The 144,179-nt window shown below is 40.4% G+C and overlaps 6 protein-coding genes across 9 annotated transcripts in view; 4 read left to right on the top strand and 2 right to left on the bottom strand.

Annotated features, from left to right (window-relative positions):
- VPS36 (vacuolar protein sorting 36 homolog) overlaps window positions 1-19,523 on the bottom strand; it is a 24,767-nt gene extending 5,244 nt beyond the window's left edge. Inside the window, exons 1-10 of the mRNA XM_060786765.2 lie at window positions 19,099-19,523; window positions 16,454-16,522; window positions 13,391-13,461; window positions 11,753-11,867; window positions 11,311-11,400; window positions 10,489-10,575; window positions 7,493-7,525; window positions 7,161-7,238; window positions 2,500-2,634; window positions 1,516-1,581 (exon numbers count right to left, since the gene is read on the bottom strand). Of these exons, the coding sequence (XP_060642748.2) occupies window positions 1,516-1,581; window positions 2,500-2,634; window positions 7,161-7,238; window positions 7,493-7,525; window positions 10,489-10,575; window positions 11,311-11,400; window positions 11,753-11,867; window positions 13,391-13,461; window positions 16,454-16,522; window positions 19,099-19,194 (840 nt within the window). The 5' untranslated portion in view covers window positions 19,195-19,523. The remainder of the gene's footprint in view (window positions 1-1,515; window positions 1,582-2,499; window positions 2,635-7,160; window positions 7,239-7,492; window positions 7,526-10,488; window positions 10,576-11,310; window positions 11,401-11,752; window positions 11,868-13,390; window positions 13,462-16,453; window positions 16,523-19,098) is intronic.
- Window positions 19,524-22,618: 3,095 nt separating this feature from the next.
- On the top strand, window positions 22,619-36,544 carry CKAP2 (cytoskeleton associated protein 2). Of its 2 annotated transcripts, none has more exons than XM_060786787.2 (8): window positions 22,619-22,864; window positions 25,967-26,017; window positions 27,467-28,254; window positions 29,394-29,607; window positions 31,052-31,216; window positions 32,062-32,131; window positions 33,319-33,634; window positions 34,874-36,544. In XM_060786787.2, the coding sequence occupies exons 1-8, from the start codon at window positions 22,634-22,636 to the stop codon at window positions 35,127-35,129; spliced, it is 2,091 nt and encodes a 696-aa protein (XP_060642770.2). In that variant the 5' UTR covers window positions 22,619-22,633; the 3' UTR covers window positions 35,130-36,544. The 2 variants fall into 2 exon arrangements, with proteins under 2 accessions (XP_060642770.2, XP_060642762.2); XM_060786779.2 differs by having other exon boundaries at window positions 33,316-33,634.
- A 1,807-nt stretch (window positions 36,545-38,351) lies between these two features.
- Window positions 38,352-57,618, top strand: NEK3 (NIMA related kinase 3). Its single transcript, XM_060786799.2, is given in 15 exon segments — window positions 38,352-38,484; window positions 41,216-41,410; window positions 42,740-42,833; window positions 43,028-43,125; window positions 44,091-44,174; window positions 45,383-45,450; window positions 45,571-45,657; window positions 47,807-47,861; window positions 49,139-49,339; window positions 50,480-50,546; window positions 50,549-50,563; window positions 51,159-51,287; window positions 52,438-52,572; window positions 55,072-55,192; window positions 56,579-57,618. Coding segments are annotated over 14 exon segments (1,338 nt in total). The 5' UTR covers window positions 38,352-38,484; window positions 41,216-41,293; the 3' UTR covers window positions 56,646-57,618.
- Window positions 57,619-63,525: 5,907 nt separating this feature from the next.
- On the top strand, window positions 63,526-86,113 carry NEK5 (NIMA related kinase 5). The gene is made up of 22 exons (XM_060786812.2): window positions 63,526-63,659; window positions 64,881-64,977; window positions 66,190-66,287; window positions 67,715-67,798; window positions 67,884-67,954; window positions 69,319-69,405; window positions 70,669-70,723; window positions 71,392-71,592; window positions 72,711-72,777; window positions 73,674-73,807; window positions 74,344-74,540; window positions 75,610-75,676; window positions 75,889-76,008; window positions 76,896-76,979; window positions 78,777-78,881; window positions 79,424-79,504; window positions 80,669-80,740; window positions 81,281-81,404; window positions 82,346-82,468; window positions 82,813-82,950; window positions 84,136-84,247; window positions 85,331-86,113. Exons 1-22 carry the CDS (start codon window positions 63,543-63,545, stop codon window positions 85,548-85,550), a joined length of 2,454 nt encoding a protein of 817 aa, XP_060642795.2. The 5' UTR covers window positions 63,526-63,542; the 3' UTR covers window positions 85,551-86,113.
- A 335-nt stretch (window positions 86,114-86,448) lies between these two features.
- Window positions 86,449-93,880, bottom strand: ALG11 (ALG11 alpha-1,2-mannosyltransferase). The gene is made up of 4 exons (XM_060786856.2): window positions 93,812-93,880; window positions 90,418-90,651; window positions 88,581-89,506; window positions 86,449-86,835 (listed from the first exon to the last, which is right to left on the bottom strand). The coding sequence occupies exons 1-4, from the start codon at window positions 93,841-93,843 to the stop codon at window positions 86,564-86,566; spliced, it is 1,464 nt and encodes a 487-aa protein (XP_060642839.2). The 5' UTR covers window positions 93,844-93,880; the 3' UTR covers window positions 86,449-86,563.
- Window positions 93,881-94,148: 268 nt separating this feature from the next.
- On the top strand, window positions 94,149-143,807 carry ATP7B (ATPase copper transporting beta). Of its 3 annotated transcripts, none has more exons than XM_060786843.2 (21): window positions 94,149-94,205; window positions 113,531-114,713; window positions 117,233-117,484; window positions 119,499-119,662; window positions 120,150-120,311; window positions 124,307-124,383; window positions 124,631-124,805; window positions 124,926-125,159; window positions 125,923-126,014; window positions 126,140-126,267; window positions 128,627-128,781; window positions 130,885-131,019; window positions 131,297-131,491; window positions 131,980-132,165; window positions 134,253-134,409; window positions 134,671-134,817; window positions 135,376-135,518; window positions 136,823-137,026; window positions 137,134-137,251; window positions 139,308-139,410; window positions 142,915-143,807. In XM_060786843.2, exons 2-21 carry the CDS (start codon window positions 113,549-113,551, stop codon window positions 143,180-143,182), a joined length of 4,260 nt encoding a protein of 1,419 aa, XP_060642826.2. In that variant the 5' UTR covers window positions 94,149-94,205; window positions 113,531-113,548; the 3' UTR covers window positions 143,183-143,807. The 3 variants fall into 3 exon arrangements, with proteins under 3 accessions (XP_060642826.2, XP_060642816.2, XP_060642807.2); XM_060786833.2 differs by lacking the exon at window positions 94,149-94,205 and adding an exon at window positions 101,678-101,810; XM_060786824.2 differs by lacking the exon at window positions 94,149-94,205 and adding an exon at window positions 109,761-110,240.
- The last annotated feature ends 372 nt before the right edge of the window (window positions 143,808-144,179 follow it).

Here is a 144,179-nt window from a genome sequence, read left to right as displayed (position 1 = left end):
GCACATCTACACCGACTGCAGAGGTCAGTTTCAAATCAGCATTGAAGAACATGTTTTGCTATGCATGTTATTATGTAGGAGATTCTGGAACCAGTTTGAGGCCCAGATTATGATTTCCATATATATTTGAGTATAAGCCGATCCAAATATAAGCCGAGACACCTAATTTTACCACAAAAACCTAGGAAAACTTATGGACTCAAGTATAGGCCAAGGGTGGGAAATGCAGCAGTTACTGGTAAATTTCAAAATAAAAAATAGATACCAATGAAATTACACTGATTGAGGCATCAGTAGTTAAATGTTTTTGAATATTTACATAAAACTGTAATTTAAGATAAGACTGTCCAACTCTGATTAAACCATTATTCTAATCTTCCTCAATGCAAATGTGCTTACATATCCTCCCAATAATAGAGTACAATAATAAATGAAATAATAATAATAATAATAATAATAATAATAAAATAATGGAAACTGAATAATAACAGTAATGACAGAGCAAAATAATAAATGTAATAATAAAAGTAATAATAATAGAGTAAAATGATAAATGTACCGGTAATAATAATAACAACAGAGTAAAATGATAAATAACTTTGATTTTAGTATAAGCCGAAGGGGACTTTTTCAGCCATAAAAAAGGGCTGAAAAAATCAGCTTATATCAAGTATATACGGTTCACAAACCACAGAACACTGATGCACATTAAGGGATTCATTTCAGGCACTTTTGTGGGCGTTTGTTGACTAACTACAGCAGTGTAGATGGGGCCCAAAACAGACTAGCAATTCTGTTTGTGGCTCATGGTCGATATCTTACCCAACCTGGCCTAAACAACATCTATTCTGTTTAGGGTATATAATATCAAGGAAAACTAGATGAATAATTTGCTATGAAAAGCAAAGTATCACTGAACAGATTTAAAAAAAACCAGTACATGTTTTCTGTGTCAAGTATGCGGTGGTTTTAAAGGCTTCAGTTTAAACTGCACAATAATTGGAAGCAACTGCTCTCTCTGGAGCATCTGACTGTTCCATAGCAAGATTCTGGCAAGGTAATGTCCACATCTGTGCAATTCAAAATATATCCCTTATGACACTTGTTGGCTTAGTTGCTGCGGAGTGACTAACAATTGTTTTTGCTCTATTCATGAGAGAGGCAACAGGCCTATTCATGAGGGGAGCACAACTTTTAAATCTGCTCCCAACATTTTGTAGTACTTGTAATATGTGTACTCCTCTGTTCTCAGGGCAGAATTCTGTCCTAAACTTCAAGCGCGTATATTTGTTAAGCTAATCATCTGCAAACACTTTTACCCAACTCATCCTGAGATCTTTCAATGCAGTCCTACTTTTATACCACTGATTTTAAAGGGAGAAAAAAAAACTTATGCAAAAACAGGGGAAGAGATTTTTCATCTGTTTGCATTTCATCAAACAGAACACAATTTAATGAAATGCAAATGTTTAACGTGAGTCTTGTCAGAGGTCCACCAAGACAATTAGTCCTCACCTCCAGGCCTCGGGCTCGATTCACCAAGCAATACACTTCCGTCAGTGACATTATTCCCCCACGTTCCTGTTGACAGTATCAGTTAGACACAGAACCAGATTAGAATATATAGCACACCACTTTGGCAACATTTCAAGACAGAAATCCTAAGTAAAAATAACATTGAACTTGAAACAATCAAGTTCTATACATTTATTAGTGTCTTCTGAACTACCATATTTGTCTATTCAGTGTGACACATCACTTAAAGCATTATCAAACCAATAATGCAGTCTGGATCTTTGCAGTAAAGACAGAAGCAAGGAGTAAATCTAACTTTTCATTATTTTCCTGGTTTTTTTCTTCCTGTGCCTTTTATACAAATACTTTGTCATCTATCAATGTTATTTGGAGTCTTCTGACCATGAAGAAATTTAAAATTGTTTAAATAATTCTATACATTTTCCTCTCAAATTCTCATTCAACTTGTCTCATTGTCAATTTGCAATATTTTGGGAAGGGTTGTATTTTTTATTGCCTTGTTTGGGGTGTCACTTTGATCTATTCAAAGGAACTTTCATTGGCCTTTCACCTTCATGATATTTGTGAAACTTAAAGTGATGTCAAACTGCATTAATATTTCAGTGTAGATAAAATCTCTACCTCTCAACCCTCCCCACCACCCTGCACTTTTTTCTGTCTCCTTCTCCCTCTGTTGTCCTTTTTTTCTTTCTTGCTTTTCTCCTTTGGAGCTGTGGTGAGGGTCAGCTCATAGTGCCAGAGCAGGGCAATGTCACACTTCCTGCATAGCCAGTGGTTTGATTTCTCTTGGCTCACAGGCTTCTTTTTTTCAGCGGACATACCAGGTATCCAAGACAGTAGTTAGTGTAAGGAAAGAGCAATCCCTTCTTGCACTGGCAGCTTCCTACATTTCTTATTTGTGAACTGAAATAATGTATACGCTTACATTGCACATTTTCTAAAAAGGGATTGTTAATACTTTACCTCAAGAGGTGCTTGTAAAATTCCAGCTAATTGCTTTGCCAGTTGCATATGATAATGTGTACCAGATCCATGGGTTTCCCTGGTAACTGGGTTAGCTATACCCATGCTCAACAGATAGGATTTAAATCTGATTGTCTGGAAAAAATAAAGAGCATAAAAAGACACAGGTAGTATATGGTCTTTAACTAATGGTGCAGAATAGATTATAATGTGTACTAGGAAGAAATTAAAGTATGATATTATTCAGTTCTTGTGGGTTTTTTCGGGCTATATGGCCATGTTCTAGAGGCATTTCTCCTGACGTTTCGCCTGCATCTATGGCAAGCATCCTCAGAGGTCTGTTGGAATTAGAACAACTGGGTTTATATATCTGTGGAATGGCTGGGGTGGGGCAAGGAGCTCTTCCCTGCTGCAATTAGGTGTGAGTGTTTGGCTAATCACCTTCATTAGCATTTGAAGGCCTGCTGGAACCTGGGAAAGCCTGTTGCTGGGAGGTGTTAATCTGTGCCTGGTTTCTTCCTCTCTGTTGTTTAGCTGTTATAATTTTAGAGTTTTTTAATACTGGGAGCCAGATTTTGTTCATTTTCATGGTCTCTTCCTTTCTGTTGAAATTGTCCACATGCTTGTGGATTTCAATGGCTTCTCTGTGTAGTCTGACATGGTGGTTGTTGGTGTGGTCCAGCATTTCTGTGTTTTCAAATAATATGCTGTGTCCAGGCTGGTTCATCAGGTGCTCTGCTATGGCTGACTTCTCTGGTTGAAGTAGTCTGCAGTGCCTTTCATGTTCCTTGATGCGTGTCTGGGCGCTGCGTTTGGTGGTCCCTATGTAGACTTGTCCACAGCTGCATGGTATACGGTAGACTCCTGCAGAGGTGAGAGGATCCCTCTTGCCCTTTGCTGAACGTAGCATTTGTTGGATTTTCTTGGTGGGTTTGTAGATAGTTTGTATGTTGTGTTTCCTCATCAGCTTCCCTATGCGGTCAGTGGTTCCCTTGATGTATGGCAGGAACACTTTTCCTCTGGGTGGATCATCATCTTTACTCTCGTGGCTTGTTCTTGGTCTTGCAGCTCTTCTGATGTCTGAGATGGAATATCCATTGGCCTGGAGAGCCCAGTTGAGGTGGTTCAGTTCATCTTGGAGGAGGTGGGGTTCGCAGATTCTTTTTGCACGGTCTGCCAAGGCTTTGATGGTGCTTCTTTTTTGACTTGGGTGATGGTTGGAGTTTTTATGTAGATATCTATCTGTGTGTGTGGGTTTTCTGTAGACGGTGTGACCCAATTGTTGATCTGGTTTGCGGATGACTAGGACATCTAGAAAAGGCAGTCTTCCTTCATTTTCTTTTTCCATGGTGAACTGGATGTTTGGGTGGATGCTGTTAAGATGGTCCAGGAACCTGTTGAGTTCTTCATCTCCATGGCTCCAAATGGTGAAGGTGTCATCCACATATCTGAACCATATCGTGGGCTTTTTGGTTGCTGTCTCCAGGGCTTGTTCTTCAAAGTGTTCCATGTAGAAGTTAGCTATGACTGGGCTGAGAGGGCTCCCCATAGCTACTCCATCTTTCTGTTCGTAGAATTCATTGTCCCACTGAAAGTAACTGGTGGTGAGGCAATGGTGAAACAGAGCCGTGATGTCTTCTGGGAACCTCTGGTTGATGAGTGCCATGGTGTCTGCTACCGGGACCATGGTAAATAGAGATACCACATCGAAGCTGATCAGTTTGATCTCTGGGACAATGAATTCTACGAACAGAAAGATGGAGTAGCTATGGGGAGCCCTCTCAGCCCAGTCATAGCTAACTTCTACATGGAACACTTTGAAGAACAAGCCCTGGAGACAGCAACCAAAAAGCCCACGATATGGTTCAGATATGTGGATGACACCTTCACCATTTGGAGCCATGGAGATGAAGAACTCAACAGGTTCCTGGACCATCTTAACAGCATCCACCCAAACATCCAGTTCACCATGGAAAAAGAAAATGAAGGAAGACTGCCTTTTCTAGATGTCCTAGTCATCCGCAAACCAGATCAACAATTGGGTCACACCGTCTACAGAAAACCCACACACACAGATAGATATCTACATAAAAACTCCAACCATCACCCAAGTCAAAAAAGAAGCACCATCAAAGCCTTGGCAGACCGTGCAAAAAGAATCTGCGAACCCCACCTCCTCCAAGATGAACTGAACCACCTCAACTGGGCTCTCCAGGCCAATGGATATTCCATCTCAGACATCAGAAGAGCTGCAAGACCAAGAACAAGCCACGAGAGTAAAGATGATGATCCACCCAGAGGAAAAGTGTTCCTGCCATACATCAAGGGAACCACTGACCGCATAGGGAAGCTGATGAGGAAACACAACATACAAACTATCTACAAACCCACCAAGAAAATCCAACAAATGCTACGTTCAGCAAAGGGCAAGAGGGATCCTCTCACCTCTGCAGGAGTCTACCGTATACCATGCAGCTGTGGACAAGTCTACATAGGGACCACCAAACGCAGCGCCCAGACACGCATCAAGGAACATGAAAGGCACTGCAGACTACTTCAACCAGAGAAGTCAGCCATAGCAGAGCACCTGATGAACCAGCCTGGACACAGCATATTATTTGAAAACACAGAAATGCTGGACCACACCAACAACCACCATGTCAGACTACACAGAGAAGCCATTGAAATCCACAAGCATGTGGACAATTTCAACAGAAAGGAAGAGACCATGAAAATGAACAAAATCTGGCTCCCAGTATTAAAAAACTCTAAAATTATAACAGCTAAACAACAGAGAGGAAGAAACCAGGCACAGATTAACACCTCCCAGCAACAGGCTTTCCCAGGTTCCAGCAGGCCTTCAAATGCTAATGAAGGTGATTAGCCAAACACTCACACCTAATTGCAGCAGGGAAGAGCTCCTTGCCCCACCCCAGCCATTCCACAGATATATAAACCCAGTTGTTCTAATTCCAACAGACCTCTGAGGATGCTTGCCATAGATGCAGGCGAAACGTCAGGAGAAATGCCTCTAGAACATGGCCATATAGCCCGAAAAAACCCACAAGAACTGAGTGATTCCGGCCATGAAAGCCTTCGACAATACATATGATATTATTATTTACTTTTATCCCTCCTTTCTCCCACAAATGGGACTCAAAGCGGCAAACAAAACAGAAAAAAACAAAACTACATAATACAGATAATCATCATCCCCATAACCTGACAAATAAAACAAAAATCAACACACAGCATAAAACACAAACTACATAAATATAAATAAGCATAAAAATACCCACATACATCATCCCTATGCCTCAGGCCACTGAGGTTGTCCTAAAACATTAAAACATTAAACTAAACATCTTAGAGCTCCAAGTCTTTGAACATGTGAGACTTGTCTGACCGAGATAAGCTGATATTGTGTGTTGTTGGGGAAGTCCTGCTTCCATAAAAAGGTTTTCACTTGGGAGCAAAAGGTCAATAATGAGGGGGCGGAATGCACCTCTTTGGGGAGGGAATTCCAGAGCCGTGGGGCAACCAGTGAAAAGGTCCTTTCTCGTTCCCACCAACCATACTTGTGACGGTGGTGGGCCTGAGAGGGGGACCTCTCCTGATGATCTCAGGGCTCGTGTGGGCTGATAGGAGGAAATGTGGTCCCTCGAGTAGGCTGGGCCTGAACTGCTTACACAGTAAATTCAATCCGGAGCCCCCAGTGGCGCAATGGGTTAAACCCTTGTGCCAGGAGGACTGCTGACCAAAAAGTCAGCGGTTCAAATCCAAGGAGAGCAGGTTGAGTTCTCTCTGTCAACTCCAGCTCCCCATGTGGGGACATGAGAGAAGCCTCCCACAAGGATGGTAAAATATCAAACATCTGGGTGTCCCCTGGGCAACATCCTTGCAGATGGCCAATTCTCTCACAGCAGAAGTGACTTGCAGTTTCTCAAGTCACTCCTGACACACACACATACACACACAAATGAATAAATCCTAGATCCTCATCTTGGTTTTTAAGTTTGCAGATGAATAAAAATAAAAATATTATAAAAACAAAGATTAAAAGAGAGATTAATGAAATTTCAATAAAAAAGGCCCCCACAGTTTTGCCAGACTGATGACCAGTGCAAAAGTACACACTACCTTCATCAAGCTTGCCGTTAAAACTCTCTCCCAAAGGATAAAACCTGAACCAATAAAGAGCCAGTTCTATTTTCAGGATATGGAGTGAAGAAAGAATGCATGTGAAAAAAGGCCAGATTCAACACATAAAAGACACCAGGATCCCCCATCAACTCAAGAAAGTGTAGCAGGCTTTCCGATCAATTCTCCTTCTCTGCCAAGAGCTGGATTGCTATCCTGTAAGAATCCACTCCATTCATTCATCCACACTGGACAGATTTTAAAGAAGAAAGTCCCTTTTTGGGGAAGCTGCCTATTACAGTAGAGTGCACAGCAATGTATGCACAAGAAAAAGCTGGCAAAGGCTTCCTAGAGCATGCTGCACATACAGATATGGACAAAACGTTGAAATGTAATACTTTTTATGCCATATCACTAACCCAACATTTGGCAGTATTATGGGGATTTATCCACCCTATTAAGTTCAAGCAACACGTTTTTTACAGGGTATCTAAATCAAGCATGTTGAAACATTAACCCACCTCATCTTCAGTGATGTCGCCTTGTTTATCTTTGATCTTGTTGGCAATCGATCTGGACAGTTCCACCATTTCCTTAGCCTGTTGAGATGTAATACAGCTCTTAAAGACATCATACAAACCCATCATAAGACAAGTCTTTAAGGGGGGTGATGGCAGTTATGGATAAAACAGATCAAAGTCCAGGGCCACTATACTGCCACTTTCTACCCACTTGAAAGTGGACCCTCAGGCCCCACAAACATGCAGTTTTAAGTCATCTCCATGATTCTCTGGGATGGAGAGGGAAGCTGATGTTAACTCAGAAAACAGGCATCATGGAGGAATTACATTACCTTGTCCATGAGTTTGCTGAGATCTTCAAAAGCCTGGAATAATAAAATAAAAGTTGGTAACATGGTAACACACATCTATTTATAGATGGCTAGAATAACTGCATCAGTGCACTAATTCTTTTACCAATTACTTTCCTCCTAATACCAAAGATCTGAAATTTAAATTTCCAGTGTTCTAAAAGCAGTGTTTCAACTCTGTAGTATGTGGTTCCTCTGTTTGATAAGTTGAACATACTCTTTAGCTTCATGGGGTACATTTTTGCATGCTAAGAGGATATATTTTCATCTCCTAGGAAGGGGACAAATCATACTCATTCATGGGTTGGCAGGCAACTGAGTTGCTTCCCTAACTTACCTGAATAGTTTGATTTTGAAACTTTATACTTAAGGATTCCTTGTTTCCCAAATTATAACCCTCCCCAACCCCCGACACAATAAGATGTTAATTTGTTTCTTGCCTAAGCACGAAGTCTTGGCTGATGTCTTTCAAAACTCTACATCAGAGATGCAAAAGATGAGGGACTGGAGCCTGGGAAGTGGGGTCCCACAAAGCCTCCCAGAAATCCCAGTCAGTTTACCAGCTGTTAGAATTTCTGGGAATTGAAGGCTAAAACCTCTGGGAACCCACAGGCTGAGAACCACTGTTCTACATGGTTTGGGTTGTGGTTATCTCTGGGATCCTCCCCCTGCCCCCGTATAATTTGCTCCATACTCTCAGGTCCTTTGGAAAACACATACTTTTGCCAGCCAGAACTAGGCTCACAACTGTTACTCTGAGGACATTTTCTTCACCTGCCACCAAATTGTGGAATGACCTACCAGAGGAGCTTTGTCAACTGGCCACACTGACTGCATTTAAACCAGCAATAAATACCAGTTTCTTCCAGCAGGCCTACCCAGATTTTTTAAAAGTTGTGAATTTTAAGCATTTACTTACTGGTTATATTTATTTAGTTTTTATGCTCTTTTATCAGATATTATTTGTTTAATTTGTTGTTGTTTAACGCATCTATCCATAAGGGAAAGGCAGATCTATCTATGTGTCACTCAATAATTATATTCTGCATTATCTCCCCTGGGGGACTCAGGGCGGATTCCAACGAACGAAAAGGAAAACATTCAATGCCTCAGTAACAGTAAATACAAATATAAAAACCCAAGATAACCCCACTGGAAGAGCAATTTAAGCATAATAACTATAGTTTAAATAAAACATACTAAATTGAAAATTATAACTAACATAGAACTTAAACATAAAACATCCAAATTAATATATCAAAACAACATGAAGGTTCACAAATGTGTGCATAGGTTGTATGGCCAAAGTTGTTAAATGGGCTAATGTGATCTAACAAGGCCCGAGTGCATTTATGCTATCCAATTAGCAGTCTGGTAGTAGTTTATCTGATCTATTCCTCCTCAAAATCTGGGAATATTTAACATAGCTTTATGGCATTCATTTCTGTTTATTTTTTGGATTCATTATGCTAGCAATGATTAGACATTTAGCATCTTACACAGTGTTATCAATAACATGCACGTAAGCTCTCCATCCAAATGACAAAAACAAATGGAGACCCTGTGGTAAACAATACTTCCTCTCTAATTGATTCAGCTTGAGTACAAAGGAGAATGCAACACACCTAACAGGAACTTCCTCAGAAAAATAAAGACCAAAAGGAATCAGTTTTTATCAGCAGCAACCAGCAGGTGCAGGAAGCCCATTCTGGAATTCAGGGCAACAGCTCAGAATTCAATTGATTTATAATGAGTAGGGCTTCAATATTTCCCCTGTCCAACATTCACAATGCGGTGTCTTTTATCCTCTGATAAAGAGAGTGGGAACAACACAGGGCGGAATTACACAAACTGATGGAAAGAGCAGCCCACATATTTCCTTCTCTCCTCCTCCTTCACGATGCTGTGACCTTGCGCTCTGAGCTTCCACTATATACATTATTTGGGGGATGATGACAAGAAAATCAAGAAACATTGACCTTTTGTCATGGAGACCTAACTGTTCAGGGAAAAGGTTTTTTTGCAATCTTATGCAACATTTTGCAATATTTGACTAATTAAGTAATATGATAACTTGCACAAAATTCTAGGCCACAATTTAGCAGAGGAGAAGAAATCAAGGAATCCACAGCCTGCTTGTGTCCCAAAAGTGGCTTCTGCAATTCCTAGGGGCCTCTCTCAGCCCTTCAAAAATCAAAAGAAGAGAACTGTTGCTTCTGGAAACTCCCTGTCTCTCTCCATAAACTACTGTGGAGAGAGAAGACGGGAAAGCCTGGTTAAAGCCCAGAATCACAGCTCAGGGAATGCTGTGAAGGAAACAATAACAATTGTTAGTCAATATAATCTAGAAGGGCACATGTTCTGCAAATCTGCTATCAAGAAGAAAACCTGTTTAAATGTCACAAAATAAAGGGAAAGGAGAATATACTTATTACTTATTTCTTGTTGTAGGAAGGATCTTATTCTCCAAACAACCTCTTCCATTTCAGGATTTTAAAAAAGGAGTTAAAGGGGTGTCTTCACTGCTTGGAACCCCCAAAAATGACACTATTTTGAATATAAACAGGTGGAAGCAGGGGGATACAACCTTCCTCCCAAGCAAAATCAGAAGTGAATGTCTTGTGCTGAAATTGAAAAATTAGAGAGGACTTTGTGGGTCACTATTCAGTCTAGGATTCACTAGAGGTAACTCTTCTGACACCTGAAACTTGGTTTTATTAAGGAAATTTTCAAGAAGCCATCTCAGCACTCAACATAGAGAAATAGGGCATGGACAGTCAAATTAGAGCAGGCACATATCATACAATACTTCTGCTGCTAGAAGACACCACTTTTTCTGAAAATGTGAGTATAAGATATATTATTATATTATGTTCAGAGTTCAGTAGAATAATTAAGGAACTGGATCTATAGCTAGAGGAAAACATGAATGACTGCAAAAAATGAAGAGGGGCCTCTGAAATGTCAATATAACTTACTTCGGAAATGTTTTTATCCATCTCTTTTCTTCTTTCTTCTAATTTTCGCTCAATACCTACAATCCCTGCAGCTCGTATTCTTCCTGTCTAAAAGAAAGAAAGGGAGTGCTTATGCATTCTTCTATCATTACTGCTATACAAACAAGTTGAGGCTGACTCACATAACTTCTGTGAGATCTTTTACACCACGTTTATTAAAATGCAAGGTTGAACTATGGTTTTGCTGCATCGTGCAGTATATTAACACTGACTTTTCTTTAGGAATCCCGGAACTGCTTTTAAGGATGAGGGAGACTCAACAGGTGAAGGCGGATTGCAATTATTTATTTATTTTATTTATTTACTTTATTTGTGTACCGCTCTTCTCAGCCAATTAGGCGACTCAGAGCGGTTAACAACAAGTAGCGGCAAAAAAATCAATACAAACATCGTACAGCCATTTAAAAGACAATTAACACAATAATACAATAAGCAATTAACATCAATAACCATCAGTAAACATCAATAAACAACTCACTGGCGTCTCATAACTAATTAATGTTACTTACTGGCAGAAAGAAGGCAAATACACACCATATTTGAAATAACCTTTAAAATTCTAAAAAGCACAATGTGTAGTTTAAAATATCCTCTGTTTGTTTAGTGTGGCGAACTTCTAAGTAAATGCACACAGGACAGATTGTAAGCAGCCTTTATTATTATGCCTTAATTTTTCTTAGTGCTAGATCGTGTAGTGCACTTTTAAACAGTCATTGATGAGGAGGTTCAACTCCTTGGGAGGTTCGAAAACAGAGATCTAATAATGAAAAATGTGACAAGTACCTGTGAACTTCTATTAACTTCTATGGTTTGAGAAACAGGCATGCTCTCCCATCTTCGTTGTGTCATTTCTTCTGATAGTCTCCTGTAGAACTTTATGATTTCAAAAAGAGGGCAATAATAATAAACCTCAAATGTAGTCATTTTGTAAATATAAACAACTATTTCTATCCATATAAATATGTGTGTATCTATATCTATAGGATTTGAATTTAGCACATTTATCACTAAAATACATTACATGTCAATATGTAATACAGAAATAATTGTTAACATATAAGGTGAAATAAATAAAAATAAAACAAAACTGGTGATAAGTTCAGCTTTCACCTATTCAAACTGCTCATGCCAATTATGGCAAAATCTCCCCAAACTGTACTTTCCATGAAATTTAGAGAACCTAGTTCAGCACCATTTCGCTGATCAGAATAACATACATACATACCTCAATCTGGCCATGTTCTTTGAAGGAAAGTTTGATATAGGAGTATTTACTACTCTGGAAGGGGCCAGGTTCCTTGCTGGAAGGTGCTGGGTGAAGATGAACCACTATTTTGGCACTGAAGATATTGGGAAAGGAAAAGATAGACAATTAAACAATCTGTATCTAAAATCAAAAACTCATGTATTTCATTTTCTGTATATGCCAAAAATTAACCAAGGAAATGATAGAATATGTCCAATAAATTTCAAATACATTTTGTTAAGTATTTTTAAACAATAATAACTATTTCTCATAATATTTTGTGTCAAAATAACTAGTGGGAAATACATAAAAGACATCACGAAATACTCCAATAGTTCATAAACTTTTTAATCTGCTGTTATAAGATCTGATGATGGCTCCCATCTTTAAAAGAGGATGAGACAAATTCAAAAAGTTGTTAACGGCTACAAGGATCAGAGGAAAAATTGGAGGCAGTGTGCCTCTCTAATACCACTTGCTGAGAAACAGCAATAGGGTGTACATGTTGAGCATAAAGGCTTGCTTCAGGAGGTTCCTAACAAAATGTAAGAAAACTCAACAAAATAACAAGAAAAGGGATTGTGGCGCAGCTGGCTGAGTGTCAGCTGCATTAAGATCACTCTGACCAAAAGGTCATGAGTTCGAAGCCAGCCCGGGCTGGAGTGGGTGTCCAGCCATTGTGTAGCCCGTTGTCGACCTTTGCAACCCGAAAGACAGTTGCATCTGTCAAGTAGGAAAATAAGGGACCACCTTGTGTGGGAGGCTAAATTTAACTAATTTATGAGGCCATAAAGAAAAAAGACTCCGGGGAATGTGGAATGCGGAAGAACTTCATCGGTGTCGTTGATGGACGATGAAAAGCAGCAGCTCCCCTGGTGGCCAGAAAAAAGTTAAATAGCCTTGGTGTATTTGTGTGTTAAACGTTGTTTGTCAAAACTGGCATTGAATGTTTGCCATATATGTGTTGACTGTAATCCGCCCTGAGTCCCCTGCGGGGTGAGAAGGGCGGAATATAAGAACTGTAAATAAATAAATAAATAAATAAATAAATAAATAAGAAAAGCGGTCCTTCTAATACCTCTCCATGGGTTATGCTGGCTAGTGCTGATGGAAATTTCAATCCACTGATATCCAGAAAATCTTATGCATCCCACTTTTGTTCTGTACACACTGATTAACTTTGAAAATTGTATGCACAAGTACTGAGTGCACCCTGAACAGTTGTCTCTGAGTCCTCTTCGAGGTGAAGTACAGTGGGAAGGAAATAAATTGTCTGGAGCTGGTGGGTAACTGTTGATGGGTAGTAGTAAATAGTTAAACCTCTTTCTAAACCTCAAGAAAACTTCTAAATGCACTCGTTCATTTGTGCCAGCTAGCTAGAGAGAAACAAAGCCAAAGATGGGTAGCAGTTTGGGGTGTGGTCCCTGGGCTGAGCAGCTAGGCATGCAAGATGATACAGAAGGGAACTACAAGAATTGATACAGAAATATAAGGGTAACTTTCATCATTTCGTAACCTAAGAGGTCCAAACACAGTTAAATAGGATTGTAATGTAATTAAATGCTTATGAAGTATTTGATATCCCCAACATAAAGGATTTTGTCATAGAATGGCTACCTTTTTCCTATTCCAGCTGCCTGTTCTTCAATGAAAATGATTTGAGAAAGAGGAATAGCCATACAACATTCCTAGAGGGGGATAAAAGAGAAAGCAAAATCAAGATGTCTTTTAATAATTCTTTATTTTAATAGACTGTAAAATACTTATATTGCCTTGGCAACAAAATCTTCCATGAAGCACTTCATATATAAGATGCTTGCATTTTATGTAAAGTTATGCTTACAGAAAAAAAGCATCAAATGAGGCAGAAATTCCTTGCATCTACAGTTTGTACAAAGGCAATTCTCCTAGCATAAAAACGTTTTAATTAGTTCAGACCGTGATAGTGAAATATTTTAGCTTGACAGATAAAATATACTCATTGGCATTTTTAGTGTTAACAGTAAATAAAGAGCAACACTCAAAATTAAATGCCATTAATTGCTAATCAAGGTGGCCACCCTGGACATTCCACAGATATATAAACCTCACTTGCCTAGTTTCCAACAGACCTCACAACCTCTGAGGATGCCTGCTATAGATGTGGGTGAAACGTCAGGAGAGAATGCTTCTGGAACATGGCCAGACAGCCTGGAAAACTCACAGCAACTCAGTGATTCCAGGCATGAAAGCCTTCGGCAATCCATGTCTATTGTTCTACTCACAATTTCACAAACTCATCTAGTCAGAAATATTGTATGTTCACATTAAACAATGAAGACAATAAAGGGGCAATAAATAATCCAAGATCAAACAGCATTTCAGCATGTATTTCCTACTGTCAATTATGAGTGATTGCTTTTGTAATCAGTGTATGCCCAATTAGGAAATGTATGAGACTACTAAGACTTTGGAAGACAAGGAAAAGTATTATATTGTAACAATATGTAAAGTAACCTGTTTAACTGCTGTTGATCAGTCAGTTTTTTAAATATAAAAGATAAAGAACAGAAAGTTTATTTTTTTCCTGTATGTTGACACACTGAGACACAAACTTTGCAAAGTAGACATACTGAAAAAGCTTGAAGTAAATGTAAGGGGTCCATTACAATTTGGGACCTGTATTCTTCTCCAGTCCATGGCTCAGTTCAAAGTTGTGTAATCACAGATCAATTTAGGACCCATTCTGAATAGGCCCTTCTACACTACAATAAAAAATTCATATTATCTGCTTTGATAATTTGGATTATATGGCAGTGTAGAAGGGGCCTCCATGTTCAATAGTCAACAATCAATGCTTTTTCTCACAGCCCTGGGAAAGACAGCCACAGAACTGAGCTGAGAAGTGGAATATAGAACATCAGATCACCAAAAGTACTTAAGAAATCTATCTTTTGGAGGCTATAACATGACTGTTCATGCTGGCTGGGGTGTTCTGACAAAATACCTTTCCTAAACTTAGGTTGGGGAGCACTGAGTAATCTAGACCTCAGCAAACAGACAAGATCAGCACCTTGGCAACATCCAAAACTACAAGGAACAGCCAGCATAGGAGAAAGTTAAAACATTAATTCTGCTCCTTGTCAAATTGTGCATTTGACAAAGCAACTAGAGCTGCACTTCAGTGCCCCCTTCAGCACACATTTAGTATCCAACCAAATATTTATATCTATTAGCTTTGGATAGCATAGGGAAGAGTGAGCCCCCATGTGGTGTTTGTTTTGCTGCCTGTGCCCTTGTTCAGAAGATTTCACCTCACTTTCTGTCCTTATGATAATTGCATTTTGAAAAAAAAAATGGCTTGTTATGAAAACAAGGATTGGTGCAAAAGCTTCAGTGAAGACACCCTTTCCCCATAAAAGCAACTCTTCCAGGAGTTAATTTCCCTTCTGAGGGGTAGGTTTCTCTCACTTCCTGTTGTCTCACCCCTGTTCTTAATTATGAGTTGTTTGTAAGTCAGATGTTTGTAACTTGGGGATTGCATGTACAGTTGTCTCTCCACTTTTAATGGTTTCACACTCATAGCTTTGATTATTTGTAAGCTTGTACCAGCACCCTTGCCTCCCAAAGTTGGGGGCTGTGATACAGTCACACCACAATTCCAGAGGTAGGGGACATTAGGGATTTAAAAAAATATCCAAACATTTAATGGGATTTGATTGGCTAATTTTAAAATATTGGCCTTCTACAAATTTGTCATCCTATAAACTTGTTTATGTGTTTAGCTATTACTTATTTTCAGTGTTAAACATCAGTCTCTCAGAATAATTGTGCCTAAAAAAACATTACATTTCAAAAAATGTGACTGCTTATCTTGTTGAGAAGAAGAAGCTGCAATTGGCAGGAGCTCTTGGTTTGCTACACAGAGCTGAGTAAATTGACTTCCAATGCTTATGTAATCAAGGTTGGTTTTGTTTTGATAAAGTAAGATGTAGACTTTACTGACATATAATGCAGTTTCATACTGCAGTGTAAGTGCATTATATTTATCTACACTACTATATTTTGCTGTTCAATGTGTTGAAACTGCATTATGAAATTGCATTATATGGCAGTGTAGATGAGGCCAAGCCTCCTACATTTGGTGGACCTTAGAATGGTGGCTGATTTCCCCTATATTGAAAAAGAAATGAGTTGCAATTTCTTTGGAGCCCTTAGATACTGGAAGCTAGAAACTGAAGCTAGAATTAGTTCCCAGGGTAGCTGTTGGCAACTAACAACTACCCTGGGAACTATAGAGGGCATGCAAAGAACACCTAAAATAAATAAATAATAATAAATTAATTATCCCTAATTATCTTGCAAATGGACTTGGGAATTTAGTAAACTGAAAAGTGCTATAAAAGTGTGTATAGTGGCTGATTTTGCTCACACTGCAACTAAGAGCCGCCGCAAACTAGCCTCCTGCGGGAGCAAACTGTGCCAGCACATCCCTGACGTCATGAGACTGTGCTTCTCTCTCCGCCCCTTTTTCCGCCTCTTTCTTCGTGCCAGAGTGGTTTTTCCTTTGCTAGGGCAGCATTGCCAGCGTACTCTCGTTGTTGAATTCTGCCAACATTCTGCCAAGGTAAACTAACTTTATTATTCTATCACATAATTCTATGAAGATTGATATATGGACAAAACAGAAATCGCACTTACATGATTCTTCTGATCTCTCCAGATTAATCTGTGTGTACTCAGAAGCAATATCCCTGTATCAAACTTCAGCTAGAGAGATAAAGAAATATTTTTAAGAGAATAAGTTCCCATGTATATAATGTAGCATATATCTGAATTTCCATACATCATGCTTGCTGTATTTATAAATTATGCATTATACAACTTATTTGGACACTTTTTTATCCAGGTAGCAGAATTCACAGAAAAGCCAAAAGTTATAAAAGGAAGACGACTGATTCCTCAACCCATCCACAAAAGTTCTGTGAATGCGGCATGATGAAAGTTCATTTGGAAAAATCCTCATCCAATGATTGGGAATGCATCTCCATTGCAGAATTAAACCAGTTTGACACTACTTTAACTGCTTTGGCCCAATGCTATGAAATAATGGGATGTGTAATTTTATAAGGTCTTCATTCTTCTCATCCAAATAGTGCTGGTGGCTCACCAAACTACAAACCCCATTATTTCATAGGATGGAGCCATGGTAGTGAAAGTGGCATCAAACTGCATTAATTTGACAGCGTAAGTGAACTCTTAAGATTGGAGGGGAATGTGGTCTCCACACTGGAAAAAAACAATTCAAATTAATGGACAAGCACTAAAGAAGGCCACCCAATTTAAATATCTAGGGTCACTGGTCTCCATAGATGGCGACACAATGCCAGACAAATGGTCATAAATAAATGCAGCCTGGTTGAAACAGCAACAAATTACTGGAATTCTTTGTGACTTAAAAATACATGAACAACTCAAGGCTAAAATCTACAATACAGTTGTTCGCCCAGTAGCCCTCTATGGGGCAGAGTGATGGCCAGCAACAAAGAAATACGAACAAGCCCTTAACACAATGGAAATGCTGAGATGGACACTTGGTTTGACACTTCTTAACCATGTGCCAAATTATGACATCCATCAAAGACGAGGAATAAAAGCGATCAACAAGAAAATGCAGGAAGCAAGACTATGATGGTACGGCCATGTCATGAGAACCAATGCTGCCAACCTGAGACTTGAGGATGCCCAAAACAAAGCCCTGTGGAAACGACAGTCACAATGTTAACCCCTTCATTGGGAAAATAGCTTAGAAAGAAGAATTGTGAAAAGGAGCAGGAGAGCAAGCCATGGGGCCGTCTGCTACTAACAGGAGCCGCGGTGACACAATGGGTTAAACCAGGGGTCCTCAAACTTTTTAAACAGAAGCCAAGTCACAGTCCCTCAAACTGTTGGAGGGCCGGATTATAATTTGAAAAAAAAAAAAACACGAATGAATTCCTATGCACACTGCACATATTTTATTTGTAGTGCAAAAGACATTTAAAAACAATACAATAATTAAAATGAAGAACAATTTATAACAAATATAAACTTATTAGAATTTCAATGGGAAGTGTGGGCCTGCTTTGGCTGATGAGATAGGATTGTTGTTGTTGTTGTTGTGTGCTTTCAAGTCATTTCAGACTTAGGTTGACCCTGAGCGAGGGCCGGGTAAATGACCTTGGTGGGCCATATCTGGCCCCCGGGCCTTAGTTTGGGGACTCCTGATCTAGAGCAATGCTTTACTGTTCTGTGCGAATATGGCTACTGTTTTTGAGGGTTCTGAAATCATAGAGATACGAGCTTCTCTTGATGGATAAAAGAACATGAAAAATGAGAAATAACTGCCAGAGAGAGAGACTGAGGATCCGTGAAATCTGTGAGGACCCCAGTTGAACTGCTGACTTGAAGGTTGGTGGTTCAAATCCAGGGAGTGGGGTGAGCTATTGTCTGTCAGCTCAAGCTTCCCATGCTCGATCTGGGAACATGAGAGACGCCTGCCACTGGATGGTAAAACATCTGGGCATCCCCTGCGCAATGTCCTTGCAGACGGTCAATTCTCTCACACCAGAAGCAACTCCAATTTGCCTCTGACACGATAAAAAAGTCTGCTCCTAACAGCTCTATTTCATTGTTGTTGTGATAGTGGTTGTTCTTTAACACACAGTATTTTAATAGTTTTATTCATGTAGCAAAGTGTGTGTTCACTGACTCATTAGAGAGCAAAGGCATGGTGATCCCTGCCACCAAAGTACCGGTAGACAATATTTTGAACTACGTACTTCAGCTTCTGGAATTTGGCATAAGTGATGTTTAATCCATCACAAAGACAGAACATTAAAACAACTATGATGAAAAGCACCCAAAAGCAAAACTTCCAAAGCAGAAGCAAAAAACAGGAAGAGTTCGGCATCACTTTAAAGCAGGCATGGGCCAACTTCGACCCTCCAGGTGTTTGGACTTCAATTCCCACAATTCCTAGCAGCCGGTGGGATGTTAGGAATGGTGGGGATTGAAGTCCAAAACACCTGGAGGGCCGAAGTTGGCCCATGCCTGCTTTAAAGGCTACATCTACACTGGATAGTAGAATGAAAGCACTTTGACACTGCTTCAACTGCTATGGAAACACGGGAGTGGAAGTTTGGTGAGGCCCCAGCCCTCTTGGGCAGAGACGGCTCAAGGCCTTGCCGAACTACAACTCCCAGGACTCCCTAGCATTGAGCCATGGCAGTCAAAGCGGTGTCAAACCGCAGTCATTCCACACAGAGCGCATCCACTGAGAACTCCCTCCGTCCGCCTCCGCTGACCTTCTCCTCGCCGTCGTAGAGGCGGACCCCGCGCTGCTGCGTGACCAGGTTCTCGTGGATCTCCAGGAGGCCCGAGGCCCACGCGAAGCGGTCCATGGCCACAGCAGCAGCCCCAGGACCGTGCTCTCCCTCCCTTCCTTCCCCTTCCTGGTCAGGGAAGCCGAGAGAGAGAGGCCCGCCTCCGACGCCAGCGCCGCCCTCCTTTCAGCCGAACTCATCAGGGCGCCGCCATTTTGGAATCCTTGGTCTCGCGACTGGCTTGAAGCCATGCGTATCCATCGCCCTCAGTGCAACGACACCCGCCAATTGCGGCCCTCCAGTTCTTTCGGCCTCCAACTCCCAGAATTCCTGCCCGTTGAACAAGCTGGCAAAGGCTTCTGGGAGTTGGAGGCTCAAAGAACTGGAGAGCGCCTGACGTCACCTTGGGTCAGTACTAGGCACTCTCAAACTGCGGCCTCCACTTTTAGGCCTCCAACTCCCAGAATTCCTTCCCTTTGAACAAGCTGGCAAAGGCTTCTGGGAGTTGGAGGCGTAAACTGTGGAAAGCCGCAGTTAGAGGCTACCTAACTGCTGACCCAGGGTGACGTCAGGCGCTGCACTTTGAGAGGAATGAGATAAGAATAAAATCCATTGAGTAAATCAAAATAAGGAGCAAAACAAGTTACAATTATAAAATGGAATAAAGAATACATAAACAGAAAATTGCTTTAAAATAAATAATGTAATAATACTAATAAATTATATATTATATTAATAATGTAATATAATATATGTTATATATACTCCAACGTATGATATAATACTAATAGTATAATATACTGGTAATGTATTATATATATTATGGTATAATAATATAGTACAATATAATAATATTATAATTGTATATTAGATGTTATATGTAATATTACTAATATTATTGTAGTAATATATGATACTGTATAGGTAAAGGTAGTCCCCTGACATTAAGTCCAGTCATGTCTGACTCTGGGGTGTGGTGCTCATCTCCATTTCTAAGCCGAAGAGCCAGCGTTGTCCGTAGACACCTCCAAGGTCATGTGGCCGGCATGACTGCATGGAGCGCCGTTACCTTCCCACTGGAGCGGTACCTATTGATCTACTCACATTTGCATGTTTTCGAACTGCTAGGTTGGCAGAAGCTAGGGCTGACAGCGGAAGCTCACGCCACTCCCCGGAATCGAACCTGCGACCTTTCGATCAACAAGCTCAGCAGCTCAGTGCTTTAACCCACTGTGCCACCGGGGGTTCCCATGATACTGTATATGATTATTTATTTATTTATTTATTTATTTGCTTGCTTTATTTCTATACCGCATTTTTCAGCCCTTAACAGGCGACTCTGCGGTTTACAAGGTACAATTATCAAACAGTGTCAGTGCAATTAAAACATAACAATGCAACAAACAGGATCAACAGCATCAATCCACAACAGTTAACAATCAACAAGACAGATCAACAAAACAGACATAACATAACGCCTCAGTTGAAATCAGATCCGTTCTCATAATCCTTGTACCATTCCTATGTTCCATTTACCGTCTTCCTATGATTGGTTGCACTGCTTAACCAAACGCTTGTTCATAAAGCCAGGTCTTAACCATTCTCCGAAACGTCAGCAGCGAAGGTACCTGTCTGATGTCTGCCGGTAGGGCATTCCATAGCCGAGGGGCCACCACTGAGAAGGCCCTGTCTCTCGTCCCCGCCAAGCGCGCCTGTGACGCAGGCGGGATCGAGAGCAGGGCCTCCCCAGACGATCTTAATGTTCTGGTCGGTTCATAGGTGGAGATGCGTTCGGAGAGGTAAGCTGGTAATGTAATTAGGTAATGTAATTAGTATTGATAATATATAATATATAATGATATACTGATCTTGTAATGTTTTTGATTGTGAGCCTCTTTGAGTCTCCATATGGAGAGATAAAGTGGAATGTAAATATAAATGCATATAAATGCATATAAATATATGCATATAAAGAGATATGGAGAGATAAAGTGGGATATAAATATATGCATATAAATGTTGTTGTTGTTCATTCGTTCAGTTGTCTCCGACTCTTCGTGACCTCATGGACCAGCCCACGCCAGAGCTTCCTGTCGGCCGTCACCACCCCCAGCTCCTTCAAGGTCAGTCCAGTCACTTCAAGGATGCCATCCATCCATCTTGCCCTTGGTCGGCCCCTCTTCCTTTTACCTTCCACTTTCCCCAGCATAATTGTCTTCTCCAGGCTTTGCTGTCTCCTCATGATGTGGCCAAACTACTTCAGCTTTGTCTCTAGTATCCTTCTCTCCAATGAGCAGTCGGGCTTTATTTCCTGGAGGATGGACTGGTTGGATCTTCTCGCAGTCCAAGGCACTCTCAGAACTTTCCTCCAGCACCACAGTTCAAAAGCATCTATCTTCCTTCGCTCGGCCTTCCCTAAGGTCCAGCTCTCACATCCGTAGGTGACTACAGGGAATACCATGGCTTTGACTAGGCAGATCTTTGTTGCCAGTGTGATGTCTCTATTCTTTACTATTTTATCGAGATTGGACATTGCTCTCCTCCCAAGAAGTAAGCGTCTTCTGATTTCCTGGCCACAGTCTGCGTCTGCAGTAATCTTTGCACCTAGAAATACAAAGTCTGTCACAGCCTCCACATTTTCTCCCTCTATTTTCCAGTTGTCAATCATTCTTGTTGCCATAATCTTGGTTTTTTTTATGTTTAGCTGCAACCCATCTTTTGCGCTTTCTTCTTTCACCTTGATTAGAAGACGCCTCAGCTCCTCCTCGCTTTCAGCCATCAGAGTGGTGTCATCTGCATATCTGAGGTTGTTAATGTTTCTTCCAGCAATTTTCACCCCAGCTTTGCATTCATCCAGCCCTGCACATCGCATGATGTGTTCTGCATACAAGTTAAAAAGGTTGGGTGAGAGTACGCCTTTCCCAATCTTGAACCAGTCTGTTGTTCCGTGGTCAGTTCTGACTGTTGCTACTTGGTCCTTGTACAGATTCCTCAGGAGAGAGACAAGGTGGCTTGGGATGCCCATCCCACCAAGAACTTGTGCATATAAATATATGCATATAAATGCATATAAATATATGTCGTAAATAAATAAATAATGCTGTTCTTCCATACAGGCCCTATATCCCAGGATCTGACCCCAGGTTTTCTGTTTATCCCGGATTACCTGGCAGTGTGGACTCATATGATCCAGTTTAAAGTAGAAAACCTGGGATCACATCCTGGGATATAGGGCCTGTCTAGGGGCCCTTCTACACAGCCATATAACCCAGAATATCAAGGCAGAAAATCCCACAGTATCTGCTTTGATCTGGGTTATCTGAGTCCACACTGCCATATATTCCTGTTCAAAGCAGAAAATGTGGGATTTTATTCAGCTGTGTGGAAGGGGCCTGGAAGGACCTTCAGTTTTCAAATAATTACTGGGGGAGGGGGCAACCTGTTGCTTTACGGCTTGAGAGTAACAGATGGAAAAAAATCCCACAACCCCGCATGAGAACCGGAAATCAATAGAAGAATGACTGTGATTGTCCTCTATGGTACTTTTTCTCCGCCTTTGCCTTTGGTTAGTAATGCCTCTATGGACTTCGCTCTGATTTGTCGATTTCAAGCCTCGAGGCCTCGCCCCTTCCAGCCAATGGGAGGCGTGCGGGCGGCGAAATTAAATTCAAACGGAGCGAGTGGCGAAAGGAGTTGGTGGCGGTTGAGCAGTGTCCTGAGGGAAAGAGCTGAGACGTCGAGAAAGCAGGTGAGAGTGGAGAAAGAAGGAAATTATTATTTTGTAAATATATATTTACATGTGTGTATGTATTAATATAAGGAGAGCAGCGAGGGAGGCTACAGAAGGGCCCTGCCACATAGCCAAGTAACCAGATTACACAAGATCTGCTTTGAACTGGGTTATCTGAATCCTCATAGCCAGATCATCCAGTTCAAACTGGATTTTAGACAGCGGTGTGGAAGGGCCCACAGATAATCCAACCCCCTTCCACACATGAGTTAAATCCCATATTATCTGCTTTGAACTGGGTTATATGACAGTGTGGGCTCAGATAACTCGGTTCAAAGCAATTCTGGATTATAAAGCTGTGTGGGAGGGCCCTCAGTATCTAAAATTAATTCCAAGGCTCAATGCAAATAGGATCATGAGAATCGCAGCTCAAGAAGGCATTTAATAATAATATATTATAATTATATATTTATATTACATGTAATATTACTAATAATATCACAGTATAATTGATATAGTGCAATATAGCAATATTTAAAACTGATATTGTACTATGTTAATAATATATTGTATGTATATATACCTTGTAAGCCGCTTTGAGTCCCCTTCGGGGTGAGAAGGGCGGCATATAAATGTCGTAAATAATAAATACATAAATAATTTATAAATATAAAGCTCTATACCAGTGGTTCTTAACCTGTGGGTCCCCAGATGTTGTGACCTTCAACACCCAGAAATCCTAACAACTGGTAAACTGGCAGGGATTTCAGGGAGTTGTGGGCCAAAACACCTGGGGACCCACAGGTTGAGAACCACTGCTCTTTACGGTTCTGGCCAAGCTTACTTGTCTGAACGCATCTCCCACTATGTCCTGCCTCGCAGTTTAAGATCATCTGGGGAGACCCTGCTCTCGCTCCTGCCAGCATTGCAAATATGTCTGGTGGGGACGAGAGACGGGGCCTTCTCGGCTGTGGCCCCCTGCCTGTGGAACTTGTTTCCCAACGAAAAAAGTTCGCTGTTCTAATTATTATTTTTAATTGTTGTTATATTGCTTTGTTATATTTAATGGAATCAAATTGTGCCAAATGTATGCTGTCCTGAGTCCCCCTTCAGGGGTTGAGAAGGATGGGGTAGAAATGCTGTAAATAAGTAAATAAATTTAGCCTTCATTGCCAAAGGGTGCTGGTGCCTCACCAAACTACTAAAGGAAAACTCCCAGGATTCCATAGCCTTGAGCAATGGCAGCTAAATGGTGCCAAATTGCATTAATTCCACAATGTCTCGTGTTTCTCAACCGGTGGGTCCCCAGGTGTTTTGGCCTACAACTCCCAGAAATCCCAGCCAGTTTACGAGCTGTTAGGATTTCTGGGAGTTGAAGGCCAAAACATCTGGGGACCCACAGGTTGAGAACCACTTCTCTATAGTCCTGCAACAGATGTATGGTCCCTTTGGATTTATTTTAATAATAATAATTTTATTTCTTACCCGCCTCTCCCCATGGCTGGAGGCGGGTCACAGCACAGTTAAAAACACACACATACTATATAAAAATTCTACAAACACGTTAAAATTCAATTCCATAAATGATAAAGATCAATGCATTTCTGTAAAATACACATTCACATAGAACAGAGACCAAAACACATGACATGGGTTTAGAATTCATGCTTAAAGACTGGGTAGGCCTGCCGCAAGGTCGTCACTTTTGTCTTAAATTCCAACAGCTGAATTAGCTACCAGCAGATCCTTCCACGCCCTTGGGGTAGCCGATAGAAAGGTCCTCTGGGACCCCTTCTACACAGCTGAATAAAATCCCACATTATCTGCTTTGAACTTGAATATATGGCAGTGTGGACTCAGATAACTCAATTCAAAGCAGATATTGTGGGATTTTCTGCCTGGATACTCTGGCATATAGGGCTGTGTGGAAGGGCCCTATGATTTAAGACCACACTCAGATAATGTGGGATTTTCTGCCTTGATAGTCTGGGATATAGGACTGTGGAAGGGCCCCAGGTTATCTGAATCCATATATTCCAATTCAAAGCAGATATTGTGGGATTTTCTGCCTGGATATTCTGGATTATATAGCTGTATGGAAGGGCCCTCAGATAACCTGGTTCAAAGCAGATATTGTGGGATTTTCTGCCTTGATTTTCTGGATTATATGACTGTGAGGAAGGGCCCTGGGTGGTGATTGCCAGTCAAGCTCTGACTGGTTGGAGCAGATGCCCTCCCACCTCAGAAGACAGAAGTGTCCAAAGGGACGGATTGTGCAGGAGTAGGCGACCTGGACACAAACCATGTGAGGTCCAGGTCCAACACTTTGTACTTTGCCCAGACACTAATTGGCAGCCAATGGAGTGTCTTTAGGATAGGTGTAATATGTTCACTCCTGGATGTTCCCATAACCAATCTGGTTGCTGTATTTTGAGCTAGCTGGAGTTGTTTGTTTGTTTGTATTAAGGGTTCCAAGTTATGATTATTTTAAATATTTACTTCCAGACCTTTGTCCCTAACCAGAGGTCTCCTGAGTGGCTTAATGTTACCTAAAAGCGGCACCCAGGGTCACAAAAGCTGTTAATATCGATTAAAGTAGATCCATAGAGACCATGGCATTTGCTTATATGTTAGTGCCCGCTATAGAAGTGCTTGAATGAGCAAATTTCAGTTAAATTAAATTGTAATTCTGTTGCTTCCCGCCTAGATTTTTTAAATAATAAAATTATACAAATCACACACAACTAACATTAACACAAAAACATACAATAAATCCGTTAAACAAATAAACACATATTTTAATACATGTAATCTATGTGCACCCACCACCCCACAGGACATATATTCATTAATATTAATTAATCTTATATTGACCTTTTCTCCAAAATTCTACTGTAGGTTGATTTAGTTTTATTCCCTTTTCTTTGACAAATATATATTCTCAGAATTCTCCCCATATCACCTCACTGTCTTCTGTATTGCTCATTCTGTTCTCTTTCATTTTTTCATTCAGAATTGTTTCAAAAGTATTTTGCCAGAAATGAGATGCATTATTACATGTACATGATGTGCAAATATACCCAACACTTAGCTTTTCTGTGTTTTTCATTTTCTCAACAGCTGCCCAGATTAAACTCTGCATCAAATAAATTTATTTTTAAAGTGAAAATGGTAAGTACTAACATGTGTATTGTTTGCTATTCATCCACTTGCATTTTGAGATCAAAATGGATTACATATATTACATCCTGATTATTCCCTAAAGGCAAAGAACCTTGTTGCTTCCAGATAAAAAGCCAAGAAAAAAGAGGTTTTAAAATATTTTGAAGAAAACCACTATGACTTCTGTTGCCCATATCCAATCGTTCCAAGGTCTTCGTTTTCTCATTCTGTACATTGAGACTATTATGAAATTTTTGAAATGAGGAAATGTTTATGGCCAGAAAAATACTAAATGTTTTATGGAAAACTAGCCATGTATTTATTTATTATACTGAGGTGTTTCCAACTATGGATTGATTTTTTTCACATTGACATATCTAATGACATTTTTGTTCTGTGGCATTTGAAAGTTTCTCTGAAAGATCAGGTGCTAGTGCACGAAAGAGATCATTTAGGTTGTGATGAATCTAGTGTTAGTGTTTTGATTCTTTATTTGGAAATGAAAATAAAATGTTGCATAAGACATTTATCAAAGAAAACAAAACCAGACCTTGGAAAAACTGGATTTCCCAGGCCCTTACATATCCTAAACATGAAAGAAGTATGGAAGGAAATGCAGGAGAATAGATACAAAGTGAAACAATTATCACATCTTATTTTGCCTACTTATCTAGTTTTTCTAGTTTCCTTCCATTTATATCCTGCATTTATAATATAGTAATCTTCAAAAATGTTTTACAATATAGGAAAATGATGAAATAATGCATTCTATAATAATGCCCTGCCCTCAGTTCCCACCCTTTGTGGGAACAAGAGAAAGGGCCTTCTCAGTGATTGCCCCCACCTCTGGAACTTCCTCCCTAAAAATATAAGGCTGGCCCCCTCCCTCCGCTCCTTGAAAAGGATGAAGATTAGATAATGAGAGATTACTACTGGGCTCTGGTTGAGAACTATTTCATATTTGGACTCTCCAAGTTTATGCCAGCCCCAATGACCAATGTTTCAATGCACAACCAACCCACATGGTTTTGTGAACTCTAGTTGGCTGTTGTAAATTAATGTGGATGTTTGTTTAGATTTTATGTTATATAATTTTATTTGATTACGTGTATTTTAATTTACTGATGTTAAGTTTAATTTGATGTTAGGTTTTAATGTTATTTTCACATGCGGGTTTTCTCTAGGATTTTATGTCAGTATTTGTTTTACGAAGGCATTGAATGTTTGCTGTTGATATGTTAGAATTCGCCCTGAGTCCTCTTGGGGAGATAGGGCGGAATATAAATAAATTTGTATATTATTATTATTATTATTATTATTATTATTATTCTCTTTGTATATATGATAATTGAGAAATGATTATAGCAATATTATATTTAGTACAGTAAGCTATATATGACATTGTGTTGGAAAACCTGTAGGTAAAATGTTTCATCTTGTGTTTTACTTAATTTTCAGGAAGATAAAGAAAATGCTCCTGGAGCAACAATCATTCTGGGAGAAAATATGGCTTCTCCAAAGGGATTAAAATCTCCCAATGTACTGAAGCAAATTAATATGGCTTCAAATTCTAAATCTGCATTCGACACTACAGCAGCTTCTGACTTTGCTGAAAATAAAATCAAGAGTGCCTCACTCAGTCAGGCATTCTTGCTCAAAAGAAATGCAAAGGAAACACAGCTAAAAACAACTACACCCAACCCTGGTGCATGCCTCTCTGAGAAGCGTGTGCTTGGCTCGTATCGGGGTAAGGTAGTATCATCTAAGATCAACTCCTTCAGAAATGTCCCAAGGAATGTGGAGAGCAGGAATTCCTTGGCTGCTCCCCCTAAGTCAGTTATGAAAACAGGAGCCACAGACAATAGTAAATGTGCTAAGGACACTCAAATCACCAACACAGTTAGCACTTCTAAGGCTGGGGCTATAACCTCAGTTCAAACCAGGCCTCCTGTGAGAGTATCTCTTAGCCAGCCCAAGCCCATCCTGAATCCTGAGAATAAGCCTGCCAGAAGTTCATCAGCACATAAAGGAGGAGCCCAAATAAACTTTGCCAAGAACTGGAAGCCAGTGTTAAAGTCTGTTCCAGCCAGTGCTAATAATTATGTGCATGCAACGAAAAAACCTGTACCTAAAACTGTAACAGGAAATTTAGCAGGACCTGCTTCTCAGGCTCGTAGGTCTGTGGCAATCTCAGAATCGTTTGACAAAAGAAAAACACTTCCGGCAACATCTTCACACGTGAGAAGGTAATGAAAATATTAAAAATGTGGATAACATCTTTTGTCGTTTGTCTGGTATGCATGTGAACTCATAAACGTTAAATAATGAAATTGACTATTTGATTGTAGGCAGAGTACATTTCAGCTCTTTAGAGGTGAAAAGGCTAAATAGCAAGAAGGTTGAAAGCTGGTAAATAAAAGTGCTCTATAGCTAGTTGGGTTAAGAGCAGTTTGGTGGGCTTTTAATACTATGACTGTATGACAAAGCAAAATAACTTTGCTTCAAAAAGATGCCCATTGGTCCAGTGGTGATCAGACATATGATATTAGGGCCCAATTGCCACATGTAGCACCCCCCCCCCCCCCCCGCTTGCCTGTACTGCCTTGAGCTAAATAAGCAATGTATGAATTGCTTAACCTAAAATATCATCATTTGCTCCAGGGTGTTTGTGTCCTGAGACTAATGAGAGTTGAGTATTTCTTATTTATTTATTTACTGTATTTCTATCCCGCCTTTTCAACCTGGAGGGACTCAAGGCAGCCTTACAACAGACAGCAATTCAATGCCAGACATGTATCAATACAGTTACAATTAAAATGTAACTTATTAAAAACATCAATTAAAATCATACAACCCAAAACGTAATCCAGGTCTGTTCCATTTATCTATTCACATAAAACCAATATTTATCTATATGCCTTTATTGAGACAGCTTTCCAAGCTGTTTCTTTTGCGCCTGCTCTCCAATTCCAGAGTCATTTTTAATGAATCCACTATTTTCCCCATGATAACTTTTTCAGGAGTGAATTTCCCTTCCTAGGAGTTAATTTCCTCTCGCTTCCTATTCCCTCACCCCCATTTGTAACTAGCAGTCTCATGGAAGTTGAATGTCTGTAACTCAGAGACTGCCTGTATTGTGAAATGAATTCCCTAGCTTTATTTCTATTTCCAATTCTTAATGGAGGAGGCAAACACCATAATTAATTTTTGCAGTTGAAACGAGCTGAAAAGGGAGACAAAGTGTGTTGGTTTTTGAGAGTATCTGCTTACTCTTAACCCATGATTGTGCTTTTATGCACTGTTGATGTGGTCTCTGTCACATGCTATCTTGCTGTTGAGGAGCAATGGAAAGTGTTGCTAACTATATTAATATAATCCTTTTCAGATCTCAGCTGGCTGAGTGGCGGGTGCAGAAAGGTATCAAAAAGCCATCTGCTCCAATATCTGCAGATACTCAGCCTAAAACAGAAACAGCTGAGCAAATTGTACAAGAGCCAACTAAGTCCTTTTGGGCCACCATAGCTGAGGAAGATGAGCAAGGACTTATCACTGACAAAGCCAATAAGACACTTGCAGAATGTTTGCTCTTAATTGAGATGGTGAGTTGTGGGTTATGATTAATGTTATATCTGTCTAAGGTGGTTGGCAGCCCACATGTTTCAGAGGGTAAAGAGGACTTAAGGAAAAGGTTCCTATTATCTAGAGAGAGGGATTTAAAAAATTTAAATGGGCACAAATAATAAAGAATGCATGTTTCTCTTTGGTGGATTAACGAGAGGATTTCAACGTAAGTTGGACAACTGTGACCGCGCGTGTGGCGCCTCATATATTTAGAACTGTTAGTTGCAGGATTTTGAACTGCCATTTTGTTTCTGTCTACCTTGTACATGTGTGGTTGAATTTCATTGGTTGCTATAGCTGTCAATTTGTTGTTGTTATGCACCAATTGGTTTGTTTCCTCAGTTCAGTTGTTTAGGCTCCGCCCCTTCCAAGGGAGAAAGGGAAGGTTTCTCCCTCACCTTTTTTTACCTCAGTTAAAGACTCATTGGATGGACGTGTCCAAAAGCTTGGCCCAAAAGCCCCTGGTCAAGGCATTTTTTACTATCAGTTCTTAGGTTTTACCCCTGAGTCTTATTCTTTATGTTCAAACCCCCTGAACGAACATGTGAAGACCTCAGGCACCCTCACACCAGTTCTTTGGCACCATAGGAAGGTCTTGTCCTTCAGTTTAGGCCACTGAACTGGGGTTGTGGTTTGCTCTGGCATCCATAGCCATTGAGAGAGAGGGAACCGGAAAAGCTTCTCAGCTTATTACTCTTGGGAACCTGGACTTAGAGTTTATAAAGTATCTTTTCCCAGTTGAAACATAAAGTTTGTGTCAAAGAAAGAGAACTGTTAACAATAAACATCATTTTGAGTTAACTGTTGTGTTCTGGTCCTTGGGAGTTCCAGTTTCCCTAAAGGAGGGCAAGAAAGCAATCCCCTGGGGAAAGCAGTCACGTCCATGCCTCTTTCTCTATAGCCCCAGGCGCGACGGCACAACAACTATAGATCAAAACATTAGCTTGGAAGGATTGTGCAATCTATAGTATCAAAGTGATACTTCCCACCCAGAAGGGGGGTTTGGGTAAGTCCCAATCGTGGATTGCTTCTTAATGCCATCCTGAGAGTGAGAAATTGGGCTTAATCATGATAGCAGGAGGAGCAATTCATGTCTAAGTAAAAATTGCTCTGAGAATGTATCTGAGTTTATTTTAGTTTAATTGGTTAATGCTTGATAATAAAGCTATTGTAGGAAAGGAGCTTAACACCTCAGCTGAAAAACAATGTTAATTCTTGCTAGTCTGGATGACACATAGAGGCTAAAATCAATTGTGGATTGCTTCTCCTGCCATCCCAGGAGTAAGTCCAATTTCTCATCCAACACAAACTTTGTGTTCACTGTGGTAGACTAGCATGTATGTCAATAATTCGTGTCAAATATCAACTTTTGCACAGTTGGGCGTCTTACTCATGTTGTATTTCTTTTATATCTCTTCTCAGGGTTCTCCTGAAACAGTGCATCAGACTTTGGAAACGCTCATACTGACTATTCCAAATGCGAAAAAGCTTGCAAAGTATTGGGTGTGTCAGATGCGTCTCGAACAGTTTCGCTCTATTGAAAAGGTCCTTTGCATTTATGAAAATGCAATTCTGGCAGGAGCACAGGTAGGGACTCCTAGGTGTGGCATGGCTTCTAATGTATTTTGCTTTTACAAGATAATACAAAGAGTATTCTTATCACCTTTTACCCAAGCAGCTCAAGGTGATGTATACATAGTTTATTTTCCCAACCCTAATCCTTGTAATAACCTTGTGGGATGGTGACTGTTTCAGAGTCACCCAGTGAGTTTCATAATTAAATGGAGATAAGAATTTGAGTTTTCCAGGTCCTAGTCCAGTGCTTTGATCAATACACTGGCTAATTATGGTTAACCTTCCATATTCACTGGAGTTCGGAGTTTGCAAAAACAAAAACCTATGGAGAAAAAATATTTTCTCTAGGAATCTCTAAGTCCTGTACTGCACTGTTTCTTAAACTATGGATCCTGACCACAAATGAGATTGTCTAAGCTCAATGTGAGGTCACAAAAACTTTGGCAACAGTAAAAGGTTTGGGAATACCACCCATTTACATAAATTTGTTAACAACATGCAATGGATTCTGCAGAAAATACTTTAGCTGTACTTTGCAAAGAATAAAATCAGCCTTTTTAGGAAGCTTTGCAAACATTGATTTATTATCAGTAACATATACCTGTTTTATATACTTCTCTGTCGGGTCATATACAGATTTCTCAGGCAGAAAGTGTTCACGAGTGGAAATGTTTATGAAGCTCTCTAGTGCAACTCTATGGTGGAAACTGACGATGGAATAATGTTGTAGAATCTAGAGATTACTATAGAGAATATATTAACATATTAATAAAATCCGCAAAAATGAAACTCACATATGCCAAGGGCAAGTTTACAGCTAATCTAATTGGATACTAACCAAAACATATTTCTTCCAGCCAACTGAAGAGCTACGCCGTGTGTTAGCTGAAGTTATGAAGGTTAAAACTGATCTAAAGAAATGTGATGGTAAGAATTTTAAAAATCCACCTTAAGTTAGACACCTCAAATAAATTGGCAAGTGCTTCTTGCAGAGCTTTTACTGTTGCCTTTTGTCATCAAGGCATAGAATATTTTAGTTATTATTTATCCCAGTTTTGGTGTATGTCTAAATGTGTGTGTTTGTGCAAGCAGACACAGTGGTATTATAAAAGCATGTGTATATCTGTGGCTAAAGATATCATGGGCCCGATCTACACTGACTGTTTAACGTGTTATTGAAAAAAGTGGTTTCAATGTGCAAATAATTGCGGACGAAATCCTGGAACCAGTTTGAGGCCTGGGTGGTGATGACACAAACTGATGCACCGATACACATTAAGGACCTTCTTTCATGCATTTTTCTGGAGGTTTGTTGTCTGACTGCCACAGTTTGAAATTAGCTTTGATCTGCATTGAACGTTCAGTGTAGATGGGGCCGTAGTGACACTTTAGCAACAGAGAAGAAAAAAATCCAAATCTTGGTGTATTATAAGCATTGCATTATAAGTTCTATTTCTCTTCAACCTGGGTTTCTTTAAGTATCATCATCTCATAACTTTCCACTCTATTTGATATCCTTCTGAGGCATAAACAAGTAAGGGGGACTTGCAAAGGAGGAACAACTCGAAAATCATTGGCTTCAATATAGATCTTTGAAATATTTAGACATGACTATTATGTCCCCTCTCAGGCTTCCTTTCCTCCAAGCTAAACATACCCAACTCCCTCAGCTATTCCTCATAGGGCTTCCTTTCCAAGCATTTCATCATTTCGGTTGGATTGGAAGGTGCTGGTGTCACTAAACCATAATTGGGCAGGTATTCATTTCACTGTGACATTTTGCATACCTTGAGGGCAAAACGCTTCTCTTGGCAGTGAAAGGAGGGCCAACATGCATGACTGCCATGTCATTTTTAATTTGTTCAGAAAGGCACCCTCACAGTTGCCCCTCCCAGTTTATTCTGTATGGTTTTTTTTAAAGTAAATAACATTTGTCACTGAGAATTTTTTTTACAATCAACACCAAATATTTTGTTCTTTGATTGTAATATAGCTATCAGGAAATATGCTGTATTATGCTATATTATATGCTATAATGTTACCTTTGAATTTCATTTTTATTGAGAAAATGTCTTCACCTCTTATAATTTTGATATTTTCTTTTCCCCCAGAAGAACAGGTGAGGGAACAAATCACTCAAAATGATGAGGCCAAAGAAGAAAATTTAGATAAACACAAATCAGAAAATATTTCCAAAGGTGAACCCGCAAGTGAAAATTTGGAGTCTCATATTGAAGACAGTTCCCAAAAAACAACAGATGCTTGTTTGAAGGCTGAACAAGAGACAAATGAAGAGGGCAGTAAGCCTCTATTAAGGAACAATGATCAGGATGAAAGCCACACAGATGAAATTGAGGAGTCAAAATCTGATGACAAAATAGGCTCCTACTTAATTAAATATAATTTGACAACTACTCCTCTTTTGGAAAGGTGAGCATTGATTTCTTTAAATATACACTTTCACAGAGCAGGGGTGACTATATAGAACACCCATATACCGAGTATAAGCTGAGGCACCTAATTTTACCACAAAAAACTGGGAAAACATTGACTCGAGTATAAGCCGAGGGTAGGAAATGCAGCAGCTACTGGTAAATTTCAAAATAAAAATAGATACCAATACAAACACATTAATTGAGGCATCAGTAGGTTAAATATTTTTGAATATTTCCATAAAACTGTAATTTAAGATAAGACTGTCCAACTGATTCAACCATTCTAACCTTCTTCAATGTAAATGTGCTTACGTATTCTTCAATTAATAAGAGTAAAAATACATGCAGTAACAATAATAGAGCAAAATAATAAACATAATAGTAATAGAGTAAAATAATGTAATAAAAATAGTAATGTTAATAAAATAGAGTAAAATAATAAATGTAACAATAATTTACATTTCATAAATAAATTTGAAACCATAAATATAAATAATATAAATAATTTTGACTCGAGCATAGGCTTTCTCAGCCTAAAAGAAAAGCTGAAAAACTCTGCTTACACTCGAGTATATATGGCAAGCCCTATACCAGGAGTCCTCAAACTTTTTAAACAGAGGGCCAGGTCACAGTCCCTCAAACTGTCAGAGGGCTGGATTATAGTTTGAACAAAACATGAATGAATTCCTATGAACACTGCACATATCTTATTTGTAGTGCAAAAAACACTTTAAAACAATACAATAATTAAAATGAAGAACAATTTCAACAAATATAACATTATTAGTATTTCAATGGGAAGTGTGGACCTACTTTTGGCTGATGAGATAGGATTGTTGTTATTGTTGTGTGCTTTCAAATCGTTTCAGACTTAGGTTGACCCTGAGTGAGGGCCGGGTAAATGACCTTGGAGGGCTGCATCCGGCCCCCAGGCCTTAATTTGAGGACCCCTGCCCTATATTCAACTCAGCAGGAATTAACTTGGGTAGTCAGATCTAGGATCACATTATTAGGATACGTGTTTGCTATTTACCCCTACAAAAATCTACCATATTAGCTGTGCTAATATTTTCTTGATAAATTGGATTTTATGTTTCCTGAGGTTATCTCACATATTTCATATAGTTATCTGTTGTGAGGATGTTTTTTCAGCAGTTATTTGAAGTTGTTATTAATGCAAAATTAATTCTGTATCTACTTTATATAAATGGTCTCTTCATTTTCTGTCCCCAAGTACAAAGAAAAAACTACAGTTTGAAGCCAAGGATTCTGCTGTCAAGGACCTGAAATTTCTAACTCCTGTAAGACGCTCTCGCCGCATAAATGAAAAGTCATCCAAGTTTCCAGATGTGTTGAAAGAACATGGCGCTTGTGTGTCTTCACTTGAACAGCTTGGAGAATGCGGAGATGCTGGCACTGGTTTCATCTATAGGCCAAACCGTGCCCTGAAAAGTGTTTCCATCAACCTAGAAGAGCATGACAAAGAATGAGAGTTTTCAATGTTCAAAGATTTTATTTGTATACAGCTCCTGTAAATGAAAAGCTTCTCTCTTTAACCTGTCGCAATGAAGATGAATGTAGATACTCACAGATGTGGAAGCCTTTTGCCTTTGTTAGCCAGGTGGTTTGGCTCTCACTCCCTGCTGCCTTGATCCTTGCATCACTTACTACTTGTTGCTTATGAACTCTTAACACAACCTTGGTACTAAAATATCCACACTCCCAGCTCTTGTGGCCTTGGCAATGGCACACTGAGATGGGCCTTCACCATGGATAAATACTAACCTATTTTTTATTTTTAATATATTTTTTTGTAAAATAAAGCAATTTATATTACAGTAAACATACAATATCCAAGACACTTAATCCTCCCTCCGCTCATTAATCTCATATCTAGTGTAAATTTCGCTCTTATGTATGTATTTCTATCCTTCACCTCTGTGCTCCCTTCTCCCTGAGCCACTTTAAAAATATTTTCTGTCCAAAATAATTTTTCCTCCATATTCCTAACTTTTAACTTGCATGTCAACTTATCGTTTATTGCCAGTTTCAATAATTCCTTACACCATTCTTCAATTTGTATATTGATTCCCCTTTTCTAATTCCTCGCTATAAGTAGCCTTGCTACTGTTAAGTAAATTAGATATTACATCTTTTTCATTTTTTACATAATGATAAAGCAATACTAGGTTCTTTTTTCTAATTTTATATTTATAATATCCTCTCTCTCTCGAAAAACTTCAAAATTCACTTTCATATTTACATTGCCACTACATATGTATATATGTTCCCAATTCCTGGCATCCCCTCCAACAGTTCTTTGGGTAATTTTTATTTATATTTGCTATTTTACCAGTGTTAGATACCATTTCCATATCAATTTATAATAGTTTACTTTAACCTATTTTTATTTTAACCATAAAACAGCTTTAACAGGTGTTAGCTTTTAACTGTCTGTCTGTTTGTCACCTAACTTCAGGCATGTAAAATATATGGCTAGGATCCAACTGAGTCCTTGAACTGATAAAGAGGGCCTTGAACTGATAAAGGGGGCCCTCTGCCTTACAGTGATTCTCAACCTGTGGGTCCCCAGGTGTTTGAGCATACAACTTCTAGAAATTCCAGCCAGTTTACCAGCTATTAGGATTTCTGGGAGTTGAAGACCAAAACATCTGGGGACCCACAGGTTGAGAACCACTCCTTTAAAGCTTCCCATTCAATTAAAGCAGATATAGGTTGAACGGGAAAGAGAATCCTCTTCCTAACCAGATTTCTTGATAAGAATTTTTCCTTAGCTGGGGCCCACTTGGGCTTTGCCTAAAATTTCTTGTCTGTCTTGACTATATTTTTGGAATGTTTGTGTTTTAAGAAGAATAATTGAAATAAATCTATCATTAACAAATTAGCATATTTCTTCTTTATTTGAGCAGATTAATAGCTTGAAAAGATGAGAAGTAAACTTGTCAGTATTACCATAGTGGTGCTACAATGGGCTGGAGTGTCAGGAACTGCTCAACTTTGCAGCCTAATGCACTACTGCCACCAGGTAGTAGTGCATTAGGCTGAGCTGCGGGTAGAATCATAGAGTTGGAAGAGACCTCGTGGGCCATGCAGTCCAACCCCCTGTCAAGAAGCAGGAATACTGTATTCAAATCACCCCTGACAGATGGCCATCCAGCCTCTGTTTCAAAGCTTCCAAAGAAGGAGCCTCCATCACACTCTGGGGCAGAGAGTTCCACTGCTGAATGGCTCTCAGCGTCACGAAGTTCTTCCTCATGTTCAGATGGAATCTCCTTTCTTGTAGTTTGGAGCCATTGTTTTGTGTCCTAGTCTCCAGAGAAGCAAAAAACAAGCTTGCTCCCTCCTCCCTGTGACTTCCCCTCACATATTTATACATGGTTATCATATCCTCTCAGCCTTCTCTTCTTCGGGCTAAACATGCCCGGATCCTTAAGCCGCTCCTCATAGGGCTTGTTCTCCAGACCCTTGATCATTTTAGTCACCCTCCTCTGGACACATTCCAGCTTGTCAATATCTCTCTTCAATTGTGGTGCCCAGAGTTGGACACAATATTCCAGGCGGAATAGAGGGGTAGCATTACTTCCCTAGATCTAGACACTATGCTATTGATGCAGGCCAAAATCCCATTGGCTTTTTTTGCCGCTACTGCTATGCAGTGGCATCAATGTTGCCATGTGTTGTGGAGCTGTAAGGTTTTCATGGCCAAAATAACTGGGTTGCTGTAAGTTTTCTGGGTTGTATGGCCATGTTCCAGAAGCATTCTCTCCTGATGTTTCGCCCACTTCTATGACAAGCATCCTCAAACTCCATGTTGACTATAATTCTACATGGAATTGAAGATTAGGAAGTACCTATGTCATTCCACCCATAGTGTAACCATGTCTATAGTACTGTAGATTTCTGCTCACTGCACCTGTAGAGCTAAGGAAAGTTGGGGAATGTGAGATGGAAGGTGTAGTTATTGCTGGGTGTCCTGTGGAAAACTGGCCACTGAACAGAATATTACACTTTTATCTGAACAGAATATTACACTTTTATCTGAACAGAATATTACACTTTTATTTCAACAGAAAGGAGGAAACCATGAAAATGAACAAAATCTGGCTACCAGTATTTAAAAAACTCTAAAATTACAACAGCAAAACAGTGAGGAAACAATCAGGGCCAGCTAATCACCTCTCAACAAAAGATTCCCCCAGGCACCAAACAACTGCCAGGCCATCAAATGCTAATCAAGGTGATCAGTTGAAACATTCACACCTAACTCCAACAGTGTCCTTTGTCCCACTCTGGTCATTCCACAGATATGTAAACCCAATTTTCCTAGTTCCAACAGACCTCACTATCTGTGAGGATGCTTGCCATAGATGCAGTCGAAACGTCAGGAGAGAATGCCTCTAGAACATGGCCATATAAGCCGAAGAAACCTACAACAACCCGGTGATTCCGGCCATGAAAGCCTTCGACAATATATCTCCATTTCTAGCTTCTGCTGTGGACTTGACTAGCTTTGAACTGGGTGATCTGAGTCCACACTGCTATATATCCCAGTTCGAAGCCCTTAATGTAGGGTTGTATTCAGCTGTGTGGAAGGGGCCTGCCATGGTTCAATGCTATGGAGTCCTGGGAGTTTGCAGCTGGGAGGCGAGGCCCTTTATCTCTTTGGCAAAGGCGGCGGAAGCCTTTGCAAGACAACAACTCCCAGGATCCCATCGCATTGATCCAGCCATGCGGGCGGGCCCTCCTCCGACCTCTTTCCTGCCCTCCTCCGCCGGCAGTGCTGCCAAGGAAGGCGGGGAAAGGTTTGTGGAAGAGCCCCGGGGGGTGAGTATCCTTCCTTAGTGCTGTTTACACGCGAGCGAGAAGCAGAATAGGACTAGAAGAGCGCCCGCTTGGTGTGCTGCTTCTGCCAGCGCCTTTGTTCTCTTTGCTCCCACCACACTGGGTGGGAGATCCAGTCCAGAGCGTTTCCTGGTTCAAATGCATTGAGTGATATTTCTTGGTTTAAGAGCCTTCAGGCACCAAATCCCACCAGATCTTGGGAGCTAAGCTCTGGTTAGGGCTTGGATGGGAGACCGCCCACACATGCCAGGTGCTGTAGGCTCTTGTTTCAGAGGAAGGGGTTGGTGAAACCACCTCTGGAGCCTTCCTTGTCTCAGACTTCTTCTACACTGCTATATAATCCAGATTATCAAAACAGATTTTTTTTGTCTTGAGAAACTGCAAGTCGCTTCTCGTGTGAGAGAATTGGCTGTCTGCAAGGATGTTTTACCATCCTTGTTCAGAGCCCCCAGTGGCGCAGTGGGTTAAACCCTTGTGCCAGCAGGACTGAAGACTGACAGGTCGTAAGTTCGAATCCAGGGAGAGCACGGATGAGTTCCCTCTGTCAGCTCCAGCACCTCATGCGGGGACATGAGGGAAACCTCCCACAAGGATGGTAAAACACCACAACATCCGGGCGTCCCCTGGGCAATGGCCTATACTCTCACACGCAACAAAAAGAAAACAACATCCTTGTGGGAGGCTTCTCTCATGTCCCCGCAATTAAAACTTGTGCGCCAACTGCGCCCGTACCTTGGGAAGTCTGACTTGGCCACGGTAGTCCACGCTCTGGTCACATCCCGTTTAGACTACTGCAACGCTCTCTACGTGGGGTTGCCTCTGAAGACTGCCCGAAAGCTTCAATCAGTCCAACGTGCGGCAGCCAGATTGCTAATAGGGGCGGGGTACAGAGACCATACGACCCCTCTGTTACGCCAGCTCCACTGGTGCCGATCAGCTCCTGGGCACAATTCAAAGTGCTGGTTTTGACCTATAAAACCCTAAACGGCTCTGGCCCAGTTTACCTGTCCGAACGGATTCGCCCCTATGAACCATCAAGGCTATTAAGATCTTCCGGGGGGCCTCTGCTCTCGGTCCCACCACCCTCACAATCACGGTTGGTGGGGACGAGAGACAGGGCCTTCTCGGTGGTGGCTCCCCGGCTTTGGAACTCCCTCCCACTAGAGGTTAGATCTGCCCCCTCCCTCCTGACGTTCAGGAAATCACTAAAAACTTGGCTCTGGAAGGTGGTATTCGGGGACTGAACCTAGAACCTTCCTTGGTGATGAATTATGATGAACTGTGACTATGAGCATGACTATGACTTTGACTGGATTGACGATTTGGCGTAGGAAACTGTAATGAAGTTATGATGATGTTTTTATTGTATTGTGTTGTGTTATTTTGATACGTAATGATATGTACTGTTGCTCTTTTATATGATTGTATTTTATATATGCTGTAAACCGACCTGAGTCCCTCGTCGAGGTTGAAAAGGCCGGTATAGAAAACCTCTAAATAAATAAAATAAATAAATAAACGGGGAGCTGGAGCTGACAGAGAGAGCTCATCCACACTCTCCCTGGATTCAAAACCTGCGACCTATCAAAGTAGATAATCTCACTACCTGAGGCCAATTCTCTCACACGCGACAAAAAAAAAATCCTTGTGGGAGGCTTCTCTCATGTCCCCGCATGGGGAGCTGGAGCTGACAGAGGGAGCTCATCCACACTCTCCCTGGATTCAAAACCTGCAACCTATCAAAGCAGATAATCTCACTACCTCACTACCTCTGAGGATGCTTGCCATAGATGCAGGCGAAACGTCAGGAGAAAATGCTTCTAGAACATGGCCATGTAGCCCGGAAAAACCGACCCAGATAATCTGAGTTATAACATTAACATTAGGCGATCCCTCGTAGTCCGAGTAGGATTGTCTTCCAAGATCAGTGTACTGGGGGTGGGTCCGTAGGTGACTGTGGAGCCCTAGAGAAGATCTGCATCTTCTCCCACAATGAGGACATTGGTTTCCAGGTGGAAGGCCGTCCCGGTCGAGGTTGGCTTGACGCACCTTCCTCTTGGCACATAAGAGAAATGGCACCTGCAAACAAGTCTATTGACAAATAAGAGCACTTGAACAAATCTGTTGATCAATAAAATCCACGCCGCCATATAAAATCCAGACTATCTGCTTTGAACCACATCATATGGAAGTGTAGACTCATATAACCCAGTTCAAAGCAGATAACGTGGGTTATCAAGGCAGATAAACCCACAATATCTGCTTTGAACTGGGTTATCTGAATCCACACGGCCATATAATTCAGTTCAAAGCAGATAAAGTGGGATTTTTTTCAGCTGTGTGGAAGGGGCCTACGTTGACGGACTTCAAAAATGAGGGACGAGTAACTTGGTGATTGCGGCATGTGCAACAGGAAGCATTGAGCAGGGATGTTACTACCCAGCTGCTAAGTTTTGAAACATTCATTTGTGCGAGAGCGCAGATGGCCACTTGAAGAATCATAGTTACCGATAAACAACTTATATTTCCTTATTGCTCAGAGTACAAAGGGAACCAAACAAATCTCAAGTCATATACATATTTAAATCATCCACAAAAGTATAACGTGTAATTTGGAGTAAGAAAGGTGAAAAAAGGGAGTTTGGGGGTTGCTTCAGGAGGAGCTGGCCAGAATCAAGGCGAATGTTGTTGCTCTTTTGCTACTTTGCATTAGGAAATTCTGAGAAGGGAGAAAGCCCAGCTTATCAAGTTTTGGAGAGCCCACTGCAAGCATTAAAGCAGTTTCATAACCATGGAGCAATACAGTGTGCTGAAGATACTTGGGGAAGGATCCTACGGGAGAGTTCTTCTGGTCCAACATAGAAACAAAAACCAGAAATATGCAATGAAAGAAATAAGACTTCCAAAGGTAAGTGTGAGTCATGCACGTATTTTGACAACATGGAGCTCCAATGCCATGTGCACAATCGCAGCTGCTTCCTCAGAAATCCGGAGGACGGGAGGTGTATGTGGCAGCATTCAGATTGGCTGCCACTGTGGTACCATTTGCATATGGTCTCTGGTTGGCCACCAGAACATTCTGAGCTAGCAGAGGGAAAAGGAAAGGGGCCTGAGGCTGTCGGGAATTCCAAAACACCTTGTGGCCCCCAACAATGCCAGAACAAGACCAAACTTGGCACACAGACCCCCCCCCCCCACAAGACCCATTCAATATCCTGGTGCAGTTTGAACGAGGATGGAGCATGGATGACGGGACTTGCAGTACTTTAACTCACTTCCTTAGAGCATTGTGGCCCACACCAAGGACGGATCAGGACCAAACTTGGCACACAGAGGCCCAATGGCCCACTTTACAACCTGGTGTGGTTTAGGGCAGGATGGGCCACGAATGATGGGATTTGCAGTACCTTCACCCAATTCACTTCCCTCAGAACATTGTTGCTTCTACAAATCATAGACCAGATCCAAACTCGGCACACAGAGTACTCATGACCCACTCTACATCCTAATGCAGTTCTAAGGGGGATGGACCATGATGGGACTTGCAGTACCATTACTCACTTACTGAAACCACTGTGACCCTCATCTATTGACTGATCAAGACCAAATTGGCACAAAGAGCCCCCGTGATCCACTCTACATCCTGCTGCAGTTTGGAGGAGGGTGTACCATGGATGATGGGACTTGCAGTACCTTCACTCAATTACTGAAGTCACTGGATTATATGGCAGTGTGGACTCAGGGCCGGAATATCAAGGCAGAAAATCCCACAATATCTGCTTTGGACTGGGATATCTGAATCCAAAATGCCATAGGTCAAAACAAATAATGTGGGATTATATTCAACTGTTTGGATGGACCCCTCATATAATCCAGTTCAAAGCAGATGTGGATTGTCTGCTTAGATAATCTGGATTATATAGCAGTGTAGAAGGGGCCTGAGTTGTCTTTGTTTACAGTATGTAATATTGCTAAAGTAGACTTTATTGGCCGTAGTGATTTATTTCACAACGTTCGTTCAGGTGTTCATTTAACAGTCTAATATCTAGGCTCATTTATTTGGAAGCAAATCCTACTAATTTCAGCGGCTGTTATTTATCAGTTTGAATGCCTTAGATTTGCCAGATTTATGCTTTCTTTTAGAGCTTGAGATGTGTAATTTTGTCTAATAAACCCGTATTATACTTCTGTTGCAGTAACTATATATTTTTAAAAATTATTAATAATGTATTTCCAGTCTGCCCTTGATAAAGAGAAGTCCTGGAATGAATCTATTCTTTTGGCTAAGATGAAACACCCAAACATTGTCACATTTGCAGAATCGTTTGAAGGTAAATACAAACTTTTTTTAAAAAGCCCCCTCAGTTTGCATTAATGTTTGTAGAATTCATTCTTTATATCTTAAAAAAACTCTATGTAATTGTGCTGATGCCTAAATAATAATATAGTAGTAATACTGTACAGTTTGTGTAATACAGTAGTAATAATACTTCTAAGGAAATGTTCTTAAATTCTCTGAATATAGCGGATGGACATCTGTATATTGTGATGGAATACTGTGATGATGGAGATCTGATGCAAAAGATTAAACTTCAGAAGGAGAAGTTGTTTCCAGAAAATACAGTAAGGACGTAATGCCTAATAATTGTGTAAGCTTGTTTTTGGAGGAGGGGTGTGTGTGTGTTATTTATTTGTAAGCTATTCCTCAGCACATGGTCTGTGTGGTATTGCCTGGATTCATCAGGGCTGATGCCTTCTGTGAATCCCCTTCCAACCCACCTACATCTTGAGTTTCCCTGGTGTTGCTGCTACAGCTGTTGCCCCAGTTGTTTACAGTCATATTTCATGCTTTGTAGATCAGGGTTCAAATCTCCACTTTGTCATGAAACCAATACTAATAATAAACTTTATTTATACCTCACCACCATCTCCCCTACGGGGACTTGGGGCGGCTTACATGAGGCCAAGCCCAACATATTACAACATATTACAATAAAATAAAAACCAAAACACAAACAACACAATAAAATGCATAAAACATATGAATATAGTAAGCAATATAAAATACAATACAAAATCATTTAAAATCATAATGACAATGTACAAGATACAATACTAAAAACTCAGGATGAGATAGGAGTGGAGAAGATTATTTGTTTGGGAGAAGCTCATTAAGAAATGGGGTCATACAAAACAGGTTTTCATAAAGGCAGGGGAAAGTGTACTTTAGAAGCAAAAAACATTTCGTGGGAGCAACAGTATAAGGTTGTATGGCTACTCTCCAAAAGCGCAACGGAAAAGCCAGGTTTTGAGATTCTTTTTGAAGGTTTCTCTAACTGAGTGCCCTTGGGCAAGTCGCACTCTCTCAGCCTCACAGGAAAACAAAGACAAACCCCCTATGAACTGATCTTCCCAAGAAAACACCATCTTTATCAGACAGTAGCATCAGGAGTGGCCCTCTCCTCTATTTTTACAAGCTTTAGCAGGCAGCTGGGCTTATTCCAAAGCAACATCCTTTAGTTTTAAACTGCCTTTACTTTCAAAATATAATTCCACATGCCACATCTTTTTTTTCTTCTTCTCCCCAGATCCTAGAATGGTTTACACAGATTTGCCTTGGTGTGAAATACATTCACGACAAACGTGTGCTGCATAGAGATATAAAATCCAAGGTTAGTGAAATAGATATCTGCAGATAGTCAGACCTCCAAGTTTGCTGGGGTTAGGGGTATATGACCCCCCATGAAAATGAAAAAAAATATTGATTTTTTTAACCTGAGAGAACATCTTTCTAGGAATTTCTAGATCAGTGGTTCTCAACCTGTGGGTACCCAGATGTTTTGGCTTTCAGCTCCCAGAAATCCTAACAGCTGGTAAACTGGCTGGGATTTCTGGAAGTTGTAGCCTGAAACACCTGGGGACCCACAGGTTGAGAACCACTGCTCTAGATTGTTCAGCAAAAATCTGTGGTCAGTTTCCACCTGAGGTTGGACACAGAGACACATTGGAGGACCCAGAGATTCCTAGGCAAAAAAAGTTAATTAAATAATACGGGGTAACCATCTCAGCTTTTAATCTCATCTCAGCTTTTAATGCCTTTTTAGTCTAATTTTAAAAGTTAATAATGTGATGTGTTATGTTTATTTAAATTAAATTTTGGTTAGTTTCCTAGTTCTATATTGAGATTGTTTTATCCATTGTTTTGGTTTGTTATTTGTTTGTTTTTGGCATTGAATGTTTGCCACTTTGTTACTGCAGGAAACCACCCTGAGTCCCCTCGGGGAGATAGGATGGGTTATAAATAAAGTCTTGTTGTTGTTGTTGTTGTTGTTATTAACAAAATCTGAAAACAAAATCTGATCCTGCTTTGAAAGTGTTACTTCCTGTTTCATTGTGCAGTACTTATTTTGTAAGTAGTTGTTATATTCTAGAACCTGGTATTGAATATGATAACAATCTTTCAAATTTCTATAAAGAAAGATGGGGCAAATAACTTCCTCCTCCCAACAGTCTGGGATTGGGATATGGGTGGGGAACAAAGAATGTGTTTGTATGCCTATGTTGCCCTTGCTATCCAACCAAATATAATCTCTAATTTATACTCAACTGGAAAATTTCCACTGATGAGCATTGGGACATAATCTTGTTTGTGTGATTTTTTTTAAAAAAGTAATAACTTTATTAGAATGCCTGCTAGTTAGCAGCTATCGAATTCTGAGAACTAAAGTAGACATAACATTAAAGACAATATAGTAGCCATCACCTTTAGTGAGATATACAATGGGAATGCTACCTATACTGATTAAATGCAAAGGCTAACAAGGATTTAACTTCCCCTTCCCTTGTTTTTATAAACTGTTTTTCTTGCGGCGTAATCCAGAACATATTTCTCACACAACATGGCAAAGTAAAGCTGGGAGACTTTGGATCAGCGCTTCTTCTCACTAGGCAAGTAATTACCATTAGAGGTACTACATGCTCTTTATTGTTATTTTAATTAACCTCATATCTATTTAGATGTTTTAAGTCTGTTGTTTCTAATGATACCTTTATTTGTTTTTGGGCAAGTCCAATGGCGTATGCTTGTTCCTATGTGGGAACTCCATATTATGTGCCTCCAGAAATATGGGAGAACATGCCCTACAATAATAAAAGGTAAGGATTGTTTTGGACTTGAAAGAAGATTTGCTTTAGCCTTATGTAGTATTTGATTCTTCTTCTTTCTAAGCTATTTTCCCAGTGGAGGGGTTAGCATTGTGACTGTCGTTTCTACAGGGCTTTGTTTATGTACATCCTCAGGTCTCAGGTTGGAAGCAAACATGTCTCTGTTGATAATGTCCATTCATCTTTGGCCTTTGCCCACCTGGTTTATTTATTTATTTACAACATGTATATGCTGTCCTTCTCACCCCGAAGGGGACTCAGAGCGGCTTACAAGTCATATGTACATACAACATACTATATTATTAGCATAGTACTAATACATCATTCATAATATTAGTATTATATAATATTATATTGTTGCTGGGGAAGGGTTTCTGATGTCACAGGATACAAGATGGAACTGTCTTCTCAGCTCCCTTCGTTACTGTCCTGCAATCTCTAAATGTAGTGCTGTTTGTTCTATTGATGTCGGTTCTCTTCTCACGTCATGACCGTACCACCATAGTCTTGCTTCCTGCATTTTCTTGCTGATCACTTTTATTCCTAGTTTTTGATGGATATTATCATTTGGCACATGATCGAGAATGGGCAAGCCAAGTGTCCATCTCAGCATTTCCATTCCCATTGTGTTAAGGGCTTGTTCATGTTTCTTTGTTGCTGGCCAGCACTCTGCTCCATGGGCGAACAACTGTAATGTGGATCTTCGCCTTGAGTTGTTCAGGCATTTTTGAGTCACACAGAATGCCAGTAATTTTCTGCCATTTCAACCAGACTGCAGTTATTAATGATCCTACATTTGGTGCTTTGTCATAATCTATGGAAATCAGTGATCCTAGGTATTTAAATTGGGTGGCATTCTTTAGTGTTTGTCCATTAATTTGAATTGTTTTTCCAGTTTGAAGGCCACATTCCAGATATTCTGTTTTGGGTATGTGCAGTTGAAGTCCACTTGCACTGAGTCTATTACTCCATGTCTGCAGCTCTTGTTGGAGGACTGCATGTTTTTGGTGGCTGAGTGCTATGTCATCTGCATATAGGAATGTCCAGGGATGCTAGTTTGCAAATCCGCCATAGTAGTGTCCATAGTCCATGAATAGTAGTGGTGAAAATGCTGACCCCTGATGCATGCCGACAGTGATGCTGAAGGGTGGTGAAATCCCTGGAGGACAATGGACTATACTTGTTATATTCTTGTATAGTTTTTTATCCATGTTACATAGTCTTCTGGTATTCCATGTGTCTAATGCTTACCAGATCAGGTCATGGGGAACCGGATCAAATGCTTTTTTTGAGATCACGGAATGCAAAGTGCAGTGGTTTCTTCTTTTACTGTGCTCTTCCATGAGTAACCAGATAGCATATATTGCATCTATTGTGCCACACCCCCTAACAAAGCCACATTGATTTGGTGTAATGGCTGTGTGCCTTTCATCCAGTATGTTTGTCATATATGTATTCTGTAATCCTCTCCCTTGGGGAGATAGAGCGGAATATAAATAAAGTATATTATCATATCATCATCATCATCATCATCATCATCATTCTTTCAAATATTTTCATTGCATGACACAATGTATCATTATATATCACTAGATTAAAGAATGCAAAAATCGGATGATGCCCATCTGGATCAAATAATTCAGGCTCCTTCCACACTGCCATATAAAACCCAGATTATCTGCTTTGAACTCGATTATATGGTAGTGTAGACTCATATAATCCAGTTCAAAGCGGATAACGTGGATTATCTGCTTTGATAATCTAGATTATATGGCAGTGTAGAAGGGGCCATACAGCCTGGAAAACTCACAGCAACCCAGTGATTCCGGCTATGAAAGCCTTTGACAACACTATCTGTACAACTTCATAGTTCCCACCTGGTGTAGTGGATGGAAGGAGTGTGTGTGTGTGTGTGTATAGGAGTAACTTGACTTCCATTTTCCTAATGCATTTTAATATAATCCAGTCCTTGTTTGTGATTCTTTATCTCAAACTCTGTAACCACACAATTCAGATCAGTAATAATGCTTGGCCTTTAATATTGTCTGTATTTTTCCAATCAAAAAGTATTTTATTTGTGACAAAGAGAACAGTGTGTTTTCTTCTTAATCTAACTCACTTTTCAAACCTGTCTTTCCAGTGATATATGGTCTCTGGGTTGCATTTTATATGAGCTGTGCACTCTTAAACATCCAGTAAGTACTATTTAGTCCTTTATTTACTTCCAGAATTTATTTAGAGGCAGTTTCTATATTATGTCAATAACCAGAAGCTAATGCTTGGTATCCTGATATACTTGCCTGTATGTAGTAGGGTGGAAAACATTGTGCACAGCTGATGGAGCATATGCATCTATGTATGTCTGTGTTAAAATGCTTCTTTATTGCATGTCTTCCTCTTCAAAACAATGTATTTCTACCCCAAAAGGACAACATATGCACTCTTTCTACTAGCTGTACAGGATTCTGAAATCCAGAATTCTGAAATCCAAAGTACTCCATAGGGACACATTCGCTTTCTGATAGTTCAGTGTACATTAACTTTGTTACATGTACAAAATTATTAAAAATAATGTGTATAAAATCAACTTCTGGCTGTATATATGCAGCAGTGGTTCCCAACCTGTGGTCTGTGGGCACCAGTGGTCTGCAAGTACGAAAATATGATCTGTGGCCTCACCATTACTACACCATTGCCTCGAAACTGTGTGGCAGCAAGAGCAAGGGGTCTTGGAAAAGCCTCTTATAGTGCCGAGGCAAGTTGGTGTGTGTATATATGTGTGTGTGTGTATAAAACAGTAGGCTTGGGCGGTTTCGTTCATTAATTTCGTAATTCGTTATTAATTTGTATTTAAATTAGCTTACGATCCAATATTGAGCCATGCAGGACTACTGTGAGGAGTAATTAAAAATCAAAACAATTTTTCCAATTTATTTCGTATTGTTTCATAATTGTTTCGTAATTGGTTTAAAATTGTTTCGCAATTGTTTCGTAATTATTTCAGTATGTTTGGTGCAAGTTTTATAGTTGTTGTTTGTTTTATCAATGATAAAAAATAAATTATCACACCAACAGTCAACAACAGAGGGAGAGGGAAGCTCCAGAAGTTCCCCCTGTCCCATTTGGAAGGTTTTTTAGCATATTGCGCAATCGCGTCCGCCATTAACGAATCGATTCTTAATTTTACGAAATTTCGTATATTTCAAACTTTTTTAAAGGAAAATTTCGGAATTATTTTAAAAAATGAAATGCAAGGGCCCCCTTAAAAACGAAACGAGTTTAGAACCAAATTTTTCCGTTGTTACCCAAGCCTATAAAACAGGCATTACTGATGAGAGGTGTCCTACCTGCATTGGCATAAAGACAAAAATAATTATTGTTTGCACATCATTGGGGTCTTTTTTGGCATTTTAAAAGTAATAAATATCTCTGCTAGTAGATCACCTGCTTTCTTTTTGTATTTGTTCAACAGTTTCAGGCAAATAGCTGGAAGCACCTTATACTTAAGATATGTAAAGGATACTACAACCCACTTCCATCACATTATACTTATGAACTTCACTATTTGATAAAGCAAATGTTCAAGAAGAACCCCAAGAACCGCCCATCAGCCAGCACAATTCTTACAAGAACCTGTCTGTCAAAGCATATAAGAAATACTTTTCCAGATAAGGTATTTGCCTACTTTTGATCATTCCTTCGCATTCTTGTCACAAAATTAAGTGGCTGAAAAATGAGTGGAAACCAGCGTGTTTTACAGTATTTTGCACAACAAAAACACTAATTATTCAAATGTTGAATTGCCGTTAAATGTTTGGAATATTTTTGGACTAAACCACAACAAAAATCAAATGCACAAGATTCTGAAATGTAAAGATATATCATTGAATGCAAAACATAGGATTGTTTATTCAATTGTATTTTCCATTTCTGTGTTTGGTTGTGAAAGCTGGACAGTGAAAAAAAGTCAACTCATTTGAGATGTGATGTTGGAAAACAGTCCGGCAGATTCCCTAGACTTCCAAAAGACAAATAAGTGGATTCTACAACAAATCAAGCCCAAACTCTATGGAATGACCATGAGCAGACTTCGGCCTTCCAGGTGTTTTGGACTTCAATTCCCACAATTCCTAACAGCTATTTTTTCCCTGTGTCAGGAGTAACTTGAGAAACTCCAAGTCGCTTCTGGTAGAAGAGAATTGGCTGTCTGCAAGGACTTTGCCTAGGGATGCCTGGGTGTTTTACCATCCTGTGGGGGGCTTATCTCATGTCCCCACATGGGAAGTTGGGCTGACAGACGGAAGCTCACCCCACACCCTGGATTCGAACTGCCGACCTTTCAGTCAGTAGTCATGCTGTCACAAGGGTTTAACCCAATGTGCTACCAGTAGGCTGTTAGGAATTGTGTGAGTTGAAATCCCAAACATCTGGAGGGCCAAAGTTTGCCCATGCAAACTCTAGAAGCCAATATGACTAAACTGAGACTGGATTTACACTGCCATATAATCCAGTTTCAGAATGCAGTTGTCTGCAATGACCTGGATTATATGACTCTACACTGTCATATAATCCAGTTCAACGCAGTAAATTTGCATTCTGAAACTGGATTATATGGCAGTGTAGATCCAGCCTGTGGCTGTCATACTTTGGCTATATCATGAGAAGACATGACTCTTCAAAAAAGCTTACAGGGTAGCAGTAACTTGGACATTTTTCAAAACAATTTGCTCAGTGATTAAAACACAGCAAAACAAAAGCAGCTAGATTTTGTATGTTTTGTTCCATTACATTTTTGTTTCTAAACATTTTAAAGGAGGAAGGAAAATACACCAGGAACAAGACTTCAGAAGCTAGTTTCTGTGAAATGGAACGGGAGAAAAAAGTGTGGATAAAAAAGGTAAAATATATTTACAATTCTGAAGTAATTTATTAATTGAGGCTACTTTGAATGAAGTCATTTTAGGGCTTCCTTGAGTGCAGGGGATCTCTGAGTTGCTTCTCTAAAATCCTATGTATACTGGAGAGAAGCACTGTTAAACCCAGGCTCCATCTACACTGCCATTTAAAACCTAGATGATTTGTTTTGAACTGGATTACATAGCAGTGTAGACTCATATAATCCAGTTCAAAGCAGATAATGTGGATGTTGATTTTACCTGGTGAATGGTTTTATATGTATTTTAACCTTATATGTGTATTTTTAACTTATTGTTTATGGATGTTGTTTAAAAATGTTATTTATTGCTTGCATTGAATTCTTGCTGTTAGCCATTCTGAGTCCCTCCACGGACTCAAAATGGCTAACAGCAAAAATTCAATGCAAGGAGAAGAACAAGATAAATAAAATTGATGATCTGGATTATATGGCAGTGTAGATCCAGCCTCAGGGATTTATTTATTTTTTACTTCTGAGTACATATGCATGAGACTGGGCTGTCTGATGAAGTACAGAAAGGCACAAGTCAATTTGTATAAAACATGTCTTTATAAAGTCTCCCCAGAAGCTGATTTACGAAACCCACCAAGACGACAGTGGGAAAAAGGAAGGTCCAGCACAGTGATGAACGTCCTGGAAAATGCATCTTTACTTTCTTCTAGTATTCCAACCCAGGAAGAAACAAGTAAGTTCATTTAAATGTTTATATGTATCTATATTTAACACATATGCGTGTACACATAAACACAGATTATTTGTCATTAGAGTTACATTCCTATTTAAAATTGGCGAGTGATCTCTGTCTAGATTAGATGTAGAGGAATGCAAACTTTATTGGTTCTTCCTGCCATGAGAGGTGAAGCAGGTGGCTAAAAAAGAGGATTTTTAAATTTTGGAGAGCCTTCATTGGAGAGGCATACCTGGCCCCAATATTATCTTTTACCATCAGGTGAAGCCAAGCGTTTAAATAACAGCTTTTACGGTTTTGCCGTTTTGTCCCACAGCAGCTGCTTTTAACTTGATTGTATAGGCTAAACCAGGGGTCCTCAAACTTTTTAAACAGAGGGCCAGGTCACAGTCCCTCAAACTGTTGGAGGGCCGGATTACAATTTGAAAAAAAACCCATGAATTCCTATGCACACTGCACATACCTTATTTGTAGTGCAAAAACACTTTAAAACAATACAATAATTAAAATGAAGAACAATTTTAACAAATATAAACTTATTAGTATTTGAATGGGAAGTGTGGGCCTGCTTTTGGCTGATGAGATAGGATTGTTGTTGTTGTGTGCTTTGAAGTCGTTTCAGGTTGACCCAGTTCAAAGTGGATAATATGGTTTTGTGTGGCAGTGTAGATGGGGCCTGAATCTATCCTGCCATATAATCCAGATTGTCAGATCAAACAATCTGTCTGCTTTGAACTGGATTGTATGAGTCTGCACTGCCATATAATCCAGTTCAAAGCAGATAATCCCTACCCTTGTTATTCTCACAGTGCCTGCATGAATATAGGTGGAGTTTTAGCCATCAAGAGGTAGTAATTGATCCACAACTTACCATTAAGCTTTATGTATGAGCATTCAGCACCTAAACACTTTATGTATGAGTGTTCAGTACATTGAGAGTTCATTACCTTCAAAACTTATTATGACCCAAAGAAGTCTTATTTACATGTAATGAGCTGGGAAAGTATTAACCTTTTGCCTCGATCTCAATGTGTTTTGTCTGGTCCCAGACACAATCTAGATATTTGTCTAAATCAGTTTTTTTTAAATGATGCATTTGTATTGGTGCCTGCACCAGCAATTTAATGCTTGTTATTTGTGTGCCTAGGTGGCTTCGTGAGAAAATACAATGAAAATGTTGTGCGTAAGCAGTGGTCTAAGGAACCTCCTGAAACCTTGATGAATATTCTCCACAATGCTGATATTAGCTTAGCTTTTAAAACATACACAATCTACAAAGCAGGTAAATAGCAATATATCAGTAATCTAACACTAAATATGCCTCCACACATAGTTCTTGAAAGCTTGGTGCAAGAATCTGCCAGCATTCACTAACTGGTGTGGTTTGTACTGGGATAACACCGGGACTGTGGCGCAGCTGGCTGAGTGTCAGCTGCATTAAGATCACTTTTGACCAAAAGGTCATGAGTTCGAAGCCAGCCTGGGTCGGAGTGAGCTTCCGATCAATTGTGTAGCTTGTTGTCAACCTGAAAGACAGTTGCATCTGTCAAGTAGGAAAATTAGGTACTACTTAAGTGTGGGGAGGCTAATTTAACTAATTTATGAGGCCATAAACAAGACTCCAGCAAAGCATGCGGGGAATGCGGAAGTACTTCATCAGTGTCGCAGATGGACGATGAAAGCAACAACTCCCCTGGCAGCCAGAAAAAGTTAAATAGCCTCTGACTGTCTGTCTATATCTCTTGTATGTCTTTGGCATTGAATGTTTGCCATATATGTGTACATTGTAATCCGCCCTGAGTCCCCTGCAGGATGAGAAGGGCGGAATATAAATACTGTAAATAAAATAATAGTAATAAAATAAATAGCAGAAGTCATCACTATTTGGCAAAAATAGATAAATAGGTAGTTTCCTAATTACATATTTGCTATTTTCTTTTGGACTACATCATCAAAATGAATTAAATGCAGGTGGTGTTAGCTATTCTGTAAAATAATGTATACACATAATGAAACCTGCTGCCATATGATGTGATATGCCTCTAAGAACATTTTTCAGTTAGATTAAAAAGAGAGAGGTGTGATGCAACAGTTCCAGGAAAGGAAAAGAAAATCTAATATTCTTCGCTGCACATTTTTTCTCCATCTTTTAGTGATAGGACAAATCCTTCCCTCATTTTTTGTAGATTGTAGAGAGAGTATTAGTATGAGAGAGCAATAAGCCATGTTAAAATCTTGGCAATGATAATAGTACCTTTGGGATATTTAAGGTCTACTAGGATTATGCCAATACAGCTCCATGATTTAGGGCCCTTCCAGACAGGCCCTATATCCCAGAATCTGATCCCAGGTTTTCTGTTTATCCCAGATTATCTGACAGTGTGGACTCATATAATCAATTTTAAAGCAGAAAACCGGGGATCAGATCCTGGAATATTATAGGGCCTATCTGGAAGGGCCCTTAGATGTCATTTTTAAGTTGTATGCAAATGTAAAGAGTTGAGCTCCTTTTGAAATTGAATGGATTATATTAATAAGTTCTCTAACTAGGGATGCTGGGACAGAGCAACACAGACTGTTTCTAATTGAAAGACTTGGGACCCTTCCACACAGTCCTATATCCCAGAATATCAAGGCAGAAAATCCCACATTATCTGAGTGCGGACTCAAATAACTCAGTTCAAAGCAGATATTATGGGATTTTCTGCCTTGATATTCTGGGATAAAGGGCTGTGCAAAAGTGCCCCCGGATAGTTGAACTACTTTGTCTAAATGCAGGCATTGAACAGGAAAGTGTAAAATGTTTTTACAAAGTGGAAGCTATTAAATTAGATTCAGGCCCTTTCTCCTCTGTCATGTAATCCAGATTATCAAAGCAGAAAATCCTCATCTGATTTGAACTGGAGTCTGCACTACCATATAATCCAGTGAGTCGACAGTACCATATAAACCAGTTCAAAGCAGAAAATCTGGATTTTATATGGCAATGTAGAAGGGGCTGTATTCAGCGCAGTTTCATTTGGTTTCATTTCAGATTATTCATGAACATGTGCTGTGTTCAGGCCTTTTCCACACATATTCACTTTGCTGTTGCACTTGTGAATATTTGTTTTTACTGATTTCTATGAACACCGAATTTGCATTGTGTGCGGACACATTCTGATTCAAGGAGCTCAAATCAGAGATTGCTGTCCTCCCACCCACACCCCAAACTGATTTTTCCTATAAAACACATTTTCTTTAGTCTTCTATTTAACCCATCCTGCTGTTTTGAGGCATGCCAAGATGCCAATGGTAGTTTGCTACAGTTTGGAATAATGGCAGACTATAATTATAGCAAAAAGATAGAAGGGATAGAATAAATTTATGAAAAAAAAAGAGTTGAAAGGGGAGTCCATAAGCATGTGTCCCAATCTCTAGTACCTAGAACCCCTGGCAGTTCTGGTTCAATGAGGTTTGAAAATTCAGAAAATTATAAGAAACCGTGTGCACATTTAAATGAATCAGCTGGTGATAATTTTTATGGATGTTATGGAAGAAATTCAGAAGAGAAGATGAAAGTTATGTATATTCTAAGATTAGGATGAAGGTTCAGAGCTAGAGATTTCTAGATCACTGACTTAATACTCAACCACTCCATGGAACGAAGACTTTTGTGAGAGAAAATTGAAAGTAAGGAATGTGTAGTACTTTTTCATTATACTGAATTTTTACTCCAAATCTTAGTTTACTTATTTTGGGGACAAAGAACCTGTTTTACTGTGTTTTCTTAATATTAAAGGTTCAGATGACCTTCTGAAAGGACCACTTACTGAAGATGCAGAAGCATCTGACGAACCAGATGGGGATATAATTATGGAGGATACAGGGAGACTTGAACCTCGATCAGATGAGGAAGATACGTATGTTGGCGTCTAGTGTATTATTGGGAATTTCTCTTGCTTATGTCTTTATATCAAATTTGACTAATAATGGCATCATATTTCTAACATCATTTATTTATAAAGCTGCTGCAGTATTTAAGGAAGGCCCTATAGAAGAGTTAGTGCACATGGGTTTTCAGATAGATCTTCTTCATAATTGCTTCCCTTACAATCTGATATGTTTCCTGAAACTTGGGAATAATAGATTATTTAATAGTTGCTTTTTTCATGTCAGGAGCGACTTGAGGAACTGCAAGTCGCATCTGGTGTGAGAGAATTGGCCGGCTGCAAGGATGTTGACCGGAGACGCCCGGATGTTTGATGTTTTACCATCCTTGTGGGAGGCTTCTTTCATGTCCCCACAAGGGGAGCTGGAACTGACAGAGGGAGCTCAACCCGCTCTCCTCGGATTCAAATCGTCAGCAATCCTGCCAACACAAAGGTTTAACCCATTGTGCCACTGGGGTTGCTGAAATTGATACACAATATTAGAAGAGCACTATGACCTGAATTTGAAAGTATATGGGCCGTGAAACACTGTGGGCAAATGCCTAGGGCTCTGTCAGTTGTGGAACTAGTGGAGAAAAGTATCAGTGATTTGTAGATTGTGCCCTGTGACCATAAACATCTATTAAAGGCAGATTAATAGATGACTAGGCAGTTTCACCAGAGAATTGGCCCAATCTTGCCAAAGTTCCTGCACTTTAGTTTGGTCCTCTGTCCTGTAATCATGACATTTTAATGTCTAAGGACATTAACCCCCTAGCCTGGCCTTATTGAATTTTGCACTTCCCCTTTACTCTATTTGGGAACCATTGGACAAACTCTGAGCTGTCAGAACTCAGCATTTATTATTGTTCAGCCATGATACTGTTTTTATGATGTTTGCTCTGATACTGTTTTTACCTGATGTTTGTTTTTGATTTGATTTTATTGTGCAGTATTTTAGTCCCTTTGTAACCCGCCCTGAGTCCCTTCGGAGAGATGGAGGCGGGGTATAAAAATCAAGTTATTATTACATTATTATTAAATATGATTAAGAAGAGTATAATAACTGGCAGTCCATACTGCCATATAATCCAGTTCAATGTGGATTTTATACAGCTGTGTGGAGGGGGCCTAACATAATAAGACATGAAGTAATAAATTGAAACAGCTGTAGGCTCGCTACCTAGAAAAATCACTTGGATTTTCCAGAAAGGCTATAGGATATAGAGGGCTGCTGGATGCTATAGGCACTGCAAGTTTTTTTTGTCAGAAAATAGAAGCCCTTCGTGTCCTATGGGTCTAGATTTCTTACTTTCCTCTCTCTCTCTCTGTGAAGTTATTATAATGAAATCTGACACTTTCACTCTCTTTTTGTAGGGATTTTGAGGCTGAAGATGATCCAGACTGGGTTTCCGAACTGAAGAGTATGACCAAAATGAAATGATTTAATAACTTAACAATGGAACTTCAAAAAAATGTACTGTTGGTTAATCTACAGTTGATGCAAAAAAAAAAAAAAGACTGCAGGGAATTATTGGGGAAAAAATTCAGTTCATAACAGAGATTTCAGATGAATTAATCAAACAGCAAATATGTACTAATTAAGCTGATTTCAAGTGTTTCTATGGTAAGAAAAAACAGCATTTCAGGAATAATTGTGAACTTTTCCCTTAAATGTATTTTTCCTAAAAGTACACAAAAACACTTTTCTTACAGGAAAGAATTAGAAATCAGTTATAACACACACAATAACAGTATCATTAGTATACTGGCGGCAGAATAACCAGGTATAGTTGGCACTGAAATAAATTAAAACCTCTTTTTCCACATGGTACTATTGGAAATACAGACTTGCATTCCTTCAACAGTAGGAATGTAAGTCTGATATAGGACAGTGTAGATCCAGCTTCTGCAGTGTAGATCTGTTCTCTGCTTCTGCTATCTCTGAAATACTTCAGTTTGGCCCAAAATCAATTATTTTATTTATTTACTGTATTTTTGTGGCTTCCAGGTTGGTAATAATTCAATATCACAACAAATATAAACTTACAAATACAATATACACCATACGTTAAAATTAGTTAAAAAATCATAAAAATCAAGACAATCGTTTTTCTATATCAAGGTCAGGAAAAGTACAACCTGTAGGGTATGTAGAGGACATTTCTGTCAAATGTGAGGTCCCATGGGCCAGCTCTGGCTGTCTATGATGATTCCTTCATGTTTATTCTACATTATTGTAATTCTCCTGCATTGTTAATCTGCACTGAACACATCAGTGCAAAAAATTGAATATAAATCTGGTATGAGAGTCTTTTCAGCTTTTCTCTTTCATAATAAAAAAAACAAATAAATCCCCTGCAGTCACCATGCTTGCCTAATTTTGCAATTTTTTTATGATATAGTTTTGATACAGTTTTTTTTCTAATAGTCTTAGCAGTTTTTTTGTGTATAACATAAATACTGTCAGTTTTATACACTGTTTTATATGGTATGTTCTGTCTTTAATAAAACAGTTCTTATGAATTCTTAAATAAATATTCACAGTCAGTCTTGTTTATTGGTGTTGAAAGGAAGAGCAGTCAAATTTGGAAGAGATCCCTAGCCAGATTTTCCACTTTGGCGGGTGTCAAAAAGTGTGAAATGTCTTGCACGCTCTGCTTATTAGTTCAAAATCACTTCTTCCCAGCTGGAGAGCCGCAGTTTGAGGATGCCTCATCTAGGGCATCTACACTGTAAGGTTAATGCAGTTTAACATCACTTTAACTGCTATGGCTCAATGCTATGGAGTCCTGGAGTTTGTAGACCACGGATGCATCTATACTGTAGAGTTAATGCAGTTTGACACTACTTTGAACTGCCAAGGTGCAATGCTATGTCATCACTGTTCTAGATTTACAAGGTCTTCATCCTTCTCTGCCAAAGAGTGTTGGTACCTCACCAAACTACACATTCCAGAAAGTCCATTTGACAATTGATGTATTCTTAGCAGCATAACAAAGAGTCTGGTATTTCCTTTGAATTGCTGCATGTTTTCCTTGACACTTAAATTTGGCAAAAAGTGGGCCAAAGTGTTAGTTTGCAAACATCCTGGCCCATTTTATTACCAAATATAATAAAAGTAAACGTTTGTGGGTATGTATGTGTGTATGTATGTGGGTGGTGATGTGGCCCATTTCCTATGAGCTCCCACATCCAGAGACAACTGCGACCCCAACAGATGATGATTTGGACCAAACTTGACACACAGAACCCCTATGACTAACAGAATATACTGGAGGTGTTTGCATGTAATTGCCCTTGATTGTGGGGAGTTGTAGAAGAAGACCTACAAGCCACTCTAAACACGTTCACAGAAGCATACGAGAAACTCGGCTTGTCATTGAACATCGAGAAAACCAAAGTGGTCTTCCAGCAGGCACCAGCCAATCCCTCTCCGATGGCAAAAATACAGCTTAATGGTGTAACATTAGAAAATGTTGACCATTTCCGCTACCTTGGCAGCCACCTTTCCACAAAAGTCAACATTGACACCGAAATACAACATTGCCTGAGCTCTGCGAGTGCAGCATTTTTCTGAAGGAAGCAGGGAGTGTTTGAGTACCGGGATATCCATAGGGATACCAAGGTGCTTGTTTATAAAACTATTGTCCTCCCAACTCTGCTATATGCCTGCGAGACGTGGACAGTCTATAGACATCACATGCAACTCCTGGAACGATTCCATCAGCGTTGCCTCCGGAAAATCCTGCAAATCTCTCAGGAAGACAAGCAGACAAATGTCAGCGTGCTAGAAGAAGCAAAGACCATCAGCATTGAAGCGATGGTCCTCCAACATCAACTCCACTGGACCGGCCACGTTGTCTGGATGCCCGACCACCGTCTCCCAAAGCTCTACTCCAAACTCCGGAACGGAAAACGGTATTGTTGAAGGCTTTCATGGCCAGAATCACTGGGTTGTTGTAGGTTTTTTCGGCCTATATTGCCATGTTGTAAAGGCATTTTCTCCTGCATCTACGGCAAGCATCCTCAGAGGTAGTGAGGTCTGTTGGAACTAGGAAAAGGGGTTTATATATTTGTGGAATGATTAGCAATCAAATGCTAATCAAGGTGGTCAGTTGAAACATTCACACCTAGCTCTAACAGACAAGAGTCTCAGTTCTTGTGGGTTTTTTCGGGCTATATGGCCATGTTCTAGAGGCATTTCTCCTGACGTTTCGCCTGCATCTATGGCAAGCATCCTCAGAGGTGACCTCACCTCTGAGGATGCTTGCCATAGATGCAGGCGAAACATCAGGAGAAATGCCTCTAGAACAGGGCCATATAGCCCGAAAAAACCCACAAGAACAGAGTGATTCCAGCCATGAAAGCCTTCGACAAGACAAGAGTCCTTTGTCCCACCCTGGTCATTCCACAGATATATAAACCCTTTTTCCTAGTTCCAACAGACCTCACTACCTCTGAGGATGCTTGCCATATATGCAGGCGAAACGTCAGGAGAAAATGCCTCTAGAACATGGCCATATAGCCCGAAAAAACCTACAACAACCTGTTGGTGGGCAGGAAATTTTTTAAAGATGGGCTCAAAGCCAACCTTAAAAACTGTGGCATAGACACTGAGAACTGGGAAGCCCCGCCCTTGAGTGCTCCAGCTGGAGGTCAGCTGTGACCAGCAGTGCTGTAGAATTTGAAGAGGCATGAATGGAGGGCGAAAGAGAGAAACGTGCCAAGAGGAAGGCGCCTCAAGCCAACCCCGACCGAGTCCGCCTTCCACCTGGAAACCAATGCCCTCACTGCGGAAAAAAATGCAGAGCAAGAATAGGGCTCCACAGCCACCTACGGATCCACAAGAATATTGATCCCAGAAGACTATCCTACTTGGAGTAAGTAAGATGGTGGCGTGAACTCAAATAACTCAGTTCAAAGCAGGTATTGTGGGGTTTTCTGTCTGGATCTTCTGGGTTATATGGCTGTGTGGAAGGGCCCTGAGTGATATGACCTGAGATCCAAAAACAAACAAGGCTTTTTCAAGCTAGTACCAAAGAATACTACAGACCAACGTCAAGTGCCTTTATTTTCAATGGATGGGGATGCTTGGTGTGGGACATGGGCTCTGATGAGACCCAGGGCACTTCCACACAGCCTTATATCCCAGAGTATCAAGGCAGAAAACCCCACAATATCTGCTTTGAACTGGGTTATCTGAGTGGACTCAGATAATCCCGTTCAAAGCAAATATTGTGGGATTTTCTGCCTTGATATTCTGGGATAGAGGGCTGTGTGGAAGGGCCTGTAGGCTCTATGGGGCGGAGCCTGAGGAAGGGCCACGCCTGCTCGTGTAGATGGGAGAGGTGTGCTGGCCTTGTGGCCCTCTCTGTGGGTGGGCCAGGCCTTTTCCCTAGGCTTTAATGCCCCTTGGGCCGCCACCTGCAGAGGCCCAGCGACCATCTACTGCACTGTGAGTGAACGACGGGAGAGGGGAGGGGGAGGGAAGAGAGAGAGAGAGAGAGTGTGTGTGTGTGTGTGCGCGCGCGCGTCTCCCGTCGCCATGGCAACGCCTCATTGCAGGGAAAGGGAAGTTCAGAGGGCTTAGGTTTCTCATTGTTTCTCAAAGTCAGCCCAGGCAAGGCGATCAGAAAGCCCCCTCCCCACATACAACAAGGACAGAGGCTCCTTCTTTGGAAGCTTTTAAACAGAGGCTGGGATGGCCATCTGTCGGGGGTGCTTTGAATGCAATATTCTTGCTTCTTGGCAGGAGGTTGGACTGGATGGCCCATGAGGTCTCTTCCAACTCTAGGATTCTATGAGAAGTCCAGGCCTTCTGTGAGGGAGCCAAACATATCAAACACATCTCTGTCTATAAGGCCAGAAGCCCCAATCAGCTCAGTGTGCATCTACACCAGTGGTTTTCAACCTGAGATTTGGGACCCCTGGGGGGGTCACGAGGGAGTTTCAGAGGGGTCACCAAAGAGCATCAGAAAACACAGTATTTTCTGTTGGTCATGGGGGTTCTGTGTGGGAAGTTTGGCACAATTCTATCATTGGTGGGGTTCAGAATGCTCTTTGATTGTAGGTGAACTATAAATCCCAGCAACTACAACTCCCAAAATTTTATTTATTTATTTATTTACAGCTTTTATATTCCACCCTTCTCACCCCACAGGGGACTCAGGGCGGATTACAGTGTACACATATATGGCAAACATTCAATGCCAGTTTTGACATACAAACATATACAGACCTACACAGAGGCTATATTTAACTTTTTCTGGCCGCCGGGGAGCTGTCGCTTTCATTGTCCATCTGCGATGCTGATGAAGCACTTCCGCATTCCCGCATGCTTCCCCCTGGAATGCTTTGCTGGAGTCTTCTTTATGGCCTCATAAATCAGTTAATTTAGCCTCCCCACACTTTAAGGTGGTAGCTTATTTTCCTACTTGACAGATGCAACTGTCTTTTGGGTTGCAAAGGTCGACAACAGGCTATACACAATTGGTTGGAAACCCACTCCAACCCGGGCTGGCTTCGAACTCATGACCTTTTGGTCAGAGTGACCTTAATGCAGCTGACACTCAGCCTGCTGCGCCACAATTCCGGTGTCAAGGACTATTTTCCTCAGACTCCACCAGTGTTCACATTTGGTCATATTGAGTATTTGTGCCAAGTTTAGTCCAGATCCATCATTGTTTGAGTGCACAATGGTCTCTGGATGTAGGCAAACTACAACTCAAGGTCAATGCCCACCAAACCCCTCCAGTATTTTATGTTGATCATGGGAGTTCTGTCTGCCAAGTTTGGCCCAATTCAATCATTGGTGGAGTTCAGAATGCTCTTTGATTGTAGGTGAACTATAAATCCCAGTAACTACAACTCCCAAATGGCAAAATCAACCTCGCCACCAACCCCACCAGTATTCAAATTTGGGCGTATCAGTCCAGTGAATGAAAATACATCCTGCATATCAGATAATTACATTATGATTCATAACAGTAACAAAATGACAGTTTTGAATTAGCAACGAAAATAATTTTATGGTTGGGGGTCACCACAACATGCAGAATTGTATTAAGGGGTCACAGCCTGAGGAAGGTTGAGAACCACTGATCTACACTGTGAAGTGAATTATGTTTTGTCTGCTGTAGGAATCATGGAAGTTGCAGTTTTACATGTTCTTCATCCTCCTCTTCTGCCAAAGAGTGCTGGCGCCAAACCAAACTACAGATCCCACCATTCCATAGCATTGAGCCCAGTGGTGTTGAACCATTTATTCTGCAGCAGATACAGCTTTAACTAACTAACAGGAATTATGGGAACTGTGGGCCAAAAACATGAATAAGGAGGATCAAGGATTGGGAACCACTGGTCTGGATGCATGCTTGCCAATCAATTTAGGGACATGCTGTCTCCATCCTTTTCCTTCTTCTAAAGCACTCGAATGAACTTCTGGGTAACGTATCTTCCGCAACACTTCTACACTGCCCTATAGTCCATATTATCAAATCAAATAGCCCACATGATCTGATTTGAACTGGATTATATGAGGCCCCTTCCACACAGCTGAATAAAATCCCACATTATCTGCTTTGAACTGGGATATATGGCAGTGTGGACTCAGATCACACAGTTCAAAGTAGAGATTGTGGGATTTACTGCCTTGATCTTCTGGGATATAAGGCTTTGTGGAAGAGCTCTGAGTTTACACCAGACATGAGCAAACTTGGGCCCTCCAGGTGTTTTGAACTTCAACTCCCACAATTCGTAACAGTCTACCTGACAGCTAAAACACCCGGAGGACCCAAGTATGTCTGTGCCTAGTCTATACTGCCATATAATCCAGTTCAAACCAAAAATGAGGATTTTATATGGCAATATAGAAAATGCCTGAGTTTTTTCAGCAAAACAAAGAACATTGATAAACAATCTTGTTTCCTCTGACATCCATTTCCTCTGACATCCACTTTCACAGGGCTCTTCCACACAGCCATATAACCCAGAATATCAAGGCAGATAATCCACAATGTCTGCTTTGAACTGGGTTATCTGTTGGCCCTTCCACACAGCCCTATATCCCAGAATATCAAGGCAGAAAATCCCACAATATCTGCTTTGAACTGGGTTATCTGAGTCCACATTGAGATAATGTGGGATTTTCTGCCTTGGTATTTTGGGATATAGGGCTATGTGGAAAGGCCCATGGTTATCTGAGTCCACACTGCCATATAATCCAGTTCAGTGTGGATTTTATACAGTTGTGTGGAAGGGGCTACAGCTTTCTGTGGGAATAGTAATAAATACTGTATAACCTTCTTAACTTTCAGACATTTTTCTCACCTTAAGTACCATGGATCAGTATGAAATAATGAAAATGATTGGGGAGGGATCCTTTGGCAAAGTTTTCTTAGCCCGTGGAAAGGAGGATAATCGACAATGTGTTATCAAGGAAATCAATTTAACAAAGGTAAATTGACATTTTTTTCTGATCCAAAATTTGCTTTTGTGTTGAACATTGGTTTGTATAGCAACAATACTTGTAGTCTGTGGCTGGATCGACATTGCAATATAATTCAGATAAATTTAGATAATCTGCTATTAACTGAATTATGCGAGTCTACACTGCCAGACAATCCAGTTCAAAGCAGTTAATCTGGATTTCATATGGCAGTGTAGAAGGAGCCTAAGAGCCTTTCCACACAGCCATATTTCCCAGAGTATCAAATCAGATAATCCACAATATCTGCTTTGAACTGGGTTATCTGAGACCACACTGCCATATTATCCAGTTCAAAGTAATCTGGATTTTATTTGGCAGTGTAGAAAAGGCTTTAGCCTGCTTCCCTCCCTCAATTAATGTTGCACTTTAATTGTGATTTTTCTCTCAAATGTCATTGCATGATATGGCTCTTTATTATTATTTTATTAAAACATAATAATAATAAATAATAAAAGTTTATTTATACCCCACAAGGGACTCAGACTTACATGAGGCCAAGCCCAACAGCACATCAATAAAACAAAAAGCAATAAACAAAAACAATAAATACTATACAATTAATATAAATCACATATAAACAATAACCAATAAACAGTAACACACAAGGATTTAAAAACATGAGAAACTTGGTATAAAGAGGACGCTGATTTATATATTTAATAAGTAAATAAATAAGAAGCTGAGAGCGACATGCAGGATACCCTAAAACTAGAGCAGGGAATTTTTGGCCTTCACGATGTTGTTATAAATCATCCCTGAAGTCTAATAAGAGTTGTAGTGTGGCATCTGTTTTTTCTCTCCTTGTTAAATGTTTATTACTGTATAAGAGAGAGAGACAGAGACAGACAGGACAGATAGAGAGACAGGTATCTTCAGGTAGTTTCCAACTTTTGGAGACTAGTCCCCAGGGTTTTCTGGAGCTGAGAGTGTATGACTCACCCAAGCTCATCCAGTGGATTTTTATAGCTGAGTGGGAGTTTGAACCCTGGTCTCCAGAGTTAAAGTCTCACACCTCTATGTCCCACAGGTTCTCATATATGTGAAATCTTTGCATGAATATGTGTGTGCACGTTTATGTATAGGTGAGATACTTTAAGTGATAGGGTCTTCTCATTACTGCTATGATGTTCAGTAAGGGAACCGCTTTTTTAAAAATAATAACATTTCCTTGTTTCTAAATTGATATAGATGCCAAGGAAAGAGAAAGAATCATCTCAGAAAGAAGTCACTCTTCTCGCCCGATTGAAGCACCCTAATATAGTTGCCTTCTTCACCTCCCATCAAGGTTAAATCCTGTCTTTTAACTACAAGCAGTCCCTGAGTTTAAAACATCCAACTTACAAACAACTCATAGTTAAGAATGGGGGTGAGACAACAGGATGTGAGAGAAATCTACCCCCCCCCCCCCCCGCTCCCGGAAGAGAAATTCACTCCTGAAAAAGGGATCATGGGGAAAAGGGTCTCCACTGAAGCTTTCTTTCCAATCCTTGCTTCCACAACAAAACTTTTTTTTTTCAAAATCCAGTTTATCACATGGACAGAAAATGAGGTGAAATTTTCTGAACAGGGGCACAGACAGCAAAATGGAGTTATACTTTTAAAATGTACCTGTTCCGATATACAAACAAATTCAATTTAAAAACAAACCTACATAATCTTTCTTGTTTGTAACTTGGGGACTTCCTGTATTTGGTTATTTTGTATAGATTCCTTCCTAAACCCTTTGTTTTTCAGGACTAAAACGTTAAAATATCTGCCCTATTTCTAAAAGGTAGTCTTTGCTACAGCAAGTCTGTGAAATCTTTTGCTTAATAGAACATCAATACTTAGGCCCTTTCTATACTGCCATATAAAATCCAGATTATCGATTTTGAATTGGATTATATGGCAGTATAGACTCACATAATCCAGTTCAAAACAGATAATGTGGATTATCTGATTTGATAATCTGGATTATCTTGCAGTGCAGAAGGGGCCTTACATGAAAATACAGTTAGTTTAGTGGGTTTCTTCTTCAGTGGGAACGAGCAGCTGGATCTAGGCTCTGGAATGATTTGGCACAGGGGTGCTATTGCTTTCCTGAACTTCAAGTTATCCTAATGCCCAAAATCTACAGAACAGAGCCAGTCATCAGAATATGCTTCAGCTGCACTCCACAAAACGAAAATCAGCTTGTTTAGCAAACCTTGCAAATGCTGGTTTATTATCAATAAATGTTTGGCTTTTAAACCTATTCTATATACCCATATATTTGGGGTCACGTAAAACATTCTCAGGTAGAAAAGGGTCATGAGTGGAAAAAGTTTGAAGAAGCCCTGTATTAAATGGCTGAGCACTTTAAAATAGAAAATTAGGCAATATGTTTTAAGAATCAGCTATTCATCAGATTATGGTTTTTGGTTAAGTTTACTATTGCTGTAAAAGCTAACGTCAAAGCAATTAATTTCTATATATATAAATGAAATATTTATTAAAAACCAGATGTACTTTATTGTAGAGAAAAATAGGTTGTACATTATTATGGAATATTGCGATGGAGGCGACCTAATGAAGAGGATTAATATGCAACACGGAGTGCTGTTTGAAGAAGACAAAGTAAGTTTGTGCTCTAAAGAATTTGCATATTTTACTCATATCCATTAAATAATTTATCACGGAAAGAAGATATTGGGACTCCTTCTACACTGACATATAAAATCCAGATTATCTGCTTTGAACTGGATTATATGGCAGTGTAGAAGGGGCCTAGGATGGTGAACTACATACTGGCTTTCGTTTTCTTTTATTAATTGTTCTTGTTGCACTCTGTGATGTATGTTTTAATAATAATATAAATTGAAAATATAATAATATAAGCTGGAAAATAAAGTAATAAGAAAGTGTTGGTTTCTAATATATGTAATGCTTGTGGGACAAAAGTATTTCTTGTTTCTTTGTCAGTGTTGATGTAGAGATTGTCTGGTTTGCCTACTCTGGAACATGCAACATATAATTGTTCCTCTTTAGGAGTCCCTTTCAAATCTATAATACTATATCTGTCATATACATATGTGTGTGTGAATCATATCTATCTATATCTATGGCTGGATGGCTCTTTTTCAGGAGGGCTTGGATTACGTTTTCTTGCCCCGGTGAAGGGAGTTGGACTCGATGGCCTTAAGTATTTTCTGCTGGTCATGGGGGTTCTGTGTGGGAAGTTTGCCCCAATTCTGTCATTGGTGGAGTTCAGATTGTAGGTGTATTATAAATCCCAGCATGTATTATAAATCCCAAATGTCAAGGTCTATTTCCCACAAACTCCAACAGAGTTCACATTTCGGCATATTGAGTATTCGTGCCAAGTTTGATCCAGAATCATCATTGTTTGATTCCATAGTGCTCTCTGGGTGTAGATGAACTACAACTCTAAAACTCAAGGTCAATGCCCCCCAAACCCTTCTAGTGTTTTCTGTTGGTCATGGAAGTCCTGCGTGCCAAGTTTGGTTCAATTCCATCATTGGTGGAGTTCAGAATGCTCTTTGATTGTAGGGTGAACTATAAATCCCAGCAACCACAACTCCCAAGTGACAAAATCAATTTTTTGAGTGATGGCCACTCCTTGGGTTAGTAGGTGTCTTGTGGACACATTTGGCGGCAATTCATCCAGTGGTTTTTGAGTTATGTTAATCCCACAAACCAACATTACATTTTTATTTATATAGATATTCCTTCTGCCATCTCCAACATGGTGATACCTAATACTTTACAAGCTATTTAATATTGTGAATCTCTAGTTTCTTTTCTTCAAGGACTGGGACCATAATATTATTATATTCCCATAACGTCTTGGAAACTTGCCACAGACCAGCAGCCCATACTTTGCATTCTAGCGCTAGGACAACCACTGGACAACCACTTGGACTACTCTTACAATCTGCTATTAGCAGATGAAATAATTGTTGCTGTTTCTAGCACTTAGCCATTCCTAAGCAATTTCAGTGTTTATGTTTTACAAGCTATTGATATTTTATCTTTGTCTATAGATCTTGGGATGGTTTGTGCAAATCTCCTTAGGCCTGAAGCATATACATGACAGGAAGATTCTTCATAGGGATATCAAAACACAGGTAGTACTTGGAGATGGGTTTTCACTTCTGAGTCCTAGAGCTCACCTCCTTTGAACCATTGCATATGTGTTTTCTTTGACTGCAGAACATTTTTCTCAGCAATAATGGAATGACAGCAAAACTTGGAGACTTTGGGATTGCAAGGATGTTGAGCGAGTAAGCATGGCTTCGCTGTATTAATCTCTTTAGTACATGGTCTTCAGGGGGAAAAACACACTGTTCCAGATGATTTAGATATTGAAAGGAACAGAGCATGGATAGGTCTAATTAAGAAATTAATGATAATTAAAGTCTTATTATCATGAGAATATACAGCAGCAAGCAATGGGCTTGTATACCAAATAATGGTTCCTTGTGAAGTTCTGAAATGTTTTCACTTGATTGTTTCCCTTTAAGCCTAAACTTTGTGGGACTGATTAGTTAACAAACCAGAATCTGAAATCAAGGTTTGATCCTCATTGAACTAAACTATTCTTTGAACATGGTGATCGAAACAAAGTTTGGATTGCTTCTTATTGGCTCACTGGCTTTATTGGCAATTTAATATCTTAATTAACTATTTCATTTATCATTATATGTGTTTATATAATTTTTGCATAATGTTTTTATACAAGATGTAAGGTAATTGGTAGGTTATGTTATCATTTTTTTTTCAATTCTTTCGTAGCTGTTGTTTCCTTTTGATAATTTAATTGGTTCGTTTTTGTATTTTTATTTATGAATGTGTTTGGTATTGAATGTTTGCTGTTTTTTCGTTGGAACCCACCCCAATTCCCTTCGGGGAGAAAGTGTGGAATATAAATAAAGATTATTATTATTTGAAACATAACAAGATGAGTCCACAGCAGACACTCTGCTGGCTGTTGTAGTGGATCACACATCGGACACTTCCCAAGTGTCTAGGACTGTGTGATGTATCGGCGAATAATGTGTGCAGATCCCAGTAAGGTGGCCTTCTTCAGCTGGCAGATGGTAATTTGGTCAGTGCCGATTGTGTTTAAGTGCAGGCCAAGGTCTTTAGGCACTGCACCCAGTGTGCCGATCACCATTGGGACCACCTTGATTGGCTTGTGCCAGAGTCTTTGCAGTTAGATTTTTTAAAATCCTCAATATTGTTGTTGTTGTTGTTGTTGTTATTCAGGTTTAGTGTGTGTGTGTGTGTGTTTTAGGAGTTAATTGAATCAGTGTTGTTTTTCTCTATTAATATTTGGGGGCAACTAGGGGACCCAAAGGTCACAGTAATGCAGATATTTTCCTTCAAATACTATAATCTACAAGGAATAGTCCCCCCCCCCCCCCCAATGCAACTGGTTTGTGGTGGCAGGGCATTTCTAGAACTTGATACACGTGGAAGGCATTATTTTAAGCAAGACTGCTTTGTTTTGTTTCCCATGGTCTATAATGAACTGAGCCATCAGAACTCATACTTTTTCTTCATATATAGTTCCTTCCTTCCCCCATCCCAAATTCTTAACAAGGTAAACGTCTTGTTCAATTTTTTAAATCTCTGTTTTCTTTAGCACCATGGAATTGGCACGTACATGTGTAGGAACCCCTTATTATTTATCACCAGAGATATGTGAGAACAAGCCATATAACAATAAAACGTAAGTATTAGAATTTGACTGATTTGTTTAGGTTATATAGTAAAAAGGCACACATAAATATCTAAGAGCCTTATGACTTAATGTGTCTTATGTGACTTTAAATATTTATAGCACTTTCCTTATATGACATTTTCCACTTTAAAAATGTCTCGGCAGTACTCTTATGTTGGTGCTTTATTTATTTTATAAAACCTGTCATTAAGTCCAGTCATGTCCAACTCTGGGGGTTGGTGCTCATCTCCATTTCTAAACCAAAGAGCCGGCACTGTCCATAGACACCTCCAAGGCCATGTGGCCGGCATGACTGCATGGAATGTCATTTATATCAAAAGCATTACATAAAACTTTGTGCTTTGTTGTTGTCATCATGAAAAGGTCATAAACTAGAGGAGTTTTAAAAAGAGCCATCTTTGTCCAATCTACATCAACACACACGTTTTAGCAATAAAGGCAGAGTCCTGTAGAAACTAACTACCTCCAATCTCTTTTATAATGAAAAGTCCCTGTTACTTTATAACATGTTGGTGACATTCAGTTCTCCAGCTGTTTTTGACCTAAAACTCCCAGTGTTCCTCACTATCGACAAACAGATTATGCAAACAGATTGCTGTTTATATGCATATATAAGTAGCAGTTTTTGTAAGAAGATAGACCCTAAAAACTTATGTAAATTTGTGCACGTATCATTGTAAATATTGTACCCTAACATGTATCAGAGTCATCTCTAAGTAGACAAGACTTTAGCCTGTCCCAGAAGTTTTAATGACCCCTTCTACACTGCCATGTAATCCAAATTATCAAAGCGGATAATCCATATTATCTGCTTTGAACTGGGTTATATGGTAGTATAGACTAAGATAACCAAGTTCAGATTAGATAACTTGGATTATCTGCTCTGATAACCTGGATTATCTGGCAGTGTAGAAGTGCCCTCTACTACCATATAATCCTAAAAGAAGCACTCATCTCTAGTCTCTCTGCTCCAGTGCCTTTCTTAATGCATCTGACTCTCTTCTCTGAAGAATAACTTTCAATTTATCCATGGACAGCATAAAAATGTATAACTTTAGCCACCAAATCTGCCTTCATCTTTTGCACAAGGTTGATTTATGCACAAGAAATATACAATATATTCCATTGTTCCATTTAATGAAATGTATTAATTTGAACAAAATATTGTCCTGAATTGAGATGAAAGCTTTTTTTTTTTTTTTGCTTTTCTTTGCTAATTTCTGACTACTTTTTTTCTGTTTTCTTTTATAGAGATATATGGTCTCTTGGCTGTGTGCTGTATGAGCTCTGTACTTTAAAGCACCCCGTAAGTGTGTTGTCAGCCTATGTAGTCTTCTATCATTGAATATAATATTTACCAAGAATACAGATTTACTGACAATAGTAGAAAGATCTGAGATCTTCAATAGATAAGCTTGGTTGGGACACAAAGCAGAGATTTTTCTGCAGCAGCACCTCAGTTGTGGAGCTCATCCTTAAGGAAGATCTGTCTCAGTCCATCCAAACTTTATCAGGTGTTCGGTTGACCCTGACAGACAGGCATTCGGTTGGCCCTGACAAACAAAGCAAAACAAAAATAGTTTTAATTAATAACATAAATCAATACAACTGTGCTTTCAGTATTAGTTTTTCAGATTTGCAGCTATTTAATAGCTATATGTTATTCAGATATGGTGGATATTTATACCCTCTCTCTATATATAAAATGTGGGATTAAGGAATAAGAGGGCATCTCACAGGTGAGCACACCTGAAGATCAAAATATAATCTAGTTGTAGAGTGGAGTGATTGAATGAGTACTGACAAATCCCTATCAAACATTCATTCCATGGGTTTACACTACTCCAGGAGAACAATTGGATGTAGTCCCAGGACTATAACTTCCTAGTTCATCTTTCACTTTCTCTTAGCATTTAAAAATGTTTCTATTTATGTCGGCTCTTCACCATTTTTGATTTTATTTCTTTCTGACAGTTTGAAGGCAACAGTTTACCCCAGCTTGTGCTAAAGATCTGTAGAGGCTATTTTATACCAGTATCTACAAAGTATTCATTTGAGCTAAGAAGTTTAGTATCTCAGTTGTTTAAAATATCTCCAAGAGATCGCCCTTCTATCAACTCCATTTTAAAAAAGCCATTTTTGGAGAAGCAAATAAGGAAGTATTTATCCCCTGAGGTGAGTGGCACCTGTGGCTGAGCGAAGTATACAGAAGTTTAACCCATTTCATTTCCCACTACACTTTTCTCCCATTTCCTCATAAGAAAGTAATGAGACCCACATTGGCTCAGACCAAAAGGCTATTGAGTTGAGTAATATGTTTACACAGTGGTTAGCCACATGTCCCAAAGGGAATCCCACCAGTCGGACAGGAGTTCAGCTGCACCTTCCATCTTATCTTCCCCAACAACTGATATACAGAGGAATACTGCCAATGATAGTGGAGGAGAGATATAGGCATCGTGATTAAAAGGTATTGGTGTATCCATGAATGTATTTAATGCCCCTCTTAGGGCCCTTCTCAGGATTGGATCCCAGGTTTTCTGTTTATCCCAGATTATAAACTCCCTCCCTAGTGGCATCAGATTAGCCCCCTCCTTCCTTACCTTTATGGGAAAACTGAAAACTTGGATGTGGAACCAAGTGTTTGGATAATTGATTAGTGCAATCTGTGAACATGGAATAGTGCAATGATAACTGGAATAGCCTGGACTATGATATTGGAATATGTGTTTTTAATTTTTTTTAGATTGATAAGTTTTTAGCCGGTGTTTTATATATATGTTTTTTATTTGCTGGATATGTATTGTATGCAATGAATGGCATCAAATTGTGCCTTTGTGCGCTGCTCTGAGTCCTCTTCAGGGTATTATTTATTTATTTGTTATTTACAGTATTTGTATACCGCTTTTCTCAGCCTGAGGGGGACTCAAAGCGGTTTACACATAAGTAATGGCAAATTCAATACAAACAATTACAATTATACACTACAATTAGATATAAATCAAGTTAAAAACATCCACAAACAATAAAACAATCATTAAAACAATAAAACAGTCTCGTCCGTCGAATGGCCATTCCAGTCATTGTCGTTCTGAAATGCTGCATAAATTTACTTCTGCTGCCCGAAGGCCTGGTCCCAAAACCATGATCTTGAATTGCGGTGCCCAGAACTGGACACAGTGTTTCAGATGAGAGAACGAGAGGCATCAGAACAGAGAGGCATCATTACTTATTATTTCCCTTGATCTAGGCGCTAGACTCCTACGGATATGATCTGTCACATTTCTTTCTAGATCATGGAGGAAGAATTCAGCCATACTGTTCTCCACCGAAAAAGACCACCGACTTCACAGTCTTCAGGCAAGCTGTTATACAATAAGGCTTATTTTTTTAAAGAGAGCATAATAGTCTGTTAATGTATGTGTGCACTTGTTAAATCCGTTTTAGAACAAAGCACTTGAGATAATTCTCCAGGGCATCCATGGTATGAAGTCCCTTCTACACTGCCACATAACCCAGTTCAAAGCAGATAATCTGGATTTTAATTGGCAGTGTAGAAGGGTCCTGGGGCCCCTTCTATACTGCCATATAATCTAGATTATCAAAGCAGATAATCCACAGATAATCCCAGGGACCACGTCAACTGATCCTCAGGCCTAATCCAAACAGTCATCTTGGTTTTTCAGACTCATGAGCTCGAAAAACCAATAGGGCACCCACTCCCTCCCCTAAAACAACATTTAAAACTGCCCCCCCCCCCCCGCCCCAATCTCTTAGCGTGTCATTTCCTTGTGCCAGGAGGCTCCAAGGAGGCCATTATGGTGATCGGGTAAGTTTTTTTTACAGTTTTCAGGGTTGTTTTGGGGGGCTTTGGGGTGGCTGCATGCTATCCCTATTGGATGTCACGTAGCCACCTTCCCTCCCCTGGAAAAGCGCAGGATTTTTTTTGGGTGGGAATGGAAACAGAAATACATGTCAAAGCGGGTTTAAAAACCTGCTTTAGCACACATTTCTCTACTGTCTGGAAGTGCCCTGATTCTACACTGCCATATTATCCAGTTCAAAGCAGATAATCTGGATTTTATATGGCAGTGTAGAAGGGGCCCGAGAGTGCCTCTGGAGCTGATTGAAGAGTAGTGAAGAGAAGTAGAGGAGAAAAAGGGAGGAAATCATGCAAAATAGGTAGAACACTGGATAACAAATGTTGGATCAAACCTATTATGTTAGTAATAATTATCATTGTATTATTAAATAAGCTTCTAAAGTTCAGAAACAAAGGATCTATGGTCATCATTCTCCAAAAATCAAGATGGAAATGCTTCCCAGAAAAGAACTGTTGCATCAAAATGAATGGAAATTTCCCTCAAGGATCCAGGATCCCATTAGCCAGGTAATGGGCAAAAAACCCTCATTATTGATTGGTGATTGCATTATTTGCAAAACACATCTCTGGGGAGCCTGTGATCACCATTACCAGCAACCACATAATCACAGCAACTATCATTCAATCTACTGTTCTGGTGTGTTGTGGATTTCTAATTGACCATTATTACTGAAATAAGTGAGGGGGAGGCTAGGAGAGGCGAGGGCCTGTGCTATGGGTGTCATTTCCCACCATTAGAAATAGTAAGCCAAGAGGCTGAAGGGCTTTTGTGGGATGAGAGAAGACAATGGAATTTGTGGAAACATAAATATCTGAATGTTCAGCAAAACACTGAACACACTATATGCAGCAGAAACTAACACAATGTGTGTGTTAGATCACATTCAGATCCATGCTTTCCTAGTTTCTACAGTCCTGGATGACTATCATTAGGCCAGGAAGGGAGATATGCTAATAATATGATGAATAAAATGTATACCAATTTAGGTTTAGTGAACTAGATTGGTTGTTTTATGATTTTCATAAATATTGTCTGCTTCCAGCCCTGGGATCCTAAGTTAAAGATGTGCAAAAAACCAGAAGATGCCAGAATGTGTGGTGACTATGAACATTATTATGTGAAACTGGAAAACTTGCAGAGGAGACCCTTGGTGCAGGATAATGGTCCTCGCATTGGCCAAAGGATGGACGAGTTTTATAAGCAGAAAGGACAAGAGCTGCCACCACCCCCACCTCATTGGTAGCAATGCTTAATTAATTGTTTTAATTGTTGTTTTACTTTTTAATATTTTGATTGTACTGTGGTTGTTTTTATGATGCTAGCATCGTATGATGCTTTTGTTAGGCTGCCCTGAGTCGGGGGGAGAAGGGTGGGGTCTAAATATAGGAAATAAATAAATAAATACTTGACGTGAATTTGAATGGATAATCTCTTTATTCTGATTTAGGACCCTTCCACACAGGCCTATATCCCAGTATATTAAGGCAGAAAATCCCACATTATTTGAGTGTGGACTCAGATAACCCAGTACAAAGCAGATATTGTGGGATTTCCTGCCTTGATATACTGGGATATAGAGCTGTGTGGAAGGGCCCATGGAAGTTCCTGACTTTATGTTGTTGTTGTTTTGTCGTGTCAGGAGCGACCTGAGAAACTGCAAGTCACTTCTGGTGTGAGAGAATTGGCCGTCTGCAAGGACGTTGCCCAGGGGACGCCCAGATGATTTGATGTTTTATCATCCTTGTGGGGGGCTTCTCTCATGTCCCCGGATGAGGAGCTGGAGCTGATAGAGGGAGCTCATCCACCTCTCCATGGATTCGAACCTGCGATCTGTCGGTCTTCAGTACTACCGGCACAGGGGTTTAACCCACTGCGCCACCGGGGGCTCTCTGACTTTATGTGATTACATTAGATTAATTTAACTCCAGGTCCTCAGTTCTTGATTTTCTGTACAATTCCCTACAGTCTTATATGTTCAAGTATCAATTCGTTCTGGTGTTCTTCTTCAGTTTGAGAGTGCAACATAGATTGCAAAATGTGAGGTATCATCTTGAAAATCCACTGTTCAGATAGTTAGCATAAATAATTAAAAAGCTATATCTGGGAAAAATAGATTATGACCATCTCTACTCAGAGGTAGGACTCCTTGTCTTCAGTGGGACCTGCTCCCAGCAATTCATTTTAGGATACCAGACTTGATATCGTGTTTATTTTAGTGAAAGTTTACTGTGGGAAATCACCAGTGAAACTTAAAATGCCATACCCGTCCTATTTATGTTCTCACTGAATTTTATGTTGTATATCTTAGGCCTGCAGAATATCTCCAAAGACGGTACAATGCCCAGCAGTACAAGTTAAAAGTACAAAAACAACTTGTAAGCATTTTTAGTAGAAATTAATTTTCAATTGTTAGTTGTTTGAAAATTGTAGATGAGCATTTTTAAAAAGTATTATTATGAAAAAAGCATTCCAAGTCTAACCTTCTATGCATTTTATTTCTCTTTTTAATAGGGTTATCTTAGAAAGAAATGAACATTTTATTTCAATTGCCACACATGTATTTCTCAATTGTTTCACATTTCAACAGGGGTTGCGCCCATCTTCAGCTGATCCCCATTATGATCAGATGCAGAAGCAGGAGATGAAAGACAAGCAGCTCAAAGACTATCAAAAAGCTCTTGCTCAAAAAAATGAACTGAAAGAACAGGTAAGAAAGGATAACATTATGGGAAGGATCATATGAGCATTGCAGTTGAATATGAGCTGAAGAAACCATGCAAGAAGTAATTCCTATGTAAATGAAGCTTGTAACAATCACTACTCAACCAGCTAGTTAGAAACTTTTTCATAGGGGCCTTCTAAACTGCCATATAATCTAGATTATCAAATCAGATAATCCACATGATCTGCTTTGAACTGGATTATATGATTCTACATTGCCATATAATCCAATTCAAAGTAGATAATGTTATGTGGCAGTGTGGAAGGGGCCTCAGTGAGATCTGTTTCTGGCTCGGTACATTGTGTTTTATGTAATTTAACATATTTTAAATAGCTTTAACTATATTTTTAATACCATGTTTAACTTTATGTTAATGTTTGTGTGCTTTGAGTTTTAATTTGCACATTATCTGATTTTTAGTGTTTACTACTATCAGTCTACTTTGGGAGAAGAAGCAGGAAATAAATAGTACCAGTATTACTGCTTCTAATAGACTTAGGCTGGATCTATACTGCCCTATAAGTTTCTGAATACTAATTATTTTCTTTGAACTAGATTATATGGGTCTACACTACCATATAGTCCAGTTCAAAACAGATAATCTGGATTCAGAAACTGGATTATAGACCAGTATAGAATCCTGGAATCATAGAGTTGGAAGAGACCTCATGGGCAATCCAGTCCAACCCCCTGCCAAGAAGCAGGAAAACTGCATTCAAAGAACCCCCGACAGATGGCCGTCCAGCCTCTGTTTAAAAGCCTCCAAAGAAGGAGATGGGGCTTTAGGAGCGTGCTGTTACTGAACATGTTACCAGTGCAGCATGTATTGTTTGTAGAAATGTCTCTGTTTAAAATCCAATAATATTTAACAGGAATACTTACAACAACTGGAGAAAATTCGTCAGCAGTATCATAGCGAAATGAATGAAATTAAACTCAAAGCAGAAGCACTAGAGGTAAATGTCCATGCATCTCTCTCATACCACAGTTTTCTACATTTCTCTTTTTTGTTGCTTTTAAAATTGCAGAATTTAAAAAATTCCTACATAATTCTAGGCTTTGTAGTTTAGTGAGGCTGTTAAAGGCTTCTCCCTGAACTACAAACCCCAGAATTTTGCAGGAGGCAGCAACCAGATTTTAACTGGATTTTTTTCTCTGTTGTGATGAGGCCCTTATTAGTTCTATAGATCATTCAGTTATAATTTAAATTATAACTTTTTGTATGAATGTACCTATATGTGTATTTATCTCCACAATATAACCCCCTTAATGCTATTTGAATGGCCCAGCACCTTTATGAACATAAAATAGCATTTCCAAAAATATGGAAATGAAATATGGAAATATTTTAAGTTTGGAAAAAAGAGCATGAATGTGATTCTTGGGTGTTCAAAAATTTTGAGAAATTATGGGAGATGGCTTCAAGACCCTGAAATATCCCTCCTCTGATTTTTGTGGAATAGATTTTGGGTTACATCAACTTATTAAAAAAACATTAGCCCATGATTATCATTGTAGGAATTACCTTTGCACACAAAAGAATGTATCCTTAGTTAAAAAAAATTATCTGAAGAGAAAAAGTTTGTGCTTGAGCTGGAACCAAATTTGGAATGTAACACATCTGATGAAAGCCACTTTGATTCTCCTTGTGGAGAGAAAAAGTGGGGTATAAATAAACATAACAAGAAGAGTAAACTCTACCAGAATTGGACTCATATTGTGTTCCTTATGAGTAATTTTCTCATTATACATGAAATATGCATTCATGTTGAGTCAGAATGTCTTGGGGAAAATAATTCAAATGTGGGATAGCCATGTTGACCAGATTATTAATTCCTACATCCATGTTGTGGTAATATCTTTATTAGGCCAACTAAAAACCATACAACTTTCCTGTTACGTCAGCTCCACTGGCTGCCCGTCTGCCACCGAGCACAATTCAAAGTGCTGGCTTTAGCCTATAAAGCCCTAAATTGTTCCGGCCCATCTTATCTGTCCGAACGCATGCACACTCCCCCCCCCCCCCCGCCAATGAACCAACTCATAGGGTAAAATAGCCTGTGGAGGCTCTGATCTCAGCTCCACCTCGTTCACAGGTGCAGCTGGTGGGGACAAGGGACAGGGCTTTCTCAGTGGTGGCCCCACAGCTATGGAACTCCCTCCCCAGTGAAATCAGGTCGGCTCCTTCCCTCCTGACCTTCAGAAGGCAAATAAAAACATGGCTCTGGGATCAAGCCTTTGACCAATAGTGCAGTGCAATAGTGATAATGGAAAATGGCAATTGAGACGGTTTTTGACTATGATTTCGGATTGCATGTTTTTAAGAATGTGTTTTAATCTCTATATGGCTTTTAAATCTATGTTTTTAATATATATGTTTATTTTTTATATGTTGATGATATGGCATCATATTGTTGCCTTGTGTAAGACTGCTCTGAGTCACCTTCGGGGTGTGAAGGGCGGGGTATAAATACTGTAAATAAATAAAAAGACATGCAATTCTCTAAGCACACATTTAAAAATGTGGTCTGAAAGCTTGCTCTAATAGTAGACTTACCACAGTATGTATTGACAAAACATTGCATACCATTTTCATTATTTCAGTAATGTCCTTTAATTTTAAGATTCTGAATCCTGTAGACGTCATTAATATGAAAAATGCAGAGGGAAATGAATTCTAAAAATACTGATGAATTAATCTGCTAAAACTAAAAAAAAACCTCATCTTTCTTGTTGTTGCTACCTTCAAAAAGCATAAAAACTTAAAGGACAAAACCTATCTTGTGAAACAGAGAAACTCTGAGGACCTTCCTGCTTCCAAAGAAGATATTTCTGAAGGAAAAGATGAAGCATTCCAGGTACTGCAGGAAAAGATAAAGCATTCCGCATGCATACAGGACAAATTAATGGTATAAAATGAGAGCTGAGTTGTTTACTGTGATAACTTGGAAAGAACAAAGCAGTGTTGTTGCTGTGGTACTTTACATTTGCAAATAAGGTATTTGGAGTTGTATCCATCTGTGAGCAAAATGGACACAATTTGTGAAACTGATCTCTTCCCACATACACTCTCAAATTGGCTCTGAAAGAAGTGTCCAGGACAGATTTGGAGGGAGAATTGAGGATATCAGGAAAAAAAATCATAGACTAAATCCCTGTCCATAACTGGAAGGTTACTTCGTGTTGGTTGACTGGAATTCAGCTCCCTATAAAATGCTAAATTGTACAGTTGGATTAATTTGACCTAAATTTTGTAAAAGCCCTTTCTTTGTTTTGAATCAGCTATAAGGTTGAGGGCTTGATTTTCTATCCTTGTACACAAAAATAAAATATGAGTCTGCTATACAGATTTAGATGTATATACAAATCTGTAACAACAATGTCCTTTCTTCTCATCCAGGATATTGAGCAAAATTTGAAACAGATTGGATTGCAAAAATGCCAGGAGGAAAACATACTGGAAGTGAAGCACAAAGCAAAGGTTTGCAATCAATATATTTTATTTGTATTCTTTTTCTATTTATTTCATTTTAAGTGCCAGCCCCTCTTTTGAAAAAAAAATACGGATGTTTTTGAACTTGGGGTTTCAGGCAGCTCTTTGGCTGACAGTATTTGCCAGACGTGTGGTTGTTGAGGGCATTCCTTCTTAACCTCTTCTTCATGAATTTCCTGTAATTTCACTCACGCTTTTCCTCCAAGGCTCCAAGCTCAAGAAAAGGGGGATATGGGAACACAGTTGGGAATTGTTGCTACTCACCATTCAGCCAGAACAATGATGGTCAAGTCATTGCATACCCATCTGGATACATTTTTGTGTGTGTCAGGAGCAATTTGAGAAACTGCAAGTCACTTCTGGTGTGATAAAATTGATCGTCTGCAGTGATGTTGTCCAGGGAATGCTGGAGTTGAATTGCATACGATATGCTGAATATACTCGAGTATAAGTCAAGTTTTTCAGCCCCTTTTTAGACTGAAAAAGCCCCCTTGGCTTATACTTGAGTCAAAGTTATTTATTATTTTACTCTGTTGTTATTGTTGTTGTTGTTGTTGTTGTTGTTGTTATTATTATATCTATTATTTTACTCTATTGTTACATTTACATTATTTTACTCTATTGCTATTATTATTATTACATTTATTATTTATTTTATATTTACATTATTTTACTCTATTGTTATTATTATATTTATCATTTTCTCTATTTATTATTGTTATTATTACATTTATTAGTTTACTCTATTATTACATTTATTAGTTTACTTTATTATTTCTGTGATTATTACATTTATTATTTTACTCTCTTTATTATTATTGGAAGGATACATAAGCACATTTACATTGAAAAAGGTTAGAATAATGGTTTAATCTTATCTTAAATTAATTTTATCTTAAATTACAGTTTTATGTAAATATTCAAAAACATTTCACCTACTGATGCCTCAATTAATGTAATTTTATTGGTATCTATTTTTATTTTGAAATTTACCATTAGCTGTTGCATTTCTCACCCTCAGCTTATACTCCAGTCAATACGTTTTCCCAGTTTTTTGTGGTAAAATTAGGTGCCTCGGTTTATTTTCGAGTTGGCTTATAATTGAGTATATACTGTAAGACCTATGTGATTATTTTATTTTATTTTTTTCAGGGAGGTGTGACATTTCAGATTGATCTAAAAGCTGATGTCCCAAATGTAAGCAACATCCAGGAAGAGAAAGAGGTATAATATTTTTGGGTGTTGTGATCTGTTGGGAGTGGATGAGCATTGCATTTGAACTGGATTATATGGCAGTGTAGACTCATAATCCAGTTCAAAGCAGGTAATTTGGATTATCTGCTTTGATAATATGGATTATATAGCAGTGTAGATCAAGCCTTAGATGTGTCCTTCATTTGGGAAAATGGGGTAGTCTGTATATCCAGACAGTGTTTGTGTTTATTGGCTCATCTGAGTTTCCAGCTTCTAATATTCTTAAATTACTTTTCAAAAGATTGCTATGAACTTGTAAGGTTCATTCTCTGTGTGAGATTTTCTTTCTTCTGAAATAAAATTTAGAAAGGCTTGAGAGTTGACAAAGTAAGTTCAAGCCCTGTTCAGGTTCTGGCGAAGAGCATATCTGTGATACAGTCCCAAACTAAAGATTAGATTTGGTTTATCATGTTCATGTAGAACTTTTACTCTGCTTATTTCCCACTAAAGAAACAACTTAATTAAACAATTGAATAAGTTCTGATTGTGGAGCCTTCTGTTTGATTTCAGGATCACGATAAACTTAATGACACTTTGACTTTTGAAGCTGGAGAAAACCTTAAGAAAAATATGTCGAACAGCTATGATAATAACATAGATAAAGCATTGGAAGAATTGTGCTATTGGGAAATAGGTATGCTTCTTGAAATCACTATCTTTGTTTGTATGTTATGCTTAATTTAATTATTAATTAATATTGATTACTAATTGCACTTCTGGTCTGAAGCTCATAATATATTAACCTGTATTGCTGAGAGTGTATTCATATAACTGTGTAGGTTTTCTTCTTTGACCATAAAATGCTCTGTAGTATTAGAAAAGTCCACATGTATTGTCAAAGGCTTTCATTGCTGGAATCACTGGGTTGCTGTGAGTTTTCCGGGCTGTATGGCCATGTTCCAGAAGCATTCTCTCCTGACATTTTACCCACATCCTCAGAGGTTGTGAGGTCTGTTGGAAACTAGGCAAGTGAGGTTTACATATCTGTGGGATGTCCAGGGTGGGAGAAAGAACTCTTGTCTGTTTGAAGCAGGTGTGAATGTTGCAATTGGTCATCTTGATTAGCATTAAATAGCCTTGCAGCTTCAAAGCCTGGCTGCTTCCTGCCTGGGGGAATCCTTTGTTGAGAGGTGTTAGCTGGCCCTGATTGTTTCATGTCTGGAATCCGCGTTTTCTGAGTTTAAGTGTATCATTTCACTTTGGAAGAGGTGGGATTTGCAGATTATTTTTTGCATGGTCTGCCAGACCTCATAACCTCTGAAGAAGCCTGCCATAGATGTGGGTGAAATGTCAGGAGATAATGCTTCTGGAATATGGCCATACAGCCCAGAAAACTCACAGTAACCCAGTCCATATGTAATTTCTGTAGATGAGTTGCGAAATATTATTAGGATAAGAGGAAATAGCAATGCCAGTTCTAATGAAAATGAGATAATGTGGCTTCTTTTCAAAGGAAATTTATGCTGAATTTTATCTTGAATTTTATCTTCCAAAATAAACCACAGTTGCATTCATTGGCCATATATGCAAAATAGTGAGTATCTCAACCACAACCATATGGTTTTTAAAATCTAGATGCTGACAATGAAGATGATGCCCCAGTAAACAGAAAACACTGGAAAGCTTCAGCTCCACAGACTCTTTTGAATCTTCTCAAAAATGCAGATATAACCTCAGTATGTCCTACTATGGAAGAAGGTGATGATTGTGGGAATGTTCCTGTGCTTATATTGAGTAAATAGAGTTTGGGGCCTCACTGTGTGCCTGTTGATGTACTGATATGTACAGTACAAAGGACATTTCAGAATGGTACTCCAGTTTGATCTGAAATAGTTTCCTAAAATGTGAAGTAGGCATCTTAAATAGCTTATGGGCATGTGCTAAGTGGGAGGATATATAGTTTTTTCTCCCTGGTCATATGGCTTGTAGCTTGCTCAACATAGGTTGCTTAAGGAATAACATCATTTACACATAGCATTTTTTTAGCAAATGTACACTAATATTGTGCCAACCGACAGTGAGTGAATCTTTTTTCTTTTCAGTTGGTCAGGGGGTCATACTGCCTTTAGACCTCCCTGAAAATAGGAGAAAATGGAGCCAGGAATCTCCTGGGACACTAATGAATATGTTGGCAGAAGCTGAATGTTCGAGTGACACTTTGTGCCCAGCTGAAGAGCCAAGTAAGTGATTGGTTGCACACTTACTGCTTGATAGTCACTCTTGAGACTTAGTTGTATTTACAGTCAGCTCTCCACATTTACTGAGGTAAGGGGCACAGGACCCCCATAAAAGTGAAAATCCGGGATAGGTGTTTCTTGAAGAACACCTATCTAAGAATGTCCAGGTCTTCCAGCCCTTCCACTGGAAGCTGACCACTGAATCACATTGCAGGGTTTAAAGATTCTGGGAATTGTATTCCCTCTAGAAATCTCTTAAGTTTTCCAGTATGACTGGAGGAAGTTGACCATAGCAATCACAGTGAAGGACCTAGCAATTCCTACAGAGAACATTTTTAAGCAAGTTTGTGAACAATTGTTAAAATCACAAATGAGGAGGGCCTACATTGCAGTTGCACAACAAATACAATAATAAGGGAGCTGTATGAGAAGCCTTAATCCAACTATGTAATACGATTTTTGTTCCTGGGTCATAAATGTCATTTCCTAACTGGTTGTATCACAAAAACATGGGAAAGTCTTATTATACTGCAAAATGTTGATTTTTGCTGTACGCACAAAAGGTTAAAATGGTTAAAAATGACATATTGAAAGGTTAAAAACAAAGTTTGTGGAGTATAATAACTGCTTTCAAAGTAAGTAGTTGCACAATTAAACAAGAAATGACACTTTCAAACCAGGGACAGAAAATATTTCAGATTTTTTAAATATAGTGGTATTAGTCCCAATCAAATCACATTCATTCAGTGGGTGAATAAATCTAGTTGAGATTTGTCTGGAGCAGAAGGAAGGGAGGAGGTATTGGGCATCCCTTAATACCGATGAATGGAAACTCCACTTTTTCTTAACATTGATTTAGCTGCTTCAGGTTTATGCAGTACAACAGCATTTGGAGGCAATTATTCTTACCCCTGGTCTGTAGCTTCTCAAATAAATTAATCAATCAACGTTGCCCAAATTGTTGTGTGGGGACTGATGAGTGGGTCACTTCTAAACCTTTGGACTCTAAAAGGTCACCACAGTCCACCTGTGAATGGGCAAAGCAGCAGGTAAACTTTTCATCCTCCAACAGGATTTTATTTGTGAAATGTTAACTATGTCCACTCTTCTCTACTCTTCCTTATGTTCGCAGTGCTTAGTGTTACAAAACACAGTCAAATTAACTAGGTAAAATATTTTCCTTTTCAGCTAAGACAATAAACCCCCAGAATCCCCCAAAAGAGGAAGCTGATTTGGCCACGGCTTCTGATGTCGAAGTGGATGAAGGCAGACTTGATCCAAGATCTGATGATGATGACACGTAAGTCTATACATCCATTTTCTGTTTGATCTTTTGTTTTGCCACAATATTTTTGGTTGAAAATACTGTGGTTGAATTAGTTGAATTAGTCTGCAGTGCCTTTCATTATCCTTGATTCATGTTTTGGGTGCTGCGTTTGGTGCTCCCTATGTAGACTTGTCCACAGCTGTATGGTAAGTGGCCAGCTAACACCTCTCAACAAAGGATTCCCCCAGGCAGGAAGTAGCCAAGCTTTAAAACTGCAAGGCCATTAAATACTAATCAAGGTGGCCAATTGTAACATTCACACCAGCCTCAAACAGACAAGAGTTCTTTCTCCCACCCTGGACATTCCACAGATATATAAACCTCACTTGCCTAATTTCCAACAGACCTCACAGCCTCTGAGGATGCCTGCTATAGATGTGGGTGAAACATCAGGAGAGACTGCTTCTGGAACATGGCCATACAGCCTGGAAAACTCACAGCAAACCAAAGGAATAGCCATCACTCACTGTTCTTAGCCATTTCAAATACAAAGTGAACCTCCTTTCCTACAGGCTAGATTAATAGATTGATTGAAATTGCATAGAGGTGTTTTGTATGAACACCAGGAATGCTTCCATTATGTCTTCTTGCATGGCAGGAAGCTGGTCCAGATGACCCTTGTGGTCTCTTCCAACTCCAGGTGTCTATGTGCATTGATAATGGACTACTTGTTTTCCCTTTATGGCTGTTGGTGAAGAATGTATGTCACCGTCATTACAAGAATTGGAGCACACATTGGCTTTATACAGTTTCTAAAGAGGTATCTGTGTTAGCCAGGAGTCCTGTCAGACTTTAAAGACTGCCAGTGTGATTATATTGTAGACCACAGTTCAGAGTGTAATAAATATGTTGGCTTGTGAGTTGCCCAGGACTCCTAAGTGGTAGAAGTGGTAAGAATTCTGAAGCTTTGCAAGGAAACTGTGTAAAGTCCATCATGAATAGATTAACCCACCCCGAGATTTTCAGAATAATTTTGAAAAACATCTTCCCTAGTTTGAGAATTGAAAAAAAATGATAATACTGAAGAAAACCCATTTTCTCTTATTAATTATATAGAAACTTTGAAGAATCTGAAGATGAATTGAGGGATGAGCTGGTAGAATCCCTGGAAAAAATGGTAACCTCTCTAGAAGAAGAGATCTCTAAAGCTCCTGTTGAATCAACAGAGGGAAATGAAGTGAAAAAGGAAAATGAGACTCCAAGTGAACCTAGAGATCCTGATGTCAGTTTGGATAACAATGAGGCTAGAGAGAAACAGGAAGGAGCAATCAGTTAACACTGTTTTTGTTAATACTTTTAAGAATGAAAAGCAAACAATGGCATCCATGTTAAAGGTTCAACATTTAGGAATCAAGTGCCTCTTGTAGAAAGACCATTCATTATTTAGCAGTTAATCAAATAGAAATGGTACTCCAGTTGAGAATAGTAGTTACACTACTACTTAGTTATTTTAAGCTCAGTATTGATCAAAATGCATAGCTGGGACTTGTCTTTTTTGTTTTGTTTGTAAATCTTCCCTAAAGCTTGCCATATTTCTATTTATTTAGTGGGGCCACCATAGTTGGGACTAAACTGGATTTAGATCTCTGCATGAGACATTACTTTTATTAACTTCACAATGCCTTTATATAGAAAATTTGTGTTCCTCGCCTTTCTATTTAACAGTGGCTTTGTGTTATTTTTCACTCCCAACTATTCTGTAAAGACAATCAGTAGGCATGTGCAATCCATGGTTCTAAAGTACTGTACTTACAAAACTAAAGTTCTGGTTGTGAATACTAGGGGGCGCTGGTGCTTTGCTTCTACAGTGTTGCTAAAGTTCTGGTGGTGAAAATTTTAGAACTCTAACAAAACTTTTAAAATATCATTATTGGTGATTTTTATGACAGAACCTATTACGAACTGACATTTATAATGAAATTTTGAAAGTTGTGTTAGAGTTCTGAAAGTTTCACCACCAGAACTTTAGCAACACTGTAGAAGCAAAGCACCAGGGCTCCCTATTTTCACCACCAGAACTTTAGTTTTGTAAGTACTTTAGAACCATTTAGAACCATAGATTGCACAGGCCTAGTATTCAGATATTTATTAATGGGAACATCTGTTGAGTCTGTTTTTCTTGTTTGATTTTTGTAAAATAAAAATATTAATTTGGGAGAAAAACTCATATACAATTATATCTCAGAATTGGAACTCTTTATTGTACTGCACAAATAAATTAGAAAAATATACAAGCATATATTACCATATTGACTCAAGTATGTCCAGATATCACGTATATAAAAGGCATTATTTGAATAATTGTTCCACAGATAGTAGGAATGTTTCCTCAAATTCCTGATCAGCAAATCTCTTCACGGACTGGCGAGCATTCTGTCTGATCTCTAGCCTTTTTGCAGGAGACAACGAAAAAATGTGAATCATGGTGTTGGCATAATCATCTTCATTTTCTGCTAGAAATCCAGTTATATTTCCTTCATAGGGCACTACAATGTCCAGCTTAGGCCCTCCAGAATTGTGAGCAAGGATGACTGTCCCAGCTGCCATACATTCAACAATTCCTATAAGAAATATAAAACAAACCATAAAAACAGAGGAAATATGTTTTATGAACCACCCTCTATTAATGAGGGGATGAATACAAACATCACTCGTACATCTATGAAAATTAGGAGGCATATCCAGGTCCCAGTTGAAGACTTCTGAAACACATATTCCAATTTATCTCTGCTTTAGCTTGCTCTCTAAAACACTGAAGAGGAGCAAAGATATGTAAGCTTTTCCCTCAGTACTTGTACTAAACTTTTATTGCTTTATTGAACTACACCAATTACATCCAAATATAATGCAGGCAGAAGAGAAGCAGTATGTAACAATACAGTCAAAGGCTTGGCAGACATCCTTAGTAGGGGCTTTTTATTCTCTGGGATTGATATTTTGATACAGTTTAAGAGAAATCTAATCAGGATCTGTACATCACAACCACTGGAAGTCATCTGCAATTAAGATGGACAAAGTGCAATCTTAGGGCTGCATGTGGCCCTCAAGATTTAATTGTCTAAAGCCCCAAACTCTCCTTTTCTGCAAAACAGAGGATAAAGTGCTTCTCCAAGGAGCTTCCAGGAGTAGCAGGTGGCCTTTTAAATAGATTGTATTCCCTCCAAACTATTGAACAGGAAATGCACTTTTCCCTCCGAACTATTTCCCTTCAAACTATTTAACAGGAAATATACTTTTCAAAACCAGAAGTGGTAATTTGTAAGCTAACTTTGGGGGATTATGAGGCAAAAATTAGCCCCGAGACTTGCAAAAATTGCCCACTCCACATCCCCTTGAGTGAAAAGAATCCAAAGACAGTTACAAGCAGGTTGATAGACACCCACAAAGCAAGTGATAAAATATGTGTTTTGCTTGCCTAATTACTAGTCTTGTGCATTTGTATAGAATCACTATCAGTTTGTTTGTTTCATTTGTATGGCTCCGTTTTCATGCACTGTTTCTGAAAATGGGTGCCTTTCCAAATTGGCGTTTTTGTTCTGCATCCGAAAGAATGAAAAATCTTGGACCACTAGAGGCGATGGATGGGAGGGTTTCCCAGGCTCCTTTCCCCCCTCAGTTTTAGGGCTAGAGGAGTGAAAATCACCACACATGGACACCATATCTACCACTTTTAGCCCACCAATTTGGTTAAACTCCTTTGAAGGTGACACTATGACACCTTTTCCCAACCCTGTGGCTGTTTTTCTTAAAAGGTATTACAGATGTAATTTAACTATTCCTGGAAATGCAGACCAGGTACAGAAATAGACAGAAGATTTGATAGAAATATAGTGATTTTCAAAGGTAGAGAAATTATTCAACTGAAGGCCAATAATAACTTTCCTTTGAAAATTAATTATTTTTTTAAAAAAAATCAAGAAGCAGAGTACCCACAAGGAGAAAATATATCAAACTCCTGCCCCCCCCCCTTTGTGGGGGGTTGAACTATTTCATGCCATCTGAATGAAACAAATTGAATGAAAACACAAAATAAATGGATGAAACGGTAACCAGGCCTACAACTACTAATTACCCTTACAAATGGTGAACCGGCCGATTGTGAAAATTAAGCAATGGATCAGATAAATGTGATACAACATTAACTAATTGCTGCAGCAGTTCAATGGCATTTTGGAAACTAGATGTGCAGAATGGATCACCACCGCTAGCTCTCATGTTTAAAACTAGAATAAATAAATGAAGCAACAACCAAACACCAACTCCCACAGAGCAATACAAAGCCAAAGTTATATGTAACAATATTTACCAATCCCGAAGTGTTCATTCCACATGGTGTGCAGCCCAATGGTAGCATCTGCCAGATTCTTCTTTAGTTCCTCAAACGAAATGTTTACTTTGAATTCCACTCTATTTCCAATGCCCAGCTCTTGACAGAGCTTCTTAAGTTCATTTACACGTTGGTCATCTTCGTAGTTACGGCAGCCCCCAATCAGAATGAGTTTTGGCTGTGGCTGCTGACCTGCAGTCTTTGCTAGAAAGTTAGCAAAAGCTCTGATTTGTAGAGAATGGTCTTTCTCTGGCCTAAATTGGCTTACAGAAACAATGGTTTGTCCTAAAGTGTTGTCTTCCTCACGTAAAGGAATATCCAGGAATGTCTGAACATCGCAAGGCGGATACACAATGCTTGTGCGATCGCTGCACCGCCAAAGGGACAGGATGTGATTGAGAGTCCATGAAGAATTAACCATGACAACATCACTGCAGGATCCCACAAAACCATATATGGAAGCAAAAATGTAGTAATATACAAGTTTCAGCTTACTTAGGAGAGGATTTCTTGTGATGACGGCTGCATTATTAAAGCGAGCACTTTGATTCCTAACCACAGAAAGCATATCAGTACTGATTGTGGGATAGTGAACGTAACAGCCTACCCGGCAACCTCCTAAATATTTAAAAAGAGGAACTGTAAAGGCATAGCCCATGGAATCAATATAAACATCAGGGATACACTTCATAAGAGCTTCCCAGCCAAGAAACAGTGATCCTAAACTCTGTCCCAGCAGAGTAAAATAGGGGTAAAGGGACGCCTCCACTAAGTAGCGTCTCCTCAAGAATACAAACTTCACAGGTTGATTTAATCTGATGTTGAATCGTCTTTGTGCTCCTTCAAGGATACTGTCAGCTGTGGCAGTGTCACCAGTATAGACAACATAGGAAACGTCTTTGTACCTGGAAAATAAAATGCAATTTACTCTTCAGACCTTATCCTAACAGGAAAAAAAATCATGTGTAACCATCATATCTGTCTTTCAGCCTTTATGCTCATTTTTAAATGGCTGTGAAATTCAGTGTTATGGTAATTATGTGGAAGATTGGATTAGTTATTTCCAATCTCTGCAAAAAGGGAACAATTAAATGTGCCAGCAAAAATACTGAAAGGTGGTTAAGGTATTCCCTAATGATCATGTTTTAAATATAAAGATTGACTTTGTTGAAACTTTTGTGATCTAGATTTTTTTCTCTATTCAAGAATTTTTGATCAGCGATTTTGATGTGTAATGCAACATATAAGTAGTGAGCAATACAGAAAAAAACTGTTCCCACACACCTAGCAATGACAACTTTTAACAGTTTCTCCCAAAGACATTCTGAGGCCCCTTCCACACAGCTGTATAAAATCCACATTGAACTGGATTATACGGCAGTGTGGACTCAGATAACTCCATCCAAAGCAGATATTGTGGATAATCTGCTTTGATATCCTGGGTTATATGGCTGCGTGGAAGGGCCCTGAAATTTCTCTACTAAACCTGGAGCAGTCTTTCAGACTAACTGTTTAACTCACTTCTTAAATAGTTAACTGACTCCATAGACATTGCCTCTGTAAGAAATCAGGCATTTGAGTAATAGGAACCTAAGAGGAGTCAACCTTCTCCTGTTACTGCTGCCACTGCCTTTACTCCCACTGTTCACACTATGATAATAAAGTTAATGAATTTCAGCTAATGGTTTTAGTTGAAGCACATCCTCTTTAGCCGAGTTTGTTGTTTCACTAAGACTTTCCCAGAGATGAAAGTGTTAAGGCAAACATACATATAAATATACATGTATTACGATGCAAAAATAAAACATTTACTTACCTTTTCTGCAAGGCCCTTAGAGCACACCATAACACTCGCTCCCCTCCGCCACCTGCATTGCAATATGGATGAAAAAATGCAACTACAAGTGGCGTTTTCCCATCTTTCCCAGGTGGATTTAATTGCTTTTTTCTTTGTTGAAACCACAGCTGTAGACCACACAACAGCATGAACAGACACAGACATAGCACCCCACTTAGGATCAATGCAGGGATCAGCAGTGAGTACAGCAATCTGAAATAAGAAGGACAAAGTTTGAGTACAGCAACAAATCTAAAAGGAAAAAATACATTTGATGTTGTTAGTGGTCTTTACCTGCAAATGGAGTGAAATAGAAATGGCTGGGCAGCATGTATGACTATGGTAAACCAGGGTTCCAACGCTACATTTTACTCTTGGAGGAGAGAAGATCAAGAGTATGTCGTGTTCCTTTCTGTTTCATGCACTTTCTGGGGGCTTCCGTGTGCTGTGTGTGCCATGTGTTACTTACTCTCCTTTCCCTCCCTCCCTCCTTCTTCCAACATGAATGGAGACTCCCCAGATGCCTCCTTCCCTCCTACAACACGGGGAAGGAGAGAAAGAGAGGAGGATCACTGGAATGTTGGCGAAGGGAGAGTCCCCAGACGCCTCCTTCCCTCCTCCTAAGGTTGACCCCAAGGGCCATCCAGTCCAATCCTCCTTCTTTTTGCCATGTAGCAAAAGCACAATCAAAGCACCCCGGACAGATGGCCTCTGAATAATATATTAAAATGTAATAATAATAATAATAATAATAATAATAATAATAATAATGAAATTATTTTAGATAGTGCCATTTTGATCTGCCCACTCCATTTCTGAGTCTGTTCAGGGACTTCCAAGTTGCCCATTCTTGGTTTGTCCCTGGAGGAAGACCCTCGCAAGGGGGGGACGGGACATCCAGTTGGAATTTCCTGGTTTAGCTGCCCAGAGGGATACCCTTGCTGTTGCTGGGGGGATGCCAAGAGGAGTGGTAGTTCTCATAAAGCTTTTCCTTGATTTGAGTCAGCTGGGAGGAGGCTGGTATCCATGTAGTGGATGGCTTTCACAGTGTTCAATCTTATTTCTCTAACATTTAGCAGCAACTTCCTGTAGCACATCGGGGGGGGGGGGGGGGCAATCCCAGCTAGCTTGTAGAATTTATCAACAAGTGTAGATTTAAGACATCCTGTGATTATTCTGCATGTTTCGTTAAATGCTATGTTCACCTGCTTTGACACTGACATTGACAACCCAGGAACCAAAATCATAGTCCTCCAGGAGAGGAGGTGTTTCTTTTCACAAAGAAAATGGGGGAGGGGCAGTGGGCGGGAACAACTCTCTACAATGTGATGGCAAATCAACTGAGGACTCCTGAATAAAACAGATGATTTGCTAGTGTGTGATGGAGGTAGGGAAATCACCCATTTAATTTCAAAACGGGATATGCCACTTTTCCAAAAGCTTGACATGTTAAGTGAGATGAGGTCTCAAATCGACTTGAAGGGAGGTAAGGTAAAGGTAAAAGCCCTTCCAAGGGAAATAAGACAGGTCCCATCGCTCCCCTCCTTTTGTAAGAGCTTGAAGACCTGGTGGTTTCAACAAGCCTTTGAAAATGACCAGTTCTATCTCAGCCCTACACATTGTCTAATACAACCTTATTCTTCCTACCAGTTACCCAGATTCATTCCTAATCGGCCCCAGAATGAACAGCCACAGACCAGTACCTAATATTATTCTTGTCTGCCATGGCATTGCAATTAATTCCCGGGCCCCCTAGAATTTTTGGGCTTGCACAAATCTTGGCCCGGCCTTTTTAAATTTTTAATTGCCTTGAACAGGCAGGATTACTTTTAATATGTGTGTGTTATGGTGACAATTTTTATGCTTATATTTTGTTTGTTAATCTTATAGTTATGTTGTTTTTACTCTGTATGTTCTGTATGTTCTTGGGAACCGCTCTGAGTCCCCTCGGGGAGATGGAGCGGTATATAAATAAAGTATTATTACTATTAAAGGTTTTCCCCTGACATTATGTCCAGTCCTGTCCGACTCTGGGGGGTGATGCTCATCTCCATTTCTAAGCCGAAGAGTGGCATTGTCCGTAGACACCTCCAGGTTCATGTGGCCGGCATGACTGCATGGAGTACCGTTGCCTTCCTGCCGGAGCAGTATCTATTGATCTATTTATTTATTTACTTTGCTTCTATACCGCTGTTCTCAGCCCGAAGGCGACTCACAGCGGTTCACAACAATAAAGACAGCAGAAATTCAATGTACAATATAAAAACAGTTAACAGTCTAATCCCTTACACAATTAATAACAATAAACAGTCAACGATTACTACAGTAGCCATTCACTATCATCTCATCATCAAAACATGATCCAAGTTTGTCGTCCTTTGAGCCATTCCAGTGTTCGTTAACCAAGCATTGCACTAATTGTTCGAACGCCTGTTCAAATAGCCAGGTCTTCACTTTTTTGCGGAATACCATCAGAGATGGTGCTAGTCTAATGTCGGTAGGAAGGGCGTTCCACAGCCGAGGGGCCACCACCGAGAAGGCCCTATCTCTCGTTCCCGTCAGGCGTGCTTGAGAAGCAGGCGGGACTGAGAGCAGGATCTCAAAGTCCTGGTGGGTTCATAGGCAGAGATGTGGTCGGATAGGTAGCTTGGGCCGGAACCGTTTAGGGCTTTAAAGGCCAACGCCAGCACTTTGAATTGAGCCTGGTAGCAGATCGGTAGCCAGTGGAGTTGTGGCGCAACAGGGGGGTTGTATGCTCCCTGCGCTCCGCTCCTGTTAGAATCATGGCTGCCGAGCGTTGGACTAGTTGGAGCTTCCAAGTCGTCTTCAAAGGCAACCCCACGTAGAGAGCGTTGCAGTAGTCTAAACGGGATGTAACCAGAGCGTGGACTACCGTGGCCAAGTCAGACTTCTCAAAGTACGGGTGCAGCTGGCGCACAAGCTTTAGCTGTGCAAATGCACCCCTGGTCACCGCCGAAACCTGGGGTTCCAGGCTCAGCGATGAGTCCAGGGTCTACTCATACTTGCATGTTTTCGAACTGCTCGGTTGGCAGAAGCTGGGGCTGACAGGGGAAGATCACCCAGCTCCCTGGATTCGAACCTGCGACCTTTTGGTCAACAAGCTCAGCAGCTCAGTGCTTTAACCTACTGCTCCTAAGAGGGAGGTAGACAAGGGCCAAATCCTGGCCAAAAATAAGAGCGCTGGGATGGAAGGGCGGGAGGGGAGAGCAAAAGGCAGCTCCACAAAGCAAGCCAAGAAGGAAGCGCCAGGCCAGAGTCAGGAACGCAGAGGAATGAAAGGCAAGGCAAGGCAATGGCAGGCGCTGCCTAGGGAGAGGAGAGGAGCGGAGGGAGGCAAGGAGAGGCGACGCACCTGAGCAGAGGCGCCACCCAGAAGCCCGCCATCTTCCCGCACCGGAAGTCATCTGCACCGGAAGTGGTTCTTACCACACTGCCCCCCCCAAACACATAAACATGGACTAGATACGCCTTCTCCGAGTTCTTTGAGGTATTTTCCAGCAGTGCTAATGAACACAGCCTGGCAGCGAATAGAGCTTACATTATGGAAATGGGGGAACACATTAATAAGAATGATGTTCGAGATGCCCTCTACACTTTCCTAGCTCTATGGTCTCTTCCTTACGTCACTCCAGCCAGCGTTTTCTCTGTATGGATTCTGGGCGGATCATAGAGTGGCTCAAGCTGTCGCAAGAGCGTCCGGAGGAAAGCCAGCCAATGGGTGGCCAGCGTTGACAGCTATTGAGCCAGTAAGTGACAGGAGAGGAAGTTCAAAGCGTAGAGGAGGAGGGGGAGTGGCAAGGACAAGAAACAGGTCACTTTTAGAGCCAAATGTCTGTCCCACACAGCCAACTAACCCAGTATATCAAGGCAGATAATCCACAAGATCTGCTTTGAACTGGGTTATCTGAGTCCACACTGCCATATAATCCAGTTCAATGTGGCTGTTATATATAGAATCATAGAATCATAGAGTTGGAAGAGACCTCATGGGCCATCCAGTCCAACCCCCTGCCAAGAAGCAGGAAAATTGCATTCAAATCACCCCTGACAGATGGCCATCCGGCCTCTGTTTGAAAGCAGAGGAAAGGCAATGCCCAGCTGTGTGGAAAGGGCCTTAGGGGAGTTTTTTTTTTTTTTTACGTTAACAGTCTGCTTTCTCAAATGCTATTGAGTGGGTCCAGGTTGTTTCCAAGGTATGGACAAGCCTGTCCTAGGGTTGTCGGCTATCCTCGGCGGCTTAGAGAGTGTGACTTGCCCAAGACCAACCGGTGGGTTCCCACAACTCTCCTGCTTCATCTTGAACTACTTCTGGTAACCTCAAAACATCTGGGCATCCCCTGGGCAATGTCCAATTCTCTCACACCAAAAGTGACTTGCAGTTTCTCAAGTTGCTCCTGACACGAAAGAAAAAATCTTGAACTACTAACTTGGGTTATATTTTTCAGTTGTGTTTGTACATAAATACCCAGACGTATATGTACATAGAGCAGTGTTTCTCAACCTGGGGGTCAGGACCCCTGGGGGGGTGGTGTCACGGAGGGGATGTCAAAGGGGTCACTAAAGACCATCAGGAAACACAGTATTTTCTGTTAGTCATGGGAGTTCTGTGTGGGAAGTTTGGCCCAATGCTCTGGTTGGTGCAACTCAGAATGTTATTCGTAATTTAAGATCTACTGGGGAGGCCCTGCTCTCGGTCCCACCAGCATCTCAAACACATCTGGTGGGGACGAGGGACAGGGCCTTCTCGGTGGTGACCCCCGCTTATGGAATTAACTCCCCAGCGAGATTAAATCGGCGTCCTCCCTCCTTACTTTTAGGAAAAAACTAAAGACGTGGTTTTGGAGCCAGGCCTTTGGCTAGTGGGCACAACAGCACTTTAGGCACTGAACTCAGACAATAGGATTGTTTGAATATTGGAAATGGCTTTATGACCCGTGATTCTGTGATCTGTTCTATGTGGTTATGTAATTTTAATTAATATCACTGCTTAATTGTTATATAATGTATTTTATATTGCTGTTTTATATTGTTGTTTTGATACTGTTGGCATTGAATAGTTGCCTGTGTTAGCTGCCCTGAGTCCCCCCTCGGGGGGTGAGAAGGGCGGGGTAGAAATGTTCTAAATAATAATAATAATAATAATAATAATAATAATAATAATAGATTGTAATATTAGAACTGTAAATCACAGCAACTACAACTCCCAAATGTCCAGGTCTATTTTCCCCAAACACCACCAGTGTTCACATTTGGGCATATTGAGTATTTGTGTCAAGTTGGGTCCAGGTCCATCATTATTTGAGTCCACAGTGTTCTCTGGATGTAGGTGAACTACAACTCCCAAACTCAAGGTCAATGCCCACCAAACCCTTCCAGTATTTTGTGTTAGTCTTGGGAGTTCTATGTGCCAAGTTTGGTTCAATTCCATTGTTGGTGGAGTTCAGAGTTCTTTTCAATTGTAGGTGAACTATAAATCCCAGCAACTACAACTCCCAAATGACAAAACCAACCCCACCAGTGTGCAAATTTAGGCATATCATGTTGCAGTTATCAAACTGGGGTTCTAAACATTCAACCCCTTCTGCGGAAGTTGCGCCCCTTCGTCCAAGGAGGAAAAACCTAAAGGAAACAAACTGTCTATTAACAAAGAAAAGTTTATATGAAGGTATTTACAAATACATCAGAGTCCTTGGAATGTCTAGCTGCTTCCACACAATGGTTTGTAAACACAAAGTCCTTATCTCTAGATAAGACGCCACAGTCTTGCTCTTCAGACGCTGTAACGATAATACACCTCCCAGCTCCAGCCTTGGGCTCCAAACTCTCTCTCCAATCTTCAACCTTTTTCCAACCTATTTCCAGCCTCAAGTAACACAATCTACTTAGTCTCTATTAGTAGTACTTCAACTCCCACAGGTGGCTTGATTGTTGCTGACCATACAATGACTGGACATGATTGCTACAATCACTTACCCATTTTTCACTTGAGAAATGACCTAAACAATATAAAACTCTGACATATCAGATATTTGTGCCAAATTTGGTCCACTGAATGAAAATACACCATGCATATCAGATATTTACATTACGATTCATAACAGTCGCAAAATGAGAGTTACGAAGTAGCAACGGAAATAATGTTATGGTTGGGAGTCGCCACAGCATGAGGAACTGTATTAAGGAGTTGCGCCATTAGGAAGGTTGAGAACCACTGACATAGAGACATGCACTTATGTAAGAGCCAGTGTGATCTAATGGCTAGAGCAGACATGGGCAAACTTTGGCTTTCCAGGTTTGGACTTCAACTCCCACAAGTGGCTGTTAGGAACTGTGGAAGTTGAAGTCCAAAACACCTGGAGGGCCGATGTTTGTCCATGCCTGGGTTAGAGCACTGGACTGTTACTCTGGAGTTTTAGGGCCCTTCCACACAGTCATATAATTCAGTGCCCTTCCACATACCCCTACATCCCAGAATATCAAGGCAGAAAATCCCATATTATCTGTTTTGAACTGGGTTATCTGAGTCCACACTGTCATATATTCCAGTTCAAAGCAGATAATGTGGGATTTTATTCAGTGGTGTGGAAGGGGCCTAAGATTGCTGAAACCTTACTGCTCAGTCAGGTGGTAATCTGTTACAGACTCTAGAAGTTTGTTTTCTTCCTGTTCCAGTGCAACTATTTTTGGAGTAGAAAGGTTTATTGTAGTTCTTATATGTTTAAAAGTTGCAATAAAAGCAAACACTGACTAAAGGTAATTATTACCAAAGTATGCTATGATCAGATTCCGAGTAATGATGGCAAATATAACAAACATGGGGCGGAGGGTGGAAGTGAAATGATGACTGCTGCATCATGGCAATGCTTTATTTGGAGACTAATGACTTCTGTTGACTAACTACCTGTCAGGTGTAGCAGAACTGTGCAAAACTATGGCATAGTACAAATGGGAAGAGGAGAACACTGGTTGAGCTGGTCTAGCAGGAACTCCATGTAGACCCTGCCTTAAAGACCAATTATGAAAATTATGTGAACCTCTACTTGCTCTTGGAAAGCAGTTACCTAGCAAACACAATCAACAATGAAGGCTGCTGGGACCAGTAATCCAACAACTTCTGGAGGGGCACCTGTTTCTCATCCTTGCTAGTTATTTTTCAAACCCCAAGAATAACAAATCTCTTTATGCCCTAGATTTAGCATAGAGTTTTCAGGATGGAGTTGTACTTAATAGGGAGCAACTGAGAATTGGCTTTTCACACTGCATATCCCCCCACATTTCACAGATAAAAACTGGGGCTTGGGGCTATGAAACCCACTGGGTGGTCTTGGACAAGTCATACCTTTACATCCTTAGATGATAGAACTTGAAAACCTTTGAACATACTTTGCCAGGAAAACCCCATGAAATATTTGCCTATAAGTCAGAAATGACTTGAAGATACACAACAGAAGAACCCCAAGAATAAGGTGGGAAAATACATAAGCACATGCATCCCAATATCCTTTTAGTTTCAACAACTTGCCAAGCAACCACTGTTTTATGACTTCATCCCACAGGATAAGTAAAGTGTTTGGGATAGTTGGTGTTCCCTTAAGCTTTGCAAAGCCCCATTTGGAAATTAAACTGATTATTACCCTACCTATCATACCCTCCTGCTTTTCTCCACTTTCTGTAGATTTATCTGTTTGATTTGCCATCACACAGTAAAGACTTGTTTCCCCCACTGTCCCTCCCTCATTTTCCCCCCTAAAACTCTCTTTGTAATCTCAGGAGTTTAATTTGCAGCCTGAAAAACTCACAACAATATATATAGAGGGGTTATTCTTACATTGCAAAATTGAGAACGGGGGGGGGGAGGGGGAAAATGAAGCTTTAGCTGTCTTATATGCCTTCTCTGCTAGCCTCTTGATAGGCAAAACAAAAGCCTGACAGAATAGCAAGAGTTACAGAGAGATAATTGAGAAATAAGTAGGTAAGAGTTCAAAAGGACTTTAACGAGAAGGGAGATAACACAGGAAGAGGGAGATCAGACAACTGCAGGATTTGCATGCTTTGCTATGTTTTTCTCCTGAATGTTTTGAATATGTTTGCTATACTCCCCAGTCCCAAAACGGTAATGGTGGAAGAAAGGAATCAATACTATCCATCTCAGTGCCTCCCTCCATAGTGACATGATCATTATGTTTACAAATGGGCGAAGGGGAATTCCCATCACATATTAAATTGGGCATTTTTATACGTCTCTACGTGGAGAATTAAGGAAGAAGCCACTTGCCAAACAGCTTAGGAATCGTCAGGAAAACCCACACTTTGGAAATGTCAAGATATCTCTACTCCACATTTGAAACTTGTGTTGTGTGTAGGGCAATCAATTGCGGTTTCTTAGGTGTGTAAAAACGTTGACTTTATTGCATGTGATGAAGTCCCTAAGTTATTTATTTATTTATCGTGTCATCAGCAACCATTGTATTACAATTCTAACAGAGCAAAACAAACACAGAGATAAAAAAGAAAAAGAAAAGAAAAGAAAAGAAAAAACCCACACAGATTTTGCAAAATTGGTATTTGGTTAAATGTCCTTTGACCAGTATCTGGCCACTTGGAGTGCCTCTGGGGTTGCCGCAAGAAGGTCCTCTATTGTGCATGTGGCAGGGCTCAGAGTGCATTGCAGCAGGTGGTCAGTGGTTTGCTCTTCTCCGCACTCGCATGCCGAGGATTCCACCCTGTAGCCCCATTTCTTAAGATTGGCTCTGCATCTCGTGGTGCCAGAGCGCAATCTGTTCAGTGCCTTCCAAGTCGCCCAGTCTTCTGTGTGCCCAGGGGGGAGTCTCTCATCTGGTATCACCCATGAATTGAGGTGCTGGGTTTGGGCCTGCCACTTTTGGACTCTCGCTTGCTGGGGTGTTCCAGCAAGTGTCTCTGTAGATCTAAGAAAACTATGTCTTGATTTAAGTCGTTGACGTGCTGGCTGATATCCAAAGAGGGGATGAGCTGGGGATGTCTCTGCCTTGGTCCTTTCACTATTGGCTGCTACTTCCCGGCGGATGTCAGGTGGTGCAATACCGGCTAAGCAGTGCAATTTCTCCAGTGGTGTGGGGCGCAGACACCCTGTGATAATGCGGCATGTCTCATTAAGAGCCACATCTACTGTTTTAGTGTGGTGAGATGTGTTCCACACTGGGCATGCATACTCAGCAGCAGAGTAGCATAGCGCAAGGGCAGATGTCTTCACTGTGTCTGGTTGTGATCCCCAGGTTGTGCCAGTCAGCTTTCGTATGATGTTGTTTCTAGCGCCCACTTTTTGTTTGATGTTCAGGCAGTGCTTCTTGTAGGTCAGAGCACGGTCCAAAGTGACTCCCAGGTATTTGGGTGCGCTGCAATGCTCCAGTGGGATTCCTTCCCAGGTAATTATCAGAGCTCGTGATGCTTGTCTGTTCTTAAGGTGAAAGGCGCATGTCTGTGTTTTAGATGGATTAGATGGAAGAGCAAACCAAGAGTGAATAGGTTGTCTGATCCAGTATGCAGCATTTTCTCAATAAGCCAGAATTATCTAGAACAATGCTTTACTGTTCTGTGCGAATGTGGCTACAGTTTGTGAGGATTTATTTATTTATTTATTTGGGGTTCTTCTACCCCGCCCTTCTCACCCTGAAGGGGACTCAGGGCGGCTTACAGAGGCAAAGGCACAATTCAATGCCTGCATCATAAAACAATCATACACAAAATTACATCAATTCGCAATTAATAACAGTTCATGCATTATAACCATAAAATCAATAAAATCAATAAACTTATACAAACCCAGTTTCTCCTCTTACATGGTCAGCGTTCGCTAACTCATAGATCTAGTTTTATGTTCTACTTCATCAATCCTGTTGGTCTTACTCGCTGATTGTCTAATTTAATTGCCAGAGTGCCCAAAGGCCTGGTCCCATAACCACGTCTTCACCCTCCTCCTAAAGGCGAGGAGGGATGATGATGCCCTGATTTCCCCCGGGAGTGAGTTCCACAGGTGAGGGGCCATCACTGAGAAAGCCCTGCTCCTCGTCCCCACCAGCCTCACTTGTGACAGTGGTGGGGTCGAGAGCAGGGCCTCCCCAGATGATCTCAGACTCCGGGGCGGGACATAGAGGGAGATACGTTCAGACAGATACACTGAACCGGAACCGTATAGGGTTTTGTAGGTCAAAACCAGCACCTTGAATTGTGCTCGGAACTGAATCGGCAGCCAGTGGAGCTGGCACAGCAGGGGGGGGGGTGGGCTCCCTGTATGTCGCTCCGGTGAGCAGTCTAGCCACCGCTCGCTGGACAAGTTGAAGTTTCCGAACAGTCTTCAAGGGCAACCCCACGTAGAGAGCGTTGCAGTAGTCTATTCGGGATGTAACAAGAGCGTGGACCACCGTGGCCAGATCAGACTTCCCACCGTGGCGAGATCAGACTTCACCGCTGAGACCTGGGGTTCCAGGCTCAGCGATGAGTCCAGGTTCTGAAATCATAGAGACACGAGCTTCTCTTGATGGATAAAAGATCATGAAAAATGAGAGATAACTGCCAGAGAGAGACTGAGGATTCGTGAAATCTGTGAGAGGCTATAGCAGGGTATGCCTACACATCAGTATAGTGCTCAACATGCAGCAAAATTTGCTGCATTTTGCTTTTTGAACCCCCGCCCCCAAATATAGTGTGGGTTCAAATTGTGGATGGAGGATCTATGGATACAGAGGACCAACTGTGCTGTTTTGTCAGATTTTCACCCTTTGTTTTGCTTTTAAAACTTTAGAAAAAGGAGAAAAAAATTCCGCATCCACTGACTTGTTTACATGTGCTTATTGGTTCTTAGTTGACTGGTTTTAATGGCTATCGGTACTCGTACTTCTAGCTGGAGTCAATCCAGGAGGAAAAGAGGTTACTCTCATATTAGTTCTAAAGCAAAAGGAAATACAGCAAATGCACTTGTTTGAAACTTCAGACAACCAATGTTTCGTTTTATTTGTTCAATGTGTTAGTTGGTCAAAGGACAGATGTGGGCAAACAGGGAGCTTGAGTGAGGCTGCTTATGTAGAGCAAAGAAAACATGCTGTTTAGTCACTTGTGCTTCCTGGACAAAATGTATGCAGCCTATTTCATGCAATAAAGCTTTTTATAAGCAGAAAATAGATTAATTGGGCACAAGTACATTCCTATGACTGTCATGTGGCCTTTAATTCCTGGTTGCGTGGTCATTGCCTTTTGGCTTTTGCTCATGGTATGCACAAAGCACAACGCTGGAACTATAGGAGGATGAAGACTTAGCTCCCAAAATGCATAGAATTGTACTGGACAAAAGAAGCTTGAAATTATTAACGTACACAGTAAGTGTAAATATTTATAGGCTGAGCTGGGTAGATGTCTTATAAAGTTCACAGAGCATGTATTTCCTGGTATATTGAATAAGATGTGTTTACAATCCTGTGTGTGAGTTTTACAATCTCTTTAAAAGCTTGTGGGATTTATTTCTCAGTAAATAAGCAAAGGTTTGGATTGTAAATCTTGGTTGAGAAGATAATAGAGGTATGGCACCAGTGCTGAAAAATGGCCAGCGTATTGAGGCTACAGATAGAAAATTTTAAAACCAAGGTAACAGATATTTCATAACGTAAAAAAATGTAACAAAATGTATGTTTTAAATAAGTGCCTTATTAGATTGGGTCAAAGGGAATAGAAAGAAATGTGACCATTTTGCACTGTTTACTCGGTTATATTCTGCCTTTGAGAATCATCCTGGTATAGTGGTTTCAGCACTGGACTATAAGTCTGAGAATCAGAAGCATTGGACTATAAGTCTGGATCCCCGCTTGGCCATGGACACCCACTGGATGGTTGATCTTGGGTGAGTCACGCACTCTCAGCCCTAGAAATCCCTAAAATCAATTTGGCACAAAATAAAAAGAACAATGGCAACTTCTGTCTTTCCTCCAAAAGCTTCTTTCAGTACTGATGAAATTATACAACTTGTCCATTCTTGTAAATGACTCTGTGAGGCAGTTTAGGTTGCAATACATAGTATGGCTCACTCAAAGTAAATTCCTAAACTTCATTGCTGAATGAGATATGAACCCAGGTCTCCTTAATTAGACATTATTGCTGAGTGTGTAAATACCTCACCAATATCTCTTAAATGTGTACTTGTACAATAAAATAGCATGACATTGGATATTAGGAAGGGGCAGAGTGCAGCTCTCCTCTGCAAGCATGGAAACATGAATGAATGTGAATAAAAGTTGCTAGAATGAGGCGTGATGGCCAAGATGGTTGCAAATGTTCCAGAATATTTTTTTCTGATCTGGGTTATTTCTGCATGCGTTTTCCTATAAGTACATCATATCCTCTTTCAACAAATTCACCCGGTCAAACGCAAAGGTCCTATCAATGCCAGCAAAGCATGAAGTTCAAATGATCTGCTTTTGCAAGTGATGTACAACTTATCCATTCTTGTCAGTGTGATGTATTTTCTTGAGTGCTGGACTACAACTCTAGAGACCAACTATGCTTGGACATGGACCCCCCCCCCCCCCCCCGCAGTTTACATATCACTCCAAGAACTGTACTGTAAAGGCAGAACTGTAGATCCACCCTGTTTCAGAAGACATTAAATAAGCCATCCCGAGTCCTTCCGGGGAGATGGAGGCGGGGTATTTCTCAGGAAAAATGGTCCGCCGAGTTGTGCGTGTGTAAGGGCCCTTCCAGACAGGCTCTATATCTCAGGATCTGATCCCAGGATTCTGTTAATACCTGATCATCTGGTAGTGGGGACTCATATAATCCAGTTGAAGGCAGAAAACCTGGGATAACCTCACCACCTCTGAGAATGCTTGCCATAGATGCAGGCGAAACATCAGGAGAGAATGCCTCTAGAACATGGCCATATAGCCCGAAAAAAACTACAACAACCCTGAGATAATCTCCTGGGACATAGGGCCTTCCTGGAAGGGCCCTGAGACAATGCCACATGTCTCTGGCTGGAGTCTTGTATGTGTCCTTATCTTGGAGAAAGCCATATGGAGCTCTGTGTCGCTTAGGCCTGAGGGACACTATCATTTGGAGCTTGGGAGCAAGTCTGACTGCCCCTTCACTGGTACTGAGAGGAAATAGTGCTTGCCAGTGCTTCCTGTACTAATTTGTCTTCCTCTCAATCTCTTTTGCAGATACATACCGATTCCAACCCAATTCTAATAGACACATTTATTTTTAAAAGCTGGATTTTTCTAAAACTGTAGAGTAAAAAGTGATTTTTTAAAGGCATTAAAACCTGAAAGAAGCACTTTAACTGTGAAAACGGTTCTACATTGTGTGTTCAAGTTGGGTATGATTTTATTTGTTAGTGTGGGTCTGATCTAAGAGTGTGGCTCTCCAAGTATTGGACTGAAAGTACTGATATGTGTCACTATTAACTGTGCTGTTTGAGGAACTGAATGCAAGCAACAACTGAAAGGCTATAGTTTGTCTACTCCTTTCTTTAAGCATAGGTCTCATACTGTACTTGCCAGAGTATGATGTTGAATTGTGAACCCTGTTTAAACTTCCTGCCGGGAAGAGTGTCTACGCACCCAGTGGGAAAGTTTGTTTGCTGGTAGGAGTTTCAACATGTGTACATAGAATGAACTCTATCCTAGAATAATTTGAATTTGCACTGAGTAACACAGACTTGGTGTTGCTGTCTCCTAAATGCTAGACCAGGATGCCAACTAAAGTGCAATTTATTTATTCATACTTGAAAGTGAAGATGTTAATTCAATCGTAATTGTGCTCCCAGAACAGAAGTTCCAAGTTTCAAGATCATACATGAATAGCATTTGTCCATGGTCAGCAAGATCTATGTGAATATATTGCAGAACGTTTTGAACAATCTGTTTGTGTATGTGCGTCTATACAAGTGCCTTCAAATCATCTGTTGATTTATGGTGACCACATGAAATTTCATATGGTTTTCTTAGGCAAGGAATATTCAGAGGTGGCTTTGCCATTTCCTTCCCCGAAAATATAGCCTACAGCACCTGGTATTCATTCGATACACTGCTGGAATTGTGAACTGGACACAAGCAGAGCTGGATGATCTGGACAGAAAAACAAGAACACTTATGACAATTCACTACGCATTATACCCACGTAGTGATGTCGACAGACTTTACCTGCCCATAAAATCAGGAGGCAGAGGACTTCTGCAAGTGAAACAAATGGTAGAAGAAGAGAAACATGCAGTGGCAGATTATGTGAAAGGCAGTCAAGAACCAACATTGATGGAAGTCAATAGTAGTAAACTGCTTCAAGTGCAAAAGACAAAAAGTGTAAAAACACAATCCAGAGCAGAAGAGAAAACTGGCAAAAGAAGGCTCTCCGTGGACAGTTCCTGGGAAAAATTGAGAGCCAAATTGACAAAGAAAAAATATGGTTGTGGCTCACAAATGGGACTTCGAAAAAGGAGCCGGAGAGCCTGATTCTGGCAGCCCAAGAACAAGCCATTAGAACAAATGCCATCAAAGCCAGAATTGAAAAGTCGACAACAGATCCCAAGTGTAGACTCTGCAATGAAGCAGATGAAACAATAGATCACATCCTCAGCTGCTGCAAGAAGATCACGCAGACAAACTACAAGCAGAGGCACAACACCGTTGCTCAGATGATTCATTGGAACTTGTGCCACAAATACCATCTGACAAAGAACTGGTGGGATCACAAGCCGGAAAGAGTTACAGAGAATGAACACGTCAAGCTACTCTGGGACTTCCGAATTCAGACTGACAGAGTTTTGGAACACAATACTCCTGACCTCACAATCATGTTAAAAAAACGAAGTATAGATTGTCGATGTTGCAATCCCAGGCAACAGCAGGATTAATGAGAAACAACTGGAAAAGCTGACACTATATGAAGATTTAAAGATCGAACTGCGGAGAATGTGGCACAAACCAGTAAAGGTGGTCCCAGTGGTGATTGGCACACTTGGTGCAGTGCCTAAAGACCTTGGCCTGCACTTAAACACAATCGGCGCTGACAAGATTACCATCTGCCAGCTGCAAAAGGCCACCTTACTGGGATCTGCACGCATTATTCGCTGATACATCACACAGTCCTAGACACTTGGGAAGTGTCCAAAGTGTGAGGTCAGGAGTATCCAACTGCCAGCAGAATGTCTGCTGTGGACTCATCTTGCTGTGTTTCAAATAATAATAATAATAATAATTATTATTATTATTATTATTTATATTCCACCCTATCTTCCCAAGGGGACTCAGGGCAGATCACAGTGCACATACGTGGCAAACATTCAATGCCGTTTGGACAGATGGGCCAGAACAGATAAAAAAGCGGTATGTTGTGTTGACGTCCAGCTTTAAAGTATTTAAGTTTCTAAACTTACAGATGTGTATTTTATGTACTGACCCATAGAATCAATTTGATTTAACTCCCATATGCTTAGGTTTAGCCGTAGTCCTGGGAGGATTTAAGACCCATGCATTGTTCACTTATTCTGCCTTCATTTTCTAAAATGGGGAAGGTGGATGTTGGTTGTTTCTCCAGATGTTTTGGATTCATTTCCCAAAACTCCCACCCAATGTGATCAAAGAAAAGGGATTATGGAATTTTTGGTCCCAAAGCACCAAGCAATGCAAAATTTCCATGCAGCTATAAACCGCTTCTGTGTTTTTGTTGGTTGCTTTTGGCCTTGAAATGTCCAAAGGAACATGGGCATGTCACTTGATCATTTCATGATTCTCTAAACCAGAGGTACAGATGTGTAAGCCTTTATAGATATGCTTACACCGCAACTCCCATTTCCCCTTTTGCAAATGATGGAGTTGTAGTCTAGGAACATTGTAGTCCAAGAACACCCTGTGGTGCCCAACCAGTGAATGGTAAAATGGCAAGACCAAAATGAATACCAACCCGCTCTCCCCAGATTCAAACCTCTGATCTGTCAGTCTTCAGTCCTGCTGGCACATTGCGTCACCGGGGGCTCCTGTTGTTTGTAGTTGACTTGACGCCATTTAGTATGATGATATCCGAAGCTCAGGGAAATCCTCCAAACTGGACGAATGAATAAGAATAATGGCAGATGAGGATTGGTGTAATCAAATATACAGTTCTGAGTTGGGGGGGGGGGGGGAATAAACCTGCTCGACAAGTCTAGCGTAGGTACTTCCTTTGTTAGGAGAAATAGCCAAGTACCGTTGATATATTACTGTGGACAGTGAGTCCCCCTCTACATTGCCATATAATCCAGATTATCAAAGCAGATAATCTGGATTTTGCATGGCAGTGTAGAAGGGGCCTGCATAGCTAGCCACTTGTTTTTTAATAGAAGATTGTTGGTAGGGGAAACTGTTTGTGGATTTTTTTTTTAGAAATAAGAAATGTAATAACGTAATATTTTGTGATTATGGTTATTAGTAATTTTAGTAGGACTATTTAGCTATATCTGTAATGGTAGAGAAATACATTTTTTCTTTATTGAATTTTGATGGCTGGGACAAAGATAGTTCATTTTATAGGGAGAGTTGAAGGGGAAAAAAACATTTCCCTGTTTCCACTGACTTTTCCTTCTCCACACTTCCCATTTCATAAACAAGGGTTGTTTCTACAACAGCAACATTGGGGGCGGGGGGGGGGGGGGGGGATAACAGGAAAACTAGGGGAAATAGTTGACTCCTTCAATTAAACAAAGTTTTTTCTAAATATTTTGTGGTTGGTTTCATGGTTGATTAACTATGTGGTTGTAGAACCTGTGGATAAGGGGAACCAACAGTATATGTATACATGCTCCCCCCTCCCCCCCACACACCTTTTGTCCTTGTTGTTTCTTTTCTTCTTTTTTTCTTCTTTTCCCCCCTGAATATTTTTATTTGGTGGCGGTTTGGACTCTGTCCCTTCCTCTGATAATGGGTGAGGAAAGTTATCAAGGAATCCTCAGAGAACGGGTAAAGTTTTACCTTCCCTTCAGCACCATATGTTGTAATCTAGGGCAGGGCTTATTAAACTTTTTCCACTTGTGGCCCCTTTCTATCTGAGGGCCCTTCCACACAGCCATAGAATGCAGAAGACCAAGGCAGAAAATCCCACAATATCTGCTTTGAATTGGGTTATCTGAGTCCACACTGCCATATATTTCAGTTCAAAATAGAAAATGTGATTTTATTCAGTTGTGTGGAAGGGGCTTGATACATTTTTACATAACCCCAGGTAAATAGGTATGCAAAATAAGGCTTGTGTAACAGGCTGATTTCCTGTTTTGTGGAGTACAGCTAAAGTCCATTGTAAATAGCTACTGTTGTTGCTGACAGATTTGTGTAAATGGATAGCGTTCAGAAACCTTTTACTGTTGCCACATTTCCGTGACCCCACAATTTAAGAAATAGTGGTCTAAGAAACGTGGAAAAAAGAGCGGCAGGTCAAAGACAGATAAGTTTGGGATTATGTAACTGTTATGGAAGACCTTTGAGCTATTTGAAGTCTGAGAAGGGGATTGGCTGGTTTTTTGGAAAATATTCAACTGCGTGTTATCATCATGTTTAGTCTGTAGTTTTGTAAATAAACACTAATTCAGTACCCTTCCAAAGGAAGCCAGTGTGGGTAGGCAGCACTGCCTGCCAGTTAATGCCTTACAACTTGGTGGATTGGGATGTAAGACATTAACTGGGGAATGGAGATGGGTATAGCAATGCAGTGATTAACTTGAAGTCAGCTAGAACCGTACAAAAAAAGAGACCACAAGGGAATAATCTGTCCCAAAGTAGGAAGGAAAGTTAATTGAACTGCTGAGGCAGTGAAAAGGGCCACTTTGGCAACCCGAGTGTCTGCTCGTAGTGAGCCTATTAATGAAGTACATATTTAAGAGTTTAGTGAAAACCAGCCACTTTGGATGGGCAGCAGGACTGCCTGCTTGGTAAAGTAAATTAACATATATTAAGCGGAAATGTGCCTTGGACCGCGAGAAGATCCAAGCAGTCCATACTTCAGGAAATAAAGCCCGACTGCTCATTGGAGGGAAGGATATTAGAGGCAAGGATAAAATACTTTGGCCACATCATGAGAAGACAGGAAAGCTTGGAGAAGATAATGATGCTGGGAAAAAAGGAAGAGGGGCCAACCAAGGGCAAGATGGATGGATGGCATTCTTGAAGTGACTGGCTTGACCTTGAAGGAGCTGGGGGTGGTGACGGCCGACAGGGAGCTCCGGCATGGGCTGGTCCACGAAGTCACAAAGAGTCGGAAATGACTGAACGAATGAACAACAACAATTCTTTGGTACTACTTTGAAAAAGGCCTTGTTTGTTTTTGGATCTCAGGTCATATCACTCAGGGCCCTTCCACATAGCCCTATAACCCAGAAGATCCAGGCAGAAAACCCCACAATACCTGCTTTGAACTGAGTTATCTGAGTTCACATCGCCATCTTACTTTACCTACTCGTTGTCCAAGTAGGATAGTCTTCCAAGATTGGTGTCCTGGCAGTGGATCCGTAGGTGACTGTGGAGCCCTATTCTTGATCTGCATCAAGAATAGGGCTTGATCTGCATCATTGGTTTCCAGACGGAAAGGGGTCCCGGTTGGGGTTCGCTTGACATGACTTCCTCTTGGCACGTTTCTCTCTTTCACCCTCCATTCGTGCCTCTTCAATTTCTACAGCACTGCTGGTCACAGCTGACCTCCAGGGCCGACCAAGGGCAAGATGGATGGATGGCATCCTTGACTGGATTGACCTTGAAGGAGCTGGGAGTGGCGACGGCCGACAGGGATCTCTGGCATGGGCTGGTCCATGAGGTCATAAAGAGTCAGAAGCGACTGGACAAATGAACGGCAACAAATATTAAAAAGTACAGACACCCTCTCTGATTTTCCATCTGACAACGCACTTTGGGTTCAGATGACTCCTGGAGTAGGAATGGCTAATGCAAAGGAAGAGAAAGCCAAACATGCTTAAAATAGTTGGGCTGGACAGGTAATTGTGTTTATAAAGTGACTTCACCTGAGGAGCTAACACTTCAGCCAATCCCCTCTGGCTTTTAGTGTCTGTTCTTCTCAGTTTCTGCAGCCTGTGAGACTTTGAAAGAGCTACGCAGCATGCATAATGCCCTCCGCATGCTTAAGTAATGTGTGCTTCTAAACAAGTATAATTAAATTACAATTTGTAAAGCAGATTCCTCCGCGATTGAAGCAGGATGAAAGCTTGGCTGCTGAAGTTAATTATACACCGAGGTTGCTTCATGCAGGCCATATTTGACAAGTTTGTGAAAGGCAGCCTTGACTGAGGACACCGCAGAGCTGTGTGCAAAGATTAAAGGAGTTAGATGGGGTTTCTCATTGAGCACAAGGCTAACAATTGGTGGGAAATACCTAAACCTGTTTGCAAACATAGCCAACTGCAACAGGAGGAGGTAGGGAGGAGTCAGTTCAACTATACGAACCATACAGCTTCCTTTAGGCTGGAGTAGAAATCATTGCAGGCTCTGGAGAAATCGATGCAGGCGGTCCCAACTCGGGAGCCCCCCTTTTAAAATAAAACTGGCACCATAAGGATGGAAAAGAAAAAAGAGAGGCCTACGAGAAAAAGCCAGTCCTCGCTGGCAACATCTCAACATAAAAATATTACTCTGGTGCATTTCTCTGAGGAATTGCCTGCTAGAAAGCCATCCAGGTTGGAAGATGGTGAATATGATAACCTGAAAACAAATGGTTTGTTTCAGAAAGAGAAGGATGTTTCTGGTAATGTCTTGCCAGGAGAACCGGACATCATCGTCAGACAGGTCAGTTTAAATGGGATGGAGGAATACACATTAAATGTTTTGGCACATTTGTCCTCTGCTCCTTGTTTGGGTCTTGGTGACTGTGAGGATTGGAGCCTTATACTTTTTTACTTGGAAATGGGCGCCATTGAACTCAATGGTATTTACTTCTGAGATGGTGCATGGAAAAAAAAATACAGCAATGTCCGTGGAAGCAGTGAAAATGGAAATACTAATTACCAGTTTGTGAGATTCCTTAAACCAACCTTTTTTTGACCAGGGACAGCTTGACCAGGGGCCCCACTCCAACATTAGTACCAAAGGGTTATGAATCAGTTTTTGGTCAACTTTGGTTTGGTTATTTGGGGTTCTGATTCAGAAAATTGCATTGGATAGACCATGTCATCTTAGTTTCTGATACAGAACATATCCCATCCAGTAGACGCCATCTGCTCACCCCAGAAAACTGTATTTAATAATCTAGAGTTGATGTGGTAGCAGGAATCTTTTGTAGTCAGCCTCTCCCCTCCAGACATCCCTGTTTCCATATTTAATGATTTAAAGCATCAATATAGTCATTAAGTGACTTGCTCTGATAGCTACCATCTGGTATTGGTTTGTGAGCAATGTGAAAATGGTGACTTACGGCGACCCCATTGATTTCATAACATTTTCTTGTCAACTAACACTCAGAAGTGGTTTTGCTAGTTCAGTAGGAGAATGGGAAATCAGTTATTGCTTGGAAAACCAAACATCATTATAGGTAAACCTGTTACTGGAAAATGATAGTAACTATAGTTCTTAATAATGCAAAAAGTTGCAGCAGTTGCTTCTTGTCTTTAGGTTTATGGATAAATTAAACATATTTTGGAGTACATATCAAAGAGTTATTTCATCCGTTTCTTTTTGTTTATCATATAAATATGGATATTTTCTATATAAATTGTCTCAAAGAAAATTGAAACTCCTTTTAGCTGTAATGACAGGATCTGAATAAGATAAAATAGTGCCGCTGCCACCTCCAATCTGGAAGTCTCTGAAACTCTACTTCTGATTTTGAAAAACAGGGTTTTAATAATTTTAAACTGTTCAGGAGAACCCTGGAAGAAATTATCTTCCGGTTTTGGAGGGTTTGGGAAGCACGGAGGGGAGGTCATGGGTTGAAAATAAGACTTATGGGCACACGAGGCTGCAAAATCATATTTTCCAATACGTTTTGCTAAGATACATCTAGTTGCTGAAATTCTGAAAAGCATATCATTATTTTGTCTTGTAGCTCAACAGTTCCTGTCCATTTTGTTTTTCAACATTTAAACCCAACATCAAAGTCTTTTAAGATGAGAAAGACTGGAGTGGGAGAATTCATTTAGAAGCAAAGTAGAGAAGGCAGTAACAATTTTTTCAGAGGCCTATTAGGGTATATGTTATTGAAATTATGAGCATAGTTGATCCTTTCGGTCTACTTAGGACTGCTTGCCTTCTTGTAAAATACATCATTGGTATCTCTCGGTATAATGCCTTTTTATGAACATGAAAATACTCTGAATACTTTTGTTGTTAACAACCATCAAGATGACGTTGACTTCTGGCTCTCTATGACAGAGAGACCGCCAAATCATCCTGTCCTCACCATCCCTGCTCAGGTCTTGGAGATTCAGGGCAGGCATAACTTCCTTGGTTGAATCTATCCACCTGGAACGCAGTGCTCCTCTTTTCCTATTGCCTAATATTTTACCAAGCATCATTGTTTTTCTCTCTCTAGTGAATCATGTATTCTCATGATATGTCCAAAGTACATCAGCCTCAGTTTATGGCCTCATCAGTTGGGCAGGGGTAAAGCGGGGGATATCGTGGGGCAGCAAAGGGAACTGTCAAACTGTGTTCCCTCCTGTTGAGGTCCATCCTCTGCCTCCCCATGACATTTCTTTATCTGTCCCCGCTTCCTTTTCGGCTCCTCTTCCTTCAGTGAGTAGTCGGGTCTTCAACCGACTCCTCTAGGCTCTGCTTCCTCAATGCTGCCGGCAAGTAGCCCCCACAGGGCCCCACCAGAAGTAGCCCTGTATCATGTGATGGGCTGCTGGAGACTATGTTCCGGCAGCACAGAGAAGTAGGGAGAAGATGCTTCTCTCGCTGCATCTGATGAGGTCCTAGGCTATCTTAGCTTCTAGGGCAGTGGTTCTCAACCTGTGGGTCCCCTGGTGATTTGGCCTACAACTACCAGAAATCCCAACCAGTTTACCACCTGTTACAATTTCTGGAAGTTGAAGGCCAAAATATCAGGGGACCCACAGGTTCTAGGGAGTGTTCAGGATTGATTTGCTCTGGGATTCATTTATTTGTCTTTTTGGCAATTCAGGTATTTGTATGTCTCTCCTCAGGCCCCACATGTCAAACGGCTGCATTCACAATTTTTGTATCTACAGATGAGTGTACAAAAGGTGAGGCACAAATGTGGGAAAGGGAAGAGGAACATATTTCTTGGAACCTCATGGTTTCCCCAAATACTTGAATAGTTAATCCTACAGTACATAGTGTGTATGTATTGTGTTTGTCCTCTATGCCAACCAGTAGACCAATGGCTGAATTAGGGCTTTTGTTCAGCTTTCTTTACCAATGCTCATGCGTTTAACAAGTTTGCATTTAAGGAGAGTTAACATTCAGTTTCACAAACATGTTTATTCTTCCCCCTCCAGTGTCGCACAAAGGAAAACCAGGGCAAAGGAGCACAGGTCTAAGGAGCTGTAATTCAGAAGGGGACTTGCCAAGAAAAATCAATTTTAACTGTCAATGCTTTTTCTTAATCTGCTCTTTATAAGTGTTTATTCATTTTAGTTTCCCCAATGAACAATTTGGAGTTACAAAGCCCAGGAAATTCTAGTTAAGAGCTTTCTGGGAGAGAAACGATCAGACACATCGTCCTGGTTTGGTAGATCAGGCGTACTAGTGTGCAGTGTATTTGTGTTACAGTGCAAAGAATCCTAGAGTTGGAAGAGACCTCGTGGGCCATCCAGTCCAACCCCCTGCCAAGAAGCAGGAAAATTGCATTCAAAGCACCCCCGACAGATGGCCATCCAGCCTCTGTTTAAAAGCCTCCAAAGCAGTGGTTCTCAACCTGTGGGTCCCCAGATGTTTTGGCCTTCAACTCCCAGAAATCCTAATAGCTAGTAAACTGGGTGGTATTTCTGGGAGTTGTAGGCCAAAATACCTGGGAACCCACAGCTTGAGAACCACTGCTCCAGAGATACCTTTGCTCTGCACAATACTATAATATCCTTTCAAAACAAGCACATTGTTTTCTCTTTTCTTTTCAGGCTGTATCATCATCAGCAATGAAGCAGAAGTTTGCCTTTGACAATGTTAGCTTTGAGGATGACTTGGAGCATTCACCCGTTCTTCTACCCCAAGTGAACACTGTTACTGTTGATATCTTGGGTATCACTTGCCAAGCCTGTGTACAATCGATAGAGGGGAAAATTTCCAAGGTGAAAGGAATTGTTGACATCAAGGTGTCTCTTGAGCAAAGGAATGCTGTCATAAAATACTTGGGACTGGAAATAAGTCCCCATCAGATCTGCCAGGAAATCAACGATATGGGATTTGATGCCAGTATTGTAGATACAACACAGTCTTCAGAACAAACGTCTCAGGAAACTTTGGTTAAGATGAAAATAGAAGGTATGACCTGTGAATCTTGTGTTAATGCCATTGAAGAAAAGATTGGGAAACTCCATGGTGTGAAGAAAATAAAAGTGGCTCTCAGCAGCCAGGAAGCCACCATCACTTATTGTCCACTTGTAATCAGCCTTGAGGAACTAAAGGATAGCATAGATAACTTGGGATATAAAAGCACTGTCAAGCATAAGCAACCCTCCTTCAATCTTGGCTCGATTGACGTTGAACGCTTACAACAGACAGATGTAAGGACACCTGCTGGGCTTGATGGCACAAGCGCTATGTCAGAAGACACCGCCACCACAGCTTGTGTTGCAGTGCTGGGTGTGGAAGGGATGCACTGCAAATCCTGTGTCAACATAATTGAAAGTTCAATCTCAGACATGCTTGGGGTACAACGTATTAAAGTGTCCTTGGAACAGAAAAATGCCACAGTGTGGTTTGACCAGGACGTGGTCACTCTATCCTCGTTGCAGCACGCCATCCAAGCTCTTCCCCCTGGTAACTTTAAAGTATCCTTTTCTAGTGCGATAGAAGGTGACAATGGACGACTTACCTCAAAGACAACATCCTCTTTGCCTTATGTCTCTAGAAGTCCTCAGGATGAATCCGGTATAGCTATTATTAAGGTTGATGGCATGACTTGCAATTCTTGTGTAAAATCCATTGAAGGCTCCATATCCCAAAGGAAAGGGATCCTCCATATCTCCGTATCTCTAACCAAAGGGACTGCAACTATCTCCTACAATCCGATCATGACCAATTCTGAAGAGCTGAGAGCTGCTATAGAAGACATGGGATTTGATGCCGTTGTCCTCTCAGGTATGATGACACTTTTCTTCTGTCATGGTGTCTTGTGACTGAGAAGGATCTCATCACCTCCATCAACAGTACTAGAAATGGATCTGAAAACTATACAGCTTACTTGCTTACTTGTTTACATTAGCTGTCCCTTTCTGTTTGTACTTTTTGCTGTTATCATATTCTCCTAGTATAGAAACAAAATAGGGATGCCATAGCCTTGGAATGGTTCAAGTTTGGTTTGGAATGGAGAGGTCCCCATGTATCCCAAGAATGAACAAAAATTGACCCAGGGCTATAAGCAGCCTCAAAGCTGGTTTCCCCCGTCCTTTGGGGGGGGGGGGGGGTGAACTTCCAGGAAAGGCTATTATGGCTTCCCTTACCAAAATTCTTTTTTTCATACCAGAAATTCCAGTCTCTTCCAGACACTTCTGGATTTTTCTTGTTTGTTTTCTTGTTTGTGGGATGTGCAGTGATTTGGGGTAGCCTGTGTGTCCTTCTGAGGCTTCCAAGCTTAGAAATTTAGCTCCTGGACCTACCATCTGGATTTACCCCTTACTTGAAACCTTGCAATATGTTGTTCTGGGCTGGAGAATTTGGCCAGGGTTGCTTAAGATGAAGTAAACAGGAGATCAAAAACATCTGGTAGACCAGATGTTGGCTAGTCCTATAATAATGTAGTCTAAGATCTTGGGCTTGGTCTATTATCTCTGAGTGATCATAGAATCATAGAAAAACAGAATTGGAAGAGACTGCATGGATCATTTAGTCCAGCCCCCTGCCATACAGAAAAGCACAATCAAAGTAACCTGACAATGTGTTGTCAAAGGCTTTCATGACTGGAATCACTGACTCTTCTTTTAGATTTTTTTTTTTTTTTGTAATTTGTTCAGTATTTGCTATCAATTTGCAGTATGTGCAAACTATAAATCTAAGAAAGTCATTATTCAGATACTTTTTACTGCATGGGGATTTTTTTTCTCCTCGGTTTTCCTCTCATATCACCTCACAACATTACTTGTTTCGTTTTTAATTTTACATTATTTTTAATATTTTGAATAATAATAATAATTAATAACATTTATTTATAGACTGCCCTATCTCCCTGAAGGGACTCAGGGGGGTTTCCAACACATAAGGTAGTATCTAGGTACTAGGTACACATAAGGTAGTATCTAGGAGCCCAATTCAAGGTGCAGGTGCTTACCTACAAAGCCCTGAACGGTTTGGGACCACCCTACCTGCGTGACCGCATCTCCACCTACGAACCCACACGCTCGCTCCGGTCATCTGGGGAGGCCCTGCTCGTGATCCCATCCACGTCGCAAGCGCGCCTGGTGGGGACACGAGACAGGGCCTTCTCTGTGGCGGCCCCCCGACTTTGGAATGCCCTTCCAAAAGATCTTCGCCAGGCCCCTACTTTAGCAGCTTTCAGAAAGAACCTAAAAACTTGGCTGTTCCGATGTGCCTTCTCAGATTAGGAATCCCCACCCAAGTCCTAGAAGCACTTTAGTACAATTAACATTACTGCACACCGTACTATTTATTCCCATGCTCCTCCTACCACTCTAGCACTTTTAATCCTGTACCCCATTGCGCTGGCCGGCCCAGTTTTAAAGTGTCATGATGTATTGTTATTGTCGTTATTGCTTGCTTAACTTATTGATTTGCTATGTTTTCTACTGTTGTGTTTGTTTTACTGTATTGTGTTTTGAGGCTTCGGCCTGTGTAAGCCGCATCGAGTCCTCCGGGAGATGCTAGCGGGGTACAAATAAAGTTAATAATAATAATAATAATAAATAGGTACCATTTTTTAAAAAATTCTAAAATCAGGACAGTAAATAAAGAGCAATACTCAAAAAGTAAGGGAATTCTAGACAAGAATAAATCAGGGCCAGTTAACACCTCCCAACAAAGGATTCCCCCAGGCAGGAATCTGCCAGTTCTTGAAGCTGCAATGCCATTCAATGCCAATCAAGCTTGGAACTTCATACAGTATTTAAAAAATATTAAAGGAAAAACATTAAAATCACATAATCCAATATTTTAGTTCAGGCCCTTTCAGTTATCATTGCACCATTCTATATTCACATATTGCAGTAATCTAGTGGTTCTCATCCTGTGGGTCCCCAGATGTTTTGGCCTTCAACTCCCGGAAATCCTAACAGCTGGGATTTCTAGGAGTTGTAGGCCAAAACACCTTGAGATCCACAGGTTGAGAACCACTGCATTAATCGATTATCCAAAAGCTTGGTCCCACATCCAAGTTTTCAGTTTTTTCCTAATGATCAGGAGGGAGAGGCCTAATCCGATGTCACTAGGGAGGAAGTTCCACAACTGTGGGGCCACCACTGAGAAGGTCCTGTCTTTCGTCCCCACCAACCGCAACTGCGAAGCAGGACCTCCCCAGAAGATCTTAATCTCCAAGATGGTTCATAGAGGGAGATGGGTTCAGATCGGTAAACTGGGAATAACTGTCAATGAATGATTTCTAATATTGTGCTGTTTACGTATATTAATTAAGTTTGTCTGTATTTAAGATGCTATCCCCTCCACTGGGAAGTCTACTGGTGAAGGTAAAGACTCCGGTGGGATGGCCCCTGCTTCTTTGAGTAAGGAAGCTACTCCAGGTTTATCACACAAAGATCTTTGGTCACAGAAAAAGAACTCGCCTCTTCATTCTCCAAAACCATCCAGTGCTGGAATGACTGAAAGATGTTTTCTGCTGGTGACAGGCATGACATGTGCATCGTGTGTATCAAGCATTGAGAAGAACCTACAAAAAGAAGATGGTAAAATAACGAATACCCCCAACATGTTGTTTTGTTCTGTCCTTTGGATGCTTTGAACTTTCTGTCATTGTTAAATGCCTGGGGAGTCTGCTTTTATAGCAGGTTGCACCTGATCTTGATAGGATGATCTAATTTCTCTGGAATATAGTTTTATTTGTATGATACATGCAGTGACATGAATAGTTCTGCCTTAAATGCTATATTTATGGAAGTTCTGCGTTAATTAGGCCATATTTATTGGCATACTTACAAAAGGCTATTTTTATAGAAGTATTATATAAATGAGGCTATATTTATTGAAGCACTGCATAAACAAGGCTATATTTATTACAGTACTATCCGCCCCCTGCCACGCATTGCTGTGGCCTAGTCTGGTGACCTGGAAAATAAAGTAATGAGAAAGTGTTGGTTTCTAATATATGTAATGTCTTTATGCTTGTGGGTAAACAGTATTTCTTGCTGTTTCTTTGTCAGTGTTGATGTGGAGAGTGTCTGGTTTGCCCACCCTGGAACATGCAATATATCATTGTCCTTCTTTAGGGGTCCCTTTCAAATCTATGATACTATATCTGTCATATACATATGTGTGTGTGTGTGTGTGTGTGAATCATATCTATCTATTTATATCTCTGGCTGGATTGCTCTTTGTCAGGAGGGCTTTGATTATGTTTTCTTGCCCTGGTGAAGCAGGTTGGACTGGATGGCCTTAAGGCAGCATTTCTCAACCTGGGGGTTGGGACCCCTCAAGGAGGGTTGCGAAGGGGTGTCAGAGAAGTCGCCAAAGACAAATTTGGCAGCAATTCATCCAGCAGATTTTGAGTTATGATGTCACTCAAAACGTTGAGAACATTTATATATATATAGACTATCGTATAAGTTAAGTTATGCTGGCTCCAATATTACAATGTTAGAGGATGCGTAATCTAATTTATGTAATAATTAGTAGTGGTATTGTTAGAGACCCTAAATTGGGTCTTCTTAGGTCCACATCACGGGAGCACGTAAGGAAGGAGACAGTCCCAAAAAAATTATAAAAAACCAAGGTTTATTTTAGTTTCTTCATGAAGAAGGTGGACAGCCTGGCAGCATACGCAGATGCTACCCTTCAAGTGACTGCCCCCCCCCCTTGGCTTTTGTACACCATTATATATCCTCCAGTAAACAAGAACTTTTTTTTGTTCATGGAAAGTATTCTCTTTCTAGCCCCTCTCCCGACCTTTTGATGGAAAGTACCTTTTTGTACCTGCAGACTCTGCGCTTAACTACAACCTTTGGCTTAACCACAACACAACTACTTCCTATGTAGGCTTGAACTTTGTATGACCTCTACATGCCACATCTTGTTTCTTAAAAACATTTTCTTCTGTGTTGCTCTTTTTCTACAGAGAAAGGGTATATTTCTCTTTTGCTGTTAATTTCATTCAAAGCCCCTTGCTTAGCATTTGGAAATTTCACTCAAAGACCCTTTCAGTATGGATATAATTGTGACTAAGAGGCTTCAGGCTGTAGTGGCTCAGCAGGCTAAACCGCTAAAGTGCAGAACATGCTGACAAGAAGGTCAGCGGTTCGAATCTGTGGGATGGGGTGAGCTCCCATTATTAACCTCAGCTTCTGCCAACCTAGCAGTTTGAAAACTTGCAAATGCAAGTAGATCAATAGGTACCGCTTCAGCTGGAAGGTAACTGCGCTCTATGCAGTCACGACCTAGGAGGCGTTTATGGACAACACTGGCTCTTCAGCTTAGAAATAGACATGAGTACCCCCCCTCCCCCAGAGTCTGACTCGACTAGACTTAATGTCAAGGTGAAACCTTTATCTTTAAGAGGTTGGGTACCTTGGAAATGAGTGGCATTGAATGGTCTGCTTTTACCCCCCCCCCCCCCAGTGCTTAAAATTGAGTTAAATAATAAAAACAGCTTCTTAACAGCAAGGGAGGAGTTTGTCTTGCTCTTATGGACAGATTGTTGCATGATTGACAAGTAGTTTTGTGTCTGATCTAGCTCCCTTCTTACAGGAATAGTCTCTGTGCTTGTTGCCTTGATGGCAGGGAAAGTCGAGGTAAAATATAAACCAGACAGAATTCAGCCTCTTGAAATTACCCAGTTGATTGAGGACTTGGGTTTTGGAGCCTCGATCATAGAAGATTACCTTGCAACAGATGGCGATATAGATCTTACAGTGAGTATCATAGAGACTACACACAGCAACATTTGTTTGATATAATCATTCTTTCTCATGGAAAAAGTGCCCTCCAAATTTCTACCATTGCGGTTACTGAAAGCTTCACATTCTTAGCTGTAACAGTTTTTTGTTTTCTCACTGTCAGCAGTGCCACCAAATTTATTGAAGGAAAAATTCATTGGAGGGACAATGTCCTCATTTTGTCCATTTCCCCATAGCTACGCTTGTGCATCAGCTACATTTCTTTTCTTCTTTCCACCCCTACCCAACCCTAGCCCCAATGTAAACTATTTGTTCACTCTTCAAACAACTGTTTTACTTTAATTATTTACTTGGTCTTGTTGTGAACCGCGTTGAGTCGCCTACGGGCTGAGAAACTGTGGTATACAAGCAAAGTAAATAAGTAAATAAATAAATAAATACTTCCCTTCTCTGCCATGGTCTCTAATGTGTTGTTTTGACTCTAATGTGTTGTTTTGTCTAGATCCTAGGAATGACCTGTGCTTCATGCGTTCATAACATTGAATCCAAGCTTGCCCATACACCTGGCATCCTGCAGGCATCTGTGGTTCTGGCTACTTCCAAAGCTCATGTCTGTTTTGACCCTGAAGTGGTTGGTCCGCGAGACATTATAAAAATTATTGAGGTGAGCTATTGGGTTAAATGTTATTTTAAAAACCATTGCATTTGGAATGGGGTTCAGTATAAGGAAGATGTGTTTACAATATTCTACTGTGCATGGCAACTGGGTGGCTAGTGTTTACTGAGCTTACAGAACTCATCGAAAGGGCAGCTAGTCAGATGGTACTCATTAGATCAATACAAACCTCTTTCTTCTGCTTTAAGTTGTGAATTTGGATGAGAAAAAAGCAGCTCATGTGGCCCAAAGCTATAGGTTGTTTTTTTTTTTTTTTACCCCCATTCTCATTTGATTTTAAAATTCGAAATGTTCCTCCAACTTCTCCAGTGGATGTGGGGGTAATTGTTCTATACTCAGGTATTTTTTAGGCCTGTTTGATCAAGAAAAAATTTGTTTCTAAATTCGATTCGTAATTGGGGTGTTTTTTTGTTTCGATATTTAAAATATTTACAAAACTTTCCAAAAAAATGTTTTGTTATTTACGAAATTTCGTAAATATTTACAAAACATTTTAGAAACAAATTTTTTCTTGATCAAACAGGCCTAGTAAGTGTGAATGTTGCAGTAATGGTCACCTTGATTAGCATTGAATGGCTTTCTCCCACCCTGGACATTCCATAGATAATATTAGATGATAGAACTCTCCATTTGCCTAGTTTCCAACAGACCTCTGAGGATGCCTGCCATAGATGTGGGCAAAATGTCAGGAGAGAATGCTTCTGGTCATACATACAACCCTGAAAACTCACACAAGCGGCCTCCGCGCGCCATCCGGCTCCGGCTCCTGCGCCCTCCTCCTCCTCCTCCTCGGGTGAGCGCGCGCGCGCCATCCAATCGGCTCCGGCTTCTGCGCCCCCCTCCTCCTCCTCCTCCTCCCAGCTGTGTTGCAAAAAGTGCTAGGAGGAGGAGGAGGAGGAGGAGGAGGAGGAGGAGGGGGGCGCAGAAGCCGGAGCCGATTGGATGGCGCGCGCGCGCTCACAAGCGGCCTCCGCGCGCCATCCGGCTCCCGGCTTCTGCGCCCCCCTCCTCCTCCTCCTCCTCCCAGCTGTGTTGCAGGAAGTGCTAGGAGGAGGAGGAGGAGGAGGGGGGGGCGCAGAAGCCGGGAGCCGGATGGCGCGCGGAGGCCGCTTGTGAGCGCGCGCGCGCCATCCAATCGGCTCCGGCTTCTGCGCCCCCCCTCCTCCTCCTCCTCCTCCTCCTAGCACTTCCTGCAACACAGCTGGGAGGAGGAGGAGGAGGAGGAGGAGGGGGGCGCAGGAGCCGGAGCCGATTGGATGGCACGCGCGCCATCCAATCGGCTCCGGCTTCTGCCACGGTGCACTGCTGGGGTGCTTGGGAGCGCCGGATTGGCTCCCAGGCACCAGCAGCAGCACTCAGTCAGCACAGCAGCCTCCATCCCATTAACGACACGAGCTGAAGCTCGTAAAATATATGGGGCTGCTGTTTCGATATTTTTAAACCCTTCCGGGTTTGAAAATGTGTTTCGAAATCGCTTCGAAAATGGTAAAAATAACGATTTAATTACGAAATAACGAATTAACGAACTAAAACCGACAGGCCTAGTATTTTTGGATCCAGAAGAAGCCACCCTCCTTGAAAAAAGTCTCAAGTGACTTTTAGTTTACTTAATAATAATAATAATAATAATAATAACCAGTTTACATAATGTGAGGATTTAAAGATAGAACTGCAAAGACAGACACAATTTATTTATTTGTTCATTTATTTATGACATTTATATGCTGCTCTTCTCACCCCGAAGGGGACTCAGAGTGGCTTTCTCTCTCTCTCTCTCTCTCTCTCTCTATATATATATATATATATACACACACATACATACATACATGCATACAATATATTATATTATTAGCATAATGCAATATCAGTATTAAATGTTACTATATTGTACTTTACTATTATATTGTAATATTATTAGTAATATTACATGTAATATAAATGTATAATTATAATATCATATTATTAGTAGTATTATATTGCATTTTACATAATAATATTATAAGTATTATATATTATATTATATTATATTATATTATTATATTATATTATATTATATTACTAGCATAGCACAAGAGACAAGGTGGAACTGTCCCCGGCCCCCCTCTCTCTTCACTCTGGCCCAGTTAGTGCTGGGGGGAGTGGTCCCCAGCTGATGACAAGCCAGTAAAGGTGATCAGCACACTGGGTGCAGTGTCTAAAGATGCTGGCCTGCACTTAAAAACAATTCGCACTGACAAAATTACCATCTGTCAACTGCAAAAGGCCATCTGGATCTGCACGCATTATTTGCCGATACATCACACAGTCCTAGATACTTGGGAAGCGTCCAACATGTGATCAGATACAAAAACCAGCATAGTGATCTTGTTTGCTGTGCACTAATCTTGTTATGTATCTAATAATAATAATAATAATAGTAGCAACAACTTTATTTATGTCCTGCCACATCTCCTGTAGGGACTTACAATAGCACACAATGGTGCCATACAACATATAAAATACAATATATCAGCATTAAAACTAATAACACATTAAAAACCTGACATAAAATTAGCAAGAGCAGTAGAATCAATAAAATATGGCAATAGCCATTGATTAAAGGAGCCATATAATCAATTTAGCCTTCCCTGGCTAAAGATAGTAATCTGGCTGCTATCTTAAATGTTATCAAAAGCCTGGTGAAAGAACCAAGTTTTTAGCTTTTTACAAAAGTGCTGTAGTGTGGGGGCTTTCCTAAGTTGGAGGCCACCACAGATAAGGCCCTTTCCCTCATCCCCACCAACTTCGCTTGAGACGGAGGTGGGTCCAAGAGGAGGGCCTCCCCAGCAGATCTTTGAGCCAGGGGATGCAATTACTTTCAAGATTTAAAGCTCCATTGCCCACATCCTCAAAACTGTCTTATTTCCAAATAAAGATAATTGTTTTCAAAAAAATGTAATTGGGGAGATTCCATAATGGGATGCAAGCCTTTGAGGTCCATTTAGGGGCCACTAGAATTTTGTATGGAAAGTAGTAAGAAGCCGGACAAACATTAAAATAATTTCAGGTGTGGTGAAGATCAACCCAATAGCAAAGTGTTGCTGATCATTTTAGGAAAGTGTTTGAATCCCTAAATATTTTCCAGCAACACATTTGAGATTTCTTTTAATAGCAATTCCAAGGGCATTTTGAAAAGCAAGTGTGAATAGCATGAAGGGAAAAATTAGAACGATTGAAATGCTATCTTAGCAGCAAGTCTGAAATTTAAGATAGCAGAATCATCACGGCTGTGGTGGGAAAAGATGAAGAACAGAACAAAGCAATAAATGAAGCAATCAAAACAATAATTTTTAATGTGTGTGTGTATATATATATTGTTATACTGGTTCCTATTGATAAAGACAAGGTCAGCAGCAGCAGCAACAACAACAACAACAACAAATCTTATAAACTTTGCTTTGTAAAGTTGATGCCACAAGAATGTGAATGTATATTATTGTTGTTTTAAACTGATTATTTTATGGTTTTTTTTGTTTATTATTGATGTATATGGATTGTTTTTTACATGATTTTAATATGTTGTAAGCTGCTTTGGGTCCCGTGAGGGAGAAAACTGGGATATAAATAAATATTTATTATTATTTTATATAGATCTTGTTTGCTGTGTCATACTGTGTTTTGTGTCAGTAAAATAATAATAAATCTTTATTTATATTCCAGTTTTCTCCCTCATAGGACCCAAAGCAGTTGAATTTACAGCACTATGAATATACGGCACTTGAAGCCATTTTATCAGGAAAATGTAGGCTATGAAATATAAATAAATGGCATGCTTTTTATACATGAATTATGACTCATAATTCTGAACAACTTTGAGGGTTTGGATTTTTAAAAGAACCACATTTTAATGGCTGCACAATCACCTGTACCTGATTTTACTTATTTGACTTTCTTGTACTTAGATTTATAGATGTTTTCTCTCCCTCTTTTTTTTTATTATAAAGGGAATTGGTTTTCAGGCATCTTTGGCAAAAAGAGATCCAAAAGATCATAACTTGGATCACAAACAGGAGATCCGACAGTAAGTATGACTTCAAGTGGGAATGCGTCACCAGCAACATGGACAGATTATCCCCCTTTCTCTTTGCAATCCCCAGCACACTCAAATCACATTGCAAAAACACCAGAGATAGCTCTAATGATGAGACATAGAAGTAAAAATCCATATTCAGGCTTCAGTACCTAGCTAGTCAACACAAATACCCACAGAAGACTTGTTTGCCAGGGAAGGTTACCCTTCTAATACTGTGAATTCCCTTCCTTTTCAGATGGAGGAAATCATTCTTATTCAGCCTGGTATTCGGTATCCCTGTTTTGATCTTAATGGTTTACATGTTAATACCTGCTGCCGACCATCATGATTCAATGGTGCTGGATAAAAACCTGATTCCTGGATTATCTATTCTAAACCTGCTCTTTTTTATCCTTTGCACTTTGGTTCAGGTACCGTTCTAAAATATTTTATTTCTATTTGAAATAATTGGACATTTTAACCATTGCATAATTGGATGTACAAGCCTTGTTTTGAATCCAGTTTGAGAGAATGCTGTTTTCTTTGGACAGTTCTTTGGCGGATGGTACTTCTATGTCCAAGCCTACAAGTCTTTGAAGCACAGGATGGCCAATATGGATGTCCTCATTGTGCTGGCCACGTCCATAGCTTACCTCTACTCATGCGCCATTTTGCTGGTCGCCATAGTTGAAAAGGCTGAGCAAAGTCCCATCACCTTTTTTGACACTCCTCCAATGCTCTTTGTGTTCATATCTCTTGGACGGTGGCTGGAACACATAGCCAAGGTTAGTGTATCTTGAGCATGAGAGACAAGGGCCATTCCATGTAATTCTAACTCAAGAGAAAGAGGAAGACATTTAAGGTTTTTGGATTAGGGTGGGAAATTGATGCCCTGAAAGTGTGTTTCTACTGCAACACCTATAACCCCCTCCCTATTGCCCACATTGGCTGTGATGATGCTATGTATAGAGTAGTGGTTCCCAACCTATGGTCCATGGATGATCCGTGGTCCTCAAGAACGAAAATATGCTCCACGGCTTCACCATTACCACACAATTGCCTTGAAACCATTCGGCAATGAGAATGCCTGGTCTTGTGATGCCCTCTTATAGTGTTGAGGCAATGTGGATGTCAGGAGGGGAGAGGCTGACTACTCACAAAAGGTTGCTACTACCACATCAGGTCTAGATTATTAAATATAGTTTTCTGTGGGCAAGCAGATGGCAACTACTGGATGTCATATATTCTATATCAGAAACTAGAGCTGATGAATTTTCTAATTTGGCACCCCAAATAAACAAACCGAATCTAAAGTTGACCAAAAACTATTCATAACCCTTTTGGTACTAATGTTGGAGAGTGGTCCCTGGTCAAAGTGGTCCCTGGTCAAATGATCGCTAGTCAAAAAAAGGTTGGGAACCACTGGTATAGACTAAACACATCTGTACATCTACTGTGTTTTAAGCAATGTGTGATTCAATAAGACTGAATAAGAAGCTGAGTAAATGTGTCATGACAACCAATGTATTGTCTCTCTCTGTTTCATAGAGTAAAACATCTGAGGCGCTTGCCAAATTAATCTCACTTCAAGCTACAGAAGCTGTTGTAGTGACACTTGGACCTGACAACTGCATCATTGGGTATGTCTTCAAATTGTGTAAAAATATTATGGGTTTTTGCAATATTTTTGAAATATACTTTAGATGGTTTGTAATGGACCCCAGTGCTTTCGTCTAACTCACTTACAATGAGCTTTCTCCTACAGGGAAGAACAAGTGCCTGTTGAACTGGTTCAGCGAGGAGATATTGTAAAGGTAGTACCTGGCGGGAAATTCCCAGTTGATGGAAAAGTTGTTGAAGGCAGTTCTATGGCGGATGAATCCCTCATTACTGGTAAATTCCACATTATTAAGTTACTGAGCAATAGGGCTTCCTACACATGTTTCTTTGCTGTGTTTTGTCAACAAAATCTTTGAGACTTGAGTCTGAGGGATCACTTGTCATAATATTTCCTCTGTAAAATCTTTATCCGCTGTGATCAAACACCAGCCCTCAACTCAATAACTTACTTCAGATGGCAGAGACATAGGACTGTCATCACCATGAGAGACAAGATGAATGAAATGATTTTTTTTCATTATAAGAATTATTTAGAAATGGGAACCTATTTTATTACCATTTCGAGATTTCCGAAATGTGTTTAAACACCTTTAGTTACAGTATCTACGCATTAGTTTTCCCCACCCAAAGAAACCCTCTGTAGTATTTCTTTCTGTCTAGATTTCTCCAGATTTCATCCCATCCAGTACCTCTCTATCAAGGAAAATGGGCAAACCTCACTCTGTCTCTATGTTTTCAGGTTGCCTCTGGCTTCTAGGATGCTTTGATTGCTTGCTGAATCTTGCTCTGATCAGCAGTACGTCTGAACCCTGTCAGTGCTAAATTTGGTTGCTTGCTGAAAGCATCATCACAATGTCACACTATCCAGCTTCGTGCTCTACCAACCCTAATACTCATAGTTTCCACCTAAGTTTTTCAGACTGGCCTTTCTCTGGCTCTGCCATGACTCTCTTTTCAGTCAACAACAAAAAACTCTTCTTAGTTGTCATTAATAGAGTTCTAACTACCCTTTCTCCATTAAGCCGAAAACTTTCGCTAATTGCCTCTTATGTAACTAGCGACATAGGGAGGCCGTGGTGGTGCAGCAGGCTAAACTGCTGAGCTGCTGAACTTGCTGACTAAAAGGTTGGTGGTTTGAATCCAGGGAGCAGGGTGAGCTCCTGCTGTTAGGCCCAGCTTCTGCCAACCTAGCATTTTGAAAACATGCAAATATGAGTAGATAAATAGGTACTGCTTTGGCGGAAGGTAACAGTGCTCCATGCAGTCATGCTGGCCACATGACCTAGGAGGTTTTTATGGACAATGCCAGCTCTTTGGCCTAGAAATGGAGATGAGCACCAACCCCCAGAGCCAGACACGACTAGATTTAATGTCAGGGGAAACCTTTACCTTGTTTTAAACCAGTCACACATTAACTTTTCTGACTCTTCCATTTGATCACTTAGCCCAATCATCTTCAGACTCTGTTTTGTACCCTCAATGGCTTTATATATGTAATCAAAAAGGAAGAGGTAATGATTTCCCCTTGACATTAAGTCTAGTCATGTCTGACTCTGTGGGTTGGTGCTTATCTCCATTTCTAAGCCGGAGAGCTGGAATTGTCCATAGACACTTCCAAGGTCATGTGGCTGGCATGACTGCATGAAGCGCTGTTACCTTCCCGCTGAAGCAGTATCCATTGAACTACCCACATTTGCATGTTTTGAACTGCTAGGTTGGCAGAAGCTGGGGCTAACAGTGGGAGCTCACCCCGCTCCCGGATTCGAACCGCCAATCTTTCAGTCAGCAAGTTGAGCAGCTTAGTGATTGAACCCACTGCACCACCGGGGTGGGGGGGGGGGGAATATATGTAATTAAGAAGGGGCTAATTGGGATTTCAGAAGCCTTCTAGATTTTGATGTACTGCAAGTCCCAGCAACCTAAGACAGCTGGGTGAGGAAAGCTGGGAGCTCCAGTCTGGCATCAGGAGAGCTGTGGGACTCTTACCCCTACAATGCATTATCCCTCAAAGGCTGCTTAGAGAATCCAAGTAATTTGTCTGTCATCATAAACTTCCCTCAAGTAAACGTCAACATACAACAACCTCAAGACTGAGAGACCTCCAAGGCTGTATCCACACTGCAAAATTATAGCCGTTTGACACCACATTAACTGCCATGGCTCATTATGTGATTCTAGGGTTTGCAATTTTGTGCAATAATTCAGACTCCTACAAAGCCTAGAATCACATAGGGTGACGCCATTGAATTGAAGTGCTATATTTCTACAGTATGGATGGTCTCCAGGTGCTCTTAGCATCACAGAAATAGAGTTGTAAGGGAAAGCAAAGGCCATCTAGTCCAATCCTTGCCAACTTACTTGCGGCCCCAAGAAGCTTGGCCTTTTAAAATTTTGGCCTCTTACTACTGAAAGTTGTGCAGACCTGCTCTGAATGAAGGTGTGCAGGAAGCATACATTAGGGTTTTTTAGGGGAAGCAGAGGCTACTAGCTCTCCATCAAATTCAGCAACAGGAACATAGCGATGGCTGCATAGCCCCTGCTGTAATCCAAGTGTTGCCCAAGTCCATCCTTATTATTAAATGAGAGAAATATTGTTTAAAATATATTGTTTTCCCTTATTCTGTTTTTGTAGGGGAGGCCATGCCTGTTGTTAAGAAACCCGGCAGTACTGTAATTGCAGGCTCTCTCAATGCACACGGCTCTGTGCTTGTGAGTGCAACTCATGTTGGCTCTGATACCACCCTGGCCCAAATTGTGAAACTGGTAGAAGAAGCTCAGATGTCAAAGGTAAAATATATCTATATATCTATGGGCTTTTCAGTTAGAGAGTCTGTTCTATCTATGAACATATGCACTGTGTACAGAAAAGGTGTTTAAAAAGTGTTTAAGTGTTCAAATTAAAAGTCGCCTGAGGGCTGAGAAGAGTCGCCTAAATCTATATAAATAAAAATATAATGTTTGTGGGATTAACATAACTCAAAAACCTCTAGACGAATTAACAGCAAATTTGGACACAATACACTTATCAGGCCAACGAGTGACCATCACTCATAAAAACACTGAAAAATGCAGCAGAAGAGCCTTAAAAGCCAAAAAAATAAAAACATACATTACAACACATGCGCAAAACCACATATATATACGCAAACACACATATACACAAATTTATACACACATATACATGCACAAAACACATGTACACAGACTAGGCCACAGCAACGAATGGCAGGGGACGGTTAGTAAATAATAAATGAATAAGAGTTGGCTGAGAAGTAATGCCTGCTATGTCCCATATATTGCCACTTAAAGTCTTGTCAATTGTCCCCAACTTTACTTAAAAGCCTGGTCCATGTTGTCTCTCCTTGCTTGCTTTCTGAAGCCCCATTAGTTGCCCAGTTCCCCAAATGTCTCCAAACAAGGAAACTTTCATACCCAGAGTTATAGCATTTGGATGTCTTTTTAATTACCTTGACTCCGTTTGCATGGATTTTAGATTTCTGTGAATTATTTGGATTATTTTTGCCAGCGAGCTCTAGTAATTCATAAAACTACAGATTCCGGGATGCCAGAGAATGTAATCATGACAATCAACCTGGGGTCAAAATGCTAGAATAATGTAATATGAAGGAGACCTATGCAAAGCAACAAGGTTGAACCAAATGTATGTAAGATCCCCTGCATGTCATGAATTGCATCTTCATCTTGAAAGAAAACCCGAAGAGCCAATCATGCCATCTTGGGATTGTAAATTATTGTCATGTAATGAGTTGTAAATGGAGCCCCCAGTGGTGCAATAGGTTAAACCCTTGTGCTGGCAGGACTGCTAACCAAAAGGTTGGCACGGTTCAAATCCAGGGAACGGGGTGAGCTCCTGTCTGTCAGCTCCAGCTTCTCATACGGGGACATGAGAAAATCCTTCCACAGGATGGTAAACATCAAACATTGGGCGTCCACTTGGCAACATTCTTGCAGACGCTGATTCTCTCACACCAGTAGCGACTTGCAGTTTATCAAGTCGCTCCTGACACAGAAAAAAAGTTGTAAATGAGAGGCCATCTGGCTCCTCAAGACTGGGAACCAGATAGAGAGTTGATAGGTTGGCGGTTCAAATCCAGGGAGTGGGGTGAGCGCCCATCTGTCAGCTCCAGCTTCTCATACGGGGACATGAGAGGCCATCTGGCTCCTCAAGACTGGGAACCAGATAGAGAGCTGATAATTGCTATTCAGATATATGGTAGTGTCTTGGGAATATGTAAACACTTGGGACTTGAAAGACAACAAGGGGATATAAGTAGAAGCTGGGGAGGCTTAGATTTTAGATTTGACTTTCTACCTTGCTGTATGACTTGGAAAAAGAGAACTGTATTCTGATTTATCTGTTAGCAATTATTTGTTCCTGAGAGCTTACAGTCATTGACACTGCAGCTTTGTGATTCTGTGAATGTAGGACAGAGAATATGAGTGCAGTTATAGTGAATTTGGGTAGCCAATGGGCAGAGATAGCATGTGCCACTTAGGGTAGAAAGTGCAAATGTCAGTCCTTTGAGAGACAGGCCAGTAGGCCTTGATGGTTATATGACCAAGGATCCATGTGAAAATTTCTGATTAGAGGACCAGAATTAGTCTCTGTTCCTCCTTCTTGCACCCTTCGCTTGTCTAGTCATAAGATTGTTGCCTGAACCACCAGCAAGAATGGACAACCATAGTCCTTCAAAGAGAGAGGAAGGGAAGATATATTGGATGACAATTGTCACTATTGACTATGCTAGGCAAGTCTGATGGGAGGTTTAGGCCAAACATATACTTGTAATTTGGCATGATGAACTAAGGTCATGTATCCTTCCTTGCACTTCACATAAATGTAAAATAAACTATCTTCTCAATTTACAGGCACCCATCCAGCAGCTGGCCGACAAATTTAGTGGATATTTTGTCCCGTTTATAGTAATAATTTCAACTGTAACGCTAGTGACCTGGATTATAATTGGATTTGTAAAATTTGATATTGTGCAGTTTTACTTTCATGTAAGTATTATTTATTCATTTATTCATTGTTGAAATTGTCCACATGTTTGTGGATTAAGTGTGAGTTAGTTTTTAAAATATTGTTTAATGTTTAGTATTTCTAATGTTTGTGTGTATATATCTTCAAGTTACCTGTTGATTTATGGCAGTCCCATGAATTTCACAGGATTTTCTTAGATAAGGAATGCTCAGAGGTGGTTTTGCTGGTTTCTTCCTCTGAAATATAATTGTTCACAAGATTTCCCTGTGAGCAAATATTTCTTGTTTTCTCTTCTAGGATCACAATAAAAACATCCCAAAAGCAGAGGTTATTCTCCGATTTGCTTTCCAGACCTCTATCACAGTCCTGAGTATCGCATGCCCTTGTTCCTTGGGTCTGGCCACGCCAACAGCTGTCATGGTGGGCACCGGGGTTGCTGCACAGAATGGCATTCTCATCAAAGGTGGAAAACCCCTGGAAATGGCACATAAGGTTAAGATTTACTGCTAATTCATGCTGATTGCTATTTCATCACCATTATTATGAGGGTTGAATGAAAAGTAATGCCTCCACCTTGGTAACTCCTCAACAGATGACAGTATTGGTATGCAGCAGGTACTGGCTTGTTCAGTAGACTCTCCTCTACAGTTTCTTTTGGCAGGAAGCCTTAGCATTGAATGGTTGTGTTGTTAAAGTGCAAAGTATGGAACCCTGCACAGACGATCGGTCAATGTGACTTAAGCAACGTGCAGTCATTGAATTCTTGACAGCAGAAGGTGTCACCCCAAATCAGATAAAATAATTGACTCTGCAAGCTTCAAACAGAGAACAAAAATGAACAAAGTCTGTGGCAGCTATTTGTGTGGTAGAGGCATAATTTGGTTACCTATTCTGTCTTCTGTAAAACTTGAGAGGATACGATCTGTTTCAGGTTAGGGCAAAAGCCTATAATCGGCCTGATTTTTTTTTATTTTTTGCAGATAAAGACTGTGATGTTTGATAAAACCGGGACTATCACCTATGGTGTTCCAAAGGTCATGCGAGTCCTCTTGCTTGGAAATGCAGGGACCTCTCTGTCTCTGAAAAAAGTACTCGCTGTTATCGGCACAGCAGAAGCCAGCAGTGAGCACCCTCTAGGAATGGCTGTCACCAAATACTGCAAAGAGGTAGAGGCCCTTTTGGCGAGCATTTAATACCAGTTTAACAGGAAAGTTCTGTCATTTGAAATCGTTATAGACTGTCAAAAGCCATTTGAAACATCCTATCTGAACATCAGGCAGAAGAACACCCTTTACAGGGCTGCTGTGAGTTTTCTGAGTTGTATGGCCATGTTCCAGAGGCATTCTCTCCTGACGTTTCACCCACATCTGTGGCAGGCATCCTCAGAGGTTTTGAGGTCTGTTGAAAAGTAGGCAAGTGGGGTTTATTTCTCTGTGGAATGTCTGCTTGAGGCAAGTGTGAATGTTGCAACTGGCCACCTTGATTAGCAATTAATTGCCTGGCAGCTTAAATTGTTCTTTATTCACCTGGTTCACTTGATGAACCAACATGGGCACAGCATATTATTTGAGAACACAGAAATGCTGGACCACCCTAACAACCACCATGTCAGGCTACAAAGAGAAGCCATTGAAATCCACAAGCATGTGAACAAAATGAACAAAATCCAGCTACCAGTATTAAAAAAAATCTAAAATCATGACAGTAAATAAAGAACAACACTCTGAAGACAGGCAAATTCCAGAGAGGAAACCATCAGGGCCAGCTAATCACCTCCTAACAAAGGATTCCTCCAGACTATTAAAGCGGTCGGGCTTTGAAGCTGCCAGGCCATTAAATGCTAATCAAGGTGTCCAGTTGCAATATTCACACTTGCCTCAAGCAGACAAGAGTTCTTTCTCCCACCCTGGATGTTCCACAGATATATAAACCTCACTCGTCTAGTTTCCAACAGATCTCACAACCTCTGAGGATGCCTGCCATAGATGTGGGCAAAATGCCAGGAGAGAATGCTTCTGGACCATGGTCACATGGTCCAGAAAGATCACATCAACCTAATGATTCCGGCCATGAAAGTCTTTGACAACACACCGTTAACATTTGGCACGGACAAGGGCTGGAGGGGATGCATTTCCTCCTCCCACCAGTCTGGTTGGGGATCCTGCCTGAGAAAAAGCAATGCCAGGGAAATAGTGCTATATTGCAGTAGATTAAAACCATTAACACTATAAAACTATAAACAATCATCACAAATACAACATAAAACATTTCGGCCTTGCATCGATCCCAAGCTTATCTTTAACACTTGCATGTTTCCATATTCCTGTCATTCACCAGATGCCTTCTTGAATAACCAGCTCTTAAGTTGTTTCCTAAATGCTAGGAGGGAGGGGGCTAATCTAATCTTGGTGGGGAGCAAGTTCCACAGCTGAGGGTCCACCACTGAGAAGGCCTTCTCTCGTCCCCACCAATCGCACCTGCGAAGACGACGGGGCCGAGAGCAGGATCTCCCTGGCAGATCTTAGTGTTCTAGCTGGCTCACAGAAGGAGATGTGTTTGAGTCAGGTCAGTTGGACTGAAACCTAAAGAACAGTAACACCCCAAAGTATCTATTTCAATCCAAACTTCTTCACCATCTCGGGAGGGGAGGATACCTCTTGCCTTAAAAATAAAGTGGAACCCTAGATAAATGTTGATTTTCCTGCATATTCATTTCATACCATTCTTACTTTTTATTCCACTGTTATCTGCCAGGAAATATATTTGAAAAATCTGGCATACTGTGAGAATGAAGGCTGGCTTCAAACTATCAAAGTTTTCTAGGCTGCACAGATCTTTCTCCTGTCTTAGGAAATCCCATTTAGGGCTGTTATTCTAGCGGTAGCCTCAGCACTTGGTTGTAGATTATCTTAATGTAGCTTCCATTTGTGTTGCCCTCTTGAAGAAGCACATGTTTATTTAAAACTAGCTGTCTCCTGCCAAGCATTGCTGTGGCCAAGTCTGTGTGTATATATATTTGTGTATATGTGTGATTGCGTGAATATATATGTGGTTTTCTGCATGTGTTGTAATGTATTTTTTTTTAAGTCTCTTCTGCTGTGTTTTTCAATGTTTTTATGAGTGATGGTCAATTGCTGGCCTGATTCATGTATTGTGTCCAAACTTAGTGTCAATTCGTCCAGTGGTTTTTGAGTTATGTTAATCCCACAAACGAACATTACATTTTTATTTATATAGATCTTAATTGTTTCAGGAGCTTGGCACAGAGATCCTAGGGTACTGCAAAGATTTCCAAGCAGTTCCTGGATGTGGAATAAGTTGTAATGTCAGCAGCATTGAAGCCGTGGTGGGTGAGGCTGACAGAATTGAGACACAACAGAGTTTACAGCTACTCATCTCAGATTTGAGAGGTAAGTAATACATTGAGGGGGCTGCTTAATTAGTAGTTCCTGAATCATCAGGTCACCAGTCAATCATATATTCATCTGATCCAACTCCTTAGTTGTAGAACCTTGTTTCATGTGTTGAATTTTAAGAGTGGAGAGTCCGATCCTATTGAGAAGTTCAGTAGCTTTAATGGTAGCAAGCAATGGACTTCTGACAAAGATTGTAACACAGAGGAAGGGGAAATGCTTGAAGTTTTCATGCAGTTGTATTTTTGTCCTGGACAGATGCAGTCGTCCCTCAGACCTATTCAGTGTTGATAGGAAATCGGGAATGGATGAAACGTAATGGCTTGCACATTTCCAATGATGTCCACGAAGCAATGATGAGCCATGAAATGAAAGGACACACTGCTGTATTGGTGGCTATAGATGGTACTTTGTGTCCTTTTGTAACCAGCGGGTGTCCATCTTTGCTGTATGGTGGGGTAGAACAAGAGGGGGCAAATTCATAAGGTCTGCGGGCTAATTTTTTTATCTTGTGGGAGCTTGAAGTCTACATTAGCCTGAATATTTTTTAAGTCAAAGGAATAGAAACTGGAAGTAGTTTCAGGGTGTTATGTGAAGACCCCGGGAATGGGAAATAGTTTTTGGACAGATTTCTTTGCGGGAGGTGGGCAGGAAGAAATCTAATGCAAGGAGCTCATCTGTATGGCAGAGGGAGCCTATGGTCCATAAAAAGACTACTGGGCTACATTCAAGTGAGCAGGTCACACTTTGTTCACTGCCATAATTAGAAGGATGAAACAGTTGGATTGCTACAGATCTCAGTTGGCCAAAACTGTTATGGGGGATGTTGTTTTGTTATAAAGAACTAAGAATATAAAGACAGGGTCAGAGAGGAAAGCACACAGTATTCCAACAAGAAGGTGCCCTAAGTGACTCAGATTTGACATAAGTATAAATAAATTTTTGTGTCATCTTCTTCTTCAGGTGTGCTTTGTGGCATGATTGCAATAGCAGACACAGTCAAACCAGAGGCAGCTCTAGCTATGCACACATTGCAGAACATGGGAGTGGATGTGGTGCTTATTACAGGAGACAACAGAAAAACAGCCAAAGCCATTGCAACTCAGGTATGCTGTCTGGTCTGATTGGAGCATGAGAGAGTAATTAATCTTTTAATTAACCAACTTGAATTGGGATGCTGACCCCTACTTAGGTATTATTTGTATTAAGTTGCAATGTTCATGCATTTCGACTAGATAGCCTATAGAGTCTCTTCCAACTCTTATTATTCTATGGTTCTAGTCAGTCTTCAGTGTCTATCGGTCTTGGTGCCTATATGCCGCCAAATTAACTTTATTTATACCCTGCAAAATCTCCCGAAGGATTCGATGCGGCTTACAAAGGCCAAGGCCGCCAACAGTCACAACATACAATACACAATAAACTCATAAGCAAATAATAAAACATCAAGCAACAATAATACAGTAAAAACAATGACACTGTGACGTAATTAAAACCTAATGCCAGGCCAAATGTAATGGACAAAATTTAAAAGTGCTGAAACTTGACAGGTATTATGTAGAGGTATTTGGAGGTAGGTGCAATGTGCAGATAATCTTGAATCCCTGGCAAAGCGCATTTGGGACTTGAAACCAGGAGTTTCCTATTCTGGAAAGGCACACTGGAACAGCCAGGTCTTCAGGCTCTTCCTAAAAACAGCCAATGTTGGGGCTTGTCTGATGTCCTTGGGGAGAGAGTTCCAGAGTCGGGGGACCACCACAGAGAAGGCCCTGTCCCTCGTCCCCACCAAACGCGCCTGCGACGCAGGTGGGATTGTGAGCAGGGCCTCTCCAGATGATCGGAGGGAGCGTGCGGGTTCGTAAACGGAGAACTAAATAGGCCTTTGGTGCTGAACTAAATAGGCCTTTGGTCTGATCCAGCAGCAGCATTCTGTTGTTATGTTTTCTCTGTTAGAACTTTGGTTTAAATGTAATGAAATATTGTTTGTAGTTTAAACTGTGTGTGGTGTAGCATTGCAGTGTAAGAATTAAATGCATAGAGCTGTGCTTGATTCCTAGAGCATAACCTTTGAGTGTTCTGGTGTGTGTTTACACTCCACAAAATCAGATTGCCATGTGGGTAGAGCTTCTAGCAATGTACAGCTAGAGAATTGACATGTTTTATTCTGCTCCTGTAAATAGAGTAAATTGCAATAAAAAGATAAGTGCCACTCCGGGCTTTGGAGCTGACTGAGGTAGCACGCTTCATTATTTACTTTTGTGCCTTTGAGCGGATGCTCAGAGGTCAATAAATCAACATTCTCCAGTTTTCAAGGTTTCCCTTTCTCCATTCTTCAAAGTTTCTGAAGTCATCCACCCTGCCATTACTCTCTAGTTCAATTGTCCTAATACAAGGTATCCTTTTGCATTAGGTTGGGATCAAGAAAGTCTTTGCTGAGGTCCTTCCATCTCACAAAGTAGCTAAGGTCCAGGAACTGCAGGCTGCCGGGAAGAAAGTTGCCATGGTTGGAGATGGGATCAACGACTCACCAGCCCTGGCCAGGGCTGATGTTGGCATTGCTATTGGCACAGGCACAGATGTTGCCATAGAAGCAGCAGATGTTGTTCTTATTCGTGTGAGTCCATAATATATACAATAGGAGCATTTCTTTCAGATGTTTTTTAATTCATTGAACTTTTAAACATTTGCAAATTAACCTGATTTCTCCCTTTCTTGTTGTAGAATGATTTACTAGACGTGGTTGCAAGTATCCATCTCTCCAAAAGGACTGTAAAAAGAATACGTATAAATCTCCTCTTGGCCTTAATATACAATCTAATTGGCATACCCATAGCAGCAGGTAAATAGGAACATTTGGCCTGAATGTTGAAGAAGTGGGAGATTGATTGGCTATTAAGCAATGTCCCTGGTAATAATACTAGGTTGCTTACAGTTAAGACCTTTTTAAGGGGGGTGTACTGTTACAGCAGGCCTCACATATGGTGGCTCCAACATGGAGAGGATCACATGACTATTGGGACTGCTGCATCATTGCCAACCAATGTCTTGCAGAAGCCCACAAACATGACTTTAGCTCTTTTATATACCATATATACTCAAGTATAAGCCGGGTTTTCCAGCCCTTTTTAAAGGCTGAACCCCCCCCCCCCCGGCTTATACTTGAAACAAAGTTATTATTTTACATTATTATTATTATTATTATTATTATTATTATTATTATTAGCTGTACCTTCCACATGTTGCTGTGGCCAACCTTCCCTTCCTCTTTCTTTCTTTCCTTCCCTCTTTCCTTCCTTTCCCCTTTTTCTTTTCCTATTTCTCTTCTTTCTTCCATCTCTACCTGTTTCTTTCCTCCCTTTCTTTGCTCTTTGGTTACATCCTTCTCTCCTTCCTTCCTTCCTTCCTTCCTTCCTTCCCTATCTTTTGTTCCTTTTCTCCTTCCTTCCTTCTCATTTTCATTTCATTTTTTATTTCCTTCTCTCCTTCCTTGCTTCTCTTTCTTTCTTTACTTCTTTCCCTCCCTCCTTCTCTCCTTCTCTCCTTCCTTCCTTCCTCCTTCCCCTCCTTCATTCCTTCCCTCTTTCCCTCCTTCTCTCATAATGTTACTTCTTGGCTGTCCCTTCCATTTAATATTGTATTTATATCTTACATAGAAAGAAGGAAAGGAAGAAGGAAGAAAGGAAGAAGGGACAGGAAGGAAGGAAAAAGGAAGGGAGGGAGGGAAGGAGGGGAAGAAGGGAAGGAAAACAAAGAAAGAGGGACAGGAAGGAAGGAGGGAAAGAAAGGAGGGGGATGAAGAAAAGAGGGTGGGAAGGAAATGAAGGAGAAGGAAATTAAGAAAGGGAAAGAAGGAGGAAAGGGAGGGAAGGAGGGAGAAAAGAAAGGAAGAAGGAAAGAGGGACAGGAAGGAAGGGAAGGAGGGAAAGAAGGAAAGGAAGGAGAGGAAGGAAGAAAAGGAAAGAAAGGGAGGAAGGAAGGAAGGAAAGGAAGGAAAGAAGGGAAGGGAGAGAGGGAGAGAAGGAAACTCCTTCACTCAAGCATTGTTGACCTTCCATATCTCCTCCTCCTCCCCTTCTTCCTTGCCTGGGGGCTCCACTGCTGCCGCTGCCACTCATCCGCCCCTTCCTCTTCTAACAGGGAAAGGAGGAGAAGACTGCCCTACTGACATAGCAGGGAAAGAGAAGGGGCTCCTTGCAGCAAGCCTCCACCTGTACTCCACTCTCACTTGTGTGTGTGTGTGTGTGTGTGTGTGTGTGTGTGTGTGTGTGGGGCTGTGCACGCGCGCCTGGCTTCTAAGACGTTAACGGCCGTCTGTTTCCCCGCAAGGGGGAGGAGGGGGCATGATCATAGGTCTCTTTGTGGACATGCAGTTTCTCCTTTGTGGACATGTAGTTTAGAAGTTCTTTCTGCTTTTTGTTTTCGTTGTTTTTTTGAGTGAAGGACATACATTGGGTTGTTAGAGGTATCATATCCAAATTTGGTGTCAATTGTCCCAGTGGTTTTTGAGTTCTGCTAATCCCACAAACAAATTACATTTTTATTTTATTATTATTACATGTATTATTTTACTCTTTTTATTATTATTACATTTACATTATTTTACTCTATTATTTTATTACTTTAATTATTTTACTCTATTATTATATTACTTTTATTATTTTACTCTACTATTAGTGTTATTACATTTCCATTATTTTACTTTATTATTATTTTTATTGCATTATTATTTTACTCTCTTAATTATTATTGGAAGGATATGTAAGCACACTACATTGAAGAAGGTTAAAATAATGGTTTAATCAGAGTTAGACAATCTTAACTTAAATTACAGTTTTATGTAAATATTAAAAACCTTTATCAATCGTTATTGTATTTTTTGTATTGCCTTATGTCAGGAGTATTTATGCCTGCTGGAATTGTGTTGCAACCATGGATGGGGTCAGCAGCCATGGCAGCATCTTCAGTATCAGTTTTGCTTTCTTCCCTGCAGCTCAAATGGTAAGTCTTGAAGTGTTTCCTGGAAGTCATAGCCTTGTGCGTAACATCAGCTAAATTTATGTAGAATTTCCCTGAAGGGCAATAGTATCAAATCACTGATGATGGACAGAGCTGAAGCAGGTAAGATGATTTTGGGAAAAGTAAGGTGGGCTTCCTCAAGGAAGAGGATAAGAGATGGAAAAAGAAAAGTAGCACTGAGAGGAACATCATCATTGAGGTTGTAGTTTCATCTATCTTCATCTTCCAGAATATGTCACTACTATAATGTTCTTTGAGGGTGGTTCCCTGATGAATTGGGAATGATGTAAAACAGTGTTTCTCAAACTCTGCTCCTCCAGATAGTTTGGACTTCAACTCCCACAGTTCTTAACAGCTGGTAAACTGCCAAGAAATAAATAAATAAATACACATAGGAAATAAATAAATAAATAATCTGGCTTGAATTTCTGGGAACTGAAGTCCAAAACACTTGGAAGAGTAAAGTGAGAGAAACACTGATGTAGAGCATGGTCAAAAGCTGACAAAATGAATAGTAACAAGGAGAAATGTCGAGTATGACATTTGATTTGGAAATATCACATGCACAAACATGAGATAGGTGATCTTTGGCTTGGTTGAGGCACATGGGGAAAGGACTAGAAGCCTTCTGGGTCATAAGGTTAACGTGAGTCAACAATGTGATGCAACACACACACACACACAAATTGCAGTTTTAGGCTGCAATAGGAGTATAGTGTCCAGATCAAGATAAATTTTCTGCTGTAGTCACCCACAGTTTTGTGGCCAATTTCAAGGCACCAAACTTTAAGAAGAACATTAACAAGATGGAAGATATCCAGGAAAGGGTGATCAAGATCTCAAAACCAAGGCCTACAAATAATGGTTGAGAGAGCTGGGTATGCTGACCCTGGAGGGGAGAAAAATAAGAGTTGGATATAATAAGCATCTCTAAATATTTGAAGGGATGTCTTTCTAGAAAGCTGAGAGCTTGTTTTCTGGCACTCCAACATAGGATCCTATCATTGGATTCAAATTACAGCACTTGCCAACTATACATTAGGACAAGGTTTCTGACAGCAGAATAGATTATCCATGAAACTGAGGAGAGGAGTCTGTTACAGCCAGTTGTAGCAGGACCAAGTGTGTGTGTGTGTTGAAGAAAAAACTTTATGATGGTAATTATTATGTGCAGCTGGTAATGTAGGTCAACCAGCAATCTTGGACCACACCCATAGGGTATAACTGTATGGGTTTTTAGAATACAGATCTGGAAAGCTTTTTCTCTGAGGAGATCTATGTTCAAAGGCTCTGCTCTGAGGAGCAAGGTGGAGAGAAGCCATTATGCTGCTCTAAAGGAGGCTGTGGTGGAATAGCTGTTTGCTCAAGGTTTATGTTTTGCTTTCCCATTTGACTTAAGATGGAGATGCCTTATTTTGTGTTACTTACAAAGGCTATGTAAGTTTCTTTCACAGTTTGTTTTTTGTATGCAACATTGCAAGTTTGTATTTCATCTCTGCTATTAAGAGTAAAGTATTTTTTTTGTTCATTTCTACTCTTGTCTGTGAGTCTTCTGCAACAGGGTCTCCTTCATTTGAGAGTTGTGTTGTGATGTTAAGAAATGGAGAGTCAAATATTCTGGACAGTCTCTTAGAAATCAACCATGAGTCCAAATCTATCTTCTGCCTATCCACGATCTAGTTTAAAAGATGTGGAATTTGACTTAAAGTGTGACTGTTGTTCTCTGAGCATTTTTCAGCGCAGCCTCCCATGTGTGTTCCTTTACATCTTTTAGTGGGCTTTTCCTGCTTGGTTGTGGAACAAGATCTAAGGACTGTTTCACTTTCCTCCCCCTTCCTGTTTTGATAAGGGATATGTCCTGGCATTGAGGGATGTCTCAAAATGGCAGCAGTCCGCTTTTGAAAACAACAATACACACATTTGACTAGAGCAGTGGTTCTCAGCCTTCCTAATGCTGCGACCCCTTAATACAGTTCCTCATGTTGTGGTTACCCCCCCCCCCCACCATAAAATTATTTCCATTGCTACTTCATAACTGTAATTTTGCAACTGTTATGTATTGTCATATAAACATCTGTTATGCAGGATGTATTTTCATTCACTGGACCAAATTTGGCACACATATCTGATACGCCCAAATTTGAATACTGGTGGGGTTGGGGGGGATTGATTTTGTCATTTGGGAGTTGTAGTTGCTGGGATTTATAGTTCACCTACAATCAAAGAGCATTCTGGACTCCACCAATGATGGAATTGAACCAAACTTGGCACACATAACTCCCGTGAACAAGAGAAAATACTGGAAAGGTTTGGTTGGCACTAACATTGAGTTTTGGAGTTGTAGTTCACCTACATCCAGAGAGCACTGTGGACTGAAACAATGATGTATCTGGACCAAACTGGGTATAAATACTCAATATGCCTAAATGTGAACACTAGTAGAGTTTGGGGGAAATAGATCTTGACATTTGGGAGTTGTAGTTGCTGGGATGTATAGTTCACCTACAATCAAAAATATTCTGAACCTCACCAACGATAGAATTGGGCCAGACTTCCCACACAGAACCCCCATGACCAACAGAAAATACTGTGCTTTCTGTTGGTCTTTGGCGACCCCTCTGACACCCTCATGACCCCCCTCGGGGTCCCGACCCCCAGGTTGAGAACCACTGCACTAGAGCTAATGGTTTTCTATTCAAATGTTCAATTGATCACATTTTAATGCTTTATGCACCAAAACCACAATTTAAATATTTTTGAACACACCGGACTGTGGAAGCTTTATATTTGAAGCAGAAGTTACCAGCCATCTTTTCCCCTTAAGGGCAGCTTTCATTTTATTGTAACCATTACAGTCATATTAAAGAAGACAGAATAACTTCTAACGTAAGTGGGTTAGGGAACATTAGCAACATCATTGCTGTTATTGATAAGTCCGCTGATTATGCCAGTTGTTGTATATCAACAACTGTATTCTACCATTCAGGAGGCCCATTTTGAGAGCCATAAGCTCATGACTTACAAGGATTCATTGCAGAGACCCGTTATTCACAGATCAGTTTTTTGAACCTTTAACACAGGGGTCCTCAAACTAAGGCCAAGGGCTGGATACGGCCCTCTAAGGTCATTTACCCGACCCTCGCTCAGGGTCAACCTAAGTCTGAAACGACTTGAAAGCATACAACAACAACAACCATCCTATCTCATCAGCCAAAATCAGGCCCACACTTCCCACTGAAATACTAATAAGTTTATATTTGTTAACATTGTTCTTCATTTTAATTATTGTATTGTTTTTGTGTGTTTTTTGCACTACAAATAAGATATGTGCAGTGTGCATAGGAATTCATTAATGTTTGGTTTTTTTTCAAATTATAATCCGGCCCTCCAACAGTTTGAGGGACTGTGACCTGGCCCTCTGTTTAAAAAGTTTGAAGACCCCTGCTTTAACATTTCATGATGTGTGTGTCTATCTGTTTTCTGCAGCTACACAAAACCAGATTTGGAGGCATATGAAGCACAAGCTCATGGGCGCATGAAGCCACTGACTCCTTCCCAGATTAGTGTTCATATTGGAATGGATGACAGGAGGCGAGACCATCCAAAGGCAGGTGCATGGGATGATATCAGTCAAGTCTCCCTTTGCTCATTGACTTCAGGCCGAGCGTCAAGACACATGGAGGATTCTCTACGAAATGAAGCAGACCAATGGTCACTGCTTACAGACAGTCAAGATGAAGATCAGTATATTTGAGAATGCCATCTTTTGCAGCCGATCGACAATGTTCAAGGACAGGACTCTCTCTTTTTTTGTGGCTATTTCTCCACAACAGACTTGTGGGGTTTTATACTTAGCTCCCAAAACACACATTGTAAGTATATGTGAACCGATACCAATGAAGGAATCTATCCTGAAGTAATCCAGGCCCTTGAGCTCTGGATAACATCCTATAGACATCACAAACTATGGCCTGGACCTCAACGTTTTCCCACACATTGCATTTGTGTACTAGATGCTTCCCAAGAATATTTAATGTGAATTTTAGAGATGAAACCTTGTGGATACAATGTGCTGGCTGGGTTATTGAGAGAAGTCAGGTGTTTGCTGATGTGCTTTATAAGAAGTGAATTTCTTATAGGCACAGGGATGAAGTGTATGTCAGGGATGACTAATCAGGACGTATCATAGCACAAACAGATGAAAGAGGAATGGGTCGTTGTATGAATGAGGACCTGTCAGCTTATCTGAGCTTATCTGAGAATGTCACTTTCAAGAATTTAATATGTTTTCCCCCCAAAATGTAGAAAAAAATCATTTGTAACCACTTACATTTGCAGTGTTTATTTTTCACAAAGGCCAATAAAGATGGAAATGCAAACCTCTTGCTCATTCATATTATACCTGCTAGCTATCATGTTGGAACAATGTTACCACTGCAACAGAACTTGACTCACCAAGATTGGAATCACACTGTGTCCAATTCTGGGAACCACAATTGAAGTGAGATGTTGACAAGCTGGAATGTGTCCAGAGGAGGGTGACTGAAATGATCAAGGGTCTGGAGAACAAGCCCTATGAGGAGCGGCTTAAAGAGCTAGGCATGTTTAGTCTACAGAAGAGAAGGCTGAGAGGAGACATGATGAGGGCCATGTATCAAGATGTGAAGGGAAGTCATAGCGAGGAGGGAGCAATTATTGACGCTATTTCTACCCCGCCCATATCAGCCCGAAGGCAACTCAGAGCGGTGAAC

The sequence above is a fragment of the Anolis sagrei genome, chromosome 1, assembly GCF_037176765.1.
Source record: "Anolis sagrei isolate rAnoSag1 chromosome 1, rAnoSag1.mat, whole genome shotgun sequence".
Taxonomy (NCBI): domain Eukaryota; kingdom Metazoa; phylum Chordata; class Lepidosauria; order Squamata; family Dactyloidae; genus Anolis; species Anolis sagrei.
The sequence above is the reverse complement of the archived record's forward strand: the minus strand, read 5'-3'. Positions and strand labels throughout refer to the sequence as shown.

Coding starts and splice junctions, on each gene's coding strand:
- ALG11 (XM_060786856.2), bottom strand. CDS start 93,843: ATGGCGGGCTTCTGGGTGGCGCCTCTGCTCAG. Junction 89,507..90,417: donor CTAAGGGCCTTGCAGAAAAG/GTAAGTAAATGT, acceptor TTTATTTTCCAG/GTACAAAGACGTTTCCTATG. Junction 86,836..88,580: donor GAATGAACACTTCGGGATTG/GTAAATATTGTT, acceptor TATTTCTTATAG/GAATTGTTGAATGTATGGCA.
- CKAP2 (XM_060786779.2), top strand. CDS start 22,634: ATGACTGTGATTGTCCTCTATGGTACTTTTTCTCCGCCTTTGCCTTTG. Junction 22,865..25,966: donor CTGAGACGTCGAGAAAGCAG/GTGAGAGTGGAG, acceptor TTTTCTCAACAG/CTGCCCAGATTAAACTCTGC. Junction 29,608..31,051: donor GTTTGCTCTTAATTGAGATG/GTGAGTTGTGGG, acceptor ATCTCTTCTCAG/GGTTCTCCTGAAACAGTGCA.
- ATP7B (XM_060786824.2), top strand. CDS start 110,013: ATGGAAAAGAAAAAAGAGAGGCCTACGAGAAAAAGCCAGTCCTCGCTG. Junction 124,384..124,630: donor CACAAACAGGAGATCCGACA/GTAAGTATGACT, acceptor CTTCCTTTTCAG/ATGGAGGAAATCATTCTTAT. Junction 126,268..128,626: donor GGATGAATCCCTCATTACTG/GTAAATTCCACA, acceptor CTGTTTTTGTAG/GGGAGGCCATGCCTGTTGTT.
- NEK5 (XM_060786812.2), top strand. CDS start 63,543: ATGGATCAGTATGAAATAATGAAAATGATTGGGGAGGGATCCTTTGGC. Junction 81,405..82,345: donor ATTGTGCTATTGGGAAATAG/GTATGCTTCTTG, acceptor TTTAAAATCTAG/ATGCTGACAATGAAGATGAT. Junction 82,469..82,812: donor ATGTCCTACTATGGAAGAAG/GTGATGATTGTG, acceptor TTTTCTTTTCAG/TTGGTCAGGGGGTCATACTG.